General features: G+C 37.3%; 1 protein-coding gene across 2 annotated transcripts; it reads left to right on the top strand.

Moving 5' to 3' along the window:
* Nucleotides 1-3680: 3680 nt before the first annotated feature.
* On the top strand, nucleotides 3681-88190 carry IL15 (interleukin 15). 2 transcript variants are annotated; one of them, XM_058550119.1, is made up of 8 exons: nucleotides 3681-3977; nucleotides 29416-29537; nucleotides 72376-72474; nucleotides 73698-73795; nucleotides 75116-75200; nucleotides 81157-81201; nucleotides 83181-83318; nucleotides 86355-88190. In XM_058550119.1, exons 3-8 carry the CDS (start codon nucleotides 72463-72465, stop codon nucleotides 86463-86465), a joined length of 489 nt encoding a protein of 162 aa, XP_058406102.1. In that variant the 5' UTR covers nucleotides 3681-3977; nucleotides 29416-29537; nucleotides 72376-72462; the 3' UTR covers nucleotides 86466-88190. The 2 variants fall into 2 exon arrangements, with proteins under 2 accessions (XP_058406102.1, XP_058406103.1); XM_058550120.1 differs by lacking the exon at nucleotides 29416-29537.
* The last annotated feature ends 55989 nt before the right edge of the window (nucleotides 88191-144179 follow it).

Raw genomic sequence — 144179 nt, forward strand, 5'->3', positions numbered from 1 at the left:
ACATACAACAACTAGAAGGATGTGCAACTATGACATACAGCTATCTACTGGGGCTTTGGGGGAAAAAAAGGAGGAAGATTGGCAATAGATGTTAGCTCAGAGCCGGTCTTCCTCAGCAAAAAGAGGAGGACTGGCATGGATGTTAGCTCAGGGCTGATCTTCCTCACACACACACACACACACACAAAGACTATTCAAGATAGTATCGTTAGCACATTAAGCTACCTCTTGGTTCTGTTGAAATCCCTTCTCCCCTACTCCTAAGTACCGAATCATTTAAGATTCCATATACTTTTAAATATACTAAGAATTAAGTATGTTATTATTTAATTGTTTTTAATTCATCTCCTGCTTGAAACTAGGTGTCTTTCCTCCTCCTTTGCCATGGGGACACTCTGACACTGCAATTCAAACAAAATCACCCATGTCTAATAGGAACCAGCCAGAATCTGTCAACTACTAGTTATGCTATGTCTAACCTGCAGCAGCGTTCTGCCAGCCTTTTGTCAGTCACTTTATTCAAACAACCTATGCTTGTAGCAGGGCTGCAACACCCATGGCAGTTTCATTATAGAAACACAATAAGATCAGGAAGCAGAAAGTCAAGGGAACTGATGAGTTTCCTCCCTGGTGATGGCTAAAATTACTCTGCAGCAAACAAAATTGAACTGAATCAATGGTTTCTTTCCTCAGGAACCCTTTCATCACAAACTCTTTGTTTTAGAAGCAGTAGAAAATAGTTGTCAATTTAGATGTGGCAGAGGGCAGGGGTGTGTACTCAAGCCAGACCACCTGAGTTCAAGTCCTTGCTGGGCCACTCAGTTGCACATGACCTTAGGCAAGTCGTGTAATTTCTCTGGGCCTTGGTATCTCCAAATGTAAAATGGAGATAATAATAGTCATATCTCATAGTATTGCCGTAAGAATTTAATGAGCTAATATTTGTGCTTAGCAAGCATCTGGGGACACTCTGTAGGAACTATAGATATGTTAGCAAGTATTGCTATACCTCTGAAAAGGCAGCAACTTAAGAAGTTCTTGAAAATTTAAGTAATCTTGAGGAAAATATTCCTCTATTGTCAGGACCACCAAAACAACAAGAGGTGGGGAGCAACCTTTAGGTAAGGCTGCATTTTAGGGATGCCTTAACCAAAATGGAAACTTAAGGGGTCATCCTGGGCCATGTTTTTCAAAGACCAGATCAACTTGTTCTTAGCCTGTGGTTTGTTCCTAGGAGGACCATAAATAAGGTCACAGTCATGGATTTTGAACACTGAGTTAGATAAGCTAACTTTTAACTTCTTCCACATAGTCTCAAAAGCTATAGGAATTTATTTAGTATTTTATTTTAAAGACATCTGCCCAGTTGGGAAACATTGTCTTTGGAATGAAAATCCAGATGTTAAACATTTATTAACCTATGATTTTATTGTTAATTCTTGAAATTCAAAGAAAGATTATTATGGTCACTTCTGTGAGGTTTAGTTAATTTTTACTTCTTTCCATATTATAATTTTATTAGTTATCTTAAGGCAGTTTCAAATTATTTCATCAATCTTAGTCTTTGCTTTTAATTTATGCAGTGGAATTTACTTGTTCATTGGTATGAGTAATTTTCAATATCTTGCCAAACAGCCCGTGGCAACTGAAAATACAAGTTGCATATATTAGACTTTTCTGTTTGAGCACAAGGCAACAAAAACAAATTATGCCAAAAACCCAACTTCACTGAATTGCAGGCACTTATATAACTAATTCAAAAATACTTTTTTTTTCTGTAATTGAGAAAAGAAATTTGACCTACATATTTGGGAAGTAAGTAGGAGAGCAAAGCCTATCTTATGGCTACAATCATTTTCGATTTCACTTTATTGTTATTTATGTTATTTTATCTCTCCGATCTGCCTAAATGCTTTACGTATCATTCAGCCCATCTTGTTGCAGAACTCACACATATTAGAAGCTCGGTCAATATTTGTAGACCAATTTTATTATTCTTATGTACTCAGATTGTATTTTAAAGCTCAACCCTATGAAGAAAATTCCCTTCAGTTGCATAGAGTATTGTGAAAACCTCTCCAGTAGCTCAGAACACTGGTGGTGGCCACATGTTAGTGTGCTGTCAGACACTGATGCCTTTCAGCCCTGGGGACAGCTGGAGCCCACAGGCTAGTGAGCCCCAGCTAAGAGCAGCCTCCTGTAGTGCTCCTGGGCAGCTCCAGTACACCAGGATCTGGGATGTGATGATGTGTCTTCTGGCAGCAGTGACATTCGGCTTTGCTAGTTGGTGCAGAGTGTGGCCAACACAATGCCTTACTGTCTGGACATCTACTTCCATCAAGAGCTGCAGGGCACACAGCATTGATAAGGAGGCTGAAGAAGGTATGGAAGGAGTTCACCTTGCAGGAGTCCAAGAAGCTCTGAGGCAGTCCAAGTTGAGTCTGGGGACACAGATCCACTTCTCCATTCCTAATCTCTATATTCACATATATACACACTTGAGTCCTTTCGTGGTTGCTATTTCTTTGCAACAGTATCCAATCCAGCTGCTGGCCTGCTCTCACAAGGCATGCTCATTCTGCAAATCAATGCTTCAGCATATTGCTATGAATATGTCTGACTGGATTTGAAATCATTGACATTACCACAGGAAAATTCAACATCACGTTATTTTCACAGAAAAAACATGATTGCATCGTTTCTTTAAATATAACTTCCAACTATGGTAAAATTTGGAATGGTTGTAAAAAAAGGTTTTTACACTTTTATATCTCACACATATTTTATTGACAGTGATATCTAGAGCTCCACTTTTTCATAAAAATATGAAAATTTTATGTGGAACTTAATGCACATTTAATATTTAAATCACTTCTAATATTTTTCTATTTTATTTTAACCATATACGTTGTGTAAAGAAAACGTAGTTAAATGTTTCACTAAGTTCCAGGGAGCTTTATCATTTTTTTGTGACATGACTCGGAAAAATTCGGGGAAGCACCTTTCATTAGGGATTTTCAGTGATTCACATGTGTGCAAGTGTCTCCAAAGAGCTTCTAAAACGGAGCACGAGGCCTCTTCTGCTGACTCTGTGTGGCATGTAGATTACTCAGCCTCAAAGGACTCAGTCCCTTCTTTCAACTGTAAAACACTACAATAACAACATTTCACATGGTCCATGAAATAGGACCACGTGTACTCTTTACACTCGACTATGCGCTAGACTGGAAAAGAGACGGGCTTATTCCTTCAAGTTCACCCCCTGTGCCAACTGCCTGGGACAAATTTTGTGAACTTCACCCAGGTGTCTTCCTCCAACGTTTTTTCTAGTAAGACTTCAGAGCCTTCCTTCTAGCCTAAGAGGCGAGCCAAGGGGCTGGTCTGAAGTAGCCGCCCATCCCGATCCGACACATTTTTCCCTCTCCCCTGGGCGAGTTAGACGCGCACCGCGCCCACGGCCCCAGGCTTCGCTGGGGAAGCCGCCGTGTCAAGCTGGGCGCCGTGGTCCCGGCGGGTGGACTGCGGGCCATCTCCCTGCGCCTTCTCTGCAGGTGCTCCGCGAGGTGCAGGCCTAGCCCGGGGGCCAATGTCCCTGCGAGGCGGGGCCGGCGCTCCCTGACCTCCTCCCGCTAGCCCTCCAGGTTCTGCGCCCTGGGCTTGGCCGTGGCGGAAGGCCGCCGGGTGCCGCAGCCGAGAGGCGGGGAGCCGGGACACCTGGGGTAGTCATCTGCAGCCGCTGCCAGTGCGCGCCTCCCCCATGCTCCGCTGGGGGTGTTGATCTTCGCCTCTGTTGCGCTTTCTCTTTCACTTTTCTTTTCCCTGGGGGTTGGGACTCCCTGGGTTCGGGGCGCCCAGGGGAACCCCAGCCGACTCGCTCGCTGCCGTAGAAGCCCGACGCCCGGGAAGGGAGCCGGTGGCTGCCCTCGCCCGGCAGCGCTGCCTGCCACCCCCGACTCTGCAGCCCGGACTCCATGGAGGTACAGAGCTCGGCTTCTCGGCTTTGGGAGGGAAGGTGGTGGTGGTTGAAAGGGCGATGGAATTTTCCCCAAAAGCCTTCGCCTCGGGCGCTTCCCACCTCCGGCCAGACCCACTCGTCTCCCCCGACCCCTTGCCGCCCGGCCGCCCTGTCCACTTATGGGGAACACTTGACCGCGACTTCAGTTTTCGGTTGCGCTAGGTGCAGAGGTTTTTTTCCCTTCTGACCCTTATTCCTCTGGTGGGCTCTCCTCGCCATCCTCCGCTTCCAGAGGAGCGCAGATTGCTCGTCCACTTGCCGGTCTCGCGCAGCTCCCCCGGCGCTCCGCTCTTGCAGTGTCGCTGGTTGCGGGCGAGCGGGAGGCAGCGCCGGGCGCGGCGCTCCAGTGACTCCGCGCTGCCAGGCGGAGAGGGAGGGACCTACGCCTGGCTGCCCCCGCCAAACTGCCCGTTTCGGAACAGACGCGGTCTGGCAGCACAGAGCTCTGAGTTCTGCACCTAATCGAGCTCAGGAAGTTCAAGAAAGGTACCGCAGCTCTCCGCTTCTTCTCTGCCCCCGCCAAACTCCCTGCCTGCCAGCGCAAACGTGTATGTGAGCCTGCGCATCTGTCTCTACCTTTGTTTGCAAAATCAAATTACTCTCCTCTTATTTGATCAGGACACCTTGATGAGGAATTTGCAGGAATAGTCTCTGTTTGGCAATCAGGCCTGGGTCTCTATTAGTAGTTCCAACCCTGGACAAGCCACTTATCTCTTAGAAAAGCAGTGTTAGAAACTTGGAAGAAATGCAGGAGCTTGTAGTGCAATAAAATCCTTATTTAATGTGGCTTTAAATGAAAATCTAGTTCATTTTTTAAAGCGTTTTTGAGACTGCATGTTGCCAGGATATTCAGTTCATTTGAATTTAACTGTCATTCCATGTATTTAAAATTTTGTTACCTTCAACTTGTGTATAAAGCAAGGTTATTCTTAAATGGTGCTTATAACAGATTCCTAAATAGGGTGAGTCAGGAGTTTCGAAACTGGAAGTAAAGTGGTTGTCATTAGCTATTTTCCATTACGTTTTTTAAAGCTACTTTCTAATGTTATAACACTGGCAGTGGCATCTACTTGTAACTGATAGGCATCCTCATCTGGTCAGTGTCTAAAGAGGCTTTATTGACTTGATTGAATAAACAGATCAACTCTGTATAGTTACAGCATCCTGCAAGGTGAACTATTCTACTGAAAGCATCAAGGTACCATACAGATTAAAGTTTAAACTCCTGTCATTTTATTAAAAAGCAGTGTGGTGGGTGCAGTAGACAGAGGGAGGAGGTACAGAGGAAAACACATAAAGACATATAAAGGAAAGGACTGAAAACAAAGCAATAGCCATTTTAAATTTAAAAAGTGATGAAAAATTTTACGTTTTACTTAATAAAGTTAAGAAGTCTCAGAAAGTTCTGAAGGTTTATGATTGTGTTTTAATGTCACATCCTTATATTTCTCCCTCTGTTTTCTCCTCTCAAAGTTTAGTCATACTCAGAATGGCTTTTCCTGCAGTATCATCTGCTCTGTGACAGAGTGACAGAAGGGTTAGACTGGCCACGGGTCCAGAACCTCTGATAGGCAGAGTGTTCCCAATACTTTTGAATTCACTGCTCCCTGCTGATTTGGAGTGGGAACTCCAGAAACTGATTTGAAGCTATAGTTCTGGAGTTTGGAATTTTCCTGCAGATTACTGGTGGGTTTAAGAAAAACAATTTGATGCTTTTTGTTCTAATCCATGAGATTAATATATAAATGTCAGCAGCTATATCACAAGACAAAATGTTTGTCAATGAAATACATGTTTATAAACTTCTTTGGAGGATTGGGGAAAAACAGTGATTCAAAGTTTATTGAAATAGAATCTGATAATTGAAGGATTTTAAACCCTAGAATGTTCTGCATCTCAGGTTTGCTGGCTCTGAGTGGACTTCAGGAAGGCTGTGAAAGAAGTCCTGAAATGTTGTGTATAAGTGGATTTTTCTGAGGAAAATATCCATAACTCTAATCAGTTTTTTAAACGTGTCTTGGACCCAAAACAGTTTTTAAAACATTTTAAAACTTAGAAGGCTGTTCTTTTCTTCTTATCTCTCTTAGAGTTTACTGTTAAGTTTTGTTCATTATGTAACTATTCTTTTGAAGGTTAGTTAATGATAATACAGAGAGTACTGTCTTTAGGTCCACAACTTGAATTACGGGAAATACTATGAATCATAGCTAACACTTACTGTGTTCTTATTATGTACTGGAGTTGGTCCAAGTATGTATATATTTTTTAAAATGGTCATAATACACTTATGTGGTGGTATGGACTGTATTTTATAGCTAAGGAAATTGAAGCATAGAGTAATTAAATAACTTTCTCAAAGTTACAGAGCTAAATAGTGGTGGAGCTGGGATTTGAACCCAGATTTAAGATCAGTGGTATTTAGGAAGGATGATATTATTTCCATAGAAATATTTCCCACAATTTGACAGTGACAATCAACCACTATTCATTTTGATGCAGTGTTATAATGATAGAATGTTGGTTTTAAAGTAATGCTTATATGGTTCTTGTGTGATTGACATTATTATTTATATATTTAAAGATTAACTTTCTGATCAAGTAATATTCACATGAGTGTCTATATGTGTTTAGTTCCTTGGATAAATTTCTTTTCTGGTTCCCAAATGTAAAAATTTGTCTAATTTGCATCGGTTTTTACTGATAGAGCTTGACAAATAGTAGGCAAATGTGGATTGGTCTGTATGTCTGTATCTATCCACCTACCTATCTATCCAAGTAGAAGGCTTGGATTCATGGAGAGATCAGAGCAGAAGACTTTCCCGTTATATCACCACTGGAGTGGTGTAGTCAATGATTTGGGAAGTCCCCTTCTCAGAAGACTTTATGGTATGAGTGTTGACAGGAAGCCAGCTTCTTTCTTTAGGTCAATATTAGTTCTTAAATTTACTTACCCAGTGACTACAGATTACTACGTGAGACTTTTGAGGTTGAACGTGTTTGCTGCTATGCTATTGAATGGATTGGATGGAAAAATTCCATAGGGGAGTTGAGAGAACATTTGTAGTTTTAGCTTGCACTCTGTGTATTCACTACTATTTAATAGTGAATTTTACTAATTAACTATTATCAATTATATATATTTATTTCTATTTATTACTTTATGTCAAAGAACGTTATTCTTTTTTTTAAAGCTATTCGGTGCTGGAATCAGAAATAGGAAATAAGAGGCTCTTTGATCTCAGTTCAGTTCAACAATGTTATCTGTACACATTTTGTATCTGGAGTCAGGGTATGTGTATGTGTTTATTTTCCAGTGTTTTATCACATTCTGAGGGGAGTGATGTTTTGTGGGTCATTTTTAGAAGGGCAGAGAACTGTATATAGATCACATAAAAGTGGATAAAAAAGTCTGGATGCCTATTAGCTGATATGTTCTAGCAATACCTAGTTGTTTCTTCTCCAAATGCTAAGGTTCCTTCAAGGGCTGACAGGGTGCAGAGATGATCAGGAGAGTGACAGAAAGTATGTTGTCCAATAAAGGAATTGAAACTGAAAATGATCCTAGAAGAAGAAAATACAATGTTTGTAAGGTGGGTTGTGGGGAAGCTCTACTTATCACAGTGACACACGAAAGGAGCCCAGTGACACATTCAATGATCCCTTGTATCATTTCATTCTCCTCACTGGGCATTTTGCTCACATGCCTTCTAATAGAAATTTGAGAAACAGAATACCCCTTGCACACTGTTAGCACTGACCTCTAAAATTTTCAAATAATTACTCTTTAGTTGAACATTTTACAGTTAGAAATTTTACAATATAGTTTTCCAACTTCTTTGCTCTTCTTACTCCTCAGCAACAAAAAGAAGTATATAAATTTAAATTTAATTTTAAAAATAATTTTATTGGTGAAAATTATTCTTTATGTTATTTTAACTATTAGTACATAATTAACCAGAATGACTCATTAACTTTCTTTTTTTTTTTGGTGAGGAAGATTGGCTCTGAGCTAACATCCATTGCCAATCCTCCTCTTTTTTGCAGAGGAAGATTAGCCCTGAGCTAACATCTGTGCCCACCTTCCTCTATTTTGTATGTGGGATGCTGCCACACATGGCTTGATGAGCGGTGCTTAGGTCCACGCCAGGGATTTGAACCTGCGAACCCCAGACTGCTGAAGCGGAGCGTGCAAACTTAACCATTATGGCACTGGGCCAGCCCCTGATTAACTTTTGATAAGTAATTATTAGGCATAAAACTAAGCTATATTGGAAATATACATCATAGACATAGATGTGGGTAGTGTTGATAATGCTTTCATTAAAGGAAGTCTCTCCAATATCAGATCTTCAAATTGCCTTTTTGTTAGGTGCCCGGAAGAGGCAAGGCACATGACAAGATTCTGGATGGGGGCATGATGTGCCTTTCTTTGGTAAAATGGGTGAAGGGTAATTATGAAAGGGGAAGTGGGAAAGGAGAACTTGCTAGAAATTTGCTTGCCTCGGGCATATTTCAGGCATATCACTTATAAAAAGGGGTTCCTAAGGAAATAGTGGATCTGGAAGTTGGGTTCCTTTAGCACTGTCTCTGCCCATACAGACCTTGGAAAGTCATGGGTTCCCCAGGGGTGCCTGTTCTTCACTTTGAAGATCTCTAATCCAGTTCACCCTTATCACTCATCGCCTACCCTTGGTTTCTGGATTACCATGGCACATTGTGCTTAAAACAGTGTGTGTGTGTTGGAGCGGGTAAGTGAAGGTGGGGTGGACACAGTAAAGAACAGTCTGGCTGCTGTAGAGGCTCCCCCCTGAGAGCAGTGGGGATGCAGCTTCCAGCCAGGCTTGGGAGCCTGGAAAGCCTTTGGCAGCCTCGTCTCCTCTTCAGCCTCAGCTCCAGTCCTCTGTGTCTAGAGCTTTTCCTGCTTCTTGTCATCCTTCGTGTGTCCTGCTCAAAATGCCCACCCTCTATAACTTTGCTGCCCCCTTCTACTGCCCAGGCAGAATTATTTTCTCCCTTGTATGAATTTATTTGGTGTTGTCTACATTGCCCTATAATAGCTTTTATCTCTGTAACTTCATCTTATTATGTGTCTGTCTCTACAGTTACATTTTGAATAAAGACATGACCATGTGTCCCGTGTACCCAGCCGATGCTTGGTCACGTAGTTGACATAGATTGACTTCAGTGAGAATCACTCACATCATTCAACAGTTTGACAGCTAAGCAGAGGAATATAAAACAGGTGGGAAACATAAATAATATAGCAAAAACAATGTTGGGATATTATAATAAAAACAGTATTTTGGAGAAGTTAGTCGGGGGTAGGATTTATTAAAGCAAAAACAGATTAGACCTAAGGAAATGAGCTAGAAATCCATTGCAGCCATTCAGTTGTGTAGTCTCTTTCCTATTATCTGCTCAAACACATAGTCCTGGTAATTCATTCTTTTTCTCCATCATCATTTTTTTCTCTCTCTGATGGGTCTTTCCCATCACTATGCAACCATGCTATAATTTTTCCCATAAAAAAAATATCCTCTCTTGACCTCATGTTTCTCTCCAGCTACTGCCTATTTTTTCTGTCATCATTTTATAGGAAAACTTCCAAAGTCAACTGTATGTCACCTGTTTCTTTCTTCTCATTCTTTCTAGAATAAGCCAAGCTGTCATTCCCACTACCCCACTAAAAATGTACTTGTCAGAGGTACCAAGAACCCCCATGTTAAATCCGGTGGTTAGCACTTGATTCTTTCCTATCTGCCCTCTCGGAAGGACCTGAGAGTTCTTCATTTGGCTTTCAGGCCATCCTCCTCTCCTTATTTTCGTTTTACCTCGCAACACCTATTTCAGTCTCTTTTGCTGGTTCCTTTTTTCCCTAACCTCTAAATACAGGAGTCTTGGGGCTCAGTCTTTAGGCCTTCTCTCTGTCTGCACTCACTCCCTTGGTGATCTCATCCAGTCTCATGGCCTTTAATGCCTTCATATACTGATGATTCATCAATTCCTATCTCCAGTCGTGACCTTTCTCGGAACTCCAGACTCATATATCCAACAGTCTATTCAACATCCTGGTTGAATGTACTCATTGGATTCCTGACTTAACATCCAAAACCGCCTCTCCTACTGTCTTCCCTGTCTTACTTGATGGCGAGTCCGTTCTTTTAGTTGCATGGATAATCAGTCAATCTTGGACTTGTCCTTACCTTCTGTTTTTCTCACGTCCCACGTTTAATCTGCTATTAAATCATTTAGCTGTGCTTTCAACATATATCCCACATCCGACCTTTTCACCACCTTCACAGCTGCCACTCGAGTCCAAGCCACTGCTGTTATGTCTCATGGTATTACTGCAAGAGTTGGTTTCCCTGCTGCTACACTTTCCCCCCACCCCCTGCCAGTCTGTTCTCAGCACAACACAGCAGCCAGAATGTTTCAGTTATCTCTTTTCAATTATCTGCCCTGCTTGCATTAAACAAACAAATAAACTCACAAAACATAAAAGCACCCTAGAACCTAATGGCTTAAAAAACAATAATTTGTTATTTGTCGTGATTCTGTAATCTGGGCTGTGTTCAGCTGGTTGGCTCCTCTTAGCCTGCCGGGGATGAAACATCCAAGGTTTCTCCATTCATGTCTGGCCCCTCGGCTGGGCTGGCTGGAAAGTTATAGACTCCTTCTCTAGTTCGTTCTTTCTTTTCCATAAGCAGTAGCTCTTGTTAGCAGTTAATAGGCTGCTTCCCGCTCCTAGAGAGTTAGAGATCTAGCAATCTTTTGCGCCGTCTCTTTTGTTCAACTGGTGGTGCTTTTTTTTTAGTATAATTTTCTTATAAGCCTTCGGTGCTTCCTATATATTTTATTGAGGTTCACTCCATTAGAAAAAGACACACCCACAGAACTCTTAAGACAGGCTCCTCTTTACTGTGGCCGCAAGTCAGAATACTGTGGAAGCTCTTAAGGTTTTTTGAAGTGCTTTTGTTTTGCTGACAGTTCTATGAGGCACTACCTTAAATCTTTGCAAGATCTTTGTGAGGGATCTTCCAACCACACACTTGATTTGATCTTTAACCTGAGAACACATTGTACTAATAGACTCTGGATTTAATCTTTGCCCTAAGACTACTTCTTTCTTTTTTTTTTTTTTTTAATTTTTTTTTTTATAGTTGTATGTCATAGCTGCACATCCTTCTAGTCGCTGTATGTGGGACGCGGCCTCAGCATGGCCGGAGAAGCGGTGCGTCGGTGCGCGCCCGGGATCCGAACCCGGGCCGCCAGCAGCAGAGCGTGCACACTTAACCGCTAAGCCACGGGGCCGGCCCCAAGACTCCTTCTTTCTTTGAGAATCTCTTGCTGCCTAGAGAGGCAAGAATGGTAATAAGTATTATTTTCCAACCTAGCAAGTCCTGGATTGAACGGTTTCCTCTAAATTCTGCTTGAACACTTTAGTTCATCTTTCTCTTCCTGTAATTAATCCTAGGCAGCTAAATGACCCAATTATCACATTCAGAAATCCTCTTAGCCGGGCCCACAAGTTCATTAGATGCATTTTCTTTCTTCCTTATTATTGCAGGCGACAGTGTTGCCAAACATCTTGCCACTACATAACGTGAGGTGCCCTCTCTCCAGCCTCCGATAGTAATTTCATCACTGCCTTTTTAGCCTTCACTAACAGTGTCCTTGCTATCTTCAAGTGTCTACCCACCAGCTGGTCTCATATCAATTTCAGTGTCAGTTATTAATTGCTATGTAATAAACTAGCCCAAAATTTAGTGGTGTTAAGTAAGAACCATTTTATTTGTTCAAGGATCTCTGGTTATAAATTTGGACAGAAAACAGTGGCAATGACTTGTCTCTACCTCACAGTGTCTGTGGTCTCAGCAGGTGTGACTCCAGAGGTCGAGTACTGTCTGTGATGGCTCAAGACATTGGGTAATATATATGGGGCCTCAGTTCTGGCTGTTGGCTGGGTTCCTTTGTTCTCTTCCACTTGGTCTGTCCACATGGCTAGACTGAACTTTCTCACAGCATGATGGTCTCAGGATTGTCAGACTCCTTACATAGCATCCAGCTTCTATAAAAGAGGAAGTGGGAGCTGCAAATGCTCTTAAGGCCTGGGTATGGGATTCCCAGATGGTCACGTTTGTCTCATTCTATTGGTAAAAGCAAGTCAGAAGGCCATCCTAGATACAAGGGGAGAGGACGTTAACTCTACCTTTTGATGGATAATGTGTCATGCTTGTTTATGGAAGGAAGGTGCTGATTGATGGCTGCCATCTTTGGGGATTTCTGCCACACATTGTGACCCTGTTAAAACATTAATTAAGTCATGCCACTCCTCTATTCATAACCATCTCCTTCCTTCTCATCTCACTTCAATAAATGCCAGATTCCGTTACAATGGTCAGTAAGGCTCTAAGAGATTTGTACCTCTGTTATCTCATCTGCTAGTTTTCCCTTAGCTCGCAGATTCAGTCATATTGACAACCTTTCTATTCATCAACCATGCTGCTATATTCTTATCTAAGGGTCTTTGAACTTGCTGATTCCCCTGCCTAGAATACTCTTCCTTCAGGTGTGGCCCACTCCCTTACCTCCTTCAGGGCTTGGCTCAAATATCCCCTTTGCAGTGAGGCTTTGTCCTTCTAATTGTGCTCCCAGCGGCACTCTCTGCTTAAACTCTTCTCCAGATACCTATAACTATCTGACATACTACCAGGTTTGTAGTACCCTATCCAGAACTGTTGGGGTCAGATGTGTTTGGAATTCAGATTTTTTTCAGATCTTGGAAAGGTGATTGTTATGGACTGAATTGTGCTCCCCCTCATCCATATGTTGAAGTCGAAACCCTCAATGTGACTATATTTGAAGATAGAGCCTTCAGGAGGTAATTAAGGTTAAATGAGGTTATAAGGGTGGTGCCCTAATCTGATAAGGCTGGTGACCTCATGAAAAGAAGAAGAGACACTGAGAGTGGACATGTACAGAGAAAAAGACATGTGTAGACATAGTGAAAACATGGCTGTCTGCAAGCCAAGAAGAAAGAACTTATCAGAAACCAACCCTTCCAGAACCTTGGACTTCCAGCCTCCAGAACTGTGAGAAAATAAATTTCTGTTGTTTAAGCCACCCAGTCCGTGGTGTTCTGTTATGGCAGCCCTAGCAGTGCAGACTAATATAGTAATATAATGCTTTTACTATGTAACCTAATATAATGCCTTTACTATATACCGTGTAACAACCAAGCTGATTTAGGTAGCTCCCCCCAAATGAAATAAATATAGATTATAAATAGTCTTATGTCAGTTAAGTTCATGTTTTGTTAACCAATGAATTAAGCAAAAACTTGCAGTTTTTAGAGACTTTGATTTAATATTTTCAAATAAGGGACCATGGACTTATATATGTTTTATTTAATTATTTGTTTGCTAATTCCTGCCTCTCCCCATTGGAACATGAGCTACAGGAGAGCATGTATTTTGTTATTTTGTTCATTGCTACATCCCCATAGTCTGTCAGTGCCTGACATATGGCAATCTCTCAATAAATATTTGCTGAATAGATGCTAAAGAGTAGGGTATGTTAAAAGTAATGTGGAATAAAAAAAGCTATTTCAAGGAAGATCTAATTTATTTATACAGTTTATTTATTCATTGAATTGATTTATTTCCTTCAGCAACTAATAATTTTGAGTGCCTAGTATGAACCAGGCTCTCTTCTCAGCGCTTACTTGCCTTTCTTCAGTGGGAAGGGCAAAGTACAGGGAGGTGTCCCAGGTGACTTGAAGATGTTAATCTTGGGAGGCAGAAAAGTAAACACTGCAGGAACAGTTATGAGTTACAGCTAAAACGTGGGGTGAGGTGGGGAAATGGATGAACTTGATTTTGGAAATATCAAGACTAAGATGAAAGTGGAACATAAAACTGGAAGTGTCCTGTAAGTCATTAGAAGTACTAGACTGAAGATTGGGTGAGCTATTTTTACAAGAGATTTTGGTTTGTGAGCTAATAATAAAGAATTATTGACTGAAGCCAACTCTCAGACTATTTCTCCAGGAGGCAAATGTATGTATAGAATCTTTGGGGTCATGTAAGATCAGAGGGACTGTTACTGTTACTCTACTCTGAAAGAGGAAGTGTTCAGGAATGTCAGTTTCCAGGTCTTCAAAAGAGAATGTGAGGCTTTTCACACCTTCTAGCCCTTGCTTGCGTATCATGCTTACTTTGCTGCTCTCATGATGGATTTTATATCCCCCATATGCCAATTCTTGCATACTCATCGTTTATTTTTTTACTTAAAGTATAATTGACATATTATATTAGTTTCAAGTATACAAAAATAATGATTCGATATTTGTATATATGACAAAATGATCACCACAATAAACTTAGTCACCATCCATAGTTACAAAATATTTTTTTCTTGTGCTGAGAACTTTTAAGATTTACTCTCAGCAAATTTCAAATATGCCATACAGTGTTTTTTATTTATTATTTTTTTATTGAAGTAACGTTGATTTATGACATTGTATAAATTTCTTGTGTACATCATTATATTTTGATTTCTGCATAGACTACATCATGTTCACCACCAAAATACTAATTACACCCCATCACCACACACATGTACCGAACTATCCCTTTCACCCTCCATCCTCCCCCATGCCCCTCTGGTAACCACCAATCTAATCTCTGTATCTGTATGTGAGTTTGTTGTTGCAATAGAGTATTGTTAACTGTAGTTACCATGCTGTACATTACATCCCCGGGACTTACTTATTTCATAGCTGGAAATTTGTACCTTTTGACTCTCTTCACCCATTTTGCCTACCTCCCAACCCCTGCCTCTGGTGACCACCAATCTGTTCCCTGTATCTATGAGCTCTTTTTTTTTTTTAATGTACCTATCTTTAAAGAGTCCCTTCCTTTATGAAGTTCTCCTGGCAAAACCCCAACTTTACCTCCTCTCTAGGCCCTGGAAATATTGACCACATCCCTCCTTTGACCTCTCTCTACTTCTCTAATAGTATCTGCAGTATTTTACTGTATTGATTTGTGTTCATATTGCCTCTCTCCTCGTGTAAATGATAAAGGTGGTACAAAGGATGACAAGCATTGCGATGGCGGAGTTGGAGGGGCTGGTGTTTGGGAAACACTGTGTCCTTGTGTGCTAGCACCTGGCCTGGCACATAGTAGACCTTTACTAATGTTATTTTTGTTGTCAGTCATCTATTACAGATTGCTGAGGAGTCAAGTAATATAATATTCTGAGAAAAAAATTTGACTAGATTTCACTAGAAATCCATCACCAGTGATCTTGTGGCTGTTGGAAAATGATTCCCAATGTATTCCTTATTGTCAGGATCAGGAAGGAAAATAGAATTTCATGAGAGCCTAATTTGGGCCAGGGTGCAGACAGAAACCTTACATTCATTTTTAGGATGAAATTTATGAGCTTTTTAGATTAGTGTGAGCTTTTTAGAACTAAAAAAAAATAGGGCTGTTTGATATTTTGTGCCAGTTTTATTGAGAAGATAATTTTATAAATTGTAAAGTAAATGCTTCAATAAATGAAAGGAAATAGAAACAAGGCACACCCTATTCTCTAAATTCCTTCAAATAGAGATTCTTTCATTTTCTTTATTCTATTTGCCAAATATTTTGAAGAAAAAATTTCAATAGTAAAAAAAGAGAGAGAAATTTTGTAAAAATAGTGTTGTTAATATTTAATTAATTTAGTACCTCTTGAGAATTCAAGAGAACAAATTTACAGTCATAACATCTTTATTATGTCACTTTAAAATTTGCAGTAATCCCAAATGTCAGATAAAAAAATCTATATTTTAGGGGCCGGCCCGGTGGCGCAAGCGGTTAAGTGCGCGCGCTCCGCTGCGGCGGCCCGGGGTTCGCTGGTTCGGATCCCGGGCGCGCACCGACGCACTGCTTGGTAAGCCATGCTGTGGCGGCGTCCCATATAAAGTGGAGGAGGATGGGCACAGATGTTAGCCCAGGGCCGTCTTCCTCAGCAAAAAAAGAGGAGGATTGGCGGATGTTAGCTCAGGGCTGATCTCCTCACAAAAAAAAAAAAAAAATCTATATTTTATATCTTTAGATTGTACCACTGGAAAGTGAGATCCTCATTCTCATTATTTTGTGAAGGACCTCTAAAACTTCCGACATGTGGTTTTATGATGGCTTATTAGATTTGATTTTGAGGTATTTCTCTTCTAAGCTTTGATCTTTCTTAATTCAAAGTGCATTACTCTCAGCCTCTGCGGTTTATAAAGCATTGGCTTCCAGGCTATGGTCTTGAATCCAAGTAGGCTATCAACAGACCAGAAGCCCTCCTAAACAATAGCAGATATTTATCCAGCATTCTCTGTGCATGGCTCTCTGCCAAGTGCTGTAAGGGATAAAAAGATGAACCAAACATGATTCCCTCTAGGAACTTATTATCTAGTGGAGCAGTTACTATTTGTATGTGAAGAGCTGAGTTATCCAGTATACTGAACTACTGTCCATTCTCTAATCGTGCCATACTTTCCTTCTTTGCTAAACAAGCACACTATTTCATCCAATATCTCTTCCTTGCCCTTTTCGCCTGACTCCCTTACCTGGTCCAGAGGGTTCAGTTTGATATTGTTTTTTCTAGGAATATTTCCCTAAACCTCTAAGAGATTGGGTCAGGTATCTCTCATTCTTAACCTCATTAATAAATATTTTATTGTTAACATTTATTGTCAGTCAAACACTTTAACTTGTGTGACCCTCCCAAACTCCATGAAGTGCTCTCTTTATCACTTTTCAGATGATTAAACTGAAGCACCAAGAGTTTAGGTGACTTACCCAGAGTCCACAGTTAGGTGGAAATGGAGTTTGAACCCAGGTCTTTCTCCAAACCCTGCACTGTTCACCTTGTGAACAGTGCTACTTCACTGGAAAAACTAATAAGAGACATAACGATTAAAAGAGAGGAGATAAAATTATCATTATTTGTAAATGAAAGCCATGAAAATAAACAAATTACTAAAACCAATAAGAGAATTAAGCAAGATTGCTAAAAAGAAGATTAACAAAAAAATCAAAAGCATATTTCAATACTAAATAAAATATTACCTAACATAACACGGGCCGGCCTTGGTGATCTGGTGGTTAAGATTTGGCTCTCTCACCGCCACCACCTGGATTCATTTCCCAGCCAGGGAACCACGCCACTTGTCTGTCAGTTGTCAGACTATGGTGACTGCATGTTTCTGTGATGCTGCAAGCTGTGCCACCAGTATTTCAAATACCAGCAAGGTTACCCATGTTGGATAGGTTTCAGCGGAGCTTCCAGACTAAGACGGACTAGGAAGAAGGACCTGGCCACCCACTTCCCCCCAAACTGGCTATGAGCAACAAAAAACATAACCCAACAGTAAAACACACAGCACAAACTCCCCAGCAGGAAGACACTCAGGCCACAATCAAATAGAGTTTACTTGAATGTTGTATGAATGGTCCAATATTAGAAAATCTATCGATATAATCCTAGCGGATACAGAAAAAGTTATTATCAAGCTCAAAGAGCTTGATAAGAATAGACGGATCTTCCAAATGGATGAACAAATGAATAATATCTACTATATATATAATAAGATAATAATATATATAAAATATATCTAGTAAACATCATAATACAGAACTTGAAAAAGCATTTCCTTTAGTTTTGGGAAACTATGAACATGTCAGTTTCAGTGCAACTATTTAACAGAGTACTAAAGGTAATAATAACAGTTCATTTTTACTGAGTATTTACTCTCTGCCAAGCAGAAATCTAAGTGGTCTATGTGTTTTGCTTGTTTAAACAACAGTAAACTTTATTACGTTCTTTACTTATCTTTGCTTCCTATATCTTTTTGCTTCCTCCAAAAATAATTTCAAACAGGGTCAATGAAGGCTAAATTTTTCTGAGGTATTATATGCCTGTGAATATATTAATTTTGCCTGCCCATTTGAATAATGGTTTGCCTGGATATTTAGTTCTAGGTACAAGGTTTTTGTTTCTTCAACATTGTGAGGACTCTACTCCATTATCTTCTTGCATCAGTTGTTTCTTTCAGGAAGCCTGATGTCTTTATGACCTTTGTCTGCTTTCACTCCAGTAAATGTTTTTGAAGTTTCTCTTCCGCTTGCATATTTTTGATTGCCACTAAAATATGCCTGACTATGAGTATAGGTTTGTTTTTAATTTACCCTCTTTGCCACTCTATTATCTTCTTTATTTTGAGGTTTATGTTTATAATTTTGGAAAAATCTTGATTATTATTTTCTCATTTATTTCCTTTATTCTTTTTTTTTCAGACCACAAGTAGACAGAAGTTGAAATTTCACTTTTTGTCCTCCTTGTCACTTGACTCTTCCTTCATTTTTCCCCATCTAATTGTTCGTTCCTAATGCCTTCCCAGGATATTGTCTGATCTAATCGTATAGCTCATTCTTTCACTCTCCAGCAGTATTCAATCTGGCATTCAAGCTATCTAGTTAATTCTTTACTTTATCACTTGTGTTTTTTTGGTATTTATTATACCCAATTATTTCTTCACAATTTCTTGCTCCTGATTCATGTTTCCAAAATCCTTCTTAGTGTTCTACAAAGTATTTTTTGTTCTTTTAAATTCTTGTTTTATCTATTCCACTAGCCTTTCCCCATCTGGCATATATTTTTCCAGTTTTTGTCTCTCTTTTGTAGAGTTCCCCTATATATTCTTCCCCGTAAGCTTCTCTTTCTTAAATTGAGATCAACTTTGGCTAGCATTATCAGCCAAGAGGCAAAACCCTTGGCTCTAGCTTATAGTCCTCCAAATGTGTTGGTGTTGGGGTACCCTTCAGGTTGAAGAGCCTATATTGTTGCATTCTGGATTTAACAACTCTGTGACTCTCCACTCTTCCAAGGGTCCTTCCCAGTCTCTCGCTCTAGATACCCCTCTGTCTGGTGGTAATGGTGGGATGAGCAATTACTTGGATCCAAGGTATGGCAATTGTGTTGCCAATTTTTCACGTTCTGAGTGCCTTATAATCCAGGCCCAGCCAGCAAGTACCAGTCCAGGTTAACATGTGCAGTGAAGCAGGCATCTCCCAATCCTACCTTTCAGGGAAAATGAGGGAAGGAGCAGGATATAGAAACTAGAACCCTCCTCTCTGTCTCATCCTCCACTTCTGGCCCCCAACTCTGACCCTCTCTGGGCTGCCAAACTGAGATACAATTCCCTTCTCTTTCCCAAGGGATTTTCACAGATTTGGCATCAGTTCCTCAGCATGGCTTGGCATTCCACAAACTACCTTATTCCTCCAGAACCTACAGAGTGGATTTCCAGAGGGAGCCAGCTGCCCTTGCTGGTTCTTCATCTAACTAGGAACTGCCTGAGATTAATTGCTTTCCCTCCTCCTAACTGATTTATTCAAAAAGCAGAAGATATGTAAATATATGATGGTATTTGCTGTTATTATCCTCAAGCCACGTTGGGTAAAGATCCCAGCGTAAAATCAAGAGTGTGGTGGCTTAGCTACAATGTGAAGGAGATTGTGAAACTGCCATCTTCCCATTCCTCCAAGGTAGAAAGGTGCTAGTTGGGCTACAGTGAGTTAGGATGAAGCCCAGTTGTTTCAGAGCAGTTGTAGGTGGCTATTACTTTAGTTGTTCTGACCCATAAAGTAGCTATTTGGAAATAAGTTGAGTGATGTAAATTGCACTGTAGCAGAATTTTGCTGGTGGCACTGGTACTGGTGCAGGATAGTTAGAGTGAAACTAAACAATTCAAAATCTACTGATACTACCCTTTAGTTATAGTCAACACATATGGGGTTGTAAGCCCCAATCATATTGTACCTTTAGCTTTTAGGGATAAGTAGACCTTTTTTGAGATTGAAGCTAATATGGAGAGGTAGCACAATGCATAGCACATGCCTTGTGCTCCCTATTAACTGAATGAACTACTAGTGAAGAATTAAACTGGGAATCTAAGACATATAATAAACCCCAATTTTACCTCTTTGTGTAAAACTGAATAATACATTTAGTTTCTCCACACTTTTTTTCCCTTTTGGAAAATTAAGATGGTTAGACTAGAGGAATTCCCTCAGGTGTCAAATCTGATGGTTCTGATCATTAGCATAACATTTGATCATATGCTGATAACCAACCTGTGACCTTAATAGATGTACTTTGGCGCTGCAAGGGACTTTAGACACCTTCCAATCTAGCCTTCTTATTTTAAAGATAAAGAAACTAAGGTTAAGATACATGAAGTGCCTTGCTTAAGGTCACATAGCTGTCTGAAGACAGAACCAGGACCAGAGTACAAGTCTCTAGGCTTCTGATCCATTTAGTGATTCTGGTAAGATTAGAGGGGCTTCAAATTTCTTCAAGGAGCCTTCACTCTCAACATTACATGAACTATAGTTTTGGCAATTGTAATGGTCTAACGATGAATAGAATGGAAAGATGATAGTCTGCATGGAGTCTAGTAAAAGAAAAGGTGTTCAACACCACTGCCACAGTTTATACAACAAGTCCAAAGAGAGATCTGAATCTATAAAAATGAATGTATGTGGTCCCAGCACATGGTAGTGACACATTTAATGCTAGTTGCCTAGAAGGCTATGTTCTATAACTGAATGGAGATAATTTTCTATGTTGTATTCTAACCCAGATGATATATTCTACAAGACTTGCCAATTTCATTTGTTCCTGTTCTGTGTTTGTCAGATAATTTCCTCATTAGTAATTTGGTCATTTAAGTTAATAGTGCAGCCTCAGTTATTTAAGGGTGACTCTGGTGCAAAAATCAGCCACCCTCTTTTACCCTTTATATGTCTCCATGCCCCCCTACAAAAAAAAAAAAAATGCCCTCAAAAGAAATCTGACATCTTAGACTATCAAATGTAGCCATCTTTGGCATCCTGTAACAAGTACATCCAGCAGAAAGGGTCAAAATCTCAAAGACTGTTACAAAAGTGTAATCCCATACAAGGAATGAGGCACACTGAGTGTTTGATGATGTCTATATAGCACATTTTCTTTGCACAAGAGCTGAGGAGCATGGAAGAAGTGATAGAAAGCAAAGAAAGATGAAAAACAAAGATTACAAAGAAGAAAGGATAGTAATCTATTCATAAGAGTACTTTTGGTAACTACTATTGAAATAAGGGTATTTAATGAGACCAGTGAAAGAGGAGGTAAAGAACTAAAACTGATTAAGTCTCCTAATCTGGGAGCAGACATTCTTTTAACTGTGTCCCAGGTAATTACATGCAGCCCTAGCGGAGAAAAGGAACCAGCAGTGCCATAAAAGATAGACAAGTTCTGCTGTCCAGACTAGGGGAAGGAAGGCCAGCAGCCTCGTGGACCATACTAGAACTCAAGAGTCCAGGCACTCTGCCAGTTACCAAATAAACTTTATTTATAGAGACAGTCTGCCTCTTAGCAGTTTTACAAGCACTGTTGCTTTGCTATATGGACTTGAGAAGTTTAGTTTACCCGTCAGGAAGGAGCTCAGAAAGCAATGCTTTAGGTACAAGACATTTGGGACCACGACAGCAAATTTGTGGCCACTGTGTTGATTCAGAGATCCGATGTTCAGGGTAAATCACTTGATAGGTTTCATAAAAAGCCAAGTATTTGGAATGGGAGATACCAGAGGCCTAATGAGCAAGAATAATAAAACATTAGAACACTGACAACCAACTCCAGTGAAACTGTCTAGAGACTGGGTACTGAGGGATTCTGTGGTCTAAAGTGCTTCTGTGTTTAATAAAAGATCAGCTCTGCCTTAGATTTTCTTACTTAATTGTAAGTGTTATTTCTGAGGATTGTGGTAATTGTACCTCTTTGCTTCTGTAAGGGATGGGGGAGAAACAGTAGAAATGTTTGAATCCAGTTATTTGCCAGCAGGAGAAGTACTTCATAATTAAGCTGTTGTTTTCACTGATAGGTTATTATCAGCAGATAATAAGAAATGCACATCATTATAGATTGTCATACGGCATTTCACGCTACAACGGATGAGGTATGTTTTCCGTGGCAGCACCAAGCAATCACGTAGAGATTGGTGCCATCGTGGCTGTTATAAATCACAGCATACACTTTAATGGTTAAACAATTATCTATAGTGGCAGTACTGGAAAATTGTTTAGTAATGATTGGCTGATTTTTATGATGAAGAATCATTTTTATATAGATCTTTTTGTATAAACACCTGAAGGATTCAAGAGAAGAACATTCATTTTGAACACATACTTGGGAACTTTTTGTTTTTTAGCTCATTTATCTTTCACTGCAAATGTTTCAAGGGCCAGAAAGTCACCAAAACAGCTTTCCATATGTATTTTTAGAGTTTAAAATTATATTTATTTAGTATTTCTTTTACATGAAGATGTTGTGTTGCCTAATAGGACTAAAGAGGCCCAAACTGGCCACTACTAAATTCAGACCTGTCTAGTTTTCTTGTTGTTGGAAGCCACAAGTTAATAAGGGAATGACTTAGCCTATGAGATAAAGGAAAATATTTCTTTGTTCTTAAAGGGCCAAAGCTTCAAGCCCTCTCTCCTTTCTTTCTCTTTCCTTTCTCCTGGTCTTCTTCCTTTGTCATTCTTCTCCACTTAACTCTCTTCCCCCATCATGATTTTTATGTTCTTCAAAACTTAGCTCAAATTTACCAACTATCAAAACCTCCCCTTGGCTGACCCAGCTGTCTCTTCCCCTTCAGTTCTCCTGTACTAGGCTTTGCCCTTTTCACAGCAGTTTGACAGCCTTTTTCTTTGTGAGAATTTAAAAATCTTATCAAGGGGTATGTTTTCCCAACTAGACCATTGCAATCCAAAGGATAAAAATGTATGTTCCCAGTATTTGACCCAGTAAAGAGCTTGCACCAGAATGTAAGTCAATCGCATCACTAACACACATGTTTAGTTCACCTGATGTTTTTTCCATAGCAAGACTTTCCTGAAGAAGGAATTAGTGCAAGCTTTATTCACCGTAAACTGGCACTTTAATAACACTGAACTAGACTGTAAGGATGTTAGTGTCCACTTTGCTCTTGCCAGTCCTATGGGATTGTGAGGGATGGGATGACCGGTTCATGGGAGGTGTTAACTTTCACAGCAGTGATGATCACTAGTAGGAGGTAACGTTATTGAGTGCTCACTATCAGGGCCTGTTCTATGTAGTCTGCATGAATGAGCTCACTCGAACCTCAGACTGACCCAGTAAGGTAGCTACTCTCATTTTCCCCATTCTGCAGATGAAGAAATTGAGGCCCTAAGAGATTAACTTTTCCTAAATTTTACTGTTAGTAAATGGCTAAGTCAGAATTCAAACCCAGATGTGTCTGAAACCAGTCTCTACTATACCTAGATCAGTGCTGTGCAATGGAAGTTTCTGCAATGATGAAAATGTTCTGTATCTGCTGTGTCCAATATAGTAGCAACTAACCATGTGTGGCTTTTGAACACTTGAAATGTGGCTGGCTCAACTGAGGAACTGAATTTCTAGTTTCATTTTATTTTAATTAATTTACATTTATATTTAAGTAACCACATATGGCTAATGGCTGCTATATTGGACAGCACAGCTCCTGATACTTTTGTGTGTGTGTGTGTGTGTGTGAGGAAAATCAGCCCTGAGCTAACATCCACGCCAGTCTTCCTCTTTTTGCTGAGGAAGACCGGCCCTGAGCTAACATCTATTGCCAATCCTCTTCCTTTTTTTTCCCTTTTTCTCCCCAAAGCCTCAGTAGGTAGTTGTATGTCATAGTTGCACGTCCTTCTAGTTGCTGTATGTGGGACGCCGCCTCAGCATGACCTGACAAGCCGTGTATTGGTGCGCGCCTGGGATCCGAACCCTGGCCGCCAGTAACAGAGCGCGTGCACTTAACCACTAAGCTATGGGGCCAGCCCAGATACTTTTTAAATGTTGCTGACTATAGGCTAATTATAGGAAAACAAAGCCAGGAAAATACTTTAAGAGATTGTGCTGCTCTTTTTCCATTTCTGGAGTTTCCCTGGATTCCTCATTAAAAAAAAAAAATTAAAAGAAAAAAGAAAGAAAAAAAGTGTTTTAAATCTGTTGCTGTGTGGAAGCAACAAGATTCAATTAAAAAAAATATTATCGACTATCTCCTCTGGTTCAGGCACTGTGCTGGGCTTGGGGCATTCAACATGATTAAGATATGGTTCCTGTCTTCAAGGAGCTCATTGTCTAAGTCACTTTGTATAGGATGTCACACATTTTTTTCCCAGAGTTTCTTCATATATGATTAAATAAAATATTTAAATATCTGTTATCTAACACTTCTCAGGGTTTTGCTTTTAATTTTTAATATTTTAATTTTTTGCATAGGTAATATGTTCCCATGGTTTAAAATTCAAAGGGTACAAAGTAATTTGTAATTCCCTTCTATAGAAGCAGCTAGTGCTGTCATTTTCTAGTGTATGCCTTTACAAATATTTTGTGTACACCCAAGAAAATATACACACATATTTAATCCTTCCCCTTTTTCAAAACACATACATACTGTTGAGTAATCTTGCTTTTTCACTTAAAAAATATACTTTGGATACTTTTTCATACTAATACTTAAAGAACTCATTTTTTTTCTATGAGTGCATAATATTCTATTATATGGACAAATCATAATTTATTTAAACAGTCTCCCGTTGACAGCTATTTAAGTTATTTCTATTCTTTTGCTATTACAGGAAATGTTGACATGAGTAACTTGAGCAGTTATATTCTAATGTGAGCTAGAGTGGACTGCATACGTGCTTCCCAGAGCATATTCCACAGAATACAAGTCTCAGGAGACGTTCAATGTAAAAAGGGGTTTCTGTGGCTAAATAACTTTGGATAACTCTGAGTATTCATTGGAGGTTCATAGTGCATATTGTCAGTTTAATCCAAGTGTTTCTCAAACTTACATTTTCTCAAGTAATAGCATATACTACTTTTGTAGGTTGGGCTCCCTGGGAAGTGGACTCTGAAGTAGAAATGTACATGCAGAAGGCTTACTCAGGCAGCTTCTCAGGAACAACACTTGATGGAAGTGAGGGGTGATGGAAGTAGGATGGTAGAGGGGGTAGAGGGAGATGTTCAGCTGTGATGCAGTTGCAGCAGAGACCTCAGCCAATCAGTCCCCTGGGGAGTGCTCTGGAGCTGTGATGGCCCTTCAGGGATGCTCCACCTCCAGGGAAGGAGGCCAGGCCCCCAGGAGGGTTGTGACCTTGTGATAGATGGCTCTCTTGCACTGAGGGCATTTCTGGAAAGAGACTCAGCTCTGAGCTGCCAGCTGGGATAATGAGTGCCTCAGTATTCACTACAACTCTGAATAGCATCTTCACATCTTTTATGGAAATGCGTGTCAATTCCTAGATAACCTCGCTGGCCAGAGCAAGTCACTTGGTCTCTGTGGGACCCAGTTTCTTTCTCTGTGAAATATGGATGCCAAGCTGGAAGTTCTTTGCAGTATTTAGCATTCTTTTTTTCTAGTTCCATTTAAATATGTACTAAATAAATTCCAAGGTGAGAGACAAGTTTTCCCAAACATGTGTTTGGCCACATAGAGGCCAATGATCTGGATAAGTCAGCCCTAATCTTCTGTTGCTACCGCTGTGTGGTTACAGAGAATGCGCATTTTTACAGCACTTTCAAGAGTCTGTCGCTTAACTTGCCAGATTCTTGGGGCAAAATGGCGTAAGAGCTGAGTTGTAGTTTTTTGATTTTTTAAAATATTTTGGTTACCTCTTATTAGGTGTTTCCTGAAGAAGCTAGCCTGATATCTTCCTAGAAACATTAGCCCATATTGCTAATAACTGAAGGATTAGACTGGCATGGGATATGAAAGACAGGAGTCCAACTAGCTTTAAACCACAGTCTTAGGTGCTCTTCTTCATTTTCCCTTTTGAAGCTCAGGGATAAACGGGTGTAGCCAAAAAGCCTTAGCAGTTTCTCTGGGGCCTTCCATTTGAGAATCAGATGGGTCCCAGTGCCCCTCCTGTGCCTTTTAGCAAATTTGCTAAATTCATTCTCATGCCTCCTTTAGAATTCATCAGTTCTGACAGCTATCAAGGAAACTTGTTTTCCGGTTGAAGAAGGGAAAAAGGCTCAAGGGATGGGCCTGTCCTAGGTGTGCCTGATAGAGCTGATGAAGGTTTGTAGAAAGGATGGAAAAGACATCCAAGAAAAATATCAAAGAAAATGTTCTTATGAGATGGGGGGCTGGCCTGGTGGCATAGTGGTTAAGTTCTTGTGCTCTGCTTTGGCGGCCTGGGTTTCATGGGTTTGGATCCCAGGTGCTGACCTACACATTGCTCATCAAGCCATGCTGTGGTGACGTCCCATATACAAAAAATAGAGGAAGATTGGCACAGATATTAGCTCAGGGCCAATCTTCCTCACCAAAAAATAAAAAAAAGTTCTTATGAGATAATGGAGAGGAGATGGTGAAGTGAGAAGTAAAAACAGGAGTAAGGATGCATGAACATGATGCAGAAAAGAAAGCAAAAAAGAAAAAAAAATCAAGATTGATGGCTGTGTCTAAGATCAAGTTTTAAATTGAACAAATATTTTCCTCAAAAACCTTAATCTTTTCGTTTAACACAAAGCTTCATAAAGATTCTTGTTATTCTTATTGTTGTATAATAGTAATGGATCATGTAAGAAATTGTTAAAAAGGGAATTTAAAAGGGAATAAACTAGAAAAGATATTGTTAGAGTGTGGGAGAAAATAGCAGAATAGGAATTTGCATTAAATGGATCCAAAATATTTTAATCTTTTCTGAACAATCATTGACTCTTCCCTTTTCCTCCATAACAGATGGTATCTAAGACCTATTTATGCTACCTCTGAAATGTTTCTGGAACCACTCCCCTCATAATCCATTTGCAATTATCCGTTTGCAAAAGTGTCAGATTTTATAGCATTTTGGTCCCTTCCGATGATTTAATTGTCTAGTCCATTTAAAATCCCAGTCTTACCTCCTTGTGTTCTTCTAGTTCAAGTTAGACCTGTGGGACCAGTAGGGTGAAGAGGGTGTGGTCTACATTTTCATGCCTTCCAGCCTCCTTCTGGTTTTAACTGCTGGAAGTTGGGGATTGAGAGGGTGGCGTAGAGCAAAAGGGCCAGATATCTGCTGACCTAACTAGGCCGTCCTCTGTGGGTTGTGACTTCTCTTCCTGGTTAACAGTAAGTAACCACTGATACCTTCTGTGTGGAAGGGTTCCAAAGTTGGGCTCTCCTATGGGACATGTGTGTGAGTTCTACCACATACCTATAGTGAGTGGCCTCCTTACTGGCTTTCTGTGGGTGATTAGGCTTAATTTCTTCCTGTCCTCTCAGCTCCCTCCCCTGGTGGTACATCTCACCAGGTCTGATTATCTGAGTCCCCTTGCAAGGAGGCCACCTTTGATCCACAGCTTTGCTGGATCAAACACTGGAAACAAAATCTGATACTTTTCTCCATTATTTTTTTTTTTTGGTCAGGTAGGCTTAAGAGCAAGTCAGCAGTCCCATGAACTGATATGATGTCCAGCCAGGGGATGAGATGCCAGTCTGTATTAGTCAGCTCAGGCTGACATAACAAAATACCATACCAAGTCCAAGATCAAGGGGCCAGCTAATTCATTTCTCTGGTGAGGACTCTCTTCTTGGCTTGCAGATGGCTGCCTTCTCACCGTATCCTCACATGGTGGAGAGAGAGAAAGAAAGCAAGCTCTCTGGTGTCTCTTCTTATAAAGGCATTAATCCCGTCATGAGGGCCCCACCCTTACGACTTCATTTAACCCAAATTGCCTCCGAAAAGCCCATCTCCAAATACCATCACACTGGGGGTTAGGGCTTCAATGTAAGATATTTGGAGGAGACATGATTCAGTCCATAGCACAATCTCTCTTGTATATAGTCCCATAGTACTTCTCATCATGCCCCTGGATGGTGATTCTAATCATTGCCTTTCCCTTCCCTTCCTGGTATTGTAGTCTTCTGTATTTGGACTTAGGATGGGTCTTGGGGTGGAGTTGGTGGTTTGGGGGTAGTAGAAGTTGTAAGGATTTGCCTACCACTGAGTTAGCCCTGGAGCAGATGTCCTGACTTAGCTATAAAACTCTCTTTAAAATGTGGGCAACTTAATGCTTCTTTATCCTCAACATTAGGTCACCAATTCCAGGGCAAGAGGAAAGCCACATTTACAATCCTATTAAAATACCATTCCTCACCCACCCTCTTGAATTCTGAGCCTTACAAGCATCACTCCCTTTGCTAGAGCAACACTATTCATTTCTTCAAGGCCAGCTCAGATGTCACGTGCTCACTGAAGCCTTTCCAACTCCCTCATCTTCTTCATCTCTGTGGAATTAATTGCCTCACACTCAGTTCTTATATGGGGCTTCTTCATTCTTCTATTAAAACACTAAGAGCATTAGTTAGTTGTTTGCAGTTTTTTCCCCACTGGTTGGTGAGTTCCTTAAGGATTAAAACCAGTTATTAAAGCATCTAGTATAGGTCTTTTTACACAATAAGTTTTGAGTAAATATTTTTAAATAAATAATTCAGGAAGGTGCCAGCATGCATATTGAATGGCTAAACTTTTGGACTTAATTTTATATTAAACTTTTACAAAATTAGTAATAGTCAGAAATAAGATTATATAGATAATTTTATTATTATTGTTAATATAAATATCCTTTATATTATAGACCATACTGAACTTTGGTTAAGATGTTTCTTACTTTATTTTATAAAATCAGAATTAAAATGCTTAACTTTTTAAAATGGCATAGATAAATTAGACTACCTTTTTTTAATAGTAAATATACTACCTTAAAGTTTTCTAATACTATAACCTGTGGCATATTCAAGCCCCTTCAAAATCACGTATCCCTTGAAAATATGATGTTAGAGTATTGTGTTCTACTATTGAGTGTCTCAGTGGAGATTTTGCCACTTCACTCTTAGAATAGATGTTTGCAACTTATTTTTAACATCTTCCTTTTAGTTGGTCAATAACTTGACATCAAGTCCACAAACACATTTGACATCACATTTGCTTTGTGCTGTTTTGTGGGAAAGTGAAAAACATTTTACTGGAGAACTGTATGAAATGTTATCATTTATTTTAAATGATGTATAATTATTTGTCTTCCAAAATGAAGTAGCTACAGTCAACATGGATATGAGTTAAATTATGGGGAAGTCTGAAGATTTTAGGAAAGATTAATCCAAAAAAATTCCTGTTCACTTTTGAAGCTTTCTCTATGTGAGTCTTCCTGTCTTTTCTGGCATGATCAGGTGTGAAAGTAAATCATAAATCCGAAGAAGGGAGGATTATTCAACATATAATTTTTAATATTTTTATCCCTACCTTTGACTCCTACAGAATCCATTCTTACATATGGCCATCTGGCTCTTTGAAGCAGTGTCCCATCATGTGCCATGCTGGTGATGTCACAGGAAGCAAAGAAGTCAATGTTAGCATATAGCCAGCCTACAGGAGGTCGTGTAAGTAAGGTTTTAAGAATTATATCGTGCAGTATAGAACCTTTTATGTAATAATGTAATTAATAATAATGAAGATGTGGCAAACCAGGTGAAGTTATGTATATACTCAGAATTTGAAAAAATGAGCATCTTGAGTTAAAAAAAGAAAATGCCCTTTGTCGTAATTATTTTCTGAGGACAGAGAACATTGCTCATAACAGAAGTTGGCAAATTTTTTTCTGAAGAAAGCCAGATAGCAAATATTTTAGGTTTTGCAAGCCAAATGATCTCTGTAGCAATTACTCAACTCTGCCCTTATTGCTAGAAGGCAGCCATAGGTAAGGATGAGCCTGGCTCTGTCTCAACAAAACTTTGTTTTCAAAAACAGGTGATGAGTAAAGCTTGGCCTGTGGGTCATATTTTACTAACCTTTGACATACAAAATGAAGAAATTCTGCATCTCACTTTCTGCTATATTATTAGGTTAATTTTAAAGGAACAGGAGTGCTTAAAATTAAATAGTAAGTGTAATCCAACTGTCCAGTTTTTGGATGATTTTACTAATATAAGGAAATTAGAGGATCATGTTGAGTAGCTTTTTTGAATGACTCATTGAAACTTTCGAAAAATATTTGAGGATAATGTAAAATCAAGTTCAGTCTCAAGAACTAAACAAAAAAAAAGCCACAGAAATGGAAATCCAAGGAACTGTCTTCTTCTTGATAAAGTGAACACACACTTTTCATTTTTACTTCAGTTATAATTTATATTTAATTCTTTTGGAAAAAGTCCTGTAGCATGGGTATAGATCAGGATAAACAGTGGAGTAAGTAAAGGGGTTTATGAAAACTGAAGCTCTTTACAAGAATCCTAAGAGGAAAAAGCCAATTCCTCTCTTATGTAATCATTTCTGACATTAAAAAATAATAAAGGAAATACAAATTGAAAGAAAAAGTACGAAGAACATACCCTTTGCCTATAATTACCTACAAAGTAAACTTCATATGCTTCCTTGAAACTATTCTGTTTCTTAGAAATTTTTTGAAGAATTCCCCAAACTCAAAAACAACTTATTGACAGTCTTAGGGAGAAACCCATATCAGATGTTGCTAGATTGAGGGCTCTAGAAGCAGCGGGGCATTTTGGATGTTGAGGGATAGACTTGGAACATTTTTACAATAGCAGCGTAGCTCTGAATTGTCACTATATTTATGAAAATGAATAACATAATATTTTAAAAAAATATGTGGTTTTTTTGATCAATTATGATCAATTCTGGGGTAAAAAAACAGGAATTTTCTTTAAATGAAATCATACTTATCATACTTGAAATATGCAAGAAATGAAATAGGAATCTCCCCTCGGGTGGTTTGAAGTTATAAGAAGAGTGTTATGTGCTTTCTGTTTTTCTGAGTTCTCCCTAATTCCTAGATTTTGAGTGATGGCTTACTTTGAGGTACTTACAAACAGAGGCATTTTGATGTGGTTATTTTGTGGAGGCCCATGGTAGCTGTTCTTGTCTGATGTGACGGAGGGTTGAGAAGAATATAGGCTAGGTGGAATTAAAGATCCCATGCATCTGCTCCAATTTGCATAGTAAAAACAGGCAATCAAGTGTTAAGATGTTCCTTAGTGCACACTGGGGTTACTGTAACAAGGGTCTAGAAAGGCACTATTTCTATAGGATGTTCCCTTGAAGGTAGCCTTTATTTTGGATAATCAATTGGAAAGCATATTAGGCTCTATGCTAAAGCAATTTTCTTTGCGATGACGTTTGTGCTAACCGAATCTCACTTGTAGTGTTTATCATGATCTTCTGTTTTCTTTTTTATATTCTGAGCATAAATGTATTTATAAAGCCGACTTTGGATGTAGACTAGGCTAATGGGGATCTCATCTGTGCATGCTTTTACTCAAAGCTCCCTCCTTTTATTTTGGCTAGGGCTGCAACCTGCAGGCTTGGGTGGCCTTGAGTTACTATCTTTAACTCAATTTGTCTCAAGCTTTTAATTCTATTTCGTATTATCTTTCGGCTTATCAAAGTAATATGTGCTCATTATAGCAAGAGTGACAACTACAGAAAAGTGTGAAGTGGGAAAATATCGCCAGTAATGCAATTACTAAGAGACAATTGATTGCATGGTTCTTTCCAGGGTTATTTTTTGTAGATGGTTGATATGAAAAAGATGGAAAATTTGCCTCATAGTTTTGTTTTTTTAACAGCAAACTGTGACATTTCCCTATGACATGACATAGGTAAAGATTAATTTTCAATGCACATATAATACTCCAATTAAAATGTATCCAATCCACTATGATTTCATTAATTTGTGGTTATTAAAAATAATACTTCAGCAAATATGTTTTTGAATAAATCTCTGTCCAGATTTCTGGCAATTTTGTTAGGATACTTTCCTAGGAAGGGAATTAAGATGTCTGACGTTATAAATATTTTAATGGTGCTCCACACATATTCCAGAAGATATGTACAAATTTACACCTTTGTCATCTCTTTGTGAGTCTTGGTGACACTGCCTCCTCACCAGTGCTGACATTTAACAGTTTTCCTGGTTCCATGGTTCCATCCTTCCTGGTTCCATGGTGAATAGGACAGTTATTTGGGCCGAATGTAATTCTCCTCTTGAAAATCATATAGAATGAGATGTCAGGGAGACCCACAAATGAAGTTTATAGCAAAATCCAGAAGTAGTGAAAAGCCATCAAATTCAAAACATGTATCAGTGTAGGCAAAAGCAACTGAGGCCAGCAGAATTTGTGCAGGAGGCCCTGCTGGAGTGACACTGAGGAGTGGGAGCATGGAGGGGGCTCAGTGATGACAGATGTCAACAATCATCAGCAGATAAGTACTCCAAGGAGGAAAAAGCCCTGTTCTGAGTGGGAATCATTGCTGGGAGAGATGGAGAAAGATTCTTTGTCTCCATGGGTGGCAGATTTCAGAAAGCACATCTTTCAAAAAGGAGGGAGCGGCATAGAAGCAAGAGGCTGTGTTCCTCCGTGGCAGCTCTCGGTGATGAAGCTGGAGGAGCTCAGGACGGGGGCATAAGCCACCTCTTAGAAGCTCCCGTGGACTCCTGGGAGGTGCATCCTGACAGGCAGGGACGGGCGTGTCTCATGGGCTTCTTGCCTGGGCTTCCTCCTGACTTGGAAATGTGGACAAGTTAACAAGCTGTGTGGCTCATCTTTGACCAGTGTGATGCAGGAGTTAGTAACACGTGCTTGCCCCTTTCTGTGCGTGGGAGTGATGACAAAGGTGCAGTTTGTGCAGCTCTGTGCATTTAGAAATAGCCAGCCCCGCAGCACTTTCTTCTTTTGGCTTTTCCTCTTTTCTGCTTTGTTCTCATTTTCACTTCCTTCTGCCTTCCTGGAATCGCACTCCTTAATAAAATACTTTTTCTGTGTCAAATGATGATGTCATATCTTTATTGTTTATCTAATTTCTGTTGAGATTTCTACTCTGATTTGTGAGTTATTCAAAAATATGTTGCTTATATTTCAAGCAACTGAGAATTCTCTAGTTATCTTTTTTTGTTATTGATTTCACAGCCAGAATTCTGTCAGAGAATAAACATTGAATCATTTCAATCCTTTAAATTTTGTAATGACTTGCTTTATGGTCCAACATATATGGTCAACTTTAGCAAATATTCTAATAGTACTTGTAAACAGTGTGAACTTTTCCCTTGTTGGGTACAATGCACCATACATGTTGGGTAGATCAAGTTTACTGATTGTTTTTTCAGACCTACTCTATCCTTGCTGAATTATTTTACTGTTGTTCTATTAACTTCTGAGAGAGATATTTTAAAATCAGCCACAATGATGGTGAATTTGCCTGTTTCCTCTATGAAATTCCCCCTTACCTTTTTAATAAGGTTACTTGCTTTACAGTCTGCTTTTTCCAATTTTAGTATAGCTACCCCAGCTTATTTCATTTAGTGTTTGTATGATATGTATTTACCCTTCCATTGACTTTCAGCCTTTGTCCTTATGTTACAGGTGTATGTCTTGTAAACAACATGTAGCTGTTTTACGTTTTTTTTTTTTTTTTTTTTTTTTTGTGAGGAGATCAGCCCTGAGCTAACATCCGCCAATCCTCCTCTTTTTTTGCTGAGGAAGACGGCCCTGGGCTAACATCTGTGCCCATCTTCCTCCACTTTATATGGGACGCCGCCACAGCATGGCTTACCAAGCAGTGCGTCGGTGCGCGCCCGGGATCCGAACCAGCGAACCCCGGGCCGCCGCAGCGGAGCGCGCGCACTTAACCGCTTGCGCCACGGGGCCGGCCCCACGTTTTTGTTTTTAATTCAACCTGACAATCTTAGTCTTTTAGGTAGAATGTTTAGTCCATTTTCGTTTAATATAATTACCAATATAGTTGTGTTAATATCTACCATCGTACTATTTTATTCTATTTGACCCATTACCAATATAGTTGTGTTTATATCTACCATTCTACTATTTTTTTCTATTTGACTCATCTCTTTATGTAGCTTTTTTCCATCTTTCTTACCTTTATTTGAATTAATCAATTATTATTTTTTTTTGGTGAGGAAGATCAACCCTGTGCTAACATCTGCCAATCCTCCTCTTTTTTTGCTGAGGAAGACTAGCCCTGGGCTAACATCCGTGCCCATCTTCCTCCACTTTATATGGGACGCCACCACAGCATGGCTTGCCAAGTGGTGCGTCGGTGCGCGCCCGGGATCCGAACTGGTGAAACCTGGGCCACCACAGCGGAGCACGCACACTTAACTGCTTGCGCCACGAGGCTGGCCCCTGCATTAATCAATTTTTTATTATCACCTTTTCCCCTACTAATTTGTTAATTAATATTATTTTACTCTTATTTGATACCTGAAATATTACATGTATCTTTTTTAAGTTGTTATTCTAGCTATTGTTATCTAGTTATTACGATATGCATCATTTGTATATTACGTTCTATCTAATGACTTTTTTTAAAGAAGAGATCATTTCAATGTGATTTAAACCCTTTCAGAGGAATACAAACTTCAAATTATATTCATGAGGTGAGACTATCATTGACAACTAAGCTTGGCCAAAATTTCACAAGGAGAAAACTATTTCCAATTTCATTTATGAATATCAATGCAAAACTCCAGAAAATTGTTAGCAGAAAGAATCCAGCACCTCATTAAAGAAGTAATATATCATGGTGAAGTAGGGTTTCTTCCAGGAATGAAAGATTATGAACTCTATTAAAATAATTCATCATATTAATTGATATAAGGAGAAAAAAGGCTATGTTAAGTTCTGTAGATGCTGAATATCATTTGACAAAATCCAACAGCCATTCTGGATGTTTTAAAAAAGAGACAGACAACTCAATAAAGTAAGAGTTAAACATTTTATGACCATGACAAACTGATAAACAGTTTATCTGCTCACACATACATACAGACACAGACTCAATGCAGACAGCTTCATAAATGATGGCCAAATGCTAGAGGCGCTTCTGCTATTTCTGCTAAAAGTACAAATGAGATAAGGGTGTGTAGCTCTCTCTTCTACTAGTGATGCTGTACCAGAGTTATTCATCAACAAAGCCAGACAAGAGAAAGAAGTTTGAGGTACAAAATTTAAAAAGGTGAAAGTAAAACTGTTATTTGTAGATGATTCAATACTTAGAAAACCCAAAAGAATCTAACTGGAAAATTTCTAACAGTTATTCAATTCTAGCATCTAAAAGAATAAAAAAAAAAGATAAATCTGACTCATAAAAAAAAATCCTTTGGTTGGCAACAAAACAAAACAAAACCGAATCCAACTACTCTGGGGAAATTTTAAAAGAGAATGATAAACTGGGAAAAAATGTTTTCCTCTCAAATCACCAAGAGTTTTCTCTTCAATATATCTTAGAAATTGTGGGGATGGGGGAAAGTACAAAGCAATAGAACAATTTGCAAAAATTATGAATGGCCAGTTTGCATAAAAAGAAATACAAATAGTATTTCAGTTCATAAAAAATATTTAACTGCACGTAAAATGCTACTTGTTATTTAATTTTATTTCAGGAATGCAGGAATATAAGTATATATTTCTAAATTTGCTTGCGTTCATTAGGAAACTTTCAAGGATTCACGCGAACTAATAAAAATGGTTGTCTAAATAAAGAGAAGAGGGGAGGGAAAATAGAGTGGACTGGGACGGGAATCAGGGCATGGTTTCTAAGTGAATACCTTTTGTATGGTTTTGTTTTTCAACCATGTGAATATATTACCTTTACATAAAAAATATAATAAAATGTAATTATTTTTTTGCAGATTTGTAAAGTGAGGGATTGCATGTCATTTTATTTTATTTATTTATTTTTTTGGTGAGAAAGATTAACCCTGAGCTAACATCTGTTGCTAATCCTCCTCTAAAGCTGAGGAAGATTGGCCCTGAGCTAACATCCGTGTCCATCTTCCTCTACTTTATATGTGGGACGCCTGCCACAGCATGGCTTGATAAGCAGTGCGTAGGTCCATGCCTGGGATCCAAACCTGTGAACCCAGGCCGCCGAAGCAGAGAGCACAAACTTAACCACTACACCACCGGGCTGGCCCCATCATTTTATTTTGCTATCTTGATTACTGTAGACATTGAATTCCTTAAAGTGTTCATCTGATATTTGTATTTTCACTCTGAAATTACCGGTTCAAGTTCTTTATATTTAGAGATATTTTTGTTTTTCTTACCAAATTTTATAATCTCTTAATATATAAAGAACCAGTACATTTTAACATATTTTTTTCACTTCTTTTAGTCTGTTCATCCTATCATTTTATTTATTATATGTTAACTTACAGAACTTGATAATTTTTACTTTTTCAAATCTATCAATCTTACTTTGTTGAATATTTAAAAAATTGCTTTAAAGCCTATCCACAAATTATATACTTACTTATATATTTTTTTCTAGGTGTCTTTTTTTAAAAGCTGGAATTTGTCATATGATGTGAGATGAGAATAGAATTTTTCTCCTAAGTAGCTAACCAATAGCTTCACAGAATCTTGTTAAATGGTAACTCTTCCGTCACTCACTGCTTCAAAATTCAGTGTTACAATACTTTATTGAGCATCTGTCAATATTTCAGTCATGGGCTTACTTTCATTTTCTGGTAAATTTTAACATCTACTAGGTCTAGTTCTTCTTTATTACTTTTCTATTTAAAAATTATTTTCACTGGTGGATTTTTTCAGATGAACTTAAAGATCATAGTGTCAATTTTACTTCCTTTGTCAATTTCACTTCTTATGAAATAATTTGGAAAAATGATATCTCTGTAAATATAGTGTTTCCATCCAGGAATAAAGTATGCTTGTCAAATTATTTAGTTGTCCGTTTTGCTTTTCAATCTAGTTTTACTGACTTTTTGTGTAATTTCAGTACATTCCTTGTCATATTCATTCCTAACTATTGTATAATTTTTCACTAAGGTGGATTAGATAATTTCCTCAACATATTGCTAAGATATAGAATGATGAATATGAAAATTATTGGTTATTTAGTTTTTATTTATTATTTATTTTGTTTCAAACCATCTCATAGGACTTGCTATTTTAGTTCTTATGATGTTTCAGGTAATTTGCTTAGCTTGTTAATTAAATAATTATAGAATCTACAAGTAATAGTTCTAGCCTTTTGAATAGTTATAACTATAGTTTCTTATTTTTCTGCTTTATTTATATTAATCAGAAATTCCAGGAAAGTGCCAAAGAATACCACCAGGGTATCTTATTCTTATTCCTGAATACAATGGGGATGCCTACAGTGATTTGCTAGTAGGTTTGGAGTTGGTATTAGTTTAAGAAAGTTTTGCTTATATTAAGAAATTATTATTCTATTCCTTTTATTAAGAATTAATTATTTTTTAAAAAAAGAATGGGTGCTGAATTTCATCAGATGCACCGTTAGGGCACAGTCTGCGCCGTGTTTATGAGATTGGGCTGATGGGAATTTGAAGCCCTGCCCTAGCACCTAGTAGCATTGCATCACAACCTCGGGCTTGCTGCTTATGCTTTCAGTTTCATCATTTGGAAAATGGAGATAGCAATCATATCTGCCTGCTAGAGGTTCTGTAAATGGCACATGAGCCAAACCTTTAATGTATTATGCATGGCCTTTGGAATACAGTAGGTACTCAATAAGCAATAACTGTTATTATCATCTATTGAGACGATGGTATGATTTTTCTATGGGACAACTTAAGATAAAAGAATTTGGCAAAGCAAGTCTGACTGGAATCTCAGATAACAGTGCTCTTATTAAGAGCATGCATCTGTCCACCTTGTGTTTGAGCACCTATGGTTTAATTCACACCGTAATTTTTCACTCTCAGTATGCCTCTCACCTTTAAAAACTGTGTTTGTTTTGCCTAGTCAGCAAGATTAAGAAACAAGTTCGTCTTCTGCTTTTCAGGTCTCTGTTTATTCAGTTATAGGAAGGAAGGGTGGAGTTGAATCAAATACTAATTTTTGAAACACTTTGTTTTTCTCAGTTTTGAAACACTTTGTTTTTATAGTGGGTGATAACGTGGAGTATGTTTATTTTTGTCTTGGTATCCTAATGCATGTAATGTTTAGGAAGTTATCAAAACACTCAGGGTTAGTCATATACACACATAAGCGTGAACCTCACCATTGTCGTCTACCATTAGTAAGCTTATTTATTTAATCCTCTATCTTATCTTAATTTTAATTTTCTGATACAGTAGGTTACTTTAATATTCTGTGTTAAACCTAACCTGACATCGTTGACATTTGTTGTGGGACATTAAGCTTTGTCTACTGTCACTGTTAGGAAAACTCACTTTACAGAAATGTAATTTGTGCATTAAAAAAGTATACAGGAAGGATATATGATTACCTTTTATTAATACATATTTTATAATTGTGGTTAAACCACTTTGTCATTTTATTAAAACATATCGAATGATTGATTTTGTAATAGAGATAATACTTAGTGCTACGTATGCTAGAAAATATACACACATTCTTGTTAAGAGATATTTTCTTTAGAATGGAGGGCCATTTGAAAGATAGATGCTGCAGATCCTTTGAGCCTCTGTCTACCTTACTGGGTCATGCTTTTAAGTCATCTCTGCTGTACTGGGTTCAGATTCCTTTATGCCTCTCCCAAACAAGTCTCTGGCTCTCTCCTCAGCCATCTTCTGTGTTCCTTTGTGGGTTTCAGCAGAAACTTTTGGATTCCTTCCAGAGAGGAGGGTTGGGTGTGTTAACTCAATCCTTCTTTCTGCCTAACTAATCCTCACCTTTGTTTTTCTGTCACATTTGGCTGCCTCTTGGGTGGGACTACTCTTCATGTTGGTATTCATCAAGAATTCCAAAATGGAGGGGCAGGACTAAGCCTTGCCACCAAATGCACTCTCAACCCACTCCCCCAAGGGCATCAACCGCTGGATGGAGAATTCATCACACACGTCGTCTTCTACCTCTGTTTCTCTTAGCCTTCCCACCCTCCTGGCTGAAACATCTGTTTGCATCACATCTTTCTGATCCTGAGGGCAACCTGTTGTCTAGCCTTCATAGACAGATAGTGTTTACCCTCTCTACTATGGAAGAAACCCTATTTAGACTGAGTTTCATTTTCAAGATAGGAGCCTCAGGAAAGACAGGCAGTAGAGATTTTCCAAACAAGAGGTGACATTGGTTTAATTGTGAGAGGCACATAGTATAGTAGTAAAAACATGGATGCAAGCCAGGCTACCTAGTTTTCTGGTCTGGTGCTGCCACCTGCTAGCTTTGTAACTTTGGGCAAGTTATGCAGTTTTTCTGTTCCTCAGATTTCTCATCTTTAAAATGATAACAGTACTTGCCTTATAAAGTTGTTGTGACAAAAAAATTAGTTAATAATATGTAAATAGCTTAGAACAGTTGCTGATAAGTAGTCAGTACTTGATATTTGTTAGCAATTATTGTTTTACAGTAGCGGATAAGTAGTCAGTACTTGATATTTGTTAGCAATTATTGTCTTACAGTAGCTGATAAGTAGTCAGTACTTGATATTTGTTAGCAATTATTGTTTTACTATTGTTATTAATGGTAGTAAAAAATTATCCTTGTTTTACATATTTGAAGCTGTAGAACATAAGTAGAATATGGTAAAGTAATCCATCTAACTGAAGGGAGATAAGTAATTTCCTACTGGTGACTAAGTGGAAAATAAAGTTGGTAATGCAGGTGCCTCATTGAGTAAGACTTTGAAAATGCCATAAAATTTAGATATACAATAGTAAGCAATAGGAAGACTTGATCAAATTTGAGTGATTGTATGATGAGAGTAATGTTGTTTTAAATTAACTCTGTCAGGAGCACAGACAGTAGAGTCAAAGAGTGAGATGGGGATTGTAGTTATGGGAATCCAGCCTCAAGGTGACGTAAGCCTAGATCGAGTTTTTGCAAATAGCAGCCTTGACACAGGAAAACAGAGACGGTTATCAGGGGTCAGAGAGAGACTCTGACCAATGGTGTTTCTGAGTCAAGGGTAATGATTGAATTATATTGAATTTAAGAGAAATGGAAGAGTTGCCAAAAAAGGGTGTTGTCTGGGCAGAGAAATTTTGATTTTAGATTAATTAAGTTTGAGATAGTGATAAGCTATTCAGGTAGAAATATACATTGGCCCGGGATTGGCCAACTTTTTGTGTAAAGGCCAGATAGTAAATATTTTGGTCTTTCTGGGCCAAATAGTGTGTCTGTTACATAATCTTTTCTTAAAAATTTTCTTTTTTTAATTATTCTTTAAATATTTTTTGTAAAAAAGTAAAAATGTAAAGCAAAAACAAGCTACAACCTGATTTACCCCATGAAACCATAGTTTGCCAACCCCTGCTACAGTTTATTGCAAAAGAACAGAGCCTTGGCAGAGATGTTGGGGTTGGAGATCTAGATTTCTTAATCTTTAGCATACATATAATTTGAAAAATTGTTAATGAGTATGGATACTATATGCAGTATTCTAATTAAAATTGAATATTATTGTGAAAATAAAATTGTATATATATTTAAATTTAAAGGTTTTTTCCCCAGAAATAAATTTTATAAAATCATGTCCTACTTCTTGTAAGCCTTGTAAAGTTACTTTCTAAGGCCTTGTATCAACTAGATACAAAAGTAAATTCAATAAAATTTGTACAGATACTTTTTAAAAAATATTGATTAGAATTTAACATAATAGTTTCAGAAAATTCCTAATTTCATAATTCTATGGAAATTAGTGCAAAATACAGTGTGATTTACTATATGTCACAGAAACAAAAAGTGAAGCCTTTGATTTATGAGAGCATCATGATCAACGATAGAATGAAACAGAACACAAGAATTGTAGCCAGCTGCACTTGTCATCAAGGAACTGGGATTATTTGCTTTAACCATGGGATTAGAGGGGGTTATATTCTTTTAAAACTGACCAAAATAAGTGCATTATAGCAAAAATTTGATAAGACAGTGTGAGTTCTTTAATTCCATCCAAATTAACTAAATTCTATGGCACAATTTTAAAAAGCCTCTTAAACTAGCCAAAATAAATGAATCCACTTATTCCCTCAATTTGAGTAGATTACTAGAGAGTTTAAGTATATTTTCCTAACTGAATTTTATCAATATTAAATTTGGTCAAGGCATTTTGCTTTTTACAACAGATTTCTAGAGAGATTCGATCTCTTTCTGTTACGACGGAAATTATTTTATTTGTTTTATTTAAGATGATACTTTATTTCAGATAAACTTTTGAAATCTACAGAGTCTTACTTTCTTACAGATGCAGAGTTCAGATTACAGAAAGTGGTTTTAGATAATTCAGTGTTCTGTTCAGTTTCAGATACTAAGTTTTGAAAGAAACATTGATAAATTGGATTTTGCTTAGAAGACAACCAGGAATATAAACTATCTGGGTACTAACTCAAGCGAAAAATAACCAAACAACTAGCATGGAGGAGAAAGACCTTGGAGGGGCTGGGTGTGGGGCTGGGCTACATGTATATTAGTTTCCTTAAATATTTAGAATAGTAGAGGAAGCAGCAGGTTGATTCGTTCTTCCATCCATCCAACCTTTTAAAAATAACCTTCTCTATGTTAGTCAGTGTACACGTGCTTGAGATACAAAGATGAGTAAGATAGACCCTACCTGAAGAAGCCCATAGACTAATGGGGAGACTCACAGTTTTGTGGGCACACTTATTGGCTGGGTAAACTAATCAGTCTTTGTTTTCTTCTCTATAAATCTAGACAATAATAATAACTAGCTCATCAGGTTATGGTTAGGAAAAAAATGAGGTTGTGAAAAGTACTTCAAAGTTCTGTAGGAGGTTAGATGATTTCATATTATAGACTGAGGGGTTTATTGGCAAGAGATTACTAACTCAGATTTTCTAAATCTTGTGATTTAAAAATTTATATATAGTGAACCAGATGTCTATTGCTGTGTAACAAACCATCCAAAATTTAGTGGCTTAAAGCCATAAGACTCTATTATTTCTCATGATTTTGTTAGTTGATGGGGCAAATTTTCTGCTGGTCTTGTCTGGGCTCATTCAAGATTTCCTCACTCATATGTCTGGGACCTTGGGGATGGCCATGGTCTGAGTTTTCCTCTCCATGTAGTTCCTCCATCTAGTAGTCTAGCTGGATTTTCTTTCAATTCAGCAGAAGCATTCACAGATGGAGAAAACAGAGTGGAAAGGTCTCTCAGGGCCTAGCCTTGGAAGTTGCACATTATTTCTCCCACATTCTCTCAGTCATAGCAAGTTATAAGGACAGGGCTTGCCTGGATTAATAGAAGAGGAAATAGACTCCACCTCTTTTTTTTCTTTTTAGTGAGGAAGAGTGGCCGTGAGCTAACATCTGTGCCAATCTTCCTCTATTTTGTATGTGGGTTGCCCCCACAGCATGGCCTGATGAGTGGTGTAGGTCCGCGCCCGAGATCTGAACCTGTGAACCTGGGCCGCCAAAGTGGAGCACCCTGAACTTAACCATGGCAACACTGGGCCAGCCCTTAGACTCCACCTCTTGATGGGAGGAGTGGTGAAGTCACATTGCGCAAGAGCTTGGGGATGGGTGGGATTGTCATGGCTATCTTTGCGACATGGGGGGTTTTCATTTCATTTTGATAAAATGTAAATATTTCTCTACATGCAATGGCTAAGAGTTGTATTTTTTTTTTTGTATTTCAACAATCATTACTTGCAAATAAGGATATGAAATAAGATATAGTTTAAGACCTTCTGTATAGTTCATAGTAATTGTTGTTTCTAATTAAAGAGATAATTGCAGCAAGTTCTAACCGAGGTGTTGTGAGTAAAGGATGTGTCTCTATCTATGAGAAAATATACTAGTTTGAGAGTTTTAAAGTCTCGTTAGTTGATCATTACACTGTCTTCAGTGGTTTAGCAATAAATTCGGCTTCTTAATAGCTGTCACTTTTATTCCTTTATGAGTAACAGATAAATATATTTTAATTCAGTTTTCCTTTTATCTCAGTGCATAACCAAGGCTTGGAGAGCATAGAGTGGGACAGGGAGTGATTTTTTCTTTTTTGTTTATTCTAGTATTTTCAATGCCATTTCTAATTGATTAGTCTCCTTTTTAAATGGTTTCATGACAAAATATATTTTGTTGCGTTGATCTACCTTCGTTGTTTTGCAGTCTCAGTGACTATGATTCATATACCACGATATCTAGAGAGTATGTATAACAAAATAGAAACAAACTTGTCCATTTTGCTAAAAACAAAAGATTTCAAAAATTTGCCAGTAGCAGTTATTTTCCGCTGAAAAATATTCACAGGATCTAGCTTGCATAGTAGAATTAGTACATAAAACTACTTCTGGTTTGGCACTGCCCAACTAAAAAAAATACATAAAAGCAGTAATAACAAAGTAAAAATATTAACATAATAGACAATTATATATGTTGATTATAGTTTCTAGTTATAGGGAATGTCTTTCACTTTTTTTTTTCTTTTGCTGAGGAAGATTTGCCCTGAGCTAACATCTGTTGCCAATCTTCCTCTATTTTGTATGTGGGTCGCCACTACAGCATGGCTACTGATGAGTGGTGTAGGTCTGCACCTGGGATCCGAACCCGGGCTGCCGAAGTGGAGTGCGCTGAACTTAACCACTAGACCACAGGTCCACCCCTCATTTTCTTGATAATGCGACACAGTTTGTTATCTTCTGGCCTTTAGATATGCTGCCTCCTCAGCTTGGAATACTCCCATCCCCGTCTCACTTAAGGAATGTCTGCTTGCCTTTTAGGTCCTAGCTTCTATGTTACTTCCTCCAGAAAGTGTTTCCCAGGCTAGGCGCCTCTGTTGCATGTTTTCATAGCACCCTCATCTAATACTTCTCAATACTATAATTGCTGTGGGCTTGTCTGTCTTCCTTACTGGACTGTGAGCTCAATGAGGACAGGTATTACGTTTACCTTCATCACAACGGTATCTTCACTTCATAGCGCAGCATTTAGAGCATTGTAGTGATCAACATTTGTTGAGTGAATTAATTTGGGATAGACCATAATAAAATTTCCTTCTTTCCTTTATGTATTCTTCATCCAAATAAAAATACATCCTGTTTTCCGGATCAGGACCAGATCCAGAATGTTATTTGACAGTGAAAAAGAAAAAGCACACAATGATCTGTCTTTTCGTTGTGTGCAACAGATCAAACATGCTGCTTTATGAGTATTAACATGCTCTCTTATTAAACAGTAGCTTTGTATGATCAAGGATATGATTTTATTTGATTGACTTTGTATTTTTGGCAGTTTCATTAACACATTGCTATGGGAATTATGGTCACCCAAATCAAATACCTCAATTTTGCCTTACCTCATCACCATGCTTGCTACTTTGACTATATCTTTCTGCTTCCTACAGCTCTTCTATAGCTTCTTTTCAACCTCTGGAACAATAATAACCTCATGGCCCCGCTGTCCTCAGAGTTCTCCACTGTTCCATGGCAGTTCTTTGACCTCATCTGCCTCTTGTAACATATACAAGAGATAATGTGTTTATTACCATCTCACAACATATTGGAACCCACGTTCTGTAGTTTGCCACCTTTCCTTTTTTATTTTTTCAACTCTAACATAATACCTTGCACATAATTGTGGTTCAAGAGATAGTTGTTGATCTGTTTTTTGAAATGATTTTTCTGTAGCGCATGGCTCATATTGGGGTTAGGTTGACTGCCTTCCAATAGCCAGCCTCACAGCCTTGCTTCTAAGATCCCATCAACTGAAAAAAAGTATGTAGTTAAACATTGGCATCTGGGGCAAAACTCAAAAAAGAATCCTAAATGTTAAAAAAAGAATAATCTGTATTGTTCCGTAATTTATTATACTACATTATGCCGTATTATAACATAGGAAAAATATTGATAGCCAGTTTCTCTTCAGTAGAGTGTGGAAAATTAAATGCAATTCTTTATAATAGAACTATGTAGTATATCTAAAAGTTATTTTATTCAAATTTTAAGTGCTTTTACTCAAGTAATATATTTTTATTGAGGTACAATTGACATATAATATTATATTAGTTTCAGGTGTACAGCATAATGATTCAATATTTGCATGCATTGAGACATGGTCACCACAATAAGTCTAGTTAATATCCATCGCCACACACAGTTACAGAATTCTTTTCTTATGATGAAGACTTTTAAGATCTTTTCTTTTAGCAACTTTTAAATATGCAATACAGTATTATTAACTGTAGTCACCATGCTATACATTACATCCCCATGACTTATTTATTTTATAGCTGGAAGTTTGTACCTTTTGACTACCTTCACCCATTTTGCCCACCCCCTACCCCCACCTCTGGCAACCACCAGTTTGTTCCTGGAATCTATGATCTTGGTTTGTTGTTTGTTTGGTTTTTTAGATTTCACATATAAGTGAGATCATACAGTATTTGTCTTTCTCTGTCTGACTTACTGCACTTAGCATAATGCCTGAAGGTCTATTCGTGTTGTCACAAATAGCAAGATTTCATTCTTTTTTATGGCCGAATAGTATTCCATGTTATATATACAGTCATGCATCGCTTAACAACAGGGATACATTCTGAGAAATGTGTTGTTGTGCAAACATCATAGAATGCACTTACACAAACCTAGATGTTATAGCTTACCTACACATACCTAGGCTATATGGTACTAATCTTACAGGAGCACCATCACATATGTTGTCCATCGTTGACCAAAATGTCATTATATGGTGCATGACTGTATACCACATCTTCTTTATTGCTTCATTCATTAGGTTGCTTCCATATCTTGGCTATTGTAAATAATGCTGCAATGAACATAGAAGTGTGTATATCTTTTCTAATTAGAGTGTTTGTTTTCTTGGGATAAATACCCAGAAGTGGAATTGCTGAATCATATGGTAGTTCTATTTTTAATTTTTCGAGGAACCTCCAAACTGTTTTCTATAGTCGCTGCAGCAATTTACATTCCCACCAATGGTACACAAGGGTTCCCTTTTTTCCATATCCTCATCAACACTTGTTATTTCGTATCTTTGATAATAGCCATTCTAACAGGCGTGAAATGGTGTATGTCATTGTGGTTTTGATTTGCGTTTCTTGATGATTGGTGATGTTGAGCATCTTTTCATGTGGCTGTTGATCTTCTTTGTAGAAATATCTATTCAGATCCTCTGCCCACTTTTTAATCAGATTGTTTTTTTAGTATTGAGTTATATGAGTTCTTTATAGATTTTGGATATTAACCTTTTATCAGATATATGATTTGCAGATATTTTCTCCCAATTAGTAGGTTGCCTTTTCATTTTGTTGATGATTTCCTTTGCCGTGCAGAAGTTTTTTAGTTTGATGTATTCTTTCTTGTTTATTTTTGCTTTTGTTGCTTCTGCTTTTGGAGTCATCTCTGAAAAATCAATGGAGCTTACTGCCTACGTTTTCCTCTAGGATTTTTATGGTTCAAGTCTTACATTCAAGTCTTTAATCCATTTGGAGTTAATTTTTGTGTATGGTGTAAGATAATGGTCAACTTTCATTCTTTTGCATGTGGCTGTCCAGTTTTCCCAGCACCGTTTGTTGAAGAGACTTTCCTTTCTCCATCGTGTGTTCTTGGCTCCTTTGTCAAAGATTAACTGTCCATAAATGTGTGGTTTTATTTCTGGACTTTCAATTCTGTTCCATTGATCTGTGTGTCTGTTTTTGTGCCAGTACCATGCTGTTTAGATTACTATAATATTGTAGTATATTTTGAAGTTAAAGATTGTGATGCCTCCAGCTTTGTTCTTCTTTCTCAAGATTGCTTTCGCTATTCGAGGTCTTCTGTGATTCCAAACAAATTTTAGGGTTCTGTGTTCTATTTCATTGAAAAATGCCCTGGAATATTGATAGGGACAGCACTGAATCTGTAAATTGCTTTGGGTAGCATGGAAATTTTAACAATATTCTTCCAATCCATGAGCATGGAATATCTTGCCATTTATTTGTGTCTTCTTCAATTTCTTTTATCAGTGTCTTGTAGTTTTCAATATACAGGTCTTTCACTTCCTTGGTTAAATTTATTCTTAGATATTTAATTCTTTTTGATGCAATTATAATTGGGGTTGTTTGCTTAATTTCTCTTTCTGATAATTTGTTGTTAATGTACGGTAGTGAAACTTTTTTTTTTTGTATATTGATTTTGTATCCTGTGACTTTACCAAATTCATTTTGGTTCTTACAGTTTATTTGGTGGAGTCTTTAGAGTTTTCTATATATAATATCATGTCTTTTGCAAATAGTGACAGTTTTACTTTTTCCTTTCCAATTTGGATGCCTTTTATTTCTTATTCTTGCCTAATTACTCTGGCTAGTACTTCCAATACTATGTTGAACAAAAGTGGCAAGAGTGGCATCCTTGTCTTTTTCCTGATCTTAGAGGAAAAGCTTTCAGCTTTTCACTGTTGAGTGTGATGTTAGCCGTGGGCTTGTTATATATGGCCTTTATTATCTTGAGGTATGTTCCCTCTATACCTGCTTTGCTGAGCGTTTTTATCATAAATGGATGTTGAATTTTGTCAAATGCTTTTTCTGAATCTATTAAGATGATCATATGATTTTTATCCTTCATTTTGTTAATGTGATGTATCACATTTATTGATTTGTGGATGTTGAACCATCCTTGCATCCCTAGAATAAATCCAACTTGATCATGGTGTATGATGCTTTTAGTATATTGTTGAATTTGGTTTGCTAATATTTTGTTGACAATTTTTACATCTATGTTCGTCAGAGATATTGGCCTGTACTTTTCTTTTCTTATGGTGTCCTTGTCCGGTTTTGGTATCAGGGTAATGCTGTCCTTGTAAAATGAGTTTGGAAGAGTTCCTCTTCTGTCTTTGGGAGAGTTTGAGAATAATTGGTATTAATTCCTTGAATATTTGATAGAATTCACCAATGAAGCCATCTGGTCCTGGACTTTTGTTTGTTGGGAGATTTTTAATTAATGATTCAATCTCCCTAGTAGTAATCAGTCTATTCAGATTTTCTATTTCTTAATAACTTGGTCTTGGAAGGTTGTATGTTTCTAGGAGTTTATCCATTTCTTCTAAGTTCTCCAATTTGTTGGCATATAATTGTTCCTAGTAGTCTCTTATTATCTTTTGTATTTCTGTGGTATCAGTTATAATGTCTCTCCTTTTATCTCTGATTTTATTTATTTGAGCCTTCCCTCTTTTTTTCTGGGTTGAGTCTAGCTAAAGGTTTGTTAATTTTATTTATCTTTTCAAAGATCCACCTCTTAATTTCATTGATCTTTTCTACTGTCTTTTAAGTCTCTATTTCATTTATTTCTACTCTGATTTTTATTTCCTTCCTTCTACTAGCTTTGGGCTTTGTTTGTTCTTTTTCTAATTCCTTGAGGTGTAAAGTTAGGTTGTCTTTTTGAGATTTTTTTCTTATCTCTTGAGATAGGCATTTATCACTATGAACTTCCCTCTTAGAACTGCTTTTCTGCATCCCATAAATTTTGGTATGTTATATTTCCATTTTCACTTGTCTCAAGGTATTTTTTGATTTCTCCTTTGATCTCTTCATTGACCCATTGGTTGTTCAGTATCATGTTGTTTAATCTCCACATATTTATAATTTTTCCAGTTTTCTTGTTATTAATTTCTAGTTTTGTACCATTGTGGTGGAAAAGATGCTTGATATAATTTCAATGTTCTTAAATTTATTATGTCTTGCTTTGTTGCCTAACATATAGTCTATCCTGGAGAATGTTCCATGTGCACTTGAGAAGAATGTGTATTCTGCTGCTTTTGAATGGAATGTTCTGTATATATTTATTAAATCTATCTGGTCTACGGTGTCATTTAAGGCCAATGTTTCCTTATCAGTTTTTTGTCTGGATTACCTATCCATTGATATAAGTGGGGTATTAAAATATCCTACTATTATTGCATTGGTATCTGTTTCTCCCTTTAGATCTGTTAATATTTCTTTAAATATTTAGGTGCTCCTATGTTGGGTGCATAAACATTTACAAATGTTGTATCTTCTTGTTGGATTGACCCCTTTATCACTATGTAATGACTTTTCCAAAACTTTTGTCCATTTATCTCATATGTATAAAACATCCTGTTGTTATCCTGACAGCACTGTCATAAATTCACTTTCTTTTTAATTTTACTATATAATTTTTCTGCTCTCAAAGGAGACAGTCTCATTTCTTATCCCATTGCTGATATTCCAACATTATTAATGATCTGTTCTTTCCTCTCAACCTACATTTATACTTGCATAACTATGCATTATTTGACCCAGTCGAGCAGTGTAGGCAAATTGAACATTCACAAAGCACTTGATCTTTTCTGTTGGGGTCCTAAAATTTATAAAGTTTTGCTAAAGTTGATGTTAGATTTGTACAGGTTTCAGGTAATTCTTCAGCTGTTCTTTATTGTAATAGAGAACCACAACCTAGAGCACTTATGACCTTTGTTTACTTATTAAGATCCTAATCCTTTTTAAGGATGTCTAGTTTTTGTTGTGGTGTTTTTATGCTCAACTGAAGGGTAGCATGTATAGGATGAAAATACAAATTAACCAGACTGATTTTCACATGTGCTTTGTGGAATTACATGATTATTTTATTATGATATCTCATCGGAAACTTCATTTTAATTGAATGTTCAAGGGGTAGGGGAACGTAGGCAGAATTAATACGCAAACAGTTTTGTGGAGGATTTCAGAAAGGTTAACTCACAAAATGTGCCAGAACTCTCTGAAGTTTCATAAAATAAAGTATTCAAAGGTATATTAATTGCATCTTAAATTCTTACTGCATGCTAAATACTATGCTAGGTACATTTCATACATAATCTCATTACTCCTAATTACAACTATTTATGATTTATATTATTTTCTCTGTTTTTCAAAAGCTCTGGATGTTAAATAAATTGCCCTACGTATTAGTTTTCTATGCTGTGAAACAAATCCTTACAAACTTAGTAACTTAAAATAACACTCATTAATTATATCACAGTTCTGTAGATCAGAAGTCCAGACAAGCTCGACTGGATAATCTACTTAGGATCTCACAAGGTAGAAATTAAGGTGTCTGCCAGACTGGGCTCTTACCCAAAGGCTTTCGAAAGAATCCTTGACCAAGCTCATTCAGATTGTTGGCAGAATTCAGTTCTTTGTGGTTGTAGGAATGAGTCCTTATTTCCTTGCTGCCTGTCAGCAGGGGCCATGCACCACTCCTAGAAGCTACCAGTATTCCTTCTTACTTGACTCCCTCAGTTTTCAGACCTGCAAAGGCATGTGTAGTTCTTCTTATGATTTGAGTGTCTCTGGCTTGCCTTTCTGCCACCAGCCAGAAAAAGTACTCTGATTTTAAGAGCTCATGTGATTAGATTTGCCCTCCCCCCAATAATCTTCCTGTTAAGGTCAACTGTGCAATATAACACAACATAAGGTGGTGAGGTGTGTGATATCTCATCATATGCACATTTATGGTGTAACTTTTTTGGGGGGTGGGGTGGGGTGTATAATTCTGCTAGCTGCACCCTGTTACTCAAAACAGTAATTGACACAGTTAGAGGTCAGCCCTGGGTTTGGTTGAACTACAGAGCTTTATCCCTATATCATATTGTTCAGAGATCCTGATTTTATCCATGGGCATTATGGAAACCAGCCTTATTGCTATATAGCCAGACTCTGTTAGTACAACATACTGCTATAAGAAGTACTGCCTTAGGGGGTTCTAACACAAGCTTTACATGCACACTGGTCCTGGAAAATAGGAGATCCAGACGGTCAAGAATCACATAAATTAGGTTTTGTTATGCTCTACCTATTTCTGTGATTTGCACTTATGTCAGTTTAGTCTGCCCTATTTTATTTCAAGCTTTGGTTTCTACTTTGTACCCTGTCGCCCCTCTGCTTATCTTATGAATACACTAAAAACTTGGTTAATGAAGAGTCATGTTTATTTCAGTTTCTTTTGGAAATTTGAGCGTAATCATAGTTTTGCCCCTTATTTATATTCTTTTCAGAGGTAATTGAGTTCAGTGACTATAATTCCTATAGCAGTGTGCTAAGGGAACTGCCAAGGATATAAAGTCAATCAAGAAAAATCCCACTCTTGATCATATAAAGCGACCATTAACTAGAGACCCCATGGATTTTCATGAAGCAGAATATTTTATCTGGTGCACACAGTGAAAAAAAGAAACAGGTAAGTATTATTTTGTTTTAAAATAACATAAACAAATATATGACATATATTTCTTAGGCTGTTGAGTGTAACCTTTTTTTGAGAGAACGATTGATTTCTTTGTTGACAGCTTTTGAATCTTCCCCCGCCTCCTTAAGACAATGATAGGAATCTGCTTTTTTCTCATGATTTACCAGGTCAGACAGAGCCTCACAGACTATTAACCAGCTTAGTTGTATTAAGAACAGTGTAGTTTATGTTCGAAACAAAGTTCAATCCTAGTTTACTCGATAACTAAGTTATTTGGGACAAGTCACTAGATATCTCTGAACCTTGTTGTCCCTAACTATAAAATGAGTAGTTCCAAAATCGTATTATTTTAAACACATCTTTGACATATTTTGGTCAGTTTCCAAGTTGCTGGAAATAATTTAATTTATTTTGGTTTGACTACTTAGAAATTTGTTTGCTGGATCTCATAAAGACATATGAAGAAATTTTACAGATGAATGTGTGAGTATTATAATAAAATTGATTGGAATGTGCATGGGGCTTGTCATACTTAATCAAGTTATAGGATTGTTTTTCTTTCTTCCCTCAGTAAACTCTTTCTTGGGTTCCAATTTTTTGTAAACTCTGCTCTTCTCAAATAAGTGTTCCATTCTTTTTCCTTTTTCTCTTATTTCACTAGAAATATTTTTTATGTGGAATGTTATTTGGTCACAATTTATGCATGATTGTTCTTCTTTTAATGAGACATTAATATTTCTGCTATCTAGGGTAAATTACTAAAATTTTCAAACACAGACATCATAATAGCAGACTGGCCAGAGTGGTTACACATTGTCTTAGCAAGGTGGTTTTGCCTTTCTTGGTGAAATATATTGAATAAAACACTTGTGTTGTCATTCTTATGAGTTCTCCCCCAAATTGATGGCCCTGTTGTGACAAGTCAAAGCAGCCACATGATGTTTTAAAGTGTTAAAGAAAATTAAATGAAGAGTTAAATTAGAAATGAGGTCTGAGCTATAACTTCTCTCCCTGGAAGGGAGGATATTATGGGCAACATGCACAAGGAATGATTTTTCTGGTAATAAAGTTTGGAAAATAGCAGCCAAAACAGAACAAAACTATTCATGCTGTTGTGCAGTATGTAGAAAACAAAGAGAGTTTCCACTATGCAAGAACCTATACCACTATATATTTGCAATGATGCCTTAGTGCAAGGAGAAACAGCTGTTTATCTGTTTTTCTTTTGGTTTTATTTTCTTTTTACACTGCCATTCTGTCAGTACGTGGCTTCATAAAGCTGTAGGCTTCTGATAGGAAAACTACTGAGTCCATGTGCTTTGGAAGTCAATGTGTTGATTTTCTAGCTGGATAGCAATATTTTATTATAGCTGGAGGGAGAGAGTGTGACTATGAGTGTTAGAGGCAGGAAGCCTAATGCCACCAATACCATGTCCAGAAGTGAGCTATCTCCTGTGTTTTATGTGCTTCATTCTACTGAATGAATATTGTATTACTGTTTTTAATTTTTAATTTTTTTGTTTGAATATCAGAGACTTGTCAGATGGTTCTGTTTCTGTCGAACACATGATGGAAAGTTTTGTTGTAAAGCTTCCTTCATGGAGATGGCTTTATGTTTTGGCTATAAAGGAAAGTCCCATAAAATTTGATAGGAAATTGTCTTTATGAGTTGCTGTCTTGTGGGCTATTAAAAGCTCAGAACCTGAGTATTAGTTTTGACTCAGGGCGGTGTTTGCCCAGTGTATTTGGACTCATCCTTCATCTTACCACTTCCTTCCTACAGAACATCTCTCCCCCCAGCCTTCCTTCAGGGGCTCAATAGTCTTGTTCAACTCATCCTTGCTGTACATTAGAACCAAGCTTTTGGGGTGCCTTCTTGGATATTTGCACTGTCAAGGACCAAATATCATTCATGTTCAGTAATTTATCTCTTTTGTTACTCTAGGCAGAGCTCCCTAAGCAGTGCTTCATGCCAGGGAGTTCTCAATGAGTATTAATTGAACATTTTGGGGAGTTTTGCTTTTTTTTATTGAAAGAGCATACTTTAATGCCAATTCTTCCCTATTATAACTTCTTGTTCTCCAGTTACATTTTGTGGCCATGTCACCCTGGCCTTTTATCCTTATTGGCTGACATCTGATATTCAGCTCAGCCAATACGAACCCATGTTCTCCCTGTAACTCTACAACTTATTAGTGGTCCTATTTTACCTTAATTAAGCAGAACCTGAGGGAGTGCCTGTCTTCCGTTATTGTACATTTTCCTTCTTTCCCCAGATCACCTTTTGATTCTTGCTCTGGATTCTTATATGAGATGCACTGTGAAACACGATTTCTTTCCTTCCTTTTTTCTCATGAGTTGGCATGTTTAATTAACCTGAGTAAAAAGAAGAAGGAGAAGAAATTTTTTAAAGAGTAGTGGAAGTCATAGTAATATTTTGCTTTGCCTGGAAACAGGTTGCTCAGCATCCAAAGGGCGTGTAAACTCTACAGATATTTCTTCACATTTTCCTTTAAAAATAGATAAACAAAAGGGTAAGTGGTAGTCCAGACAGGCTGTTGCTTAGTGCTTTAATGGCCCATGGTAGCCCAGATGTTGCAGTGCTTTACGTGGGAAAAGAATTTTCTTTCATTTTCTTTGCTGCTAATGGTGTTTATTTGGTGTAAATATTAAGTTCTAGCATGATAGTTGGTGCCGAAGGGAATCAAAGTGAAAAAACAGGATTCTTAACATATTTTTCATTTCCATATAATTTATGTTTTACATATTTCTCATGGAAACTGAGAAGACATTTTTTTTCCAAGGGCACTTACTCTGCATGACTTTTTTACCCCATTATAAAGCCTTCTTTCTTTTCAGATAATAACCCACAGAATCTCTTTGTGTGCTCAAGTTAAGTCATTAATTGGCTTGAGAAAGGGTTGTTAGTGAAGAAAGCTTATTCTCTTCATTGGTTGTATGTAACTCGCAGACATTAAGTGACCATTTTATTGTTCCCGAGGCCAAGAATCATTATTTTCTTTTGGCACCATACAGACTGTGGATTTCAATTTAATTCACAAACTTATAACTCATGTGGAATAATTTCTGCTGACAAGTGGTTTCTCCAGACAATTGAAATGCATATACTCTACTATACAGATCATTAATGTAAGACTTTGTTCTTTTGGTGTACTTTTCCTCCTTCAGAAATAGTTTTTGCTGAACTGCAGGTTTTTTCTGAACATTTGTTCAGAGTTAACAAAGACAAGTTTAACCATTATCTTCCCATATAAATGATTAATACAATAATTAATTGTATTAATTAATAATTAATCAGCTCTGTTCTCCTTATATGTACCTCCCTCTTCTTAAATTAAGACCCATATTTGTTGAAAGAAAATGTTAACACTAGAAAAACTTTACTTAATGGTAAAATTTACTAACTGAACTTTCTTTGCCAAGTCTAAGCTTGGAAAATATTGATAGCTGAATTCTACAAATAAAATTAAGTTTATCTAGTTACAGATTTTTCCCCATCAAACTTTTGATCAAAACTATTTAAGACATAAGGTACTAACTAGAAATTTCTGTCAGAAAGTCAGTACTGTTTACCTCCACATGGTACAACAAACATACATGATATAAAGTCACATTAAAAATTTTATAAGTTCTATAAGAGCAGAGATTTTATCTTTTGTTCTCCACTGTGGCAAATGTGCATATGCACATGCACACACACATACAACACACATACACACACACATATACACAGTGGAGAGCCAACATTGGAAAGTTCCCTGGACAGTTAGACAATGTGGTGTAATAGAAACAGTATGGACTTGGTATCTCCTCTGCATTGTTCTGCTAACCGCACTGTGGGACCCTGGGACAAACTGCTTAATAACTTCTGGCTCACTTTCATCTTGTCTGTATATTAGGACATCATCCCCAAGTTTAGTTTCACATTCAGTCATTGGAATAATATCTGTTTGAAGGTGGAGAATAAAGGTTTAGGCTGGAGAGGAGGTCGTACAAATTTTTAGGAAAAGGAAAAAGCATTGCTCACTTTTCACTTTTATCTACAGTCAGAGTTCTAAAGGGGACTATAACCCAAACATACTGTGAATGGATTTGTAGAGAGACTGAATAATAACCAGTTGTAGTGGGCAGGTCAAAATGCAGAAACAATATGAATATTTGGTAAAGCAAATTAAGAAAAATACATTTAAGGAAGCAACAGTAACAGAGAAGGCTACAATCCAGATGGAAGCCCCTATTGGGCATATGTGCTGGGGAGGCTGGCAAATTTCATGTGGGATCTCAACTAATTGTGACCCAATCCTATGTTTATCCAGCTAATAATTAATGTATGGGCTCAACATGCAGTCAACTAAAAATTCTCACTCTTGAATAATCGACAGTTGTCCCTTTCCTGTAAAAAGAATGACTGTTGATGACCAAGAATCATAAACTAATTCATTAAAATAGAAGGACTGTTTATCAGATTAGGGTAATAGTTTGTTTAATAGATAAGCAACTAGTCTGAGTGTTTATACTAGCTGATATTAAAAAATGATGTGTGATTTGTTTTCTCTTCAGTTATGCATCTAGTTACTGCTTCTTACCAAGTACAACTGTTAGGTAGCATCACTGTCTAAGAATCTAAAGTTGCAACCCATTGCCCAGAAAATCAAATCTGACTCCTCAGCTTGTCTTTGAAGGTCGCATGCAATCTGGCTCCAACCTGCCTATTCAAATGTATTTCCTTTGACTTCATCAGTACTTCCTGGTCACTGGTGCCTCTTAGGTTTTCTCCTCAGATGGTATTATTTATGCCAAGTCTCTGTTCACTGAAATATCCTGCTTCCTCTTCATATTTTCTTCACTCTCAATACTAACTTCAATTGCCACCCCATCCAAAAGCCTTCTCCATTTGCAGCAGCATTTACTCTTACTTATTTATTATTCATTTATTCATGTATTCACAATCCCTCCACAAATATTCATTGAATACTTTGTATGTTACAGGTGTTGGCTTCTTCTAAATGTGAATTTTTATTGCATGTATAGTCATATCCAAGTAATTATACTGAGTTTATCGTTTAATATTTATTTTACCTGTACTATGAAAATGAGCCCACAATGGCAATGATTGCATCTTTTTTTTTTTTTAAGAGAAATCATGAAATAGTGTATGACATGACCAGGCAGGGAGTTACAAGGCTGATTCTTTGTTTCCTGTTGGCTGCTACTTAGTTCTTGGGTAATTTAAATCAATGGACATTTATTAAGCTTCTATCATGTTTATTGCAATGGTAGGCGCTATGGGAAATACGCAGATAAATGTATTTTATGCATGTGTTATGACATGCATAAGAAAAAATCATTTTATGGAGCCAACAATCCAGAAGAAAGATCCTTAACCTGGGCTCCTAAGACCTCTAGAGGATTTAATGTTTTAACTTCAAGTGATTTTATCTAAATTTTTGGGTCTGTGCTTATGTGCATTTTTCTGAGGAAAGAGTGCATAGCTTTTAGACGTTAAAGGTATTGTTGGTCATTAAAAAAAAAAATTTAAAAAGCTCATGATCTCAACATGTACAAAACAAATTTCAACTGAAGAACAAAAACCATAGAGGAACCACAATATTCTAAGCCGGGTTTAGAAAAAGGTAAAATGATACCTGACTGTGGTGCTTTAGGGAAAGGCTTCCCGAAAGAGATGACTCTTGGAGTATATGCCATGTGTCTTTTGGCCTCAGCTTCCTCATGGTAAAAGAGGGTCAATTATAGGGTCTCTCTTATGCTTTCCAGTTATAAAATTTGTTACACCTTGATTCGATCACCAAATACCTATCAAAATGCCAGTCACAACATACGTACTCAGAAAACATCAGTTGTTTAGTCCTGAAATGAAACTTTAAAAATTTGTTGTCCCAGGGCTGGCCTGGTGGCTTAGTGGTTAACTTCGTGTGCCCTGCGTTAGAGGCCTGGGGTTCATGGGTTGGGATCCTGGCCGCGGACCTACGCACCGCTTATCAAGCCAGGCTGTGGTGGCATCCCGTATAAAGTAGAGGAAGATGGGCATGGATGCTAGCCCAGGGCCAATCTTCCTCAGCAAAAAGAGGAGGATTGGCAACAGATGTTAGCTCAGGGCTAATCTTCATCACCAAAAAAAAAATTGTTGTCCCAAATATATCCACTATCTTGAGTTGAAATTTTAGAATATCATAGCATTAGCTCTCCAATGTTCCATGAATGGAAAGGAAGACTTATCAGATGTTTATATATCATTGCTCACACTCTTTCACTTGGCAGATCAGAATGTTTAATTCATTGCTTCTCCATTATTTATTCACAGCATTTTTAAATACCTTTGTATTTTGTTATGCTTTCTCTTATAGCGATTTGGGCTTCCTCATTAGTTTTTCTGTTTTGTGAAGATAAGCAGTATCTCAAATCTGCCTGATATACAGCACCTCGCACATTTCCTTAACCACAAGGGGGCTTAGTAAATGTTGAATGATAAATGAAAGGATGCATATCAAAGTGCATGAAAACAATCTTTGAATTGAGTATTTCAGTAAAGCACAGAGTTTAAAGAGCATGGGCTCAGGAGTGAGACGGCAGGTTCAGATCTTGGCACTGCCTGTCCTCCCTGAGTCACTTTTGGCAACTTCCTTAAAGTCATTGTCCTCAATTTCCTCATCTGTAAAGTGAGATAATGACAGGTCTACCTCATAAATTTAACTGATTGCATTAACTAAGTGCTTGGAATAGTGTCTACACATCTTAGATAAGGGAGAATCCGGGTGTGCGGGGCTGCAAGCATTTGTAGTGTCTGGGACCCTCTTTAAGAAAAAGAATACCAAATTATGAATACAAAATTAGTCAATTAGAACAATTTTTAGGTATTTATTTAGAGTGGGAAAAGAAATCACAAATTACAGAAATCAAAAAACTGAAAAATACCACGAACATCACAAAATATTATCATTAATAAACTTCTTGACTCATCTTTCTAGACTTTATTTCCCATACATTTTTGTCTGCATACATTCAGATTTCCTGTTTCATGTGATAATGATTTTTAATATTTTCTATAAAGAGTATAGAAAGAAAATTAATTCATTTCTCTAGCAGAGTCGACTGAAATTTGTTTTTTATTATTAATGGTTTAGGAAGTATTCATTTTCCTTCAGAGCACATCACCAGAAACACCACATTTCTAACTTCCTCCAGGGCTTCATGCTCAGGCACTCCTTCCTGTCTGGAGGGAAGCCTCAGAGAAGTCCCACTTTTGAGTTTCTCTTGGCATGATCCCAGACAGGCCAGTGTCTTTGCAGCGGGTCCAGCCTGGCCAGATCCCTACTGCTCCTTTGACTCCCCATCACCACCCTGTGGGCAGGTCTTGCTGCGAGAGATGGGGGGAGGGAGTGTAAATTGGCCAAGAGCCTGGGACATAATGGCCCTCAAGCGTTGTATTCACATCCTTAGAGTCACAGATAAGGTCCAGATTTTCCAAGAGGTCTACTGGGGTTGTATAGTCATTGGAGGCTAAATAGATTGAAGGAAGTGCTGGCAGCCCGCCTGCTGATAGTACCGACTGCAAACCCCGGATGACTTCTAGGAGATAGAATGTGACCACCAGGCTGGGGCTGCCCTCCGTGCCCCTACTACCAGGCTAGGGTTGTTCTTTCCTCAACAGCAGGCAGTGCAAGATAGAGGTGTTGGAATGCTACTGATTTCACGGTAAATCTGCCTCTCATTCTAAGTGCTCAGTAAGTTAGCACTTATCATTACTATTTTACTCTTTCATTGCCAAATAATTTTTCAGTAAATTCCTAGGAATTTTGCAGTGAATGTCTTTTTTTGATCTTGTATAATTTTTTAATTTTCAGGAATAATTCTCTTTCTCAACCTTATCCCAAACAGGGTAGGATTTCAGATGACCTAAACTTTTACTAAAATGGTTTTTAAAATGGGTTGTGCCAGGAAAAATTTATGTTTAATACTTCATGATTATATTAAGATCAAAATATATTGAGATAAAAATGTTGTATTTCCTTCATTCTTAAATATCATTTGTAGCAGGCGCCATGCTGTGGCCATATTCTCTTTCTGGAATGGAGAATTTGTTATCCCATCTGCTGGAAGTGCTCCTTGCTAGAGTCTTCAGCTGACAGTTTCTCCTCTCTGGGAGAAACTCTTCTTGCCCAAGGTCCTCCCCACTCCCCAGGGGCAGCCTGCCTCTACTGTTCTTTGGAGGGAGGAGGGTGTTATAAAGGCCCTCATTGTCCCAACTTAGTACAACTCCAGAGGGCCATCCCAGCTTCAGAGCTCCACGAAGCCCAGTTAGTGACTTCTCCCTCTGCCCAATTCATCTTTCTTCCTTTCCCCACAAGTAGTGATCCTGAAGACCTTTACCAATATTCCTCCTGCACATAAATCTGGGTCTCCTTCCCAGAGAACTTGCCTTGAAACACCACCAATTTTTTAAGAAGCACAATCTTTTTAATAGCAACTTTTCTGGAGATGAAGATAGAGATCATTTATAAGATGTGACCCTATTTCAAAAATGCTTAAATAGAAAAAATGGGCTTCTTACATTCAAGGAAATGTGCTATCAGGGTCCATGAGAGTGCTGTAATCGCTTGCTGGATGGTCATGTTACCTGTGACCAATAACCTGAAGCAATTAGAAGGCTTTCACTGAAGCTATTACCTGAAGAAAGGTTAAAGATTGTTGTTCTTTCTTTTTCGCACTGTGGTTTTTTCCTTACATGCCCTCCTAGCTTGATCTCACCTGAACTCAAGGTTATAGGCCATTGTGTTGTATCTCCAGCCCTGCCATCGTTTGAGCTTCTAATTTGCATATTCATCTGTCTGCCAGAACATTTTTTTTGATATCCCACCAGCCTCCCAAATGTAACATGTCCAATACTAGGTGAGTCCTCTTCCCCTCATACCAGCCCTGTCTTGTGTCCAGCCTCAGTTAGTGGTCCCACTACCCTGACATTACAAACCATAAAACCCATCAGTCATTCTAGACTCTTCCTCCTTCCTCACCCTACATACCAGACAGCCAATAAGACCTGCCAATCTTGCTGGAAAGTATTGCTCCGATAAGTAATCTAACACTACTTTCCAATTCCTATTACTACTTCCTTAGTTTAGGTCCTTATGTGGACTACTCTAATAATAATTGAGTCATTTTTTTACCTTCAGTCTTGCTTCCTTTGAATACACACTCTGGGCAGTGGTCAAGATGATCTATATCAAACGAAGATTTGGCCATGCCATTACACTCATGAACACAATGAACAGCAAATCGTCCTGTCAAGCAAGGCTCTCCATGATTTAATCCATTTCTCATCCACCATTGCACTACCACTCCCTCTCTCCAACTTGACGTTCGAGTAAAATTGAATTGCTTGGAGTTTACCTGCATGCTTCGTTTCATGCGTCTGTGCCTTTGCCCATTGTTTTCCTTCTGCCTGGAAAGCCCTTTTCTCCTTTCTTATATTGGCTAACTTTAAACATCCTCTAAGGTAATCTATGTTTGTCATCTCCTCTAGGGTGTTTCCTCTCAACTAAAAATCTGGACACCCAAACCATCTTAGAATTTATAATATTATAACAGAAGTATGTGAGTGTTTCTATAGTTTCCTAAAGGACAGACTATGCTTATTCACCTTTGTAACCGGAGTGCTAGGCACACAGAGGGACTCAGTAAATGTCTGCAGACTGAATAGTGAAGACAATAGGTGCCTGATTCCCTTTGCATTTACTGATTCATTGCTTATTTGGTATATTATCAGTATTCTTAAAATTCTTTCTGGGAGCTCTGTCCTGAAATCCAGCTCTCTTCCCTGCATCTTGATAAAATTGGATATCTAATAATGGTGAAACCTAATCTTTTTGAAACTGAACTCCTGACTTTTCCCTCAGACCTCTCCTCTCACAATCTCCCGTCTTTTAATAAATGGTAACCCTGCTCTTCCTGTGTCAGGCCAAAACCTTCAGAGCCATCCTTGACGCTTCGCCTTCTTTCATACCTAACATCCAATTCATCAGCAAATCCTGTATCTTCAAAATATACACCTCTCTCCATCTCCATTACTATTACCCTGGATTATTGTAGCAACACCCCGACTTTGTCTCCCTATGCCCAGGCTTGCCCCCACAGTCTTTCTCAATATGCTAGCCAGAGTGTGGCTTGTAAAATCTAAGCCCATTCATATCCTTTCTGTTCTCAACGTGCTTCAAATGGGTTTTCCAATTAAAGCCCAAGTCTTTACCTGATGGCATAGCTCCTACCACTCTCCCCTACCTAACCCTGACCTCACCTTCTGAATTTCTGGCTGAATTAGCCTCCTAGCCATTCCCAGCACACTTCTCCCACAAGGTCTTTGTATTTCTTGTTGCTTCTACCTGGAAACCTATTTCCTCAGGTTCTGTTTGCTGACTCTTCCTTTAGATAGATCTCTGCTTAAATTTAACGTTACCTTATTAGTGAGGCCTTTCTTGCCCATCCTATGTAAAATAGAGGTTAATGTCGCACATACTGTATTTATTGTTCTCCACAGAAACTGAGTACACCATCAGTCATACTTTATAATTACTCCTTTATTTGTTTTCATATTCTGGTTTTTTTTCCAGTGCTGTGTCCTTAGAAGAAGAGTGACTGACACGTAGTCAGGGATCAATAAATATTTGATGAATGTGTAAGCAAATGAAGGAACCAGGACTAAACTCCAATTGTGTTCCTTCTCAATGTGTGTAATTTTGGGCAAATTACTTAACTTCTCTGAGTTTTACTTTCTTTATTTGTAAAATGAGGCTGATGGTAATGATGACTGCCATATTTTTCTCAAAGGTTCTTGATGAGATGCCAATGTAATATTGACAAATATGTAATGAGTCCTAACTATGCCTCCTGCACAACCTAAAGTGCTTTCCATGTAAAATTTCATTTAATCTTCACAATAATCATAGGAGATATGTTCCATGATCATCTGATTTGGAAAAAAAAAGAACTCAGGTATATACATGTCTTGAAGTCACCTAGATGGTAAATGAGAGAGCCAAGATTTGAACCCGCAGAGCTGTGACCACATGTCAGTGTTTACTGGCAGCCCTGATTGTGCACCTCCTCATCCTGTGCCTGTCCCTAGTGAAAATGACCCCAGATAGGAATCCTGCAGGTTTGTATTAAACACTCTTTATCAGTTGGAGAATATTTTGACATTTTTTGTTTTAGGAACTTATTTTGTCCAATTTTCCCTATCTGCAAAGACAGCCATATGACTTTTCTCCTTTAACCTATTAATGTAGTGAATACACTAATAAACTTCCTGATGTTGAGCATCCTTTCATTTCAAGAATAAAACCTACTTAGTCATTTAATTGTATTCTGTTAACTCACTGCTTGATGAATTGGTTAATTTTTTATTTCGGAAATTTGCATCTTGTTCATACAAGAGATTGCCATATAATTTTATTTTTTGGGATATCATTACATGGTATTGATATCAGATTTTGATGCCCATGAATTAGAATAATTCTATATTACCATAAGGATTTTATAAGTTCCTGAATGCTTGGGAAAATGCTTCATAAAAGGTCTTTTTTTTCTGGAGTAACCTTTTCTCTTGATTTTTGCAATTAATCATCATGAACGTGTTTCACATTCTCCAAATAAAATAATAATCTTAGCATGAGCTTACTTCCTCTTATTCCTTTCCCACATCATTTCCCACATGGAGATTATTCATGATTTTTCTTCCACATTGCCATGTGGAAAAGAACATATTAGGGCGGTGGTTGCCTGATGTTTGGGTTGGGAATGGAGTGACAGTAAAGGGGCATGAGAGAAATTTTTGTGGTTATAGGTATGTTTTATATCATGGTTGTGGTGATGGTTTCATGGGTATACACAATTATCTAAACTCTGCACACTGTATTCCTAAAATGGATGTATTTTATTATTTTTAACTTAGACCTCAATAAAACTGATTTTTTTCACTCTTTTTTTTTTTTGTGAGAAAGATCAGCCCTGAGCTAACATCCATGCTAATCCTCCTCTTTTTGCTGAGAAAGACCAGCTCTGAGCTAATATCTATTGCCAATCCTCCTCCTCTTTTTTTCCCCCAAAGCCCCAGTAGATAGTTGTATGTCATAGTTGCACATCCTTGTAGTTGCTGTACGTGGGACACAGCCTCAGGATGGCTGGAGAAGCGATGCATCGGTGCGCACCCGGGATCCGAACCCGGGCTGCCAGTAGCATAGCGCGTGCACTTAACCACTAAGCCAAGGGGCTGGCCCTAAAATTGATTTTTAAACTGTGGTGGAAGTGTCAGAGAGAGCAAGAAATCATTAGCAGGATGTAGAGAAGGCCCATTAGGGGTTGCATCTCAGGAAATTATAATGGCACTTTTTTTTCAGCAATGCTTTGTAGCTTGGAATTTGAAATTGGCAAAATAAAAGTAGCAGAAAGATGAAATATGGAGGAAACTTAGGGTACTATTTAGGATATTATTACAGTGACTTCTGGGACACCTGCTGAATAGGGAAGCAAGTGCAGCTAAGAAGCTGATGGTTGTGAGAATGGGGATAGTGTAATTGTAAACAAATGAAAAATCAAATCCAACAAAGATGTAATATGTGCTTATTATGTAGCTAGTATGCTTTTATGTGTTGGAGGTACAGAAATGAACAAGATAAACAAGGTTTCTAACCACAGGAATGTCACATTTTTGCAAAATAAATGAATGAATGAGGTAAAAAACAATGTACTTAAAAAAATTACCTTTAGTTATTTAGACCCAAATGTAAATATTACTTGTTTTATGCCTCATAACTTTCTTGTATCCCACATCTTTTTTTTTTTTCTCTTGGATAACATTCTTATTTTCCTGGAATGCACTTTCACATAATTATTCACAGACATTCTGTGGATCTTATGTTTCCTGAGGTCTGGTATGAAAGAACGTTGTTTGCCCTCTTTCTCAAATACTAATAGCTTTCTAGGTTGAAGCTCATTTTCCTTTAGACTTTGAAGATTAGTTCTATTGTCTTGTAAGGACCATGATCAGATTCATTCTGATTCTTACCCATAAGTAACTTGTTTTTACTCCATGGATGCTATTAGTCTGTTTTTCTTTGTCCTGGAATTAGGAAATCTAATTAAAAATTACCAGGTGTTTCATTTATCCTTTTTATACCCCTTCAATGTGAAAGCTAGTGTTTTTTCCCTACTCTTTGAAATTTTCTTTTATTGTTTTTGTCATTATTTCCTTTTCTGTATTCTCTTTGCTCTTTCTGGAGTTCCTTTTCTGTCTGGACCTATCTCATAATTTCCAACTCTTTGTCCTTTTGTACTCTGGTTTGGGAGAATTTCTCCACCTTTCACAAGTGTTTTTTTTGTGTGTGTGTGTGAGGAAGATCAGCCTTGAGCTAACATCCATGCTAATCCTCCTCTTTTTGCTGAGGAAGACCGGCTCTGAGCTAACATCTATTGCCAATCCTCCTCCTTTTTTTCTCCCCCAAAGCCCCAGTAGATAGTTGTATGTCACAGCTGCACATCCTTCTAGTTGCTGTATGTGGGACGCGGCCTCAGCATGGCCGGACAAGCGGTGCGTCGGTGCGCGCCTGGGATCCGAACCCGGGCCGCCAGCAGCGGAGCGCGCGCGCACTTAACCGCTAAGCCACAGGGCCGGCCCTCACAAGTGTTTTGAATGAAGTGCTTTTGGAAACTGGGCTAGAGGAACAGATCTCACTGACTATTCCTGTACAGTAAAATATCAAATCTGTGTGGCTCTGGGGAAGCTGTCCGTTATACCTGCCCTACAGAATTGTATAGCTAGCATTTTTCAAAAGCACATACAAAAAACATTTTTCAAGCACCTTTGCACCAAATGATTAAAAAAAAAGCACATGAATATATTGCTACATAGCACTATAATCAGAGAATAATAAGAGCATCTACTATACGTGCCCTCTAGCTACACGTAATGTGTCATCTTTGTCTATCTTAGATGATCCCTGGGGTGTTTCTATATTCATTTTTTATAATACCACCTGTTTAATTAATGCCTTTTGAATAGTCGTGGTGACTAAAGTATCTAAATTTTATCATTGCCCTTATTCTTGGCAATATAGATATTTAAATGGTTATGATTTGCTTTGGAAGAATTTCAGTATAATTAAGCAATTTGTCTTATTTTAAGTAGTCCCAAGAACTTAAAAGTCATTGTATTCAAAAGTATATATATATTTATAAACCTTGTATGAAACAGTATTTTTAAAAGAAGAAATATCTTACCTAATCATTTATTTCTGTTTTGATAAACTGTGAGATTTATAGGCCCTGTTAACCTGTTGTGTGGCCTTATGAGAGAATTAAATACCAACTTCAGATCTTATCTTGGTAGGAATTAATTTTTAAAAATCGCAGTAGTAACCCATGGTAACATAGTTCATATAGATTTTTTTTAGCCTTAATATTGAACACAGATAGTGTTCAATGAAATTTCATATTTGAAAATTTCATAATATTGGTGTCAATTAAAAACAGCTTGAAAGCAATTACTGGAAAAATGCCAGTACACTTAATGACAGGATAATTTAAGACATTTGAAGATACTACTTTCTCAACTGTAATCAAATTGGGCCTGATAAAGAGACCCATAGGCATCAGAGGTCAGCGAACTATAGCCTGTAGGTCAAATCCACCAACCATCTGTTTTGATAAATGAAGTTGTATTGGAACAGAGCCATACTCATTCATTCATGCATTGTCTACGGCTGTTTTCACACTATAATGGCAGAGCTAAGTAGTTGTGACAGAGACTGGAAGAATTACAAAGCCTGATATTTACTATCTGACCCTTTACAAGTGTTTACCAACTCCTGCTTTATACAATGGTGACAGGTTTGTCTGCTCTTACCTACCACTACTTTCACACTGTTCAAATGACTCACTTTCCTCTGAATACGACCAACTCCTGCTTTATACAATGGTGACAGGTTTGTCTGCTCTTACCTACCACTACTTTCACACTGTTCAAATGACTCACTTTCCTCTGAATACGCACTACACTTGTTTGCGTATGTCGTTGCTCAGGTTCTTTTCTCCACCTAGAATGTTGCTTCTCTTCTTTTACTCATATATAAAATCTATCGATTCTTCATGGTATGATTCCAATAACACTTCCTCCAAGAAAGCCGTATTATAAAAAAGGAAAATTAAATTTCCTGGACATATCTCCCCAACACTCTCTTACGTATACTCTAAAACCTCCTGCCTCTCTCTTGCTTGGCATACACAACCATGATTAAATCTAGTTCTCTACCTATTCCAGGCCTGCCTATTCCTTACAGTAATATGGCTGGAGAAAACACACACAAGCATACTGACTAATCTTACTTTTTGACCATTCATGACCGTGGACTTCCAATAGGCATGACTCTCATACCATACTTATATTTGTTCATTTTCCTACTTACCTCGATGGCTCTTTCGTATATTCTCCTCTGTCCTCAAGCCCTAACACCTCCTCCCCATCCTCATTTTCTACTGATGACTTTTTGTCCTAATTCACTGAGAAGATCCAAGCAATAGTAGAGAATTTACGCCATCACATCTACCTACTTCCGAGCCATTGCATTCATTCTGACACTCAGCCTTCCTTCCCATGACAACAGATGATGCTTTCCCCTCCCACTTGTGCATGAGATACTCTTTTGATGTTCTGACCACCCAATTTCAATGTGGGAAGGGGAGTTCCCCCTCCACCACCAAGCAATTTCTCAGACACCAGCAGGATATCTAAGAATTCAACTCAATTCTGACCGTATCTGCTGGGAGATAGCGTCAGATTCCACAGGTTGAGAACTCAGTCCTACTAGACTGCTCCCCACCCCCAACTTCAGAATCCATTCAAAAGCCCAGATTGCCACCTATGCTTTTGGCCAACTGGCTATAAATAAGAGGTTCCCAAGACCCCCTCCTATGGTTGGATTCATTTGCTAGAGCAGGTCACAGAACTCAGAGAAACATTTTACTCAATAGATCACCAGTTTATTGTAAAAGGGTATAACTCAGGAATAGCTAGATGGAAGAGACACATAGGCCAGGTAAGGGGAAAGGGCATGGAGCTTCTGTGCCCTCTCCGGGCACACTGCTCTCCCAGCACCTCCATGTGTTCACCAACCCAGAAGCTCCCTGAACCAATCCTTTTGGGTTTTTTTGGAGGCTTCATTACACTGGCAAGATTGATTACCTCACTGGCCATTGGTGATTGATTCAACCTTTAGCCCCTCACCACTCTGCTGGGTGGGAGGGATAGGACTGAAAGTTCCAACTTTCTAGTTACGTGGTTGGTTCTCCTGGCAACCAGGCCCCATCCTTAGGTGCTCTCCAAAAGCCACCTCATTAACATAACAAAAGACAACTTTATTGCTCTCATCACTTAGGAGATTCCAAGAGGTTTAGGAGCTCTGTGCCAGAAATCCGGGCAAAGCCCAAATATGTATTTCTTATTATAAATCACAGTATCACAGATACCATCCTCATCCTCACTTGCCTATTCAAGAACATCACTCTGACAATTGTCCCTCTCTTTCTAACATCCGTGATTTTTCCCTCATCATACAAACGTGCTGTTGTTTCCTCCACCTTCTACCACTTGTTGTCACCCCCTTTCATTACCCCATTTTGAATCAGTATTCTTCAAAACATTGTCTGCACTAGCAATTTATAAATCCTTTCCTCTCACTTTCTTCTCACCCCATTTCAGGCAGGCTCCCCAATGACTCCTCCGAAAGTGCTTTCGTCAGAGTCATCTGTGACCTCCAGGTTGCTAAGCCCACTGTTCAGTGCTCGATCTCTGTTTCTTTGACCTGTCAGCACATCTGCATGATCCTCATTTCCTTTTTCTGGATATGCTTCTCTCACTTGAGTTCTAGAATATCACACTCTCTTTGCGTTTCCCTTTTTCACTTTGGATTTTTCTTTACTGTTCTTCTTTTTCTCCCTAACTAATTAATATTGCAGTACACTGGCTCAGTCTTTGGTCCTTCTCCCTAACCTTTTCTCTGACTTTCCCATGGTCGTCTCAACCAGTGTCATGAATCCCATACCTATTTCAGGCTCAAACCACTTTCCTGAACTCAAGATTTACGTTTCCAACTGCCTATTTGACATTTCCATGTGGATATCTAATAGACCTCTAGAACTCAACTTGTCCAAAACTGAAACTCCTGATGTGCCCCTTCTCTTCAAAATATCTGACCCACCCACAGCCTGCCTTGTTTCAGTTGATGGCAGCTCCATTTCTCAATTGCTCAAGGCAAAAGACTTGGAGAAATTCTTCTTTCTCTGATAGCCCACATCCCATCTGTCAAGAAGTCCTTTTGGTTCTGTCATAAAAATGTTTCCAGACTTCAACCACATGTCCCTATCTCCAATGCCCACAGCCGTCACCATCTCTCCCCTGAAGTCCTATAGTCCCAGACTCCCTGCTTCCATCCTCGCTCCACCCCTACAGCCTGTCCTTAACACAGGAGCCAAGAGGGACTCTTAAAAGGTCGTTCAGATGGTATCAATTATCTGCTGAAAATGCTGCAGTGGTGTCTCACTTCAGACCCTTACAGCGGCTGAAAGGACCCAACCTGCTCCACTTCTGCCTTTCTGACTTCATCTCAGACTGCTCTCTGTCTTGCTTCCTCCGTTGGTCTCTTTTCTGATCCTCAGACTCATGTGTCTGCAGCTGCCTTTGGGCCTTTGCTCTAGCTGTACCCTCTGCTTTGAAAGCTCTTCACTCAGATATCCTCGGGGCTCACGCCCTCCTGCCTTTATGTCTTTGATCTGATTTTGCTTTCACTGAACCCTTCCCTGACCACTCTCCTTAAAATGGCAACCCCTTCCTTTTTACCTTATTCTGTGTTTCCTTTTCCCTGTATCATTTAACCACTGGCTAAGGAAATACATAATTAATTTATTTATGTATATTATATATGGTCTGTCTTTTCCCCTGAAACCAGGTTCTTTGTCTTCTGCATTCATTGATGTATCCCAAGGTCATACAAAAATGCCTAGCACATAGGAAGTGCTCAATAAATCTTTACTAAATGAATCAAGGACAGCCTTGCTGTCTTACATTCTTTACAGTTCACATAAGCGCTCAAGCTTGGTTTGCCCTCATTTTTAGTTTTTTTGAGTGAATAGATGAATGTGTTCACCAAATAAACCAATACTGATAACTCCTCTTTTATTGCTAAGTCTATTTAAATTTATTTTAAATGTGTGACTAGGCAAGTAAATAATTAAACAAATAAAACAAAACAAAATGGGAGTGTGTTAGATTGTATTCCCTCACTGGGAAGAACTACAATGTTGGTACAGAATGTAACACGTTTACAATTGTTTTCACAAGTCACTCCAGAATTAAAACTGTTGGAGCTACTCAACTGTGTTGATTTGTTCAGTCTTTCCACTGTCTTACCCCTGGGTGGTGACATCCTACTGGGATAGCAGTGCTGTCATAAAGTCAGCAGGCACCCTGCAGTGAGACCCAATCACGAGACTCCAAAAAATTCCTGCTTAAACTCTGTGAGCTCCTTGAGGGTAGGGCTGGGTTTCAGTCTTTTTTATTCCCAGATCCAGGCACCCAGGTGAATGAAGGACAAACCGAAGATGCTGATTGTGAGGGAATTTCAGGACCTTATACAATCAGTATGCAATTATTAAACACTGCTTCCATAGTTCTCCAAAAATATGACATAAAAGGAAGTGGACAATTTATTTCATCCTGATATTTGCCTTCTCAGAAAGCAATTAACCTGGTTTCAGCCACTTATCTCCAACAGGTATTTTGTGAGAGTCAAATGCCATAATGCATTTGAAACAACTTGAGTTTTGTTTCATGTCAGAATAGTTTGAAAGACCTGTTTTTAAACTATCAGAGAGCAGTGGCTTTTTATTATTCACATGGGATGGATCAGATACTTCCAAAGGGGCCTACACTTCTCAACCAGAAAGCTTGTGAAATTTCTTGCATCCCTTCTCCCCCTGCCCAATCTGGGTTGTGAAGTAAATTTTTGACAGTTACATGTATGACATTTACCTGAAGTAAGTCACTTAACCTCTCAGAACCTCAATTTCTTCACTGTAAAATAAGAATAATATCTCTCACATAAAGACATTGCCAGGATTGGGGCTGGCCTAGTGGTGTAGTGGTTAAGTTCGCACACTCTGCTTCGGTGGCCCCGGGTTTGCAGGTTTGGATCCTGGGCATGGACCTATGCACTGCTCATCGAGCCATGCTGTGGTGGCGTCCAACATACAAAATAGAGGAAGATGGAAACAGATATTAGCTCAGGACTAATCTTCCTTAGCAAAAAGAAGAAAATTGGCAACAGATGTTAGCTCAGGACCAGTCTTCCTCACACACACACAAAAAAGATGTTGCTGGGATTCAATGTGATAGTGTGTATGAAATAATTTTGTAAACCTGAAAGCACTAGGTAAACAATACTTATTCTAATTAATATTACCATCATTAATAATAATTATGCTAATAGTTAGCATTGAATCCTGGCTAAAGAGAAAGGAATAGAATATTTTATCTTTTAAGTCTTTTTGTCCTACATGGATTACACGCACGCATGCACACACACACACTCACAAATATATTTCTAGTAAAATTATCAGTCCACAGAACTATAGTAAGTGGCAGGTTGAATGCTTCCAAAGCTGCTGTGAAAACCAGATTCTTTGCTGTCAGCACAGAAAACCACACTAGAACTTTTGCCAAATGACATACAAGGCTGTACAAGTTGCCTTTTCAGCTACACTGGCCTCCATTATCATTATTTGTTAGAAGATTTTGAGGCCATTTCCTGCTGCATTCTACCATGTTTGGCATGGAGCATTCTGGCTAAAGCACTTACTCTTTCTTGACGTAACACCAGCTGGGGCTAGTTGGGCAGGGCAGTGAAAGTCTTAAGAAGTTAACATCCTGTGTACATGGAGACTCACTGCTACAAAAGCCCGGGAGTAAAATCCCCATTGTTTACTAAAGTAGCTTCTAGGGCCTTATTAACAGTTATATCACCCTTTGTACTGCTGGGTCCCAGGTCAGTAAATATTGTTTTTGGAACCACGTGGAGTTTGGGATACCACAATTCTTTTGAATGTAGGGCATTTAAGAGAATTTGGTTGAAATTAAAAAAATGATTCTGAAGTTTTGTAAAAAATCTGAAGCACTGAGATAATATAGTCAAAGAGAATGGTTAGAACATGAGACTAATAAGGAGAATTTGCTTCAATTAAACCAATTAATGGGTGGATTAGGTCATATGTAATAGGAGGATTAGATTTAATATGTTGTGGAAAAAAAGGGATTCCTACTGGATATACTCTCAAAGTATCTTGTTTAACATCTAGATAAGTGCTAGTTTCTCCTTTTAAGAGTTATACAACATATGTTTTAGCAATCATTTTTATATCTCAGAAATATCTAAAAAATAAAATAATCATTTGAGTCTACAGAACATAATTGGAGTGAATACTTATATCTAGGGACATGGTGGATTTTGATGTCAACAAATAGAACTTTTTTGACAACAAAAAATAGAATTTTGATACTTATGAAATTCTCAAATGATATTTCAGTTAACAGTGATTTATTTCAAAGACTGAAGACATCTATTCATTGTAGAAGTAGCTACTTCTGTTGTAAATTAAATTAACAGTCAATAGTTTATATGAATCCTGGTATTTGGTTGCTTCCACCTTTCACTAATATGGCTTTGGAATTTGCCAATTCAAGAACATAATATAGTGGAAAGGGTTTGGGCTTTATAATCAGACTGATCTGCTCTCAAATCCTGGCTGTCATGGACTTGCTGTGGGGCCTGGGCAGCTTCCCCAATGCTGCTAATCCTACCCCATAGGATTGTTGAGAGGATTAAATGTGATATATATTAAGTGACTAATAGAGTGCCCATGAAAAAAATAGGTGCTCAATAAATATTAATTCCCTTCCTTCTCTTTCCCCTGCTAGTCCACTTGTGTTTTTAATGGATCATCCTTTCCCCTGGATTGTATTGTAGGAAGTATTCTGGATGGATGGCTGCTGGAAACTCATTGCCATAGCCAGCTCTTCTTCAATACTTAAGGATTTACCCTGGCATTGAGTAATGAGAATTTCGGTAAGAAAAATTAGATGATGATAGTATATGGACTTTTCTTAAAAGGTCATTTGAGTCTCAGATACTTCATAAGTTACATGACTCTTCTCTAAAGATCTTAGGGGGCCAGCCCGGTGGCGCAAGTGGTTAAGTGCTCACGCTCCGCTGTGCCGGCCCAGGATTCGTCAGTTCGGATCCTGGGCGCGCACCAATGCACCGCTTGTTAAGCCCTGCTGTGGCATCATCCCATATAAAGTAGAGGAAGATGGCCACAGATGTTTGCCCTGGGCCAGTCTTCCTCAGCAAAAAAGAGGAAGATTGGCATTGGATGTTAGCTCAGGGCTGGTCCTCCTCACACACACAAAAAAAGATCTTGGGATGTCACAGATGTCTGCTCACGTATGGGTGGTTCTTATTTTGAAAATAAATAAAATAAGTTTTTGAACTCTGTTAACAACCCTGATATGTTCTTCATGTCGTTGTAAATGTATTATTTCACTTATCTCACTCTATTTTGTTCTTTAAATGTCTCTCTACTCAGTAAATTGTATAGTCTTTGAGGACAAGGTCTGGATATTATTCATCCTTTCAGTGTAGATTAAATGAAACAGATTTTTAGTGGTTAAGGTGACAGTCAACACTGCTTTCTGAAATTATAAAGCCTTTGAAAACATGAAAGAGGCAGGCAAAAGTATCGAGATTCTGGGAAGTTCTAAGATAAGTAATTTTCCTAAATTACCAAAAAAAATTATCATATAGTGGCTCTCAGAATGGCATAGAGTACCTTTAGTTCATTCCATTTCTATCCAATTTTTCTCCAAAAGTTATTAACACATAATTAATTTTCACACAGTTACGTGAAATTAATGTAAAACTAGTAAACATATTAGTAATTCATGTTTTTAATGTGTGCTGTATAAAATATGTTGGACTATTAAAAAGGAAAAAAGGATGAGAAGGAAGTTAAGGATAATTAAAACAAATTAAGTGGTGATGTTAGTATGTAAGTAAATTTTCTTAAAATTAATATGTGTTAAATATATATTAAAGAATTTTGCACATAGGAGACAGAGCTGGAGGTGGAAGAGAAAGCAAAAGAGAGAAATTCTAGTTTCATTACTTCTGATAAGGAACATTAATTCTGCAATTTTGATAAATTTATAATTTTGACACTAAAATATTTCGAATCTTACTTTTTAACAGAGAAAAATTTTAACCATTTTGTCTATGATTCTATTTTTCAGAAACCCTATTTGAGAAGTACTTCCATCCAGTGCTACTTGTGTTTACTTCTGAACAGTCATTTTTTAACTGAGGCTGGAATTCATGTCTTCATTTTGAGGTAATTTTGTCTTTCAGCATAAATATCATCATGTTAACGGCCATGATCATTGTTCTTCAATTTTCTCTCTGTTAAATTAGTTTGTGTTCAGTTTCCTTAAATCTTTAGGTACTTAGTATTTGAGGTATGATAGAGGGCAGATTATAGAGACTCAGAGAAGGTTTTGGCAAACACCGCACTGAGCATTTCTATATTCTAGTAATATTCCAAATGAGTATTATATCCTCCAAATAAGTTGGACCTGTTAGTATCTAAGTAAACTTGAAAGTATACTCCTTATTAATATCCTGCATGATTTTCACAGTAGTAAAAAAAAGGTAGATATTTAGGGCTTGCCTATGTTACTTTTTAATCTATCCCTGGCACTAACTACTCTTATCCTTTGAGCCCTATCCTAGTTGAGTTTTTCCTCCTAATCAACATTCATATTTTTCCATGCCTATTAATTTTTTCTTCTCTCTTAGATGCAGCTAATACACTGCACCCAGTTGGCCCAAGCACCTAACCTCTAGTTATGTAATCTGACTCTCAGTTCAGTTTTACTCTGCTAATGCCTTCATGGTATGGGGAACCATAGATTCGTGCAGGTAAATCTTCCTTGCAAGAAAGATTAGTGTTGGCTCTCATGCTTCTGGAAGGATCCATCAGGGAATGATTATTTTTCTTGAGGCTCTAAGAATCATTCCGCAGTCACTTGGTCAGTGTTTGTGTCTTTTCTCCAGATATTAAATTTCTGTTTTACCAAAGTGAGTAAGTATATGATTATTCAGCTTAGACTGGGCTGAAGTCTGTAATGTTTATGGAGAAAGCTGCCACAAGAATCATCATAATGTGAGCAGTATGCAAGGGGCCTGTCTAACCTACTGTAAAGAACATTTGCTGTCAAAATCATTACATGAAAATGATTATCGCTTATTTTAAGAATTTTACCTATTTATTAGACTTAAAAGTCTGATGGGACCTCTACTTAAAGAAAAGTAGTAATTCATTCAAAAAGATTCACTGAGCACTACCACACATCAGGCACTGTTTTTATTTCATTGTGATAGATTACACCAGGTTATTTATGTTATCCCTCCAAATCAGGCTCTTCTCTAATCCAGGTGGGTCTGTCCTCAAGTTAGCCTAAAGCGTCAAGGTTGTACTATATGTTTGGTGTTTATATTCTTCTACAAGGCTGTTGAATGCACAAAGGCAGGGATAACGCTCATCTTTTCACTAGTCAGAATAAAAAATTCCTGATTGTTCTTTTGCCTGTAGTGTTCATCAAGACAATATGATGTTCATTCAAAAGGCTTTGCTCTTTGGTTTTGCTTCCAGCTGTATCAGTGCGGGTCTTCCTAAAACAGAGGCAAACTGGCAGGATGTAATAAGTGATTTGAAAAGAATTGAAGATCTTATTCAAGTGAGTACTCATTTTTCTATAAAATTTCTGGTATAATTGCTATGGAGTATGGCTCTCCCTGTGTTTTGCTGTCAATCTTAATGAAATCTCACTTGGAACAATAATATTTTTGTAGGAATTTGTGAGCCTTGTAATGCCTCAGATAAAATCTTTTACTTACAATTTTCAGATCCTAATAATCTTTAAAACTCAATTTATAAGTGCCCCAGCATGAAGAGCTCTCTGTCACCACAGGCCAGAGACTCCCTTCTCTTACTAGAGAAACTAAGTGGCTTGGTGGCGCTTGCAGGGAGAATGGCCTGACCTAGGGAAGGGCGAACCCCGCTGCCACCTCTAGATGCCGGCTGGCCTGGAGGAACCTGCAGGCGGCAGAGAACAGGATCCCCATTGACAACAGGGCCAGGGAAATGCCTTCTACCCCAGTGGGCGACACAACAGGGAACAGTGGGAGTCCCAGGAGCACCAGGTGAACCAAGCCTTCCAGATTAGCACTGCAAAGATTCTGAAAACTAAACTGTCCTTGGAATCACACCATACAAACATAGGTCAGAACCTGTGTGCTAAACCTAAACAGGGTGGCTGCATGCTAAAATAGAAGACTTAAATAGACTAGGGTCGGGACCGGCCTGGTGGTGTAGCAGTTAAGTGCGCGTGCTCCGCTTCAGAGGCCCAGGGTTCACGGGTTCGGATCCCAGGTGCACACCGATGCACTGCTTGTCAAGCCATGCTAATGCGTCGTCCCATATAAAGTAGAGGAAGATGGGCACGGATGTTAGCCCGGGGCTAATCTTTCTCAGCAAAAAGAGGAGGATTGGCATCGGATGTTAGCTCAGGCCTGATCTTCCTCACACACAAAAAAATAATAGATAAATAAATAGACTAGAGTTTCCTAATGTAATAGCCCATATACCAGAATAAACTTGAAAATTATTCATCATACAGAGAAGCAAGAAAATCACAACTTGAAAGAGAGAAGACTCTGAAACAGACTCTGAAACTGAACCATCATAAAAATGTGCCAGCAAGCAATTACAAATACCCTTGAAACAACTGAAAAAAATAGAAAGTCTTAGCAAAGAAGTACGATATGTAAAAAGAACCAAATGGAAATTACATAACTGAAAAATACACTAACTGAAATACAAAACGAACTGGAGAGGCTCACTAGCAGAATGAATATGACAGAGGAAGGACAGCGAACCTGAAGATAGAATAACACAAAGAAAACAGACTGAAAAAAAAAAGCCTCAGGGATCTTTGGGACAAAGATCCAGCATTCCTAGCGTTAGCAACCCAGAAGGAGAGGAGCAAGAAAATACAAGTAAAAGACAAAGACTGGCTGAACTGATAACAAAACGTAAACCAACTTTATGGTTTGAACCAACTTCAACTCCAATGACATGGGTAGGATGAAATTAAAAAGAGAGAAAAAGATAAACTATATTGTAGTGGGTTGAATAGTGTCCTCCCAAATTCATGTCACTCAGAACCTCAGAATGTGACCTTCTTTGGAAATAGGGTCTTTGCAAATATAATTAATTAAGATGAGTTCATACTGGAGTGTGTTGGGCCCTAAATCCAATGACCAGTGTCCTTATAAGAAGAGGACAGGCACAGAGAAGAGGCCATGTGAAAATGGAGGCAGCTACAAGCCAAAGAAGATTGGAATGATGCAACTACCAGCCAACGAAGGCGAAAGATTGCTGGGAGCCACCAGACGCTTGGGAGACGTAAGGAAGAATTATTCTCAAGAGCCTTCAGAGGGAGCCTGGCCCTATCAACACCTTGATTTTGGACTTCTAGATTCCAGAACTGTAAGAGAATAAATTTTTGTTGTTTTAAGCCACTCACTTCATGTTACTTTGTTATAGCAGCTCTAGGAAGCTGATACATATGCACACAATAATTTTAAAAATGAGAAGTGGCCAGGGCCGGCCCCGTGGCTTAGCGGTTAAGTGAGTGCGCTCCACTGCTGGCGACCCGGGTTCGGATCCCGGGCTCGCACCGACGCGCTGCTTCTCTGGCCATGCTGAGGCCGCATCCCACATACAGCAACTAGAAGGATGTGCAGCTATGACACACAACTATCTACTGGGGCTTTGGGGGGAAAAAATAAAATAAATAAAATCTTTAAAAAAAAAAAAAAAAAAAAATGAGAAGTGGCTTTATTAATATCACATAAAGTAGACTTCGCAGAAAATAAAATTATTAGAGTCAAGAGGGACATTACATAATGGTGAAAGATCAATCCACCAGGAATACATAATGATCTTAAATGTGTACACACCAAAAAATAGAGCCTCAAAATGTATGAAGCAAACTCTAATTGAACTGAAAGGAGAAACAGACAAATCCACAATTATAGTTGAGGACTTCACCATCTCCTTCTCAGTAACTGAAAGAACTACTAGACAGAAAATCAAAAAGGATATAGAAGAATTGGGCAACTCCATCAACCAGCAATATCTAATTTACATAGATAGAACACTTCACCCAACAACAGCAAATACGCGTTTTTTTCAAGCACCATTCACCAAGACTGAATATATCCTGAGCCATAAAACAAACTTTAACAAATTTATCGGAATTGAAATCCCACAGAGTATGTTATCTGACCACAGTGGAATCAACTAGAAATCAATTATGTAAATATAACAGGAAAATCTCTAAACATTTGGAAATTAAATAATTCACTTCTAAATATTCCATGGGTCAAAGAGTAAGTCTTGAAGGATATAAAGAATACATAGAACTGAATGAAACAAAAATACGACATATCAAGATATGTGGGATTCAGGTAAAGCAATACTGAGAGGGAAATTTATAAAACTAAATGATTACAGTAGAAGAGAGGAAAGATTTCAAATCAACAATCTAAGTTCCCTCCTCAAGAAACTGGAAAATGAAGAGCAAAACAAACCCATTGCAAGCAGAAGAAAGGAAATAATAAAGGTAAGAGTTGAAGTTAATGAAATTGAAATCAGAAAAACAATAAAGAAAAGTAATGAAACATAAATCTTATTTGGAAAAAAAATCAATAAAATTGATAAACCTCTAGCAAGACTGACAAAGATAAAAAGAGAGAAGACACAAACCATCAATATCAGGAATACAATTGGGACTATCACTACAGAACCTGCAGCCATTAAAAAGATAATAAAGAAAAACTATGAACAACTTTACTCTTGTAAATTTGACAACTTCGAGGAAATGGACCAATTCCTCAAAAACCACAAACTGCCAAAACATAACCCAGAGGAAGTAGATAATGCAAAAACTTCTATAACCAATACAGACAGTGAAGTCATCACATGCAAACCTTCAAAAGATTCTCCAGGCTCAGCTGCTTTTACTGGAGCATTCTACTGAACATTTAAAGAAGAATTAACACCAATTTTACAGTCTCTTCCAAAAATAGAAGAGGAGGGAACACTTTCCAATTCATTTTAAGAGGCAAGTATTACCCTGATGCTAAAACTAGATAAAGACAATACCAAAAAAGAAAACTACAAATACCTCTAATGAATTTAGATGCAAAATTTTTCAATAAAATATTAGCAAACCAAATCTACCAAAGTATTAAAAGAATTATATGCCATGACCAAGTGGGATTTATTCCAGGTATGCAAGTCCTGTTCAATATTTGAAAATCAATCAATGTAATCAATCATTATCAATAGGCTAAAGAAGAAAATCATATATCAAGAAAATCAAATCATATCAGTTGATGCAGAAAAGGCATTTACAAAAATATAATACCTATTCATGATAAAATTTCTCAGCAAACAAGGAATAGAGAGAGAACTTCCTTAACTTGGTAACAGAGCATGTACAAAAAGCCTAGAACTAACATCATACTAAATGGGGAAAGATTGAGTGCTTTTCTCCTAAGACTGGAAACAAGGCAAGGGTGTCTTCTCTCACCACTCTTATTTCAACATAGTATTGGAAATTTAGCTAAATCAGTAAGGCAAGAAAAAAGAAATAACAGGCATAAAGCAAAAAAAAAAAAGAAATAAAGGAAGATTATAAAGGAAGCAATTATAAATCACCCCAGATCTTTTTTGTGAGAAAGTACCAATAAATAGCTATATTTTATTTAAAGAATACAAATTAAAACTGTGATAACATATCATTATGCACCTATAAGAATATCTAAAATAAAAAAGTGATAATGCCAAATGTTGGCAAGGATGTGAAGAAACTGGATCACTCGTATATTGCTGGTGAGAATGTAAAATTGCACAGCCACTCTAAAATAGTTTGGCTGTTTTTTATAAAACAAAACATGCATTTACCATATGACCCGACAATTGCACTCTTGAACATGTATATCGAAGAGATGAAAACTTAGGTTTACACAAAAACATGCACTGAGGGGCCGGCCCAGTGGCATAGTGGTTAAGTTCATGCGCTCCGCTTTGGTGGCCTGGGGTTTGCGGATTCAGATCCTGGGCACGGACCTACGCACTGCTCATCAAGCCATGCTGTGGCGGCATCCCATATACAAATTAGAGTAAGATGGGCACGGAAATTAGCTCAGGGCTAATCTTCCTCACCAAAAAGAGGAAGATTGGCAACAAATATTAGCTCAGAGCCGATCTTTCTCACAAAACAAAAATGCACTGAATGTTCATAGGGCTTTATTTGTAATAGTTAAAAACTGGAAACAACCCAAATGTCTTTTCAACAGGAGAATAGTTAAACTGTGATACATTATATCATGGCATAATACTGATAATATATAATATTATATATATTAATATATTAATAGCAATAAGAAACAAATTACTGATATTCACAACGAGCTGGATGGATCTCCAGAATTATTATTGTGCTGTGTGAAAAAAAACCAATCTGGATAAACAAACTGTGCTACATCCATACAATGAAATGTTATTCAGCAATAAAAAGAAATGACCTGTCAAGCCATGAAAAGACATGGAAGAACCTTAAAAGTATATTGCTAAGTGAAAGAAGCCAATCTAAAAAGGCTATATTGTGATTCCAACTATACGACATTCTGGAAAAGGTAAAACTATGGAGACAGTGAAAAGATCTATGGTTGCCAGGGGTTAGGGGAAAGAAAAGGATGAATAGGCAAATGAAATAGGTGATGTTTAGGGCAATGAAACTATTTTGTATCATACTGTAATGGTGGATACACGTAATTATACATTTGTTAAAACCCATAGAATGTACAACACCAAGTGAACCCTAGTGTAATATAATATATGTAATCTGTGGACTTCAGTTAAAAATGTATCAATATTGACTCATCAATTATAATAGATGCCCCACACTAATGCAAGATATTAATTATAGGAGAAACTGGAGGAGGTGTGCGAGGGGATATATGGGAACTTTCTGTACTTTCTGCTCATGTTCTGTATACCTACAGCTGCTCAAAAAATAAAGTCTATTAATTTTCTCAAAAAGCCAATCTCAAAAGTTTACATCCTGTATGATTCCATTTATATAACATTCTGAAATGATATCATAGGAATGGGGAGCACAGAAGTGGTTGCCAAGGATTGGAAGGATGGGGGAGGTGGTTTTGGCTGTAAGAGAGTAGCAGGAGGATCCTTATGGTGATGGAACTGTTCTGTGTCTTAACTTTGGTGGTGGTTACATGAATTTACACATCTGATACACACACACACATTAATGCACATAACACTAGTGAAATCTGAACAAGATGGGTGAGTTGTATCAATATCAATTTCCTGGTTGTAATATTGTACTATGGTTATGCAAGATACTACCATTGAGGGGAAACAGTGAAAGGTCCACAGGATCTCTCTGTATTTTCTCTTACAATCATATATGAATTTAAAATTATCTCAAAATAAAGAATTTAATTTAGAAAGCTTAATTTAATGTTTTCAGTAGATTGTTCTTATTATATCTGAAGCAGGGCATGGTTTCTCATATCATCTAATTTTTTTCCTTTCAGTCTATACATATTGATGCCACTTTATATACTGAAAGTGATGCTCATGTGAGTATAAGTTTTCTTTTTCAAAGTTGTTATATTCTTCCAGTTTTCAAAAGTCTGAGAAGTATATTTTCATAAATTTACTGAAAAAACATGTATAGTTTTAAAATCTAACTTTTGGTGTGTTCTTACAACATACGATCAATGAATTTTATAAGTAATTGTTGAGGTTTTGGGACTTGGGGACAAAGAGCTACATAGATGCTATTTTTGTAATGGTGCCAAATTAAAACATAAAAAAGCCTTTTCCATCAATGTCAAACAAAACATATTATACATTTTTGTGATGCAGTTAGATCATGATGCAATTAAATGCAAGAATCAGGTTAACTGATTCAATTTAAAAGTATCCAACATATCAGTTGTTTTCAGTGCTGTAGTATATTACCATCTTTAATCGTATTTTCTACAAATTGCTTAAATGCATTCACGTTCTACATTTTGAATGAATCTCTACAATTGTCAGAAAAGGATTCTAGCTGGTTATTCTCTATGTGAGAAAAGAAAAAAACACAACCCATAAAACCCATCAGAATTCAAAAATGATCTTGAACTTGTTTCATTAATACACTAACCTTGCCTAAGGCATGTATGATTTCAGTCATGTTGCTAGTCCCTTCCCTCTGGATTGGTTACAAAAAACCAAGAAACAAATACCCGACTTCTTCACCTCGTGGAAAACAAACTCTGTGTTGTGTGCCTTCAAAACAATGAGTCCTCCCTCTGTTATTCCTCAGTTAGAGCTTCCCTCAAATAGAAGGTTTTGCCCCCACCAAGACGGTCTGAGCATTGGAAAGAAGCCGTAGCCAGAAACTAGAAAAAACAGATATTCACCAACCACTTGGATAGAGCTGCTGCACATAGAAATTGTCTCCCTCCTTTGGCTTCAGCATGTTTTCCATTTTTCTTTGCATTTTTTTCAAAGTAGAAAGCAGTCAATTAACTACCAACACTCAGCATCCTGAGACTGCTTTTTTGCAAGAAGATAACCTTGCAGCTCATAGGTTATAGGAAGAAGCTGAGATGGAAATTTAGATTTAAATCCTGACTCAGCTACTTCCTAGCTGTGTTACCTTGGAAGTCACTAAACACTTCTGAACCTCAGTTTTATTATTTATTTTACCATTTTGTTTTATTTATTATTTATTTGATTATCAACATGGTGAGTACTTATTACCCTTTCAGTCCTGAGCAGCGGCTGCGGGGGATGAGGAATATTGCCAGTGCCAGGCACAAGTGTGTTCCTTCACTCATTCATTTATTCATTCATTCAGTAAGCATTTAAGTGCTTGCGGGGTCCCAGGCACTGTACCAGGCATTGAGAACACAAAGTCAAACAAGTCATGGTCAAATTCCCCGATGTTCATTAAATGCTTCCTTTTTTTTAAGTTTAGGTTTTTGGTAAAGTAAATGTTGTGGGAAACGTATTATTGTGGTACCCGAACGGTACCTGTCTGATTTGGCCAGCCTGTGAGGAGGCAATACGTGTGCTGTGATTTTTCTAACAAATTTCTTGGAATCACAGCTGCCTCTGGAACCTTGGAACTTGCAGGAACAGCATGATTCGCGGCTACCACTGTTTAAAATGTTAACACTACAATCTGATTCTAAAAATTCTTCCCTGTGCACTATCTATATTCATGTTTTGAGAGTTTCGGGCCAGTATTATCACCCTTTTACACAGAGGAAATGTGCTCCATAAGAAAAAGCATTTATTTCGATGTTTTCTAGTTTTACATTCTTTCTTCTATACAATCACCCTCCTTCTTCATTGTTTTCTTGTCAGTTTGTTTTGGTTTTGGTTTCAAAGCCAAAAGAGAAAAAAATCAAGCTGCTTCCTATGTAAAACTTCTTAGGGGTATTGTGTTTCTTTATAAAATATTTGGATTGATTTTTCAAAAGATCAGAATTACATCTATGTGAGAATGAATAGTGGGAAAACAATTTTATTTCAAAATGGTTCTTTGTGACTCTATTTTTAGCCCAATTGCAAAGTAACAGCGATGAAGTGCTTTCTTCTGGAGTTACGTGTTATTTCGCATGAGTCCAGAAATATGGACATAAATGAAACAGTAGAAAACCTTATCATCCTGGCAAACAGCAGTTTATCTTCTAATGGGGTGAGTTATCCAATAGTCATATTGGATATAGAGCTACAGCGGATGTTTTTGGCTTGCTTGGGAGAAGTCATTAGCTGGATATAAGGGACAAGCAGACCCTCCGAAGGGGCACTCAGGAGAGGGAGTTAATTCCAATGGAGTGGCATCCAGAAGTGGCCCCATCACTAGTGTGCACACAGTCCTAAACTGTTCATTCATTTATTCATTCAACAAACACTTACTGCACAATGCCAGGCAGTGTGCTTTGGTGCTAGAGTGACAGTGGTAAACCAGTCAGGTCACTGACCTCAAGGTGTTTATCACCAGGTACAGTGGATAGGCGTTAGTATAATTATGTAATTAAGTGTTTAGCATCAGTAATAGAAATCCACATTTATTGGGTTTTTACTCTGTGCCAGATACTATTCTTCCAGGATTAAGTGGTAATTCATTGAATCCCCACAATAAATCTGTGAGACAATTATCCTTGTTTCTGTTCTAAGATTGCAGAAATTGGAGCACTAAGAGCTTGAATCACTTCCTCCAATTCCCGCAGCTAGTGAAATAAGGAGCCAGGATTCATACCCAAGCAGTTTCACTCCAGAGTCTGTCTTCTTATCTACTGAAAGGATAAATGCCACAAAAGGATAATAATAAAAATATTAAGGGCCAGCCCTGTGGCTTAGCGGTTAAGTGTAAGTGCTCCACTGCTGGCGGCCCGGGTTCGGATCCTGGGCGTGCACCTACGCACCGCTTCTCCAGCCATGCTGAGGCCGTGTCCCACATACAGCAACTAGAAGGATGTGCAGCTATGACATACAACTATCTACTGAGGCTTTGGAGGAATAAATAAATAAATAAATAAATAAATAAATAAATAAATAAAATTATTAAAAATATATTAAAATTTGAGTATAATTTGGGGTCTCCCAGGCATCATGAGCAGTATAGGGCTCTGGGAAAGCAAATAGTAGGGACTCCCATAGTAGGCTGGGAGATCAGCTATGCAAAGGCCTTGAGGTACAAAAGATTATGGCTTTCCTGGCATAACGCTAGTGGCCAAAGCAACGTGATAGAGAGAAGTTTTATAAACAAAGAAGACATAATAATTTGTTAATTTAACAAATACTTTTGGGCCCCATTGTAGGCCCTCAGGATAGCAGAAGTGAAAAAACTGTGGTCCCTGCTCTTAAGGAGGGAAGTGGTCCCTGCTCTTAAGGAGGGAAGAAGCATTAATAAAACAATCAATAAACAAATAAATAATGTTAGTTCCAATGGCCAAAAAGAAGGCAAGTAAGGGGGCTGGGATTCTACTCTAGAGAAAGTTTACCTACTAAGCTGACATTTGGCGAAGACAGGAGGGAAGGGGCCTTAAGGATTCCCAGAGAAGTAGGCTCAGGTAGAAGCAACCGAAAGTGCGAAGACCCTGAGCTCGTGGGGCTGGACACCTTGGATTTTCCCTAAAAACGCCAGGCTGCTTTAGGTCTTTGCTTAGATGTCACCTTCTCAGTGATGTCACTTCTTTACAATTGCAATCCCATCCCCACATCAGCACGCCCTGTCCCCTTCTCTGCATGTCCCCCTATCTGACATACTACATATTTTACTTAGTGGATATTGTCTTCTTTTCCCTACCACAATGTCAGCTTCAAACGGGCAGGCATTTTTGCTTTTTTTCAGTGCTGTATCCCAACTCCCAGAACAATGCCTGGCATATGCTAGATACTCGATGTATTTATGAAATGAATATATTAGTGTTTAAAATACCCTTGTGATATGTTATCTCTATGCTATCAGTAGAAAGACTGAGCCATGCAACAGATAATCATGACAGTATCAATGGTGAACTCTTTAAGGTACATGTTCATACTCTTATCATGACATGGAATATGGCACATGTAGTGGAAGTCAGTCCAGACCTGGACATGGAGAATTTCATTGATTATGTCAACTGCGATGAGTCATTTAATATCTCTGCCTTCCTATCCGACATAATTATTTTCAGCATCAGATAGGACAGTGTTATATGGAATAAGACAGTGCCTGGCATAGAGTATGTTCATAGAGTAAATTGGTAAATCTGAATTTCAAATGCTTAATGGATGTAAAATCTAATTTTGATTTTGGCTGGTACAGCTTTCATGGTTCAGATGATCTCTAAAAAGTTTATTTATGATTGCTACATTTGGAATATTCTAGTTCTCCAGGAAGCTCTGTTTAAATTTACAGCAATTTGTGGTATTCACCTAAATAGTTCAATTCAACCAATAATGATTGGGCGAATAATATGTGCCAGACCCTATGCTAAATGCTAGGGAAACAAAAATACATGCTCCTGCCCTCCTGGAAGAGCTTAGAGAACAGTGGCATAAAAAGCATAAAACTCCATAATATTAATATAATATATGATGTGATATGAGGGAGAGTCTAGACTAGGGATTCTGAGAATGTAGAGATGGGACATTTAGTCCTGCCCCAGGAGCTCACAGGTTCAGGAAAGCCTTCCTAATGGAGACAGCACATGAGTGATCTTAAGTGTGAGTAGCAGTAGCTGAAATAGAAGTGTGGAACAGGCAGAGAGAAAAGCCAAGGCAGCGAGGCATCTAATAATGTAATGTGTGCATGGGGGAAAAGGCATGAGCTCAGTGGTCCTAGAGCATCACGTTTGAGGCAGTGGGGAAAGGTAAAAGATAAGTAAGGAACAGCTCAAGGAGGGCCTGCATGCCTTGCAGGGAGGCATGGACTTTATGCTAGAGTATAAACCTAACCTCGTGCTAGGGTGTAAACCACAATGGTATAAACCATTGAGAGCTCTAAGCAGGAAGTCCATGGTCTGATAGACAGGGCTTATTTTTTTCAATGTCTTTAATCCATTATAGGAAAAATAAGCCCATATCAAATCTCCCAGTTCTCTTTTCCATAGTTCTTCCTAATATGATTTTAATTTGCCAAAGTTTTCACGTCTCAAGATTTCACCACATGGTTCAAATGTTATGATATTACCGGGAAAGAAATATATTAGACTTTGTAATCTAATCTTTTTTTTTTATTTGGCAGAATATTATAGAATCTGGATGCAAAGAATGCGAGGAACTGGAGGAAAAAAATATTAAAGAATTTTTGCGGAGTTTTGTACATATCGTGCAAATGTTCATCAACCTTTCTTGATTGCAACTGATCCTCTTCAGCATTTCTATTATTCAAACATCTTCCCACTGCTTAGAGACAACAAAACACTGTGCATTTCAAATATGTTGCCAAAACAAGTATTTTAGCAAGATGATCAGGATCTTGGATCAGATGAACTCTCAGAAATGAAGAGTGAAAACTGTCACTGAGTAACATGGTGACTATGAACTATCCTCAGACTTATTTTGCTCATTTATTTTTAATTTATTATTGAAATTGTACATATATGTAGCATAATAATATAAAAAAGTTGAATAAAATTGTGTACATATTTTGTCCTTTAAAATTGCACTGATATTTTACCTCTTAAAAGAAAATAAGCGACATTTGTTCGAGGGTGAGAGTCAAATTATTTAACAAGTGGTGGGGCTGGGTACCACTGCTGCAGGTAAACAGATGCTCCAACCAGTGTCGAACCCCTGACTCCCAGCCCTTATTTCCTTCGCCATTAGGTGTAGACCTGGAGGAAGAACTGAATACCGAGGAGAAAGGGGGACTAGGTATGAGCCAGTGCTTTACTCTGTCATTTAGTTACTGATACATAAAGCACCTGTTGTGAAAGGAAGACGTTGCAAATCCCTGGCATGTAATGTGCATCAGTATGTCTTTGACGATGGTGATAATAAACCTACACTGATAGGCAGAATTGCGTATAGAAAACTAATGGTTGCAACGACCTTTGTATTTCATGCTTTCTCAAGTACAGGTATTTTACTTTCACATTCTTTTTGCCATGTTTGTAGAATTAAAAAAAAACTGTTAGCACAAACATTATATGACAGAAAATAATTGTTTATATATGTGTATATATATATATGTGTATATATTGTGGTATACTGTTTAAAATGTGCAAGCTTTCTTTTAATGGAACTATGATTAAATGAAATATTCTTGTCTCATTACAAATTTCTTTCACCTAATTCACTCCTGACAGTCTCCACTAAGAGACCATAGGTTAGGAATTGATCTCTTAAGAATTTGATTTCACTCCATTTCACAGTACAAACTGGTTCTCTGTTGAAACATTCTTTTATCACCCAGTGCCCCATCCATGCTCATGTATCTCATTCCTCTGGTTGATGTATGCTTAAAAATTTCTTTCAAGATAGTTTCAGAGAAATCTATATCCTATTTGACTTTCAAAGAGTCATGTGTTGGCTCTCGGTTTGTTCCCTAAACTCAGTCCAGACAAATAGTATTAGGCAGCCACACTTTAAAGTTTAAGGATTGGGATTGTAGCTGGTTTTTTTTTTCTTTTTTTCTTTAATTTCATCTGAGATGGAAGTTTTTTTCAGTCTACCTTCTATTTTTTTTTTTTTTCCTAGCTTTTCTACTGATGGAAAATAGGAAAAATGCACCACTTTTAACTGTGAGTTTCCAATCCAATCCTTGGACAAAAGTTAACACCCTCTCCAGTGTTGGGATAGGGGAAGGAAAATCATAATGGCAGTCACATTACCAGTAATATTTTATAGTGAGCAATAATCCATTCTGGTTATATAAGCACACAAGTGGGCTTAAAATTTGGCATTTTCCAGTGCTCAAAATTAGAATTCTTCCCACATTAGTTACTTAATATGGATCACTTCAGTTGACCTTAAGAAACTCAAGGCATAGATCTATAACTCCTTAAAATACACTTAGCTAACTTAAAAAACAAGGTCATCATGTAAAACAGTCTAAATTTTATTTTTCATACTTGTATACTCAACAAAATCAATCTTTCTTTTGTGTTTCAAAATCTGCCCTTCTTGAACTGTCTTCCTTAATTTTTTTTTTTTTGTGAGGAAGATCGGCCCTGAGCTAACATCTGCCAATCCTCTTCCTTTTTTCCTGAGGAAGACTGGCCCTGGGCTAACATCCATGCCCATCCTCCTCCACTTTATATGGGACGCCGCCACAGCATGGCTTGACAAGCGGTGCATCGGTGCGTGCCCGGGATCTGAACCGGCGAACCCCAGGCCGCCGCAGCAGAGCGCGCGCACTTAACCGCTTGCGCCACCGGGCCGGCCCCCTGTCTTCCTTAATTAACCAGCCCAGTGTCATTTCCCTAGACGAGGCTACTGGATTTATGTCTCACCTACTGCCCTAAATGCTGGAAGTATTGCCATACATTACGTATAATAAAGAAAGCACAAATCCATAGACTTAGAACCTCCAATAGTAAAGGCGAGCCTAATAAAAATCAGATTTACAGTCCAAAGTCCTATTGGGAATTATATTCTTATCTTTCTTAATTTCAGATAAATAAAAAGATATATGAAACAATATTATTTCTAACCTTTCCCCTAGCAATAAACAAAAGGAGCTAGAAGGCCGAGGACATGGACATGCAAATAGAACCAATACATAATTTGTGAGCCCAGAGATTTTTAAAACACAGTCACAAGTCTGGTTTTATATACTCTCCTTCTTTATCTTGGAACAGAGAATCAATGGAATTATTTTGTTTTGCTGCTGTTGTTGTGAGAGGGGCTTATGTGTTTTGATGTGTTACTGTTTATGGCTGCCAAATTCAATGGCTCATAAGGTCAAATCGACACATACAATATGAAAATCAGGTAATGTGATTCATTCCTCTCTTCTCCCCCACCCCGCCCCCAGAAATACTACAGAATGCATTTTTGTTCCCTCATCTGTACTATATCTGGCTTAGTTTAAGCTTCTTGCTTTCACATGTGAGTCACGGTTAACATATGCATGTCATGTATAAATATTTTGCCCAGAGGAAATCCCATTTCCATAGAGATTTGGTTCAATGCTTCCGAATGTGTCTGATGACTGAATTTTGTCTTTGCTAAGGAATTATTATGCAAGGTAAACTTGAGCTTCATTGAAAAGTCCCCTAACTGTGTAGTCTCTCTGTTGCAACATAGAAGAAAAATGAATGAATCATTAATAAAGAGTCATGATTTTGTCCTATATCTTACTTCTTCAATCCCGTATTTCAAAATAAGGTAACCATTAGAGGAATTGAAGAGAAAATTGTTACACGGAAGCAGAATAGAAATTTGTACATCCAGTTTTTACAAATTTTGTCAACACTTTCAGAATACTATCATCAGAGAATTCAGTGTCACCCTACAGGTGGTTTGTCTTCATCATCATCATTATCACTATTTTCTTTCATTAAGAAGTTCACTTCTTCAGGAATTGTAACCCTAGTTGTTGAAAACCTACAGTGTGTGAACGTTATGATCAGTGCCACAGTTACAGCTGTAAATAAGGCAGCCATAGTCTCAGCCCTCATGGAGTTTACATTCTAGCAGAAAGGTCATATTATCAAATTAATCATTCAAGTGCTTATTCAGTTATTATCAGTTCTATGAAGGGCATGAGGGGAGCATATAGAGAGAGAAGCAGCTTTGTACAAGATATCAGAAAGAGCCTCTTTGAGACAGTGACACCTGAGCTCAGCTATAAATTATATTAAGAATTATCTGGGTGAGGGGGAATAGGAAGAATCCATTGGAGAAACAGCATGCCAAAACCTTTAGTCAGGAAGGATTATGGCATGTTCAAAGAGTGGAGGGAAGGCCAGAGTGGCCAGGGTCAGAGAAAGCACTGTAAGAAGCTGTTAAGTATCAACTGGTCTTATAGGCTCCAGTAAGGATTTTGCTTTATACTCCAAAGGAAAGGGACTCATTCTGACATGTACAAAAAATATAGGAGGCATTATTTCTACTGTCCAGAGAAGAGTTGAAGTCAAAAATTGCCTTACCACTAAATGTCAGGATAATAAAATTATTTCTAACAACATCGTCCTACACATACCTCATGATTGTAGTCATTTAATGAATTCCTTGCAACACTTAATGGAGACCAGCTTCAGTTAGTAATTATTCATTCACTGTCAAAAACAACAAGGCTGTTTGCGGTACATGAGACTTAAGAGAACAAGGTCATGGGCATTAACACATAAGTCGAGCATTGGGTTCTGAGGACAGGCAGAATTGATGTGTGGTCAAAATCTTAACACAGGGACGTCTTCTTGAAAGAAGGACTTTCTAAACCACTCTTTAATGAGAACTATTTGATATAAGGGAGGCCAATCATTCTCATCAAGGAAAATGGGGTGGAGAAAAGCACTAGGATATAATGACAGTGCTCTGCTGACTGGTGACAGCACACAGTTAAAACAGGAGAAATGGAAAGAAGCAAGGTAGGTGGACCGGGTGGGGAGAGGGAAAGCTTTGAAAGCACAATTACACTATGTATAAGTGGGGACTTATGGGGTTAGGCTGTACAGTGGCTTCAAAGAGACAAAAGCTGATGTCTTCAAGGAGAGGATGAAAAAGAAGCAACACTTCTGAATAAGTGACTGCAAAGATCCGAAAGGTGAGACTAGACTGTCAGTGCAGTGATGGTTCCACATGACAAATACCATCTTTTCAAGGGTTTTAAAGATCATGATCATCAGCCAAGTTCAGTTTCCTGAGCTGATTTAATCAAATCAAAACCTCCAGTGTATCTATGAGTTCGGCTCTCTAAGGACACACCAGGCTGATAGAAATAATGATAATCTTCTTATACTTTCATGGTTCTTTAAAGTTCACAAAGCACTTTTATCTGTATTATTTTACTTGATAAGAGTTTCTGTCCCTCATGGGTATAGACAAGAGGAGATGCAGAGCCTATGAAACATTTTGCTTATGTTACTGATGTGTAAAAAATGAAAAAGAAAGAAATCACCTGAAATTTTTGTCCTCCCGCAGCTATTTTTCTATGCCCTATTGCCTTTCGTATTTCCATTCAAATAAGCCTGAGCATAATACTTGGGGTAGAAAATTATTTGTTGTTAAAGAAATCAAAACAGAGTTTAGGCTTGCACTTTTATTCCATGTTTTGATTATTTTTTCTTCACACAATTCTATTCTGGTGTTTTGTTAGCTTTGCCCAGATGGCAAATGCGCCATTAAGTTTATCCAGCCTGAATTAATTATCTTTTTATAGTAAAAGAAAATCCTCTCCTGTTGACCAGTAAGATGTTTGTGCTGTATTTATGAATAAATAAAGGCAGCTGTTGTATACAGCATTATTAACAGCATTGGTTTAACCATCTCAGGTGAAAAGAAAGCCACTCTTTTCAATATAATATAAGCTCTTGGTGTCCCAGAGTTTATTAAAGGGTGAAAACCACAGACCTGTTATCCACACTGTAGCATAATAGGAAAAATATCACGCTTTCTATAGACGGGGCATTCAGTTCAAAACTGCAGACATAAGGCAGCACTCTTTTAAATGGTTATTGTCTTTGCTGGTCATTTGGCCTTGATTTTATGCTTCACAGGTTAAGAGTGTGGAGATCAGCAAAGCAGCTCTCTCTGGAAAGGGAAGTTAACAGGCAGCCACAGACTTCACCTAAGTGGCTGCAATGATGCTACTCCATGTTTTTCAGTTGAATGGGTTTTTGATGGATCATATGACAATTGTAGAAGTGATTTTTCCTTTGGTAAGAGAGAGTAGGTTTGCAAAGCAGAGGAACTCTCACAGAGAGGTCTTCTGAACTCTGAGCCAGAAAATGTAAGATGAAGTATAACCCTTTGTCTCCACGATGAGGTCGTTTCTCTTGGCGGCTTCAGACTTCCCCTGTTTGAAGAAACTTGGTTTCCCACGAGGTCACGCTGTTTCTCAGGAAAGCTGACTTATCCCTAAGGATTCATTTCATTTCTTAGTCATCTTTATTTTATTTCCAACAACGAACATAAAATGTGCTCAAAAGAATGAATATTTGCAAACAGTAGTGTACTGTGGGCCTGCCATGGGAGCCCCAAGTGTAGACTTCAAGGAGGCCCCTTGTCTGTAGAGAATTGAAAAACAATAATAAAACTAACTGAAAGTCTGTCTGCCTTTATGATCACAATGTGCCCGCGATTCTAAACAATGCCGGTGGTAAAACAATGCCGGTGTTCTCTTCCCTGAAAACAATGTTTTTGGCAGTCTAAGTTTTAAACAGTTGCTCAGGTTACAGTTGTTTTGAATAATATGCTTCTAATCTGCAAATTAGCACATATTTTTCACTTATCCTTTAATCGACATTGTATTTTCCATGGAAGTGAATTTGGAGACTTCAGTTACATGGTTGTCCATCAACTCTGGTTGATTCAGTTGACAGTCATGTCTAAAAAGTTCAACCTTGTTCACACTGGCTTAGGGCACAGTTGGCATTTTCACCACGCTGGTCCTGCATATTCTTTAAACAGATTGAAATAGACGATGATAACACAGTGATTGTGAACATTAAGAAACTGAATCTTACTTATCTCAATTTTGATTTGTGTTTAACATTTAAAAATGAAAAAAGAGAGCAAGCTGTGAAGTGTAAAAGTTTAGTAAATTCAGATTTTAGTTCATTCAGGAAATAGTTTACCGAATTTGATTAGTATCTTTAGCTTTGAAACATGCTCTTGTTAAATTGTTAATTGTGTGATTTAAAGCTAAAGAAAAAATGAAGAAAATAAAATGTTTTATCGATGGTATGATTTAATAGTTGCTTAAATCTGTCATTTGCAGATGTTTCAGTTTTATTAAAATTTAGTTATTACTAGTCAATTATTTACATAAAATTATTTTATCAGATTGTTACTAAAGGACCAAAGTTTAAACTGTTGTGTAGATTTAGATCAGTTAAATAGTTGTGTTTTTTATCATTCATAAACTTAGAATTATTTATAATATTTATGTGAAACTAGCAACTGGTTCATAATTATTCTGAATTTTGTAAAGAAATTTACATGGGGAACCCATGCCAACATGAAATTACACTCATAGTGACTCCTCTTCTAGGGACACTGATAGTGAGGAAGACAGAGGAAATGTTAGCAAAATTCAAAACCAAGAAGATTATTATTGTTATTTTTTATGTGTGTGAGGAAGATCAGCCCTGAGCTAACATCCATGCTAATCCTCCTCTTTTTGCTGAGGAAGACCAGCTCTGAGCTAACATCTATTGCCAATCCTCCTCCTTTTTTTCCCCCAAAGCCCCAGTAGATAGTTGTACATCATAGTTGCACATCCTTCTAGTTGCTGTATGTGGGACGCAGCCTCAGCATGGCAGGAGAAGCGGTGCATCGGTGTGTGCCGGGGATCCAAACCCAGGCCACCAGTAGCGGAGTGAGCGTACTTAACCACTAAGCCATGGGCCGGCCCCAAGAAGATTATTTTTTAAAATGGAGAAGAGAAAGGCACTAGTAAAGTCCCAGTAAGACTAGACCAAAGCACTAGTAAAGACTCGGGCAAGACCGAAACATTATTAAAGAAGAGAGGATGGACAGTCATCTATTTTGACACCACTACTTGTCCAAAACTGGTTCCCACTGACTTGAGAGTTCATCTGGTTAGGAGGGAAGTGGATCTCTTCAGAATAAAAACAGACCTTTCTCTAAACTCCAAGGAAGGGGAGAAAAGGGCAAAGGAAGCAGTCAACCCTTGATGGATTTATGGTTTTAGAATTATTTACCAAATAGTGAAAAAGGTTTGAGAACTGGGACAGTTTGTTCAAAATCAAAAAATTATTTTTATTTTTCCTGCACACTTACAGTTAATAAGACAAAAGCTAGGATATCCAGCTTTATAACTAGCTAGATAGTTATAAAATTATTGAAATAAATTTTTTGAAAACGTAGCTGAAATTATATCCAAAAGTCTCTAAGAATGAGGTGTCTGAACATCATCTTATAAAATCATGCTTATCAATATGGAAGATCTTGGCATTGGGACTGAAACTCCAAATGACTATTGACAAAGTCCATTGGGAAGAAATTAATGAAGAGAGGAAATAAATTGAGACAAAATTTCTAGGAAAATCCATTGTGGCCATATAAGTGGGTTAAAGAAAATGTTCTGCTGATTTCTAGGAAAGAGAAAAGGGCTCAACTTCTATTATTATACTGCTGCTAATCGAAAGAGTAGACTTTTTTCTTTTGCCATGGTTTTCCACTTTTTGAACTCTTTATACCGTTTTGATTTCTCTGTTACCTTAATCACCTCTCAAAGGCATTTTTAACCTGGAGTTTACAGATAACTGGGCTGTCCATGTGTGGGTTTCAGGGGATCTCTAACCCTCAGGAAGTAAATGAAAGTGTGTACATCAGTGTGCATATATTGTTTTTCAAGAGAGGGTCCATAGTTTTCATAGTCTTCTTAGAGTGTTCCATGAATCAAAAGGATTTAAGAATGCCTGTCTAGGAATCCCTTTTTCTCTCTTTTAAGTCAAAAGGTCAAGCAGTGTTGTATCTTGTAATATTTGCATTCATGCTCTAATGTGCACCTCAAGATCTTGCTGAAATGCAGACTCTGACTTCTTAGCTCCTAGGAGATGTGATGCTGTTGGTCCATGAATCACACTTTGAACAACAAGAATACGAAACTCATAAAGTTTGACATCAGAAAGTTTTTGCCTCTGAGCTGTTCCAGGAGGCCACAGCCATTACTGAATGGACACCACCCAGAGAGACATGGAACCAAATGTGGTGAGTCATCTGATCTTGGGCAAGTTACTTGACCACTCTGAGCCTATTTTCTTGTCTCTAAAAAGGCAATAATGATATTATCTGGCTACCAGGATTGCTATGAGTTAAATTAAGTGCTAACTACGGGTCTTGGTACACAGTAGGTACTAAATAACTTTCTGCCCCACCCTTTCCCTGAACACTTTGTAGTTCCTTTTATTCCAGTGAGGTGATTACTTAGGAGTTATAATCAGCAAAACCAAGAATAGTTTCAGGTTGACACAAGTACAATATTACATATGCTCAGAATTTCCTTGAACAAATTCTCTTTATTTTAATACCTCCTGGTGTCAAGCAGATTTAGAGTTCTAGCCTTTCTACCCATCAAATTTCACCAGCAAACTGCCAAAACAAATTGTCTATTTGCTGTGCTTTTTGGCTTAGCAGCTGCTTGCCCCGGGGAATGCTGCGTCTAAGCCAATTTGACCACTGCCTTCTCTCATCTCTATTCCAACTTCAACACATTTACACCAGTCATATGGTTAATTGTCACCTACCGCAGTGAATACTCCAATATCCCCTAATTCTTATCCTCTCTGCCAGCTCATTTTCAAGCTATTCTACCTGCCAGATTTCACCTATCTCACTATAACAAAAACTGCAATGTTTATCCTATTACTGCTGCTGAATGTAATTACTTACGCTATTTATACTAATTATTGATTTGATGTGTGACCTTGATTACTCATCTTAGTTTTTGCCCTTCTCAGATTGTCAAGAATCAACTATGTCTAGGTTGCACTGCATCACACCTTCAGGTGTCGGGTAAAGCTGGAGCTTACATGCTTTGGAATAGGCCATGCTTATTCCTTCTCGTAGTTTAGATCACTGCCCTTGCTAATGAATGATTTCATGCCCTCTTCATTAAGCTACAAAGACCGGACTATTTGGTCACTACTTTTTTTGTTAGCAAAGTTTCAAGGTTGTGATTAACATGGAACATATATTCATTTGACCTACTATCGAATTCTCCTCATTGATAAAGTCTCTGAGCAGATGGTACTAAACAAATGTGGTAGAAAACACAGGTCCTCATCTAAAATTTTTCCGTTCTTAAAGTTGCCACTTGTAAAAAGAGATCACAGTGTGAAAAATGGAGAGAAAGAGACTGTTGTGTTCTTCCTACAGACTATTAGGCTCAAGGTTACCAGCCAAGCATAATTCTTGTCTAATTCTCCCATTCCCACCAAATCCTGTTTGTGTCAGGAACACCTTTAATAGAATGTCACTTCAAATCACTGAAATACAAAGGGAGGCACTGTAATTTACATTAGCCACAAAATGAATACTCTTTCTGCGGGGACCCCAGAGATAGCAAGTATATCACTGACAAAGCATATTTGCCTCTGAGATCTCCCTGGAAGCCACAGCCATTAGCTTAATGGACACCATGCAAAAAAAAACTCACTTCTTTTTTTCTGTAACGTAGTTCAAAGTGCTCTCCTCCCCCTTTCTCCAGAAAATTCTGGGTGCTGATCCAGGAAAAAACAAAGATTTATGGTTTTTAGCACTATTATTGAATTTTAGAGTCTCTATCTAAAAAAGGAAAGATTTGACTTATCTATTCAGTTCCTGGGTGTTAGTTCTTCAGTCCAGGATGCTTTGATATTCCCAAGGGCTTACACCTATCTTCAGTGAGTAGTGTGACCCCTTGAGAGGAACTCCCCAAATGTTTGACTGCTCAGATGTAATTGAGGAAATTTGTACTAGCATCTTTAACATTGCACTAGTCCTAATATATATATGGAGGCCATGTTTGTGGGTGGCCATTGGCAGCTAGAGAAAAGAAAATGCAACAGAGTAAAATTCATTGCTAGAACCACGAAGAGAAAATTTGAATAATAAATCTCTAGGAATTAAACCCCTTATAGAAATATCATATGATTTTTCAGTCACTCAACTATTGCATTGATAAAGCAAGGATATGAATTGATGACTATGCAATTTGATGACAAGAATGAACCTGATGATTGTTCTTAGCCATATATTGGGGCAGTGGAATATTCTTTGATTCTAGAAGTAACTGAAGTTTATGAAAACCATTGTTAGGATGGTTAATAGAATTTGTTGCATGGCCAGCAAATTCCCACAGCAAATTTATCGTCTTATAGGTAACACACCATTGGACATACTTTGCAAATGCAAAAACCACAACAGTATTTCCCCTTTAACTCTATAATGTATACTGCAGAACTTTGGACATTGTAACTCTGAGTTTTCCACCTTTCAGAGCTAAATTGCCCCGACTTCAAGGAGGCCGAGGTGGGGGCAAAGGAGGCAGAGTCACGCTTCTGTCTATCTCTAACTCAACGGAGTACTAAATGGAAGTACACTATTAGATATATTCTTGGGAGTGTTATACGAACTCAAAAGTCTTGAAAGGAGCCTGGAAGAGGTTAAAGGATGTCTCTCAAAGGAGGTAACATCAAAATTTAAAGGATAAGTAAAGGTTTACCAAAAGAGGTGAGTGAGGAAGAACATTCCAATACCTTTGCCCTGACCTCAGGATTTCTTGCTGTTGCTGCGTTGTGTTCATCACTTTGACCTCTCAGGGACTCTCTCTCTGCCCCTGTGACTCTCTCAATCCTCCTCACTCTTACAGAACAGTACAAGAAGGCAAGCGCCCTATTCAGTGCACACATCTCTTATTCCAGGCTCTTATGGGAATAACGTTTTTATAATCTTTTGACCTTAAATTCTGCACAGATTGTTCTCTGTTAAACAAGGACAAAATTATTTTTTTAATTTTTCTCCCCACCATCACTTTCCCCAAGGACTAATAATTTAATCTTTTCTGTACAGCTGTTTTCCCAAATAACTTAAGAACAAAATTGTTGCTCTGGATGATCTTGCTCAATGTCCTAGCAATCACACACAGGATAATGAATCAAACCAAAGTGATGATCAGTGTTTGAAAAAGAAGGCAGGATCCACAGAGGGACTGGTCCTAAACAATCTGCCGGGGAATTCTGGAGGTTCATTCCACATGTAGGTTGCCCTATTCTGGGGAAAATTATCAAGAGTGCATGACCCCTGACTTTTCTGGTGATCTTTGAGAGGGGTTTAGATTTTTTTGTATCCTTGACATTTCAGACATTTCTGAGAGTTTCTGGTGACTTTTTGAGGTCACTTTGTGGTTCCATAAAATACTCAGCTTAGTCCAATGCTTCTTACATCAATGGGATAGGCACCCTGCAGTCACAGGCCCCACCACACCTGCTTGGTTTTTACATCTGTGTAACTCCCTGGTCTCTGCAGCCTATTATTGATTGCACAACCTCTGAAAGACCATGACCTTCATATTTTACATTAAGGGGTCATCTTAGAAACCCTGGACTCAGAGCACAAATCCTGGCTGCCAGTGCCATCTCTCCAGAGAGGTTTCTGAGAAGGATAGATGTACGAAAGAAGAAGGCAGACAGTAACTTTTATTAGCAGCTATCACTAGCTTGGGTTTTGGCATCTCCAAGCCCCAGGATGGAACCTTCACAAGCTATGCTGGATAATAGCTTGGTCCCTCTTCCCTTTGCCACTGTAAGCCCATCCCCTGAATCTCAATGCTCAACACCAAGGTCAAGAGAGTTAAAAAAAAATCAATGAGGAAAAACAAAGAATGGAACATTTGCTTGATCCCTAGATAGAGGAGAGTTAGCCTGGCTACCCAGCCCAAGAATACATAGGGTTGCTTGTATTGCCAAATCCATGAGAAAAGGAGAGTTCCTAGAGAAAAAGAGAGTCAAAAAGACCCACCGCGCACGCACACACACACACACACACACACACACACACACACTACCTCAGACCTTTAATCCCTTCCTTATCACATGAACCTACCAGTCTTATTTAGCACAATGGTCCAACGGAACATCTTTGAGCCTAACCATGCTATGTCTTAGAGTTTACAGGGTGTTTCTGTGTGGATGGAGAGAGGTGTTTAGAGTTCTGCTTGCACAGTGGTCCTGGAAAGGATCTTGCTGGTTAGGGGTGATACTGCCTGGAAGTGGTAAAATGGAAAAGGAGCAGCCTTGAGCCCTCTTAGAGCGTCCAACGATGGGTTCCATAGAAAAATCGTGGAAGAATTATTGAGACCCATTCAAAAAATTTTCTTAAGTTTTGAAATCAAATAAAAATTCCTCAATCTGGATTCTGAAATTTTCCATTAAATGGGCCCACTTTACTTTTCCAACCTCATCTCTCTATTTCCCTAAAATTTCCCCCTTCCCTAACCTCATCAGTTGTGCCATCCTGGAACAACTAAGTCCTTCCTTTACGCAAATCCAAATCCCTTGTACTCTGTAAGGCTCAGGGTAAGCCACACCTCCTCCAAGAATCTTTTACCACAGCATCCTAGGACAGGTGGATCTGTCCCACTCTTGATAATCCTCAGTAAAAATCTATACCTAGTGCCATATTATCATATTGTCTTGTGAGTGTAATCAAGTTATTTCAAGAAGGTATGATTTGTTTCCCAAAATAGGCATCAAGTTTGCAGCAAGCTTTTCTCAGGAGAAATCTTTTTCTTTCTTGCATCTTCAGGGCACTACTAAATCACACATTCATTCCACTTGCAAATGCATATGACTAGATGGATAAATGAATGAATCTGCAGATCTCCAAAATTAGTTCACCTAACAGTGAGCGTGAATCATGTAGGGTCAAAAAGGAAAAGGTAAAACTAGATAACATTTACTTTAGAAGAAAACCATTTGAGAGAGACCAATAACAATTCCTAATAGGAGGCCAAAAATAAGTTTTTTAAGTCAATTATTGAGTTGTTGGGAAGTGGTTCCTGCATAAACCAGATAGTTATATTATTCCCCAATTCCTCACACAGTTGTGTCTCTCACTGTAATTGACCCAATCAACTGTTCTTCTTTCATTAATTTTTTTCTTAAATTATGTAAGTCCTATATGTTTGTTATGGGAAGATTAGATAATTACAATTTTAATAAAGGAAAAATTAAAATCATACATAGTACTACCACTTAGAGATAATCACTGTAACAGTTATTTTTATAACATTCCATTCTTATATACGTGCATTTCTTAAATAGAAAAATAAGATTATATTGTACACAATATTTTATAATTTGTTTTCACCTAATTTATTGTGCACCTCATTTTAATGGCCATATGGCTTTCTATTGTATTATGTATTAATGTAATATACTTTCTTAGTAAAAGCCTTTTTTCTTATTGTTGGAATTGGTTATTTTATACTCTTCATTGTTAAAAACTATCTCTTCAATGAGCATCCCTAAAACAAATCTTTTTGCATACTTTCAATTATTGCTTTAAGATATATGCCTCTCAGTCAAAGGATGTGAATAAAGTTAAGGATGCATTACTGCTGAATGGGACCCTTCTCCCCTTCTCCTCAGATTTCTGCTTTTACCTGTAAGAAACACTGAACATGTCCTAGCTTCCTCATTTAGGGAATGTTGGAGGAGATACATCTGACCTTTCTACATCCCATTATCCACCCTCTTCCAGACAGAAGAGTAGATAATCTAGTGGTTAGAGGGGTTTTTCCACTAATAGGTTCTTTAAATTAAAGTCAGATTTGAGTGCATCATGCCCTCGTGCCTTGTCCGACACTTTTCTGGCATCCTGTACTTTTGTCTGGGCCCGACCATCTATCTAGCTCTCTTTGAACCAGCCGTACTCTCAGCTCTCTTTGTTCTGATTTTGACTGAGTTGAAAACATAATTCTCTCTCTTGTCTCCAGGTTCTTGTGGTTGGGTGGGTAAGCAAGTCAGAGTTTAGGGATTAGGAAATAAGTCTTACCTAAGACTCCGGGCCTAAGCCATGTTCTCAATCTGTTCCCATGTGTTGGTGTTTATGTGAGGGGGATGGAGGCAGGGGTAATATTAAGCACTGGCCAATATAAAACAGACCAGCACTTTACTTCCCATTATTTCTTTTGTGTATCCTCTCTCATTACTACAACTTAGAGTAGAGAGTGAGTGAACACAAATAAAAAATCTATGTCTACTTCCTTCAAAAAGGGCTGTGGACATGAAAAGGACTCAGAGCATATTATCCAGTATGTTTATCATGTTTTTGACAGGAAGTTTTTAATGTCCGTGTAGTTGTGGCCAAATTGATCAAATATTTTCTTCAGGTTCCAGCTCTTGGTATCTTGCTTAGAAAGGGTTTCCTCAGTTCAAACTTAAGTCCACGTATCTTTTTTCCAGGTAGGTTTTTGGTTGCATTTTTGTTTTGAAATAATTTGACCTTTTAAGTTAATTATTTCCCCCCAAGGTTAACCAATTGCATTTCATTAAGCATTATTCTTTTACATATATTCATTCATTATTCTTTTACATATATACTTAGATCTCTCTCTAGACTCTCTCTATCCATTTTTTCCTTCTGCCTGTTAATCTCTTATTATTTGGGCAGACCAAGAACATTCTGTGCTGATATTAGCAATATTAACAAGTAAATATATGGAAAAATAACATTAAGGATTAGATTTGGAAGAAAATGTAAGGGTAAAGTTTTACCTTGCTCAGAATGACGAATTTAGAGTTTCCAAAGTCTTTTAAAAAGGCAATGAGTAGAATATAACTGTATGGATAGAGTTAATATAACTAAAAAAGGAGTGTGTCTGTGATAAACAGTGGTAGTCATAAATGGAACTAAAACAAAGAAGAGTCACAAAGGCAAGCAAACGCAGGGAAAGCTCACGTGTTTGCTCCCTGGAAAATGGGTTCCTTGGTTCAAGATTTGAATTATTCCTTGCCAGAGATGGCTATATTCCTGTTACAGTGGCACGTGTACCAGCTTCTCAGAGCCTGAACTTCACTAAACTTTTGAATTTTACTTGCTGCCTTTGCTCTGACTTGCTGCCCAAGGAGAGGGAATCTCTGAATAAAAGCTGGCTTCCTGATGATTTGTTGGCGGGAGAGGAGGTGCCGGCCTCAGGATGCCTGTGTCCGGTCCCTGGGCAGTTAGACATCTCATTGTAAATTTTTAAATTTACATCCTTTTTTGTGAGTTTGTTTGTGTCAGTGTCACTGAGATTTGGCTCTGCACGTATAGAAGCAGGACACGACTCTAGTTTTTCTCTGAGCAGAGCTAATAGGACTTACGTAAAAATAAGATATTCAGCCTTGGTCTCCACTGAACCAAACAATCTAGACACCTAAATGTACACTTTCTCTATTTCCATAAATTAGAATCCTTTTTCATTTTTTTGTGTTTTGAATAGGAAGAGAACATGGTCTCTGGGACCCCCACTTAATAATGTCAAATGGTTTTAATGAAAATTTAAGATAAGCCCTTACATATATTAATTATTTACCCCTAGAAAGCATAGTCAAGTTAGAAATGTATTAACTCCTCTTAGAAAGAAATCTCAAGGAAATTTGTTTGGTTATGGCCACTTGTATTGCATTAACTCCAAGAAGTCTTCACATTTAAGTAAAGATTTGTGTACTACTCAAAGAAAGAAATTTGGAGTCAACATGTAGAAGAATCTTATTTAATTTGTTTTTCAAATCCTAAAAAACAAACAAGTAGATCTAATTGCTTAGCAATTCTCTACCTATCAAGTAGGAGGAGATGAGAGAAAAAGGAAATTTCTTTGCAAATCTGTTTCTTCTTAAAACAATCTAGTTCGAAATGATGCCTCAAAAAGTATTTGTCTTCTCTCAAATACTTTTCTCTGTGATCCAATACAAGTGGAAATTATTTTTTAAAGGCTTGTTAAGAGAATAAAGAAATAGGGTGTATTTCTTTTGGTCTTAAACTTTGAGGTGGGGGATGGTGCTTTGTGACAAGTTGGCAGTTCCAGAAGACACCAAACAGTCTCTAACTAGATAATCAGCCACCCCACCTTCTCTTTTCTTTTCTCATTCTCTCCAACATATTTAACTTCCTTCCACACTAAGTCAAAGGAGATTGGGCTATGACCTCCTTCACTGTGCATTCTCAGCTAACATGATGACTTATTTTTCCTCTAGTGCTACTCTTAATGATGCTTTTACCTGCACAAAATATTAAATTAGAAAGAGGGGGCCATTTATTTGGAGCGATATGTTACTTATGATTATATAAACTTGGGAGCTGGTATTACCAAAAAAAGCACGTTACAGCATGTTCATGAGATTTTTTTCTACAGATGTTTTTTATCTCCTTACTTAAAAATAAAAGCACTAAAACTCACTAATATTCAAAATTGAGAAATTATGTTTTGACATAAAATGTATCAAGGAGAAAACGTAACCATACAGACTTGTCTATAGGACTCACACATGATGGTTCTGCTCTATTAAATTTGTCTCTTATTTTGTTATCAAAATAATCCATGTGCATAAAGTTTCAAAGCCAAATAGCACACAAAGTTTTAGGATTGAAACAAAAGCAGCCCCATACCCCATGCTGAGTCCTGCTCCCAGGTGACATTCATTATCAATAATTTTAACACTTTCATGTGTCTCTCTATATTTCTTTTTTTTATTCTTTTTGTTTGTTTGTTTGTTTTGGTGACAAAAATTGTCCCTGAGCTAACATCTATGCCAATCTTCCGCTACTTTGTATGTGGGTCGCTGCCACAGTACAGCTTGATGAGCAGTGTGTAGGTCTACACCCAGGATCCAAACTTGCAAACCCCGGGCCACGGAAGCGGAGCATGCAAACTTAACCACTATGCCACAGGGCGAGCCCCTCTTTTTTTTTAGTTATGAAACTGATTTTTCTCTGTTTACTGTGAAAGTTTTAATTTCAGGGACTTTGATACTTTGAGCACTTTCTTTTCTTTTCTTTCTTTTTTTCCATTGTGATGAAATATACATAACATAAAATTTATCATTTTATCCATTTTTAAAGCATACAACTCAGTAGAATTAAATACAGTCACAATGTTGTGAACCATCATCACTATTCATTTCTAGAACTCTCCTCATATTTCTAATACTAAGTTTATACTTTATTTCTAGACAGAACAGAATTTTTAATCCTAGATATTATCTATGGATTCTCTTCTCTGGCAAATGAAGATTTTGCACTTTCATTTGACCCTGTTCCCACCAACACGCTTCCCCTCATGCCAACATAGCAATACCCAAATTTGGGGTTAAATTAATAGTCAAGGTTTAATTATTATTATATTCTGTAAATACTTTTCACTAATGAGCCAATAGTGCAATCTATTCTGTTAAAGCACGTTTGTTTTTGTTGTTTGTTTTAAGGTGAATTAGCTCAAATAACATTGGTAACAGGAATGATGTCAGTACAACTCAGAAGTCATATATTTGTCACAGTGTGTTAATATTTTGAGGCTATCAGGAAAAAAAGTGATCTCCCAATTAAAACAAAGCCTAATTATTATACAAATATTTTACAAAACTGCTGAAAATCCTATAAAATACCTTCCTTTAGAGCAAGAAGTTGCTGTTTTAGTGGCTGCAGGAACTACTACACTTTCCACAATTTTTAACAAAATATGTTAAATATTTTGGGAAGCTAAGTGCAGAAGACATTTCTTTTGGTGTTAAAAAATTATTGATGGAGAAGGCTACCCCTCTACTGTGTTTTTAATTTTGATGAACTTGATCACTCACAAAGTGAGAACAAGCCAGATAATCCAAAAAAGATTATTATTTGAAACCCATCGAAGACCTAAGGTCTCAAAGTAACATAATGAATTAAAACGTGAGAAATGCCAAATTCTCTTAGGAGAGATGGAACTCATGGATATTTTGATCTTTGGCTGAACAGTAAGGAGAAGAGGAAACAGCCATAGACACAGTAGGAAGAAAACAGGTGAACTCTTAAGAACTTGTAAAGGCTGAGTGTAGGCTCGTGTAAGACATTAGAAACCCTGAGGGCCCTGTACATGGGGAATCTACACTACCTGTCAACTCCCTAGCACAGACCTTCACTGAGTGCTCACTGTAGAAATTGGGGCACTTTTAAGGTGCAAGTGCCCTGGCATGCTGTAGTCAGAGGGCAGAGCAAAAGAACTGAGAGAAACTGTCCCACATTCCAAGCCTTATACTGAATATGAGATGGCAGCAGTCTATGACTGGGGATGGGGCAGGATAGCTGAGAAAGACCCTTCTGAGGGCACACACATATGGATCCTGCCTAATTACGATGGCAGGAAGGAGATCTGAGAGAAACTTCGTGGGAACTCCTAGCCTTCCACCAAGTCCTATGTAATGGCAGTCAACCAGTGGAGGAGGACCAAGAGCTGAGAGACACTCCTCAAACAGGTACAGAGGCACTATGATTAATGAGGAAAACTGAAGGTAATCCCCAACACACCATCTCACGTCGGAAACCAGGCAGTGGCTTTTACTACCTAAAGAGTCTGGAAACAGACCTGCATGTATAAGATCAAATGGTTTCAAATAAGCCTACCAAAGCAATTCAATGGAGAAATCAAAATCTTTTCAACAAATAGTGCTTGAAGAACAGTGTATTCATACAGAAAAAAGAATATCTCACACCATAAATGAAAAATAACTTGAAATGGATTTGAGACTTAGACCTAAAACTAAAACTATAAAACTTCTAGAAGATAACATAAGAGAATCTTCACTACTTTGATTTAAGCAAAGGTGTCCTGGCATAGACTCAGAAAGCATTAACCATAAAAGAAAAATATTGATAAACTGCACATCATAAAAACTAAAACTTCTGCTCATGGAAATTCATCATTAAGAAAACTGTGGGAGATCAAAATCAGCCCCCCTGAAATATGCCTCTTTACCTTAATTATTTTCTCTGATGGACATTTGACCTCCCCCAAACTCCCTAAAGAATTTAACATAGAAGACCTGTTTTAGGAAAGAGCCACTATCATATGACGGCTGTAGTATAACGTAAAATAGATGTTACAATAGGAAAGGCACCAAGCCCCTCTTATCAAAATTTCTGTCTCTCCCAGGCCACATTCTCTAGATGGCCCTGCAAAGAGTTGCCAGACAAACATTTACATTTATAAGGGAAATCTCCATTTGTAAAGGTCTCTCCCTTTCTGTATTGGGAAGAGGGGGGATGGCCTTATCTGTGGAAACTCTTATCAGTACGGAAGGAGAGGACTTAAATCTGCATATCCTTGATTACTGTAATTTCTGTCTCCCTTCTGTCTCCCTCCCCACCTCCAAAATCCTCCTTTGTCTTTAGCTGAAGATAGCATTTAAGATGAGAATCTCTGTCATTGTGTTGAGAAACTCAGTTTCCCTGGTTTCTCCCATGTATACAGGTTATTAAACTTAACATTATTTTCTCCTGCTAACCTGTCTTTTAATTATTTGGCCAGCCATAAGAACCTTAAGGGAAAGAGCGGAGGGGGATTCTCCCTCTTCCCCAACAAAACAAACAGGCAAGCCTCAGACTGGAGAAAATATTCTTAACACAAATATTTGACAAAGGATTTTTTCCCCAGAATATATAAAGAATGCTTACAACTTAATAATAAAAAGACAAAGAACCCAATGTGTAAAAGACTTGACAGATACTTCATCAGAGAAGATATACAAATGCCCAATAAGCATATGAAAAGTTGCTCAACATCATTAGTCATCAGGGAAATGGAAATCAAAACTACAAAGAGAATCTATTACACATCAACTAGAATGGTTACAACCGGAAAGATTCATAACACCAAATGTTGGAGAGAATGTGGAGCAACTAGAACTCTTGTTAATTGCTTCTGGATGTGTTAAATAGTGTAACAACGTTGGAAAACAGTGTGAAAATTTCTTATGAAGTTAAGTATGTACTGATATACAACTGAGCAATTGCACTCCTAGGTACAACAGTTTTTATAGCAGTTTCATTCCTAATAGCCCCAAACAGGAAATAGACCAGGTGTCCACTAACAAGAGAATAGATTAACAAAATGTGGTCTAGTCATACAATTAAATACTACTCGGTAGTAAAAGGAACAAATTGCTAAAACATTCAACAATAAGGGTAAATCTTGTGATTCATCATTATAAAATTCACCAAAACATTTATGCTACATGAAAGAAAAGAGACCCAACAAAGTACTTCTTGTAATATTCCATTTTTATAAAGTTCTAGAACAAGCAAAATGAATCTATGGTATTTGCTTCAGGTGGGGCTCTAACTGGGAAGGGGCATGAGGGAAATTTCTGTGGTAATGAAAACATTCTGTGCCTTGGTAGCAGTATGGATTATACCAATGGATGCATTTGTCAAAATCTTTGACATGTACACTTAAGATTTCCGTATTTCACTGTATATAAATTTTATTTAACAACAACATTATTTTCTTTAATTTTCCAATCTTATTTTTTATCAAATAGACATGAACTGATACATTTCCCCCACTTGGAATTAATACAATGAGATTTGAGTTATCTTTTAAAGAACTTTTAAAGAAAGTCTTTTTCCTCCTAAGACTTTTGAGATTTAAATAATTCATGTTCACAGATATGAACCCAACTTTAAATTGAACTAAATTCATTCACTAGCAGGTGTAAGGCATCTGTTCAGTGGGGAAGTGTCTGAGCATTACAGGAAGCCTGACTAATGGATTCATTGTCGTATGAAGCATGATTTTATAGTGCTGCAAATGTGTTAAACATTTTAAGCCAGGGGAATCTGATCCTTATTTTTCTGTGACGTCTTAAACAATGAGATATTCCAAAATATTTAGTCAACATATATTTACTAAGAACTCACAGAGGACTTAGCCCTACCCAGAGCTGTTTTGCAAACACCAAAGGAGTGCTGAGACTAATTTGTTAACAAACATATCAATCTCATTTATCTAAGTCAGTGTTGTCCTTGCAAGTCCTTGGATCTATGTCCTCATTTAAATGATATGCTTTTTGCTTAAAACCTTAAGAGCTAATTCTTAAAATCACAGGAAAAAATATTTATGACAGATTTTTAAAAATTGGCTTCATCATATTTTTTTTTCAAATATAGTTCCAAATTACACTTGATTACTATTTTTAAAAATTCTACCCTCGAAAGTTGATGATTTGCTACCATTCAGATCACTTAAGAGCTTCATTTGTAGGTCCTGGCTTTATTTCTAAGAACTGCATCTTTAATTTAGTTGGAAAATATTTAAGGAGTACTTTGAAGGTAATTGGCAGTATCATGGGTGCTAGGAAGATAATATGAAAAATATACAACTTCTACTTTCTCCTGCTCCAACTCTTAAAAGACCACAAACACCCTGTGACAACACAATTTTATAAGCCCACTCTAGAATTATGTAAAAGTTGTTATGTGGTCAGTGAAGGAGTAAATAACTTCATCTGGGATCGGCTTCACAGAAGCAGTAACAAAAAAGGAATATGAGTTTGGTAGGCAAACAAGACAGGGAAAAGTATCCCCAACAGAAAGTACAGCATGTGTGATATTTGTAGCTTAGAAAGTTCTCTCTGCTGCTGGTGACCAAGATGGCCTTAAAGTTCCCTTCAGCTTGTCTAAGCTTTAGATGGATTTCTTCCTGTCTGTAGATCCCTGACCTTCCTTTTTTTAGATCAGGTACTTTAGAAAACTTGTAATTGCAAATTCTGTCTCTGTCCCATTGAAATGTATGTAAATCTCCTTAAAAGCCTCTTGCCAGTTTTACAACTCAGGGAATGTCTCTCTCAAGGACCTGGGAGCCATCCATTTGCAAGGTAATCATCTAGGAAGAGAGCTCTCCTGTCCAGCAGGCTCTGTGGGAGGTAGGAGCCTAACTTCCATGGGCTTCTTGTTTCAAGTTATAAAACTACCTCCTAACATGAAGATAGGAGAAAGTTCACTTTTCTGTTGGAGGAAGCCAATTAGCAAGGTGGCATACAGTTCTTCCCACCCCAGCTCTTAAAAACTCTCCAGCCTTTTGTTTCAGCACAGTTGAATTCAGTCTCTCCTCCCTATTGCAATAGTCTAGAATAAAATCTTCCTTGCCTCTTTAACTTGGTTAAAGGGTTAACTTGGACAATTGTTTTATAGGTAATGAACAGGGGGAAGGGGCACTGGATACACGTGATTAATTATGAATCTATTACCATAATGCAGGCGGACATATTGAGACTCCCCTAAGAAAGTAGCATAGGAAAAGACAGAAATAAATATGTAGAGAGGAGGGTCTATAGAACTTGGTGACTGTGGATTTTTAAAGATATGATTGGAGAATGATTCTCAGAAGATATGAATGGAGAATCAAACCTTTTGACTAGGCAAATGGTGTTAAAACTCACTGATGAACAGAATAAAAAAATTCGTGTATGAAGATGGAGATAAGTAACTACATTTTCTCATTCCAACTCTCTGGGCTGATATTTGGATCTGTAAAATCTGTATACCTCAGACAAAGTTCCCCTACATGTATTGATGGCACAGTCCATAGAGAAAAGAATGTGGTTGTAGGTAATGTGGGCAGACCTTATCTTTGAAAAATGGAAGTTCTCTCACATAGTCTTCGTTTCAGTGCTGACCAAAAGTTCTTTTAAATGCATTGCTGGTTGCTGAGGAGTATTAGGGGATAAACAGCTTGCCTCTGACCTCTACATTGATCAACCAATCTCATCACTTCTATCATTTGATTAGATTTAATGCTGGAACCAAGAATCCATTTGAGAGATATTGGCAAATAATAACATTGAACAGATTCAGATTTTCTGCATATTTTCAACCAGAACATAAAACTCTGTCTCCAGGGCCATTCTCTACATTTCATCAACAGACGGTGTCACAGTCGATTGCTGTGCTCTTGTACCAGCATATAAAATCTAAAGCAGCTATCCAAGGGTGCATTAAATATAAAATGCCTGAGTCATTCTGTCTTACACGGAAACATATGGGAATCTTTGCTTCCTAATAAAGAAAACAATGGGGGTGGAGGCAGTCACCACAGGATTAATCTGAATCACAAAGCTTCCAGACTCTGCAAACGACTTGAAATGTGCAACAGTTTTAGGCTGTTAACTTTCAAGTATAATGGAATTTTGGAGGGGGTTCATTTGGGAAAATTCATTTCCCAAAATTTCCAGAAAATTCAATTTCTCATTGGCTCAAAAGACCCAGATGAGCGCCTCAGCTTAATATTAAGCTTCTTTAGACAATACTTTATTAATCATGTTCAGTACACACATTATTTCTCTGAATACTAATCCCAGTTTACTCCCAGATTTTAGCCATCCTCCCACATGAAAAATCCAGAATGAACATGCTTGATCTCGCCTTTCCATTTGAAACTTTGAAGAGTCAGCCTAACGTGGATGAGGCCATTTGGCTCTATCACTGAACTTAATTGTACTTGGAATGAGGACAGAAGTGGAAGAACAGAGAACAAGTGCTTTGAAACTGGGATAATTCTTAAATTCCAGAAGTTCTGTCTTAGCCTTAGGGACAACTGAACTGGTAGCATCATATTCCATGGAATTGGATTTGAGCAGCTGCCTGAGCAGCTATGTTGTTCCTACTTGGAAAAGTACAGAGAAGAGAAAGAATACTTTTGCCCTCGCAGCTGTAAATTTATGGAAGCTTATCCTCTGTGATCATTCTGTGAATTTATGCAAGCTGAATATTAAGCACATAGGCTAGAGAATGAAGCTGCTTTGTACATGTTGACCCTCTCTCTCTCCCTCCCTTCCTTCCTTCTAACATTTTGTCTGTCCTTCTCTCTATCCTTCCTTCCCGGTGGTTAGAGACCACCTACTGCTGCTTGATGCTGTTGGCAAATCGTTGAAGCCTTTAAAACAGTTCCAACCTAATGGTTTAAAAATTCGATTTCTCACTAAAATCAAGATAAAACTTTAAGGCTTTTAGTAGAAATCCCCTATCCTTGAAGATCTAGACATAAATCATATTGATGGTTTTATTTACTATATTCAAGTTGTAAAGCATTGAGAAGTAGTTTATTTTCATGTCAGTAATCATATAACCAGTGCCCTCTAGTGAAATAGAAAATTCTTATTCCTTCCTTCATTGTTCAGTATCATAATTCAAAATAACAAAACTCAAAACAATTGGACCTTAGGAACGTACTTAGGTAGAAAGAATGTGCAATTTTGAGTTGGAGTATAGAAAATATTGGCTAAAATTGAAATGGTCACAAAACACCATTTAATTATCACTTAGGACCTGATTTATAACAGACAGCTTTATTTTCTCTGAAGGCATGCGCCCCTCATTCTACATACCCATCAACCACCTGAATTTTCCAGGTCATCCACACCAGTCTTTGATGGCAGAACCAGCATGGGTCAGTTCCATTTATGGGAATTCAGTGGGTGGCAGCACAAGAGGTCCAAGCTATAAACAATGGAAGGAAGAGAACAAAATCCTGCAGGTAATAGGCTTTCATGGCATGATGCATTTTGCTGACCTAATAAATAGTTTTCCTTCATGCATTTGATGTTTACTATCCAGTTCCCAAAAGTCTGCTTCTCTTTACCTCCACTTCAGGCAGGTCAACGCCAAGGCACCCTCTTGAAGTAGGGCATATAAACCTTCAATCTCTTGTGAAGGACTTTAAGGGAGTGAAATGAATATTTTACAGCCTTCTTGGGCAAGTTAACTGTCAGGAGAACAAACTGATTGACTGAATAGTTATTGGACTTCAGCAAAGTACTAGGTCCATCTGCTTGATGGTCAGACATGTCTGCTCTGGAATGGAGAATGAAATGTCTAATACCTAAATTAATGTTATGATAAGATATTTTAATAGTTTACAGTATAAATTGATGACCAATCAATACTTAATGAAGACATGTGTGTGTAAGGAGTTAAAAATAGCCAAAGCACCTTCCTTCAAATATTTTTGTTTTTCTAAAGTACAGAAAATTCCAATAAATTATGAATCCCAAGAAAAGGAATAATATTCATAATGTTGATTTTTATTTACATTTGATCCCATGTGTGTAAGTCATATTTTTCAGGGAAAGAGATTGAAATAAAGAGAGATAATATGCTACTCAGTATTTCCGTGATAGTATTTGTGTGTTTGAACTCCTATAAAGCAATAAATGTTTCATTTGTATAAAAAATACTCTATGTTAAAAAAAATTTTAACTTCTAAATGTAGGTAGTCCAATCATTGATGAAAGTTTCCAAGGACATTTATGATATTCTAATACTACCAATGTAAATTTTACAGTTATTGCTATATGTAGGGAATGCAATGTTCTCTGTTTAAAAATGTATATTTTAATTAAATGTGTGTTTTAAGGTCATGCTCTAATATTGTTGAGATTTTATAATTCCGAAATCTTTAAGAAAGTATTCTAGGTCAAAAAGGAAATCAAGACAGAAACAAAAGATGAGAAATTACAACAGATACCACAAAAATACAAAAGATTATAAGAGAATACTATAGAGAAAAGCTATACACCAACAAATTGGATAACCTAGAAGAAATGGATAAATTTTTAGAATCACACAACCTTCCAAAAGTGAATCAAGAAGAAATAGAAAATCTGAATAGAATGATCACTAGTAAGGAGATTGAAACAGTAACCAAAAGCCTCCCAAAAAACAAAAGTCCAAGACTTGACAACTTCTCTGGTGAATTCTACCAAACATTCAAAGAAGATTTAATACATATCCTTCTTAAACTCTTCCAAAAAACTGAAGAGGAGGGGACATTTCCTAACTCATTTTATGAGGACAACATTACCCTGATATCAAAATCAGACAAGGAGAACACAAAAAAAGAAAATTACAGGCCCATATCGCTGATGAACATAGATTAAAAAATCCTCAACAAAATGTTAGCAAACTGAATCCAATAATACATTAAAAAGATCATATACTACAACCAAGTGGGATTTATTCTAGGGATGTAAGGATGGTTCAACATCTACAAATCAATCAACATGATATACTACATTAACAAAATGAAGAATAAAAATTATATGACCATCTTGATAGATGCAGGAAAAGCATTTGACAAGATTCAGTTTCCATTTATGATAAAAACCTTCAATAAAATGGGTATAGAAGAAAAGTACCTCAACATAATAAGGGCCATATATGACAAACCCACAACTAATATCATACTTAATGATGAAAAACTCAAAGTTTTCCCTCTAAGAACAGAAACAAGACAAGGATGCCCACTCTTGCCACTTTTATTCAACATAGTATTGGAAGTCCTAACTAGAGTAATTAAGCAGAAAAAGAAATAAATGTGTATACAAATTGGAGAGGAGGAAGTAAAACTGTCACTATTTGCAAATAACATATATAGAAAACCTTAAAGAATCCACCAAAAAACTATTAGAAATAATAAACAAATACAGTAAAGTTGCAGGGTACAAAAATCTGTTGCTGTTCTATACATCAACAATGATCTAACAGAAAGAGAAATCAAGAATACCATCTCATTTATGCTCACCACCAAAAGAGTAAAATACTTAGAAATAAATTTAATTGAGGAGGTAAAAGATCTGTATAATGACACCTATAAAACATTGTTGAAAGAAATCTAAGAAGACACTAAGAAATGGAAAGATATTCTGTGCTCATAAATTGGGAGAATTAGCATAGTTAAAATGTCCATACTACCTAAGCAATCTACAGACAATGCAATCCTTATCAAAATCCCAACATTTCTCATGGGAATAGAACAAAGAATCCTAAAATTTATATGGAACAACAAAAGATCCTGAGTAGCCAAAGCAATCCTGAGAAAAAAGGATGAAATTGGAGTTATCACACTCCCTGATTTCAAAATATATTACAAAGCTATAGTAATTAAAACAACATGGTATTGGCAAAAAAACAGACACACAGATCAATGGAATTGAGAGCCAAGAAATAAAACCACACATATATGGACAGCTAATTTCCAATAAAGGAGCCAAGAACATAAAATGGAGAAAACAAAATCTCTTCAATAAACGGTGCTGGGAAAACTGGACAGCCATATGCAAAAGAATGAAACTAGACTAATGTTTTACACCATACACAAAAATTAACTCAGAATGGATTAAAGACTTGAATGTAAGACCTGAAACCATAAAACTCCTGGAAGAAAACATGGGTAGTATTCTCTTTGACGTCAGTCTTAGCAGTATCTTTTTGAATATGTCTCCTCAGGCAAGGAAAACAAATGCAAAAATAAACAAACGGGACTACAACAAATTAAAAAGCTTCTGCACAGCAAAGGAAACCATCAACAAAATGAAAAGACAGCCTACTTACTGGGAGAAGATATTTACAAATCATACATCTGATAAGAGATAAATATCCAAAATATATAAAAACTCATGCAACACAACAACAACAAAAAACAACCTGATTAAAAAATGGGCAAAGGATATGAACAGACATTTTTCCAAAGAAGATATGCAGATGGCCATCAAGCACATGAAAACATGTTCAATGCCACTAATTATTAGGGAAATGCAAATCAAAACCACAATGATATATCACCGCTTGCCCATCAGAATGACTATTATTAAAAAGACAAGAAATAATAAGTGTTGGAGAGGATGTGGAGAAAAGGGAACCCTCGTCCACTGCTGGTGGGAATACAAATTGGTGCAGCCACTATGGAAACAGTATGGAGATTCCTCAGAAAACTAAGAATGGAACTACTATATTCCACTTCTGGGTATTTATTAAAAGAATACAAAAACACTAATCTGAAAAGCTATATGCTTCCCTGTCTTTATTGCAGCATTATTTACAATAGCCAAAACATTTATCTGTCTGTTGACAGATAAATGGATAAAGAAGATGTGGTATATATACAATGGAATACTACTCAGCCATAAAAAGGATGAAATGTTGCTATTTGTGACAACATGAGTGGACCTTGAGGGTGAAGGGGTTCAGAATAGGCCTCCCAAAGATGTACCACTTTGGCATGTAGAATATTTTGAGTTTAAGACAATCAAGATGCTGTGGGCTCAAGAGCAACTTTTACCTCTCCCATAAAAATTCAAATTGGGGGCCTTGCCCAAAAAAAGAGTTATTAACAGAAATAAATTTTTATGATCTATCTGTAAGGCAGGGAAAACCTCTAATTACTGAACATCTGCTTTTCTTATTGTCCTGTGAGTTACCCTCCTCCCCTTCAAAGCCTCAGGTTCCTATCCCATTTCTTAGCTCAAGATGGCATATATACCTTCCTTTTATGTTTTCGTCTCTGAACCTCTCATGTACATGGGGTCTCTGACTCTCTCATGTATGTGGGGTTTCCATACATATGGAATTGAACTTGATTTTCTCCTCTTAATCTGTCTCATGTCAACTTAATTCTTAGACCAGCCAGAAGAACCTAGAAGGAGAGAGGAGAATTTCTTCCTCCTCCACAGTTGGCGTGGTTGGCAGGACAAACTTACTTGGCTGAACTCTGCTCTCTCTGAGACTGCTGCACCTGAGAGATTCTGGGATAAGGTAAGAGTTCTTGTCCCATCAGTGTCCCCCATCTCTGCCTGCTGCAGGATTTGGAAGTGAGAGTAGTAAGAGTCTTTCTTTCGTTACTAAACTTAGATTAGCAGGAGGAAACACTTGTGAAACTTGTTTCTTGTGCAAAAGCAACTCTGGGAGAGATTTGGGGTGAGCACTCTTGTTTTCTGTTGACCTCATTCCTCCCAGAGATGGTCATTGTTTTCTTTTGTCTCCACCAGCTGGGGCAAGCATATGCATCTGACAGGCAGCTGAGTAGGCTGTGGATCTGTGCTTAGGGAATATAAATGCCCTGTTCTGTTCAAAATTGTGGGTGGTGGTGGGGAACATGTGATTCCCTGTGTTTTGGAACTGCTGTTTAAAAACACGACCCCTCATAGCTATTCTCTTTACTTTCTTAGGCTAAATCTGGGAGTAAACTTTTTGGATCTTGTGAGAGCGGCATCCTTTGCACTCCCCTTTGGGGAATACTCTTGCATCATGATTAAGCCATAAAATGGCTCTTGGTTTGAGTTGCTATTTAGATCCTAATTGTAAATGGACAAACAATGGTTCCTTTGAATTGGAAAAACTTCTAAACTGGAAAAAAAAAATTTTAGAGCGCTCTCATATTGATAAGATGGCTAGCCATCGAGACTCCCTTAAAAAGAAGGACAGAAATTAGAACAAAAAACAAAGTCCACTCAGACCCTTTCTCATTTGCCTTCAGATGTTTGCAGATTAAAAATCAGAACATTGAAAGTACAATTGTCCAGCAATTAAGAAGAAAAGGAGGAAAAAATATGTATACATATGTAACAGGTAGACAAGATAAAAGAACAGAAAATTAGACTTAAAACAAAAATCCAATGTAAAATCCAGCCCATCTGCCTATTTTAACTTCTTTTTTCCTACAAGATTTACAGAAAACACTCCAGCCTAATCTCTAAGAGTGTATGGATTACTCATGTAAATGATGAAGGCCAGAAAGTGAATTTAGCAAAAGCACCTGGGACAGGCAACAGGGCTCATTTTGCTAGGCTCTATAATCAGGCTCTGCCAGCTTCAGGCCTTCCTGTGCAATCTACCTTGCAAATATATCCCAGAACGCCCTCCCAGGAAATTTATGCTCCCTGGAAAACAGCCTTTTTTACCTCTACTCAATGGCCATCCTGTAATGCCTAGTCAAAACAGAAAAATAAAATTTCACATTGATCCTTTTTTTCCAAATCTGGACCCATTGATTTTTGACCCTTCCTATCCCAGAGATAGCTATTGCCTTCTTGCTTGTCTCATTTTGTATCCTAAGGCCTTGTCTTTCTGCCTGCCTGGGACATGCAGGCTGTTAGTTTTTTTTTTTGGATGTCTTTGGGAATGACTCTGGATCTTGGGAAGGTAGTAACATTTGAGAACACCTCTTACATCCATGGAGTTGTGTAGCACTGCTAGCAATATTTACTGTTTGTCCTGGCTAAAAACTGGCAAGATACTTAGAAAGATTTTTCTAGTAGCTCTTTATGGTCAAAATTTGGCCAAATTGGAAGCTGATATTAGAGCCTGATAGGAATTTTTTATTGGCCTTCTTCCATAAGTTAAAATAAAACTATGTACCCAGAGGGAAAGAACAAATTAAGGATGATGTAGTTGGACAAGTAGATCAACCCATTACGTCATTTAAGTTACAACTCAAATTCTGAGGAATTGAGAGCAACTGTCCTTTTATTACAAATCTTTGCAAAACTGGAAATGCAGCTCTAGAGACAGTTCAGATTCCACCGTTCTCTTTCATCCATCACCAAATCCTCCCCTATTTATCTCAAAAGGCTTGTAATCTCTTCAGAGGCTCTTATCTAGACCATCCCCAATTCATAAGACTGAAGAAAAAAAAAAAAAGGAAAAAGAGGCAAACAGCTATAGAAACACCCTTGCCCAAAATCTAACATCTTAAGTGTCATCTCCACAAATAATAGTAGAAAAAAGCTTTAGCCATCTAAACAGGTAACCTTGATTTATTCCATCTGCCAGAAACACAGTTTGGATCCAATTGTTCCTTTACAAACTAGTGAGTTTTGCATTATCACACCCATCTCATGGCTAAAATTTTAAAACAAAAATTATTTAAAGTCTCTGCTTGTGTCTCTCTGTGTATCTATGAAAATCTGTGGATTAAGTTATATACATCTGATATTTTCAACCTCCAGATGGTATTGGTAAAATTAATTTCTAAAAGAGCTTTATTTAATTGGCTTAAAATAAGTGCTTATATAAATTATTTCTAAATGCAATAGAAACTAACCCAAATTTTTTTCAAGTTAACAGGGTATAAAATAATCTTTGGTAAATAAAAGATTTGTTTGTTGGCTTAATTAAAATAGGCATGTCTTCAGAGTTGTCAGCATCCATTATAATGCAGAAATGCAACTTTTATTCTACCTATTAGTCCAATAAGTTTATGTTATCTCTGTTCCAAAATTTGTCAGCAAGAAAAAAAATAACTTAAAATGATAGCTAACTGCTTTAATGTCTCATGAAATTTTCAGGAATAATCTAAGTATGATTGTTAAGAACAAATGAATTATATGGATGTTAAGAAAATAAAAATTTTTAGTTACAATAATTGCATTTTATGGTATGCATACTTAAAAATTACTTCCAAAATCTTTTTAGTAACTTGAAACCTTAGAGTTTTGCTAAGTTAATTTAAATGATGGAAATTCATTGACTGTCTAGATCATTTCCAAATAAGATAAAATACTGAAACATTTGTTGCTAAACATGTCTAATTTTACTTACTTTTGACCTCTTAATACAGAGAAAATAAAAGATAAATTTGGGTCTGTTAGTAAACATGTCTTATGTTTTATTAAAAGATTATACTATAAAGAAGCATATGTTTCTACAAATTATAAAATGAATTCATAAATTTGCCAATCTAAAGAACGCTGCTATGGCAGACAGTTCACGATTGCTTACTTCTTAGTTTTTACTGGAAATTAAGGTTTCTGAGGGTTAAAAATTCTAATTAATATATGTAAATAAAATGCTAAAGCAATAAGAGAAACATCTTAGTATAAAATGTGTGCTTTCAGTTAGAAAAAAAAAGCATAGGACAAAATCTGAATGTAAAAAAAAAAAGTTATAGAAGGTTTATGGAAAAGGAACCCTGAGAGAAGAGTTTCGTGTATAGTCAAACTGACTAATATTGGAATACATTTAATTAAGTAAACGAGTTTTAATATCAAAAGTAAGCTGGTGCAAAATTAGAATTTGGTTTCCTCTCTGTTGAAGGACAAGGTATTCTTGGGTTTTTAGTCTGCTCTTGATAAAGAGATTAGGAAAGATTTTTCTTTACCTTCGAGTAGTCTGCCTAAAAGGCAAGAATTTTATGTTTTATCAAAATAATTGCCTTGTTGTTTTTATAAAGTCTTTAATTACAAGAGCTAAAGTTTTTCTTACCAACTTCAACTCTCTTCATTTGCCTGAAAGTCTTTGATTGTCACCATGGTTAAATGGATAACTAAGCATTGTTTCACCATGACCTATGATCCTATTTGACCAAGTGTTTTAAAAATTTTGATATTTTTTGACAAACTTCCCAAAATCAAATTTTAAATGAAGTTTTTTTGACCTGGGAATAATGTTGAGGTTTTCAGAGGGTCCCTGGAACACCTCAAAAGATTTGTTTTCTCACCTTATATAAAGAGAAATGTTAAACTAATTAGACTTATTTGGCATATTAAATTACGTGGAAAGCAATGTCAAATAAATGATGATAAACCTTCTTAGGTTATATTGTATGGGTGAATATTATTATTATCAATGTTCTAGAAATTATATAAAATTTTGATATGTCCTAGTCTAATGTTATCACTTGTAATTCCAGTTGTTGTCTTAAAATGTTGTATGTCATAATAATAACCAAGTTTCACTATCAATTGCATTAAAATGTTAAGTCTTTTGTCATTTATAGACAATTATTGTTTTACTCTGATGGTTTTGCAAAAGTGCTTCATCTTCAAGAAGATTCATAGAAAGAACAAATATAGGTTTCTCATAACTTTCAGATTATACCACCGAACTGGGTGAGCCGTTATAGAACTTTAATGGAAAAACTGATGGTTTCATAAAACTGCTAACAAAAGATCAAGATAACAAAAATTAATTACATGGAACTGAATGTATTGATAAATACAATTATAATTTTTATTGCTTTTGTCTGAAATATTCCTGTTTTCCTTAGTCCTTTGTTTTCCAGATATAAGGATTTTTTTTTTTCCTGAGCCAACTACGACTATAGCAATTGGTAAATTATACCTTTGTAAGCAGAATTGAAAAATTTAACTTTTTCTCCCTACCTGACCCCTCAAGAATTCAGAAATTTAGTGAGTATTCTTATTTTCATGGGAATATAATTATTTGCATAAATTCAATGAGAACATCTTCTTCTTATAGCAGGACACAATTGGAAAGTGGTTGTATTACCAAGAATTTGACTGTAATGTCGCAGTTGAGAGAGAATGTACACAGACTCAGAGATGACTAGACAGCTTTAAGGAACCAAGATTGACTTTATGGAGCCAATGAAGCCCCTTGGAAATATCAGCCTGGTACCCTGCCTATAGGGTTCTCAGCAGTCTTACTAGGTTAGTAAGGAAGATCACTTCCTGGCAGGTGCAAGATATTTTGGGAACCTCAAGAAGAGAGGAATTCATCCAAATTTATACATATTGCAGGCAAGTCTGATGGCAAGTCCTTGGCTTCCTGGCCTTGAGAGGCTTTAAAAGTTCAATCTGGAATTTCCTCATGAAAGTTTCCAGCAAAGCAAAAGAGCCTATGTGATCAATTGCTAGTCTTGCTGCACTTACGAAAATAACAGGCCAAATTTTTTGAAACTAGACTTATTTTACAAACAAATTAGTTTTATTGTCACTATCTTTGATAGAAATAGGGGTGATTTTAGAGAGAAAAATTATGTTTCAATAGAAACTGTAAGACACCTTTGTGGATATTAGATTCTAGTGCTGTTCATTGTCTTTTAAGGTTTTGTTTACTACCAGTAAACTGGACTGTATTCTGAATTCTAGTTTCCTCCAATACCTGGCTACAACCCTCCAAACTAACATATCCAATTTTCTTCCATCTTTTGACTTTAAATCATTGAGAACTGTAACTGCCCTTTTCCCTGAATCTCTGCAAACTGAAGCTAAACAGCTTGATATAAATTTCAGATAAATCATCACAATGGCTTATGTATGGATAATCTTTATACCTTTTGCTGTATGGGTCACTCAGAAAGATCATCAGAGCTATTCAAACTGCAAACTAGGAAAATATATCAGATTGCCACTGCCTTCCTTCACTCCGTCTGAAAACTCTTTGAACTAGACATCTAGAAATCTCCTTAATTGGCTGCCTTCAGAACTCAGAAACTGGGATTATAATCTGCTCCAATCATTAACTATTGTTTTTCTTATCCTTCCATAGAAATGCCTCATATTAAATACCTGGTTGCTTGCACCACAGGCTTAACTTTGGGAGCCCACCTGCATCACTGAAATTGGACATTACTGTTTAATTGGACTGACGTATTCTCTAAACCAAGAGACTGACTCAATGAGATGGAGCAATCTACCAACCCAACCTCTGGAATATAAAACTTCTCCTGAAGTTCAAAGGCAGGACTGAAGAGGTTAAGAACAGCCTTCCCAAGATGTGCCACTTTGGAAGGTGGAATATTTTGAGCTAAAGGCAGTCAAGACCCTGCAAGCTCAAGAAAAAATTTTATACTTCCTTTAAAGAATTTAAATTGGGGGCCTTGTCCATAATAAGAGTTATTATCAGAAATAAATTCTTATGACCTACCTGTTTGACAAGGAAAACCTCTAATTAGTGAACATCTGCTCTTTTTATCATCTGTGAATTACCCTTCTCCCCTCTGAAGCCTCAGGCCCCTCTTCCATTCCTTAGCTCAAGATGGCATAAATACCTCATTTTACCTTTCTGTTTCTAAACCTCTCATGTATGTGGCATTCCATAAGTATGAAATTAAATTTGATTTTCTCCTGTCAATCTGCCTCATGTCAACTTAATTCTTAGACCAGCCAGAAAGGTAGAGGAAAATTTCTTTCTCCCTCGCAAGGGAATTATGCGAAGTAAAATCAGTCAGGTGGAGAAAGACAAATACTGTGCGATTTCACTCATATGTGGAAGTTAAAACCAACAACCAACAAATACAAAGATACAGAGAACAGGTTGGTGGTTACCAGAGGAGAAGGGGCATCAGGGGAGAGCTAAAGGAGTAAGGGGGACATTTGTACGGCCATGGGTGGAAATTAGACTTTTGGTGGTGAACATGATGTAGTGTATACAGAAGTAGAATTGTAATGATGTACACCTGAAATCTATATAACATTATAAACCAATGTTGCCTCAATAAAAAGAAAAGGAGATTATGAAAGTTTCAAGGTTCTAGCAATGTTTTTAAGGGAAGATCTGTATGTGTAAACCTAAGCATAATATGCAAACTATAGCAATAATTTTAGGTAGAACATAGAAGAGAGAACTCAAAAACACACAGAAAAATGGCTAGTCTGTATGAAGGATAAAATAGGAAACTGTGCTAATCTAACTAGAAAAGTAATCATGGTTTTTCACACTGTAGAAATGTAGACATATTACATGGTAAGGATCTTTTTCTGCTTCTTGCTGTGGATAAAACAAGAGAAGGTATGAATGAAGAAGCGCATAGAATGAGGCATGTTCCTTTTCTGCACTATCTAAAAGGAATGAAACATAATAGAAAGTCCCCAATTTTTCCTTTATCTCTTTCCTTTTTCTTTCTTTCTTTTCCTTGTTTTTCGCTACTTATGTACACTCCCCCTCACAATTTGCTTAACCAACAAACTGAAAGACTTGCAAAAACAGTTCTCAGAAAGTATTGTTATGACAGGTATTGAGGTGGAATTGCACTAACAATCTGAGCAAGAGGCACAAAACCCAGAAAACCTCCAACTGCAAGTTTCACAGCAGTTAAAGACAAAGGAGCCAGCTGAGTCAACCACGAGGACACGTATCCCACTCTTCTCACCTTCTAAAACCCCAACCTGCTTCCAGCTGTCTTCAGGCACTCCTGGTGCTTATCACCTGAACAAAGACTTTAACCTTGGTTTGAGTCATCTCTTTCTTTTATGCAGAATAGTTTATTTGTGTCACTCATAAGTGGAAGTCAATGAAAAAATATTAAAACACTACCTGAAAGGAATTTAATACAAGGACTGCTCTGAAGAATCAAAGAAAGGTATAAGATACATACGTCTTAAGAAGGTTTTGATTATAAACTAAAAGATTTAAGGAGTGTGTTTTTTCTCAATCCCGGGGACATGAGTTGAATAAATAAGCTCTCTAATTATAAATAAGTACACCCTAATAATCATGTTTGGCCTAATGTAAACAGTATTAAACAAAAGATTTTATCTTTATAAAGGAAAACACCAGTGAGTGGAAAGACACAGTATTCTCTTTTACTCAGGTAAACATAACCAGAGAGCTAACCCAACTAAGATAGTACCTTTCAATGCCCGCCAGATAACGCTATTTAGAGACAACAAACCTAGCAAGAGATAGAAACCATTATCAAACTATACAAATATTTTTCTTCACTGTTGCTTGATTAGAACAGCCTCTAAATCTCTTCGTTACAAAATCATTTAAGATTTTTCAAAAATATATATGTTATTTAGAATCATAGCACCATAACATTGGTACGTGTAACCCCTTGTGGCCCTCATTCGAGGGCTCTGTGAAGCTCTCAACAGTTTGTGAAGAGCTTGGATGCTTCTAGGGTAAATATTTTATTAGAAATGAATTCTCTACTTCTCATAAGAAAATTTGTCTGTGTACTTTAGGTACTTAGATCTACTTCTAATCGGTTTAATTGACATTATCTAGAGAAATCAAAAGTAAAATTACATGATACACTGAGATATATATACTTAGGATTCCTTTGGAAAGTAGCTATGATAATAAGGTTTGTCTATGCATTCAGCTGTAAGTCAGCATTGATTAAACAATTCCAAACGGCTACTTATAATTAAGATTTCAATTTGGCTATATTCTAAGAGGCCCTGGAGAGTAAATAGGAAATGAAAGAACATTCAAATGAAATATACTTTACTAAGGTATGGATTTTTTTCCATTTGTAGTTTTACACTTCATTTGTTTTAGAAAATTAAACTTTTAACCTAATTTACTTAAGATAGTGAACTACAAAGAACTAATAGAGATAGATTTGTGATTCACTGCAAGTTTTGGGAAAACATTGGAGGTATTGATTCCATATCCAACTATACCAGGACATCATGAAGAAATGTTTTTGTCCCTTTTTTACTGTGAGATTTTTGGCCTTGGCTGACTTGATAGCAACATCCAAAGGTGTAAGAGAGAAAGAACATACACTAAAGGCCTATTTTGTGCCAGGCACTACTTTAAGAGACATTTTTGTATAATCCTTAAACAGCCTTAAGAAGTAGGCATTATAATGTTGAAAAAATGATGCTCAGAAAGGCTAAATAACTCATCCCAGAAAACCAAACTTAAAGATCTAAAAATAAACATTGCAAGCTAAGCCTTTCTTGTTTAGGCACTTCTTTGACAATAAAAAAATTAAATATCGTTCTTTTTTTTTTTTTTTTTGGTGAAGAAGATTGTTCCCGAGCTAACATCTGTACCAATCTTCCTCTATTTTTGTATGTGGGACACCACCACAGTGTGACTTTATAAGCAGTGTGTACGTGTGCACCCAGGATCTGAACCTGTGAACCCTGGGCCACTGAAGCAGAGCACGTGAACTTAACCACCACGCCACCAGGCTGGCCCCAGATTAAATATCTTGAGATGTGGGTTTCACGTTTCCTTTTGACTTAGTTAGCTGCCGTTTATTTGTATATATATATATATATATATATGTAATTATAATATGTGCAATTATAATTATACCACGTAGTTATAATATTATATGTATTGAAATTATAATTATAATTTCCCCCAAATGGTAGAAAATTATTTCTCATGTCAAATCCATAGCAGGTAGTCCTGGTTGTCAAAAGGCTTTCCTCCTAGTGATGATCCAGTCAGGCTTCTTACATCTAATTGCTCTGCCATATTCAGCACTTGGCTTCTGAGGTTTCCCTGTTAGGGGCTTCAAGACAGCAGAAGGGAAAAGAGCATGAGAGGTGTTTTCTTTTTTTTAAATTTGGTCCACTTTTTATTGACCATTTTTTAATGTGTAATTCACTGGCATTAATTACATTCACAATGTTGTGCAATCATCACCACTATTTCCAAAAAGTTTTTACATTTTTAAAGGGTTGTAAAAAAACAAAAAGAATGTGCAACAGACTATATGTCGCTCTCAAAGCCTGAAATATTTACTGCCTGGCACTTTACATAAAAAGTTTGCTGATACTTGCTCTAGACTCAAGGAGCTGTCAAAAACAAATGCTCCTAGGGCAAAAAGACTCCAAATGTCAGAGCCACCTTGCTGTTCTGTCTACCCATGGTAGTTTTTTTTTTTTTTAATTTTTTGTTTATTTCAGTAACATTGGTTTATAACATTGTAAAAATTTCAAGTGTACATCATTATATTTCTATTTCTGCATAGATTACATCATGTTCACCACCAAAATACTAACTACAACCCATCACCACATACATGTACCGAATTATCCCTTTCACCCTCCTCCCTCCCCCCTTCCCCTCTGGTAACCACCAATCCAATCTTTGTCCCTATGTGTTTGTTTATTGTTGTTATTATCTACTACTTAATGAAGGAAATCATACGGTATTTGACCTTCTCCCTCTGACTTATTTCACTTTGCATAATACCCTTAATGTCCATCCATGTTGTCACAAATGGCTGGATTTCATCGTTCAAAATCACTAACTATCAGGGAAACGCAAATCAAAACTACAATGAGATATCACCTCATGCCCGTCAGAATGGCTATAATTAACAAGACAGGAAACAACATGTGTTGGAGAGGATGTGGAGAGAAGGGAACTCTCATACACTGCTGGTGGGAGTGCAAACTGGTGCAGCCACTATGGAAAACAGTATGGAGATTCCTCAAAAAATCAAGGATAGAACTACCATATGATCCAGCTATTCCACTGTTGGGTATTTACCCAAAGAATTTGAAAACACCAATTTGTAAAGGTACATGCACCCCTGTGTTCATTGCAGAGTTTTTTTTTTTTTTGGATAAGACTATTTCTTAGAGCAGTTTTATGTTCACGGAAAAATTGACAAGAAGGTACAGAGATTTCCCATATACTCCCTCCCTCCACACATGCATAACCTTCCCCCGATCAACATCTCCCACCAGAGCAGTACATTTGTCACAACTGATGAACCTACATTGACACTTCACAATCACTCTAAATCCATAGTTTACTCTGATGGGTTCCCTCTTGGTGTTGCACATTCCATAGGTTTGGACAAATGTATAATGACATCATACAGAGTATTTCCGCTGCCCTAAAAATTGTCTGTGCTTCATTTATTCACACCTCTCCCCACCCCAACCCTGGTCAAATAATTCTTTTTACCTCTTCCATAGTTTTACTTTTTCCAGAATGTTGTATGGTTGGAATCATACAGTATGTAGCCTTTTCAGATGGGCTTCTTTCGCTTAATAATATGCGTTTAAGTTTCCTCCACATCTCCTCAGGGCTTGATAACGCATTTCTTTTCATCATTGAGGAATATTCCGTTGTCTGGATGTACCACAGTTTATTTATCACTTCACCTACTGAAGGATGTCCTGGTTGCTTCCAAGTTTTGACAATTATGAATAAAGCTTCTATAAACATTCATGTGCAGGTTTTTGTGTTGACATAAATTTTCAACTCCTTTGGGTAAATACCAAAGATCACAATTGCTGGATCCTATGGTAAGGGTATGTTTAGTTTTGTCATCTTCTAGGAGCTTTATAGTTTTGCATTTTAATTTATGTCTATAATCCATTTTGAGTTAATTTTTGTAAAAGATGTAAGGTCTGTGTTTAGATTCTTATTTTGGCATGTGGACTTGGCAGTTGTTCCAGTACCATTTGTTGAGAGGACTATCTTTACTCCATTGTATTGCTTTTGCTCCTTTGTCAAAGATCAGTTGACTATATTTATGTGGGTCTATTTATGGGCTCTCTATTCCGTTCCACTGTCACATTTGTCTATTCTTTCATCAATATCACAGTGTCTTAATTATTGTAGCCTTGTAGTATGTCTTGAAGTCAGGTAGGGTTAATCCTCCAACTTTGATCTTTTCCTTCACTATTATGTTGTCAATTCTGGGCCTTTTGACTCTACACATAAACTTTAGAATTAGTTTGTCAATATTCACAAAATAACTTGCTGGTATTTTGATTAGAATTGCATTAAATCTATAGATCAAGTTGGGAAGGACTAACATCTTGACAATACTGAGTCTTCCTATCCATGAACATAGAATATCTCCATTTATTTAGTTCTTTTATTTTGTTCATCAGAGCCTTGTAGTTTTCCTCAGGTACATCTTGTACATATTTTGTTAGATTTATACCTAAGTATTTCACTTTTTAGGTTGTAATGTAAATTGTATTTTGTTTTTATTTTCAAATTCCACTTGTTCATTGCTGGTGTATAGGAAAGCAATTGACTTTTGTATACCTTGTGTCCTGCAACCTTGCTGTAATTGTTTATTATTCCGGGAGTTTTTGTCAATTCTTTTGAATTTTCTCCATAGATGATCATGTCATCTGCAAACAAAGACAGTTTTGTTTCTTCCTTCCTCATCTGTATACCTTTTTTTCTTGTCTTATTGCATTAGCTAGAACTTCCACTATGATGTTGAAAAGGACTGATGAGAAGGAACATCCTGGCCTTGTACCTGATCTTAATAGGAAAGTTTCGACTTTCTCACCATTAAGTATGTTAGTTGTAGTTTTTTTTGTAGATTTTTCTTATCACACAAGACAATTTTAGGCATCAGGATTGAAAGAGTTGCACACACTTTCTTCCAAATTCCATTGGCCAGGAATTAGTTCATCACAACTTCAAACTGCAGGGGATCTGGAAAATGTTGTCTAGCTATGTTTCTAGGAATAAGAGAAAATAAATTTATTGAATGGCATATATTTATTGAATAACATGTCCTTAGATATACCAAAGATACATTTTCTATATGAGTTATAAACTAAATGTTATTGCCAAAATGATTCCATATACACATGAAATGTCAACAAAGAACAGAGAAAAATTGAGAGGAAAGAGAACAGTATATTGGGATCAGAAAAACTGAGGCTTAGTTTCAGATCTGATGCATAAAAGCTATAGCATCTCTCTAAATCTGAACTGTCAAATGGGAATGATAACTCTCCCTTGTACAATTGTTGAAAAAAGAAAACATATGTGAAGGGATTTGGTAAAACGTACACTCAGTGTTTTTTTTTTTTTCACCTGGCTACAATCCACATTGCTGTTAGGAAATAGTTTTCTAAGTTTTCATCACAGTTATGTTACTCACATGCTTAAAAACTTTCACTGATTCTCCAGTGTCTGTAGACTATAGTACTATAGCCTATAGACTATAGACTCTAGTGTCTTCAATTCTATAGAACTCCAAATTTTTTAGCATGACATACAAGGCCATATAATATGGTTTAATAAATGTGTTTACTTAAGAAAATTTTCTTCAATTTTTCTTTGATAAATTTATTTCCTCCATTTTTTTCTGTTTTTTTTTTTTCCGAAATATTTATTAGCTGGATATTGGTGTAACAACATGTGTCCTCTGTCTTATGCTGTTTCTCAGATATTGTATCTTTAACTTTTACTTCGAATTCTCCATGATGTCTTTGGCTTTATCTTCTAGTTAATCTAGTATGTTTCAGCAGTTCTATTAATATCTGAATTTTAACAATTGTATTTTTAACTTTTGTGTACTTTGCAATATATTCTCAAATTTCTCTCAGGATAATAATTAGAAGATTTAAGTTCTCTTGCCTTTTCTAAATTATGTGAGAATCATTTCTTCTGCTTGTCTTCTCTTCTATGACACTGTTTTCCTTATATATCTAGTTATCCTTGGTTGTCCTTTTATGTTTAAGAATTGTGGATTAGTTTTATTTTTCTTGGTAACTATTGGGAGCTTTCTCCACTGTCGTGTGTGTGGTTTTCCCACTTTGTTTTCCCCTTAAATGGGAAGAATCTCTCGGTGGAGATGTGTACCTGGCCTTGTCAGTCGGTTGACTTCCCTTTGGGGTACTTAGACAAGAATCTAACTGTTAGACTATAATTAGAAGAGCTTAATACTGAAGGGAATTGTATTAATACTAGAAGCCTTGGCTCCCCCCAAGACATTTATTTAATTTCTTAAGAGTAAAACACTCTGAAGACTAGTGAAATACCAGCACAAACATTTTATAGCTAGATCTTCAGTTAATTCCTATTTTGAAATATATGTAAGATTTACAAAGTCTGGTGATAGTAGACATCTTAAAACCATCTTTAAAATACCTTTCTGAGATATTTAGAATAGCCAAAAAATTAAGTAAAGGAGGAATAGAGGATTTGAATAACATAATTGATGAGCTATATCTAATAACTTGTTGTTTCTTCTTCCTAGAATGTTCTTCTCCAAGATCTCCACAGTCTCATTTCTAACTGCATATAGGTCTCTTCTCAATGTCTGATTGAAGAAAACCTGCCATGGCTACCCTATTAAAACTAGTACCTGTGCCACTCTCCATCCCCTCCACTGCTTTATTGTTCTTCACAGACATTATCACTTAAAATACATTTATTTATTTATTGCTTATCTCCTTGGCCAGAATGTCAATTTATTGAGGGCAGGGATATTGTCAGTTTTGCTGACTCTTCTGTTCTCATAGCCTAGGACAGAGCTTAGCACATAATTGTACTCAATAAACATCTGTAGGATAAACTAAGACAGAGAAATGAACTTACCTCCAACCTCAAAAAAGGGATGCCTTTTTAGCATACACAACCATTTAAAATACAAGTAACAATTACAAGAACTGTTTAAATGTTAGGCAAAAAGTGAGTATTTATAAATTCCAATATAGTTCATATAGTTCAAATTAATAACACAAAATAATATAAATAAGGAATTAATAAGTTAGAAGTGAACCCAAACATTTAAACAATGATATCTTAAAAAGAGAACCTTTTTTAATAACTCTTAGATTAAAAAGAAATTACTGTTACTAAATGACTGTTTAAAATTAACTACATATCAAAACCAGTGGATGCAGCCAAAGAAGTACTCAGAGAAAGAATCATGTGCCTAAATGCATTCAATAGGTTAAAAAATCTGAGAACAAATATGCTTTATTTTAATCTCAAATTAAAGAGCAGACTGCTTGCTCACCACTGACTCCCAAGTAGAATGGTAGGATTAATAAAGATAAGAGCAGAGGACTTTCAGTTAAGGTAATAGAAAACTAAGCTATTCAAAGAAACCTCATACTGCTTACAACTAAAAATGCTGAATAAATTATTTTCAGAATCTTCCTGAAACGTATCAAAGAATTGACAACCTAGTAAAAAATTACCAGGACAAGTGGAAGGGAAAACAAAGGAGGGATTCCAGAAAGATAAGCAGAGCCCAGAAGTCATCTTGCCTCAAGAACATTTGCCATTCCTGAAAATGTAAACCTTTTTTTAGGTCCATGAAGGGTAAGGGAGGAGAAATAGACACCAAAGCCCAGAGTCAGCACAAGATGGGGAGAATAGTGTACATTCCAGCAGAGACTTTCCCCACAACAGATTGTTACACAGAAAAAACCAGACAGACCTCAAAAGTAAGCTAATGATCCTACTCTGTGGGGAATGGGAAACTCAGGCCTTGAACTGGGTGTAAGATTATCCTGGACTAGTAGCACCTTCAGGGCACCTTATAACACATACGTAAATCCTCTTACTGTAAAGCCTCCTTTTCTTAGATCTCAAATCATTTCTCCAAATATTTTTTTTTTTTTTTTAGTGAGGAATATCAGTCCTGAGCTAACATTCATGCCCATCTTACTCTATTTTGTATATGGGATGATACCACAGCATGGCTTGACAAGCAATGCATAGGTCTGCACCCAGGATCCGAACCAGCAAACCCCAGGCTGCTGAAGCAGAGTGTGAGAACTTAACCACTATGCCACTGGGCCAGCCCCAACTCCAAATAATTTTTTAAGTACCTTGAGCAGCACAAGGTCAGAGATATCTCAGCACTCCAGAACATAAGATGTCATAAGCAAGAGCCAACAGAAAAAAATAGATTGGAAAATATCCATAGCATGCAAAACAGACAGTAGGTTAAGGTCCAGAATGCCAGAACTTACAAACCAATAAGGAAAAGTTGTTAAAAAAAAAAAAAGAAGAAAAATAAAGAATATAAATAAGCTGTTTCCAAAAAAAGGTACCAAACTACCAATATAAGCATGTGAAAAAATATTCAGCATCAATAATAATTACGAACAGTAATTAAGAAAATGTGAATTAGTGGCTGGCCCGGTGGCGCAAGTGGTTAAGTGCATGTGCTCCGCTGCGGCGGCCCAGGGTTCACCGGTTCGGATCCCGGGCATGCACCGATGCACCACTTGTCAGGCCCGGCTGTGGAGGCGTCCCATGTAAAGTGGAGGAATATGGGCATAGATGTTAGCCCAGAGCCAGTCTTCCTCAGCAAAAAGAGGAGGATTGGCAGATGTTAGCTCAAGGCTGATCTTCCTCACAAAATAAAAAGAAAAGAAAATGCAAATTAAAACACACTATTGTTTTTTCACGAGCTTGGGAAAAGTTTTAAAGTGTTAATAATAGGTTGGTAAAACTGTTGGGAAAATTAGCATTCTCAGACACTATTACTGGTGATGAATATTGTTATATTTTAAATTGCATTTGTCAATTCCTATTAGAATTTAAAGTGCATATATGCACATATCAACTGACACAATAGTTTCATTTCTAAAAATTTATTTTCTGCATACTTACACCAAAGTATGCCAAAGTAATTATATGAATGTTTTTTGCATTACCGTATATAGACAAAACAAGAAAAACCCAGCTGTTCATCAATAAGAGAAGAATCACATACATATATCTGTATTCATCATATATCTGTTCAATAGTACTCTAAGCATCCATAAGAAAGAATGAAGTAGATCTGAATGTCTTGATATGCAAGGAAATCAATGCTATTTTATTATTAAAAAAAAAAAGCGAGGAGCAAAACAGATTATGAGTATATGATATACAAATTCATATAAAATTTTAAGCCATAGTATATATACACTTTGTGGATGAATACATGAAAAGTGTTAACTGTGGTCACCTTTGGGGAGAAGAATCAGGAGTCTGAGTGGTGTAGGGGAGGAAGAAATATTCCTCTACCCTTCTAGGTTCTTCTGGCTACTCTAAGAATTAAATTGACATGAGACAGAATAACAGGAGAAAATCAAACAAATTTAATAACATGTATACATGGAAGAAACCCAGGAAAACTTGCCAAAATGGCCAAATCTACCACCTTAAATACCATCCTCAGTTAAAGACAAAGGAGGATGTTGGGCTAGTGGTTTGGGACTTCAAAGGGGAGGAAGGCAATTCACATGGAGATGGAAAAGCAAATGTTTGGTGAACAAATGTTTGCCATGCCTCACAAAGACAGTGAGACATAGAGGGGACTTTGATCAAATGGGCCTTGCTGGGTTCCTCCCTGTCTACCACACCCTGTTCATATTATACCATAGTTATCTACAGTATTAGCTCCTGCTGGATATAGGCCTTCTATCTTAAATTCTTCTAGGAAGTTAGAGGGAAGTTCAAAGTTTCTTCCTGAGTCTTTAGTTCTTAAAAGTAATCAAACCAAAGAGACACATTTTGGGGTAGCATATTCTGCTCCCCAACAGTGGGAAGGAAGACTTTTACTTGTTGTTCTATACTGTTCTGTTCTCTTTCTTTTACATATATATGTTTTATTTTAAACAATTATGATAATTTCTTTTAAATAATAGTTTTTAAATTTAATTCTGAAATTAATCATTTAATACACAATTTTTAAATAAAATTGAAATAAATTTATTTAAAACAATTTTTTTTAACAATTAAAACTTTAATAAAATAATGATTGAGGATTTTTCTTTCCCACCGTCTTCCTGACTTTTCTCTCCTCACTCCACTTTCTGAAGTGCCCCCCTGTTTCTCACTGAGCATTTTCCCTCTCAGCACCTCCCAGTGAGGAGGTCGGGCTCCCTCCTGAGTGCACCTGTGGAGATAAACCCAAGCAAGCGTCCCTCCATCCTTCAAAGTCTTTGTGCTTCTTGGTGGCAAGGATACAAGAGCTCAGATTCTGTGACGGTTCTTGAATTTCCTTCTTCCACAGCAAACCTATGGGCATTACATTTACAGAAATCTTAGGTGAGCAAAATGCTTAATGTTTTTCCTCAGAAAACGATTGTTCAGCCAATGAAAAGGACATGGTCAGCTTATTCAAATTTTTCCTAGTGTCTCTAATGACTATATTTTCAGTCTGTTCTCTGTTCATTATTACTGGCTCCTAATTTTTGAATTTTATTTCAGTTTTCTTAAGGTCATATTTTTAATTTCTTTAATCAAGAAAACCATACAAATATTCCTAAGCTTAACTAGCTATTAATTTTGTGATTTATGAAAAATTAGTAAGATATTGCCTCCTTTTGGATTTTTTTTTCATATGTGAGATTTTTTTCCCTCTAAAGTTTACTTTTGAAAATTCAGGGTTTATTTCTGTTCTGAGTGAAATCATATGGTGACTATAATTTAAGTTAATTCCGGTAAGCAAGAAAAAGATTATCATATACCAAAATCAGCAATCTGGTCCCATCCTAGTCCTACAGCCCTTCCCTGCCAAATAACTTGCTTTTCAGCCTTATGCCTCTGGGTGTGGTATTCTGATTTCATTGTCACCACTTATAGCATTGGGCTCCAGTGGTGCAAAAACCTTTTCCCAAATGATTTCCAAACTCAATCCATCCTTCAGTAATTACATTTGTAGATAATGGGAAAGAAACCATTAACTCAGAGTGATTTTAAATCATAATTAATTGCACATGCAAATGCACTGCTAAATTTGGATGCTCAATTAGACAGCTAATTACATTGAAAATGAAAGAGGGCCCTTAAATTGATGACCATGGGCCCTGGCCCACCTGTGTGCATCCTCTCACTTAAACAAGCAAGTCTCCGTTCTTGACAACTGTAGGTAGGAAAGGAAAAAAAAGTACCACCTGCAGGAAATGGAAGATGTGGCCAATCATAACTGTCACACAATTTACATCTATAATATAGATGTCTATTTTAAACCAAATCCTCTGAAGATCAGGAGCACTGGGGATTCCAGGAGTTTTAGGGCTTTCTCTCTCTCTCTTTTTTTTTTTTTTGTGAGGAAGATCAGCCCTGAGCTAACATCCATGCCAATCCTCCTCTTTTTGCTGAGGAAGACTGGCCCTGAGCTAACATCTATTGCCAATCCTTCTCCTTTTTTTCCCTTTTTCTCCCCAAAGCCCCAGTAGACAGCTGTATGTCATAGTTGCACATCCTTCTACTTGCTGTATGTGGGACGCGGCCTCAGCATGGCTGGACAAGCGGTGCGTCAGTGCACGCCGGGGATCCAAACCCGGGCCACCAGTAGCGGAGCGTGTGCACTTAACTGCTAAGCCATGGGGCCGGTCCCCTAGGGTTTTCTGAAAACATTTTACTCATGAAGGAAATGCTGTGCTTATACAATAGTTCATTCTTTGAAAACACAGAGACAGGCCCATGGGCCCTTAACTAACTCCTACAACTTTTAATATTTTGAAGCTCTGAGATAAGGAGTTAAATTGGAATGTTAAAATTATTGTAACCAACGTTATTACTAATAGATAATTGTCTCACATTTGTATAGCAATGACTATGTAATATTTTAACATATATTTTCTCATCTCATCATAACTCCATGAGATAAGCAGGAAATATACAATTATCCACATGTTAGGAGCAGCAAAGGATGATTCAGAGAAGTGATGTGATTTGCCCCAGAAAGTCAATAGCAGGAAAAGACTTGTCCCATTTTGAAATGGTCTGGTGGTCTTTCATGAAACTAACAGTGAGTCCTAAAAATCGACTTTGTGAAATAAGTGAGCCTAAAATCTCTCGCACTCTAAGAAAAATTTGGATATTTTGAGGTGATTTTGTAAATTAAATAATAAACGATCTTAAAAGAAAAAGTAGTGTGTTAAGCAGAATAATGGCCCCCCAAAGATGCCCATGTGCAACCCCCAAACCTGTAAATATGTAAGGTTACATCGAACAGGGTCATTAAGGTTGCTAATCAGCTATTCTTAACACAGCACCTTAAATAGGTCTTGGATTATATGCATGGGCCCAATGTAATCACAAGAGTCCTTAAAAGTGGAAGAGAGAGATGGAAGAAGAGAGTCAGAGGGAGATATGACTGTAGGAGAAACGTACAGAAGGATGCAGCATTACTGGCTTTGAAGATGAAGAAAGGAACATATAAGGCAAGGAATGTGGGTGACCTCTCAGAGCCGGAAAAGGCAAGGACATCAATTCTCCCCTAGAGCCACCAGAAAGGGCACAGGCCTGCTGACACCTTGATGTTAGCCCACTGAGATCTGTGTCAGACTTCTGACCTCCAGAATTGTAAGATATAAATATATGTTGTTTTAAGTCATTAGTTTGTGGTAATTAGTTATTGCAGCAAATAGGAAACAAAGACAAATGGTGTCTAAAATGTACACCGCTGAACTGCAAACAAATGCGTGTAAAATAAATGAAAGATGTGTCCTATTGTTGTGACTATTTCAGTGTGACATAACTACACATGGCATTTGTCTCTCAACCCATCTCACTCTATTAGTTCTCAAAAACCATTCCTGACCTTTTCCTGAGTGTTTCCTCACATTTATTGAAATTGCTGGTTACAGGAGATTCACAAGCCCTTGCTTAGCAGACAATTGTTTCGATTTTTCATTTTACACAGGTAAGTCTCGTCAGGTTCTGTCAGTGGAGGTCCACTGCATATTGATGTGATCTGCTTTGATGGATCACTCTATAATTCTCTTTTGGACATCAGACTTAGTATTTTGAATTGATTTCTCACTTTTTCCTGAGAAATCCTAAACACAATATAACATAAAAGTTGCTTGAGGGTATAATAAGTGAGGTGAAAGAGGTCTGATTTGGTTTTAGTTAGATTGAATTACCCCTTGAAATTAACCAGGTTAATTTCCCAAACAACCATTGTTAGAGTAAAACTTAGACAATAACGGAATTTCATTGATTCCAAGACATTTAGGCTTTCATATTTTAACATGTTGGAAATCAACATTCATCATAGAACCAATGGCATTTTACCATCACTCCCAGCCAGGTGGGTATGCATGACAACTGTTCTTATCTGTCATCACTACCATTAACTTGCTGGTAACTGGCATTGTTCCTAGTGCAGGTGAAGTTTAATTGACACTGAATGAAAAGTTGGTATACAAGCAAAAAGACATGGAAACAAATATTCATTGCTGGTAGAACACAAAAACTATGCATTTCTTTTTGGCAAAGCAACAAGCAAGGATTTAAGAAAGAAAATACTGGCAAATAAATAATGAAGCTATGTTATCTTTTCTTAATGGAGTAATTGAGAGGTCACTGGAGACTTCCAGGGAGCAGCTTCTGAGCATTTTTGAGGAAGAGGTTGCAATTTCAATGGAAAGATCGGCGAGTTAGAGGTTCTGCACTGACTATCTATGCTTTAGAAAAATGTGATAGTTGAATGAAGGAAAAGAATAAAAAATGGGCAAGTATATGAATGAATTGATCTTAAAATAAGAGAAAATGAAATGCAAAAGGCTCTTAAACAAATGGAAGAATGCATAACATAAAAAGGTAATTGAAATTAGAATGATGCTGCAATATCGTTTTTTAACCGTCCCGTTGGCAATGGTGAGAGGAAAGAGGCACTCTCGTGTCACTGTTGGTAGAGAATAAATTATTATAATCTGAATGGAGGATGGCTTGGCAATATGTATGAATATATAAAATGCGTGTTCCATTTGACCTAGAAATTTCTACTTTCAGAAATTATCCTACAGATATTCTTGCATAAATACAGCAAGACTTTATATGAGTATATTTATTATAGAATTATTTGTGACATCAAAATATTGAAAATAACCTAATATCTTTCAATATGGAACTGGACAAATAATAACAGAAAAATGTTGAGTGCTCACTATGTATCAGACAGCATTTTAAGTGTTTTATTTGTATTGACTATTTTATTTTATTTTCTCTCAATAAACCTACGTGGTGAGATGACTATTATCCTCCTTTCATAAATGGGGAAACTGAAGCACAGAGAGGAATAACTTGCTCAGGGTGATATAACTAGTAATGGTAGGTCTTGGATTTGAACTCAGAGCTTAGTCTCATAACTGTTGGTATAGACATACCTTGTTATATAAAAGAATGAGGTATTTTATTGCTGGTCTTAAAATGAATGTGGTAGACCTATATGTTATTACATGGAATAGTCTCCAAGGCATAGTTTTAAGTGAAGAGAGGATGGTGCAAAACACTGTGTTTAATGCACTATCATCTGTGTAAAAAAAGATATATTTAGGCTTGTCTATGCATAGACTCCATCTGGAAGACTATAGAAGAAATAGGGATTGTCTCTGAGAAGATAATTGGTGGCTGCAAGACAGAGGACAGATGTAAAAGAAGACAACTATATGATTTTTGTATCCTTTGGATTTTATACCATGTGTTTCTATTACTTCTTCAAATTAATTTTTAAAGATAAAAAAGATAAAGGTGATACAAAAGCAATAAAATAAAATGTAGGTAATAATGATAAAATGTGGGGGATTGACAAAACCTGAGCTCGAAGAAAGTAAAAAGGCTTGGATGGTTGTGTGTAGGAATAGGACATGGACTTAAAGAAAAGGAACACACTGGGGCAACATGAGGCTTTATAGAAATACCACTACATTTGGTGGCGAGGGAAACACATGACATTAGATCTACCCTTTTAACAACTTTTAAAATATACAGTATGGTACTGTTAACTATACAGACATTTTGGTACAGCAGATTTCTAGAACTTATTCATCTTGCATGAATGCAATTCTACACCCATTTTTATTAGTCAACTCAGGCTTCCATAACAAAATACATTAGGCTGGATGCCTTAAACAACAGACATTTATTTTCTCACAGTTGTGGAGGCTGGAAGTCAGAGACCAGGGAGCAAGCATCATGGGTTTCTGGTGAGGTCTCTCTTTCTGGCTTTTAAGTGGCTGCCATCTTGTTGTGTGCTCACATGACTTCTTGAGGAGGGAGGCAGAGAGAAAGCGTGAGAGAGAGAGATAGAGAGAAAGCTGATGTCTGATGTCTCTTCTTATAGAGCACTAATCCCATCAGACCAGGGCTCTACTCTAATGACCTCATTTAACCTGAATCACCTCCTTAAAGGCCTTATCTCCAACATAGTCACATAGAGGGTTAGGGCTTCAACATATGAATTTGAGGAGGATACAATTCAGTCCATAGCACCATTGAACAACAATTCTCCCTTTCCCCCTTCTCGCAGCCCCTGGCACCCACCATTCTACTTCTATGAGTTTGACTACTATAGATACTTCATATAAGTGGGATCATGTAGTATTGGTCCTTCTGTGACTGGCTTATTTCACTTAGTATAACGTCCTCAAGTTTCATCCATGTTGCAGCCTGTGACAGGATTTTCTTCTTTTTTTAAGGCTGAATAATATTCCAATGTCTGTATATACCACATTTTGTTTATCTATTCATCTCTCTATGGATATTTAGGATGTTTCCACATCTTGGCTATGTTAATAATGCTGCAGTGAAAGTGGAAGTGTTTTTTCTGGACTTGTGCATGTAAATTCCCAGTTAGAGGGGTTTGCTGATTTCTTTTTCAGGAGCTCATAATCTCTTGATCCCTCTGGTGTCTGTCTATAGTCCTGCAGTTTTAGTATCACAACATTCTATATAGTTCCCTTTAATGCAGGTTTTTTGGAGCTGCTGCAAGCTGTCCAGCTATCGTTTGTTCTCAGTAGTCCCCAGGCTTCTAGAATACGTTGGATCCCTATCGGTTCTTCGAGTTGGGAGAAACATAAATTAGTCCCCCAGGCAATCCCCCAAAAAGTTGGAACCTTGGACACAAGTTCCAACTCTTTCCCTCAGCAAGAAGAAGAATGAAATAAATAAAAAAATGTTAAGAAGGACTGACTTTCCTAGTCTTGGCTTTTTCACAAGGAGAATCCATAATAATGTTAAGGATGTTTTGAAGTTGTGAGTCAAAGGAAGCAGAATATACAACTGGAAATAGCAGGTAGGAGCAAGGGCTCCCTTCTTTTAAGTTTTTTGACACATAAGAATTGGGAGTCAGGAGAATGTCCATTTCAAAAAATTTTTAGACGTTAAGAAGTGATTTTCTCAAATGTTTTTCAAATAAATGTGTTCCATAGCATAGGAGTTCCAGAGAGCTCAGGGCAAGTGGCCATGAAGTGTATTTAAGCGAGCAAGGAATCAATTGACCTGGAAAGAAGAAAAGCAGTGATAGTTAGTAATGAGTCACCAAAAGCAAAAGCAACACAGAGAACGTAGCTACTTGGGACTAGTAAATGTGGATCATGAATTGACAGAGGTTAGAAGTTGGAAAGAGGCTGAAGGGGTAGGATTGCTGAGCAGTTGAAGATTATTTCGGAGATATGTGTGAAATTAACTAACCCCAAGTACCCATTGGAAATACCAATGCTCAAAGATTTATAATCGGGGGGCTGACTTCTTAGTAATTAAGATTTCTTGGGCTTTGGTATGGTGATGGTAATGTGGCAACCTGACAGAAACTTAAAAAATTTTTTTTCACCAAAAGTAGAAATAATATGAAAGAACTCTTCTAACCTGCCTACCTGTTTCAGGATTAAAATTGGACCTTACCCTTAGCCTTCTCAGTTAAGGCTGTCACATCAGCCACCTTAATATTGAAGCTGCCTCCACTCCAGTATCTTCCAATGCTATAAAGCCAGCTCAGAGAAGAGAACATCCTCTTTTCACGACTCCAGACTTCCAGGCCTCAAATAATGATGATGAGTTTCTTGGCAAAATTTTTATTTGTAAAAGAAACATAACCACCTTATAGAAATTCTAAAAAACAGAAGAAACAACATCTCTGATTCATCTATAATCTACCATCTTAAGAAAATCAGTGATATCATTTTGGTATATCTTTTTCTGGACAATCATATTCATATATGTTTTTGATCAGACGGTAAATTTAGTTTCATACTTTCCTTTTTTATATACTAACTTATGGCCACCATTTTCCATGATGGCATAAAATGACCTTTATTTACCAATCTTTCACAGTTCTCTGGCATTACACATTGGTATTGGTTTTTCACTTCTGTTAACGTCACCACTGAACATCTTTGTACATATGACTTTTTCTATATATTAGGTTATTTCTCTAGGGCAGTATCTCAAATGTGGATTATTGTGTTTAAAAAGTGGAAAATGATATTATTTTTTATTCTTGTTAGCGTTTGCTAAACACTTTAGACACATTTTTTTAATACTTACTATCTCTATATCTGAAGTTGGCATTTTAACCCCATTTATGGATAGAGAATCTTAAGCTTAGAGAAGTGAACTGGCTTACTCAAGATCACACAGCTGGCAGATGCATGAAACTGGATAGTAACCCAAAGCAGAGAACCAGAAATGAGAAGCTACACCCGTGTACAAGTTGCAACCCAGTAAACAAGGTGGGCGTGGAGTTTTCTGTTCAGATCTGCAGTTTCAATGCTCTGTAAAGGGAAAAATCAGCCTTTGGACCGTAATGCCATCCTGCTCTGGATAGGGAACCTAATAGACTCTATATGCCACTAGTAACTAAAGAATAATATCAAAGCTTTCACTTTCTCATTCATTTCTTTAAACTAAGAAAAGATTGTGCATAATGTTGACAGCTGAAATGGACAATTTCAGCATTAAGATTGTTTCAATTATTGGTTTAATAGATGATCATATATGTCAAACCAAAAGCTTTAAGGACTGCTTCTCAGGCTTACTTAATTCACTGACAACCTTTTTAATCATAGAAATCTTAGAGACGTAATTCCCTCTAGAATTAAACTTCTGCCAGTAAACTGAACTAAATAATAACTATGGACTTCAACAATGGATCCCAACCAGCTTAAAAGTTCAATTTCCATGGTCAAAATTAAGTGAAAATGTTCAATTATGTGGCCTAAAAAAATGATGTGTCTATCTTTAAATGAAGGTCTTATCACAAGACCATGGGTAGATAAATTGAAATTCCAGAAGTGCATTATGAATAGCAAACAAAACTATCCAGGATTTTTTTCCACAGAAATTATTATCTGTACTTTGGTTATAAAGCAGAGTCAACTCTTGCCCAAGAATCCGTGTGATTCCTTTTAATCTCTAACCAGTATTCCTTACGTTAGTAATGAGTCCAAAAATAGGATCTGAAACCAAGCCTATAGACTTCCATTTCTTTCTGATTTCTCAGAGAGATTCACCAGAAGCAGAATGAAATTCAATCCTATGAAAAGAATTTTAGAAGCATCTGCAGTGAACTGAAATAATATGAGAGGAATGAAAGAAATAAATAAATCATTCACCAGAAAAAGTAAGAACAGGCTTTTAAAGTCCTAACAGGAAAATATCCCTCTGCTACCTAAGAAATGGATCACTGAGCTGTGTCCCACTATATGGTGAAGCTATTCCTTTGTCTTTCTATAACGCATGTGCCTAAGTTAGACATTTCTTTCTCTTTAGCAGATCTAATGTAATTCTGTTCAAGTCTAGCAGAGACGAAGCTTTTTCTCTCCATGCTGTTTGCCAGCTTCTTTCTCAGTGTGCCTCTTCCTCAGTTTCCTTTTTGTAAGATTGTAAATGTGAACATCGAGGAACAAAGTTTAAAGAGAAGGAATCTATAATCACGCATGAATATTTAAATTAAAATATATATCCTATATCAAATACGATGAAAAGTCTTTGCTATGTAAAGTGGATACTTAACAAACGTCCCTTTATAAAATAAACGTGTTCCGCAAAAGAGCTTTTCTAATACCTTGAACTCATAGTCATCAAAACTGACTGAGCTGTGGATTTGACTTTGTCGTTTCATAGCCATACCTGTTAAGTACAGAAATATAGCTGGTGGTGAACTCAGAATAGATCACATAGGCTTATATTCTTGGAGTGAATGAGGGGCAAGGCCTGGAGGTTCCTGAAGGAAGGGTGGGAATCAAGCTGACTATACACCAAGCCCAAGAAGGCATATCACAGTGGGAAAAACAACCTCCCATCTTCAGCCAACCCGATATACATAAGACCGGGACTGAAGAAGCACAGACCTAGGAAATAAGGAGGGAATGACAGCTTCTGTGCTGTCCACTGAGTTAATGTTAAACTGTTTATTTGGAGTTGATTAGGCTTGTTGATGCAATGCCTTGATTTTTAGTGATTACAAGATTACAAGAACTAGGCTTATATAATATATGCTCAGGTATAAATCTTGCTAAAAATGTAAGATACTTTATTAGATTCAAAACTGAGGCCCTTTGAGCCAACAGTAAGAGACAGAAATCATTTTTGTAACAGTAAATTTAGGTAAAATTCAAGGCTCAAAGTCAGGAATCAAGTAGTATGAAGGATTGATTCCCTTTCCTTTCTCTGCATTTGGTGTAATCATTGGAGACTCTTCACAACTTACAACCCATCAGGTTGGGTAAGGTGTACACAAATCCACGGTCCTTAAACCCAAGGTCATCCTACACAATTGGACTGTTAGTGGTGGATGCCGATGATGCATTATTGCTCAGGCACATAGCTTTGTTTGTTTCTATGAAAGTTTTATATAGAGGAGTTTCTGTGTTAGGCTATGCATCAATTAATATCAATAATACTTAAATTTTATTGAAATGAGGAAGAGAGGAAGGGAATAAATTTTATTTTATTGAGGTACTCTGCCAAGTGTAGGGTTAATTTTTATCCCAAGTCTGTCAGTTCTTGTCTTCTGAGAAATACATGCTGTAGACAGAATTAGAAGTGCAAGATTGGGAAAACAACTGTGAAGGCTGTAGAGGAGAGAGAGAAAGGAGAGAGAACAAAAGTAGGCAGAGAGAGCCTTCAGATGACATTCAGGTATGACTCTTGTCAAAGGAGAGAGGAAAGGAAGGAGGATTGGGTAGGAAGAGTCTCAAACTGCAGTGCATCTCAGAGAAAGCCTAGGCCAGGCCAATGAGGAACCCCAGGGCAAAGATTGCTCCTTAGAATAGTCCCAAATCAAATAGAAACTACCTGGCTCTAGTGCCGTGACCATGCTCATTCCTTAGCTGGGAGCAGCCAGGTAGCTCATGGCTTCACTCTGAACACTTCAGTGGATCCCAAAGGTGTGGCAGCTGGGTCACTCTTGAAGAGAGATCATGTACCTCCATGACCGCCACATCACTTCCATCACCCCTGAACCATAAATCTGCCTCCCTCTACTTATTTCCCAAACCTTAATTATCCAGAATAGAGATGAAAAATTTATAGTCAAGTTTTCCCTTGTGTGCCATGATAGACATCACTAACCAATCAGTGTCGTCTTTCCTGCTGATCTCAGACACAGACACAGACACGGGATTCTTCTCAACACAGCTCTCTAGGAAGCCACTATAACAGATCTGACATGTGAGATAAAACTTAACTGCTACTTCTGGTTAGGTCTCTGCCTTTTCTCTATGGATAGGAGCAGATAGAAAAATATATACGTGTGTATATATGTGTAGAAATACATGTATATAGATGTATATGTATGCTGTATCTATATCTATGTGTATGAGATATGTTTTTTCAATCAAGGAAGCCAAATTTATAATCATTTCATACTTTCAGTATACCCATACCCATTCCGTAAACAAACTCTTGAACCTCTAAACAGTACTTTTTTCTCTTCTATAATTGGTTTCTGTCTTTTGAGACTCAAGCTGCCTACTTCCTCAAACTGTCAGCCCCGAGTGCTTTGCTGATGCTGCGCTTCTCAGCCGATCTTTGTGTGCGAGTCTTTCCGAGCACAATTGGAAGCGAGTCAGAGATGACTGCCTCCAGGTTTGTCTCCTTTTATAGAGTACTTGGCATAATCTTCACATTATGGATATTATTCTTCAATGCAAAAACGGAATAATACCATTACAGTGGAGATCAAATTGGGTTTTGCCCATCCACTTCTAACATCTCTTTAAAATTTTTCATTTCCTCAAGTTCCCCCTGGTTAAGGGAAAAAAAAAAAAAAATCCCAGGAGCAGGAGCTCTGTAAAGAGTTATGCTTATATATTAAATTCTTGACACTGGGCAAATCTCCTGACCCAGAAAGATTTATTCTAAAACTTTTATAAATAACCCCATCCCTTTTCGTATACTTTTCCCTGCATTCTAATTACGTTTTTGAGAAAGACGAGAACAAATTTGCTGCTATTCTTATGAGATGAAGCTGGTTTAACCTGAGCTGAGTACAGCCCCCAAATCTTTACCAATGTGTCACATTTTTCACCCAAAATCTTTATCGATGCGTCAAGCAGAATTTATTTGTCCTGATTTGATTGGATGTTTGAAAGGAAAAGGAGTTGGAAATACAGTGTTACTCATTTATGAGTCAGTGTGAGGTTATTCTGAAACCACACACTGCAGTTCAAGCTGAGCCAGGGATGTGGGCTGAGCACCAATTTCAATTGGG

Source organism: Diceros bicornis, chromosome 11 (assembly GCF_020826845.1).
Source record: "Diceros bicornis minor isolate mBicDic1 chromosome 11, mDicBic1.mat.cur, whole genome shotgun sequence".
Lineage (NCBI taxonomy): Eukaryota > Metazoa > Chordata > Mammalia > Perissodactyla > Rhinocerotidae > Diceros > Diceros bicornis.

Excerpts from the sequence above, each read along its gene's own strand:
- IL15 (XM_058550119.1), top strand. Across the intron at positions 75,201-81,156 it reads GAATTGAAGATCTTATTCAA|TCTATACATATTGATGCCAC; the intron begins GTGAGTACTCAT and ends TTTTCCTTTCAG. Across the intron at positions 83,319-86,354 it reads GCAGTTTATCTTCTAATGGG|AATATTATAGAATCTGGATG; the intron begins GTGAGTTATCCA and ends TTTATTTGGCAG.